This window comes from Drosophila sulfurigaster, chromosome X, assembly GCF_023558435.1.
Source record: "Drosophila sulfurigaster albostrigata strain 15112-1811.04 chromosome X, ASM2355843v2, whole genome shotgun sequence".
In the NCBI taxonomy this organism is placed as follows: Eukaryota; Metazoa; Arthropoda; class Insecta; order Diptera; family Drosophilidae; genus Drosophila; species Drosophila sulfurigaster.
Window position 1 is genome coordinate 19,302,441 of NC_084885.1, and position 121,896 is coordinate 19,424,336.

The 121,896-nt window shown below is 38.2% G+C and overlaps 2 protein-coding genes and 1 non-coding gene across 8 annotated transcripts; 2 read left to right on the forward strand and 1 right to left on the reverse strand.

Annotated features, from left to right (window-relative positions):
- The first annotated feature begins 33,961 nt into the window (after positions 1–33,961).
- On the forward strand, positions 33,962–112,416 carry LOC133848988 (dopamine D2-like receptor). 6 transcript variants are annotated; one of them, XM_062284777.1, is made up of 12 exons: positions 33,962–34,756; positions 61,529–61,603; positions 78,507–80,039; positions 81,091–81,281; positions 103,872–103,981; positions 104,053–104,305; positions 104,688–104,986; positions 107,848–107,903; positions 107,955–108,096; positions 108,852–108,992; positions 109,261–109,361; positions 109,487–112,416. In XM_062284777.1, the coding sequence occupies exons 3-12, from the start codon at positions 78,683–78,685 to the stop codon at positions 109,696–109,698; spliced, it is 2,862 nt and encodes a 953-aa protein (XP_062140761.1). In that variant the 5' UTR covers positions 33,962–34,756; positions 61,529–61,603; positions 78,507–78,682; the 3' UTR covers positions 109,699–112,416. The 6 variants fall into 6 exon arrangements, with proteins under 6 accessions (XP_062140761.1, XP_062140762.1, XP_062140756.1 ...); XM_062284778.1 differs by having other exon boundaries at positions 107,851–107,903; XM_062284772.1 differs by having other exon boundaries at positions 107,848–108,096.
- On the forward strand, positions 35,909–36,706 carry LOC133848994 (ubiquitin-conjugating enzyme E2-22 kDa-like). The gene has a single exon (XM_062284795.1). The coding sequence runs from the start codon at positions 36,056–36,058 to the stop codon at positions 36,689–36,691; it is 636 nt and encodes a 211-aa protein (XP_062140779.1). The 5' UTR covers positions 35,909–36,055; the 3' UTR covers positions 36,692–36,706.
- Positions 71,657–71,728, reverse strand: Trnap-cgg (transfer RNA proline (anticodon CGG)). Its single transcript has one exon. It is a non-coding gene; the product is annotated as a tRNA-Pro (tRNA).
- Positions 112,417–121,896: the final 9,480 nt, after the last annotated feature.

Consider the following 121,896-nt stretch of genomic DNA (forward strand, 5'->3'; position numbering starts at 1 on the left):
AATGCACCCAGCTCCGAAAAGTCGATAAGTTTGTGGGGTGTTTGTTGCTGGATGCGTGGGTGAGGCAACGGAGGGGAAGGGTGCTTCAAAGCGATGGGGTGGCAAGCGGCGAAGGTGGAGATAACAATGGCGCAATGGCGACGGCGATGGAGGCGTAGTCGGGGCCCTAACTTATGCAAATATGCGCGACTAGGCGAATATATAGGGCACATAGAATCAGAATAACAGAATCAGAATCACAAACCAAACAACAGCAACAGCAACAGCAGCAACAACAAGAATATGAGCAACAGCAGCGGCAACAACAACCGCAACATCAATAAGAGCAACAGCCAACAGGCAAGAGCAACGACTAGGAGCATGTGAACAATGTCTAGCCACGTTCTCAATGTCGACAATCAACTCAATTTGAGGTGAAAGGTGGCAGCAACATTCAAAACTCAAGCAAATCCTCGACTCCAGTTTGACTTGAGCGCGCTTCCGCTTTGCTCTTCCCAAAATTCCCCTTTCGGGCCTGCCACTTTTCTTTTCATTTTATTTCCCTTTTTTTTTTTTTTTTTTTTTGAGGCGGCAACAGTAGCCAACATTTGAGCATTTCATATTTTGAATTTAATGCCTCCTTCCAACCACACATAGACATACATGTAGATACAAATACACGAAGCCATCGCAACTGCTTAAGCAGCGTAACATATGCACCTCAAATTACGACCATGGATGAACATTTGCTGCTTGCTCCTTCGTTCCCTGTTCATAATTCTTGTACAATTGCTTATTTGCATAAGCAGAAGTTGAAAAGAGACCGAATGTTGCTGATATAGATGGATATACATAAATATAGATATAGATATAGATATAGATATAGATATAGATATAGATATAGATATAGATATAGATATAGATATAGATATAGATGTAGATATAGATATAGATATAGATATAGATATAGATATAGATATAGATATAGATATAGATATAGATATAGATATAGATGTAGATATAGATATAGATATAGATATAGATATAGATATAGATATAGATATAGATATAGATATAGATATAGATATAGATATAGATATAGATATAGATATAGATATAGATATAGATATAGATATAGATATAGATATAGATATAGATATAGATATAGATATAGATATAGATATAGATATAGATATAGATATAGATATAGATATAGATATAGATATAGATATAGATATAGATATAGATATAGATATAGATATAGATATAGATATAGATATAGATATAGATATAGATATAGATATAGATATAGATATAGATATAGATATAGATATAGATATAGATATAGATATAGATATAGATATAGATATAGATATAGATATAGATATAGATATAGATATAGATATAGATATAGATATAGATATAGATATAGATATAGATATAGATATAGATATAGATATAGATATAGATATAGATATAGATATAGATATAGATATAGATATAGATATAGATATAGATATAGATATAGATATAGATATAGATATAGATATAGATATAGATATAGATATAGATATAGAACGGACAGGCAAACAGATGCTCGTAGTCGGAATTACTGAAAATTCGTTTGGGTTTCGGATTTGAATTATTTGCGGGTGCTAGTCTCGACAATTAATTCGAGAAATTTGATAACTCAATCAGATTGATGTTCGGCTACAGGTAAAACAAGCGGGACATGAAGCCAACGGCCAGACGATGCCACAGCCACAGTCATGGTCTGAGCATCTGAGCTGTGGAGGAACACGAGTTACTGGCGTAAGCGTAAGCGAGTTGTATAGTAAAACGAAACATGAATTTCAAATGAAAACGAAAATGAAAATGAAAATGGAGCTGCGAATGAAATCCGTTATCCTTGTCGACGTTTGCCAGTCGCCTTTTTTGTTCGTTCTGTCAGTGAGAAATCACAACTGGGCTACGGCAAAACAGCACTCAAAATGGAGGAGAAGGCGTACACTGATGCCAAGGCCTGGAACTGAAACTGACGATGTCGATGAAGCCAAAGCTGAAGCTGAAGCTGAACCTGAAGTCGAAGCTGGAGGTGGCCTAAGAGACGGGTCGCTTTTGTGGCAGTCTGTGTATGTGTGTGTGTGTGTGTGTGTGTGTGTGTGGCACTGCTGTGTCCTAAGCTTGCCTGTGGATTCATTTAAAGGGGAGTTCAGGTGTGCCAGCAGGTCGAATGCATAGCTGTAGCTGTAGCTGTAGCCGTAGCACTTGAGCTCATTTTCATGCAATGCAGCGCCTCCTTTTAGCCATTTCACTCGTAACCACTTTTTTCACTCTCTCTCTCACTCTTTTACGCTCTCTGTGTTTTTATGGATGGCCAACTCTGGGGCAGGCAACACATCCACTTTTGCGGCTGGCAGGCAAACGTTGCCTATGGAATGGAAATCAGATTTGTTGGCCTTTATTCATAGTTTTGTTTCACAGCATTAGAGACGAAACTGTTCTACTGAATGGCACATTCTTCTTATTCCCTCCACTTTGCGACTTATTCTACTCAACTTGTTCAATTGCTTTGCTTTCTTTTGTGTCGTTCAATTGGCTTAAAGTCCAGATCAGTCGCTTAATTAAGCAACAACAACCAGTCATTAGAACAGACGAATATGCCTCACAAATACCTGATAACTTTGGTCATATTCTAAACTTCAGCTTTCAGTTCCTTATTGTACTCAAAACGATACAATTTATTCTAATTTGCTGTGCCGAAATAAATGAAATACTTGACTCATTCGTATCGATTTTATGGTTATGAGATAATCTCTGTAGAGTTGTAGATATTATACTTGTGTTGGATTTAAATTTTAGTGGCTGCAAATATTAAATTTTAAGTTTAAACACATTATTTTAAATATACATACATATTTTTATGTATTGATATTTCTTAATACTATTAAACAAGTATTAAACATTTATTTGATTGAAAGAAGAAATATTACAAAATTTGCAAAAAAAACATGTTTGTATTTAGTTTTATTCTATTTACTGTTTGTTCTTCTGTTACTTAAATGATTTATCATTATTTTAAATTCTGACTTCGATTTATATAATTTTTTGCTTTACTAAGCAATATAATACTGTACTCGTAATACAATTAAGAGGCAAATCAATAAAGTTCAATGCATTTCAAAATGAAAATTCTTAAAGAATTAGAAAAACTTCTTGAAAAGAAAATTGTGAAAAGTGCGGGTAAACGTAATTAAGCTGATGGTGGAAAGAGACGATTGGTAATTGAATTATTATCAATGTTTATGGAAGGAAATACAGCGGACAGAGCGACCGACAGGCGGATAGACAGGTGGAGTGTAATGAGTATCTGTGAACGATTGTGCTTTGTTAACGGCACTTGACTTCAGCTTGACTTGACTTCGTTGCCTTGTTGCGATGTGATTAATTGTTGCGTTATCCTTGGCTAAGGAGGCTGCTCATTAGCGAGTGCTGCAAAACGGTAATAGAAGAGACTGAGAAAGAGTGTGTGTGCGAAAGAGAGAGAGAGAGAGAGAGAGAGAGAGCGATAGAGTGCGAAGGAGAGTGAAAAAGGGCGAGCATCAGTGAGTGAATGATGTTTGCTATTTGACTGACTTTGACGGCATTTGCTGATAAAGTGTGTGCCACGTGTGTGTGTTTGTGTGTGTGTATGTGTGTGTGTGTGTGTGCTATTCCTGTGTATGTGTGTGCTGATGTATGCGTGTGTGTGCTCATCTAGACAAAGTCAGTGCAGACTCGATCAAAGCAAAGGGAAACCACTTGCAAAACCTCAGAATGCAATTTTCAAAGTATCGTTGTGGCAGCGCCACAGCCACGCCCATCACAACAGGCGCACTCACACCCACACCGAACACAAACACACATACACACACATAAACCCAGAGACTTGCACGCAGATAGTGAGATTGAACGACTTGGCTGCTAAGACCCCGTTGGCAGGATCACAGCGGCAAAGGGAGGCAAATAAAATGCGCATAACACGCCTCATCAACTATAAGCTTCGAATGACAGCAGCGCAACAAAATAACTTGCAGTTCTACCGCACGGTTACGCCCTCCCTCCTCCCCAAAAGCCAACAGCCGCCCACTCGTTACTCACACACGGTTTCGATGCGCGCGTGTGTGTGTGTTGGTGGGGTATGGATGGGCCTTTCAACATCTTACAAGAGTTGTGCTCGAACTGAGGACAGACAACCATGATGAGTGTCTTAGTGAAAACAATTTCTATATTCTACCTTGTGCCAGGAGCTTGTGAGGCAAAGAACAGCAGATGGAAAAGGCACCAGACAGACAAGATATACATGCATAACTCTGAGATGAGTTAGTTCAGTTTGTCAGCTAGTTTCAGTTTCAATTGCAATTGCAATTGCACTGCCGTCGTCGCACAGTAGCGACCGTAGAACAAACAGCGCTGAAAAATAAAAGCAAATGAGAGTTTTCGATATATTCAGCAAACACATCATACAGAAGACTTGTTTTTAGAATACAAAATCGATTTTGAAATGATAAAGCATTTATTTGATGTTATCATGATGTTATTTTGTATACTAAGTATACGTAAACCATTTAAAATATCACGTATACGCAGTTTACGCAGTATATTTGGTATACTGAGTATACGTAATATTATGAAATATATACGCTGTATATACGCTGCTATAATGCGTATACGACAGTAAATTTAGTATATTACGTATACGCAGCAGTACACAACGTATTCGCAATATATTTGGCGTATTACGTATACGCCGTAGTATACAACTTTCAAGTAGTATATTTGGTATGCAACCTTCTAGCAGTGTATTTGGTATATTACTTATACGCCGTAGTATGCATTCCGGTAAATTTAGTATATTACGTATACGCAACAGTACACAACCTTTTGGTAGTATATTTTGTATGTGAAGTATATACAGAATAAGTGATATATAAAGTATAGATTAAAAGGAGCATATTAAATATACGACGATTTTGGGTTATTAAGTATACGTCGTATGTTCTGTATACGTAATATATTGTAATATTTTTGTAGTTATTCAGTAGAAACATTTTACAAAAAATGCGAAAATTTGGTTAGCTTCAAGATTAAACTTCTGCATTGTGAAAGGAATGTCTAAATCTGACTTTAAAGTTGAGTCATTTATTCGTTATTAATTCCAATTACAATTTATTTTTAAATCAATTTTTATCAATTTACGAATAACGTTTCAAAGTTTGATCTCAATTTTGTTGATTGTATCAGAAAATTAGTCTTAGAATTGGGTAACACACTTTAAAAAAATAGTTCGGCTATAATTGTTAGGTAATAAGCGTTTCCACTGTATCAACATATATGAAGTATAGTTAAGGTATATAATATATACAATAAGTATGTATGTATGATTGCATGAAGTTGACATGAAGACTATACTTTATATACACTTTACATTTGACTCAACGCATCAGCATGTGTTGGATGGTAGCCCTCTATTCATCATCCCTTCTCCACACACACACACACACACATAAGCAGCTCCATAGAACGCACTTCTTGAAATCCCTTCACTCTTCTCCCCCTACGTCTTGTGAGCGCGAGCGCTTTGCCTTTTGTAAATATTTATAGAAAGATTGTTGTATGATTTATGACAATGATAATCTCGCATGCACAATGACGTGTAAGAAATATGAGTTGATATATTCTAAACAAATATTTAATTCGCATTGCCGGCAAACAAGAAGGATATGCGGCCCAAGAAGGAGTACACAGACCTTCAGTTCCAACTGAGTGAAGTTCAGCTAAAGGGCGAATGCCACGAGTATTCTCATATGACATACACGCAGCTGTAAGTGTGTGGCAATGTTTGCAAAAAGTCTCAGGTAATTATGGATTAAAGGTTAAATTTTAATGGCATGCTTTTAGCATGAGAACATGACAAATGGTTGGCTTTAATACTCTTTACTTTCGAATCGCAAGAAACGTGTCTTGAACCTGTCGATTTCTGATCATTGAGTTATCACATTTCTCTCATAACTCTTATTTTTTTTTAAAACATTTCATAGCATGGTGGCCAATTGAAAGTTCTTTTGGCTATTTATTGTGTTGTCTTGTCTTGTCTGAACTTAGACATTACTCGAACTGGCAGTTTGCCTTTTATTTGACAAGAGTTCGCTGTGTATCCCTAACTAGGCTGTCGCTTTCATGCTGGACATGTTGCGATACGCGTTGCGAAACCACATCAGGGTTGAGCACAAAAATATTGCTGGCAAATTGACATGTGATGGCTATGCGCATGGTTTGGCAACACACACACACAAAAAAAAAAAAAAAGAAAAGCAGCAGAAAAGCGGATACTTATTTAACCAAGTTAGCCTCGAATTCTCGCTTGCAACCAGCTGGGGCCAAGGAGACGCCTTTGGCATCCATGCATGAGTGTCCGTAAATAGATTCAGAGTGTAGTGGCCAGCATCCTGCGTCCTGCATCCTGTTTTTTTTGCTACCCAAACGAGCGCCTATGAGTCGATTTGCCCCTTTTTTTTTTGGTGCTGTTGATGTGCTTCATTTTGTTTCATAATCGATAAATGATATTGTTTAGCGTTGTTCGCTGATATGAATTGTTAAAGTCCACACACACACACACACACACATACGTAAACGTCTATAGCATGCAAAATAGCCATAGGCCAGTTGCCGGGACAACTGGTAAACTAAACCCCGGCAAAGCCCAAGCGAACGAACCAATGCCGCATGGCATAACAAAAAAGGATTTGGACTTAAGCAGCTTACATGTAAACAGCACACTATCACACACACACACACACACATACATACACAGCTGGGCAAAATGTATTGCATACTTTTATGCAGATTATGAACATGGTTGTTATAGTTACGAGTTACTTACGAAAAGGGGTTGCCGTTGCCGTCAAGGTAGCGCGTCTATCGCATTGCAGCTGGCGCCCCAAATGCGTATATGTGTGCTTCCCTTTTTGCTCTTGCTTCTTCTCTTCGGAGACACATCGTTTCATTTCCATATGCTACAAAGATGTCGCTGGCAAAAGTAAAATCCAAGTCATAAGCCATATTCCTTCATCATCCACTTTGAAGTCGACAAAAGACAGTAGTAAAAACAGTCGCGCCTGCGCAGCGAAGAGAAGTGGAGAGGTGCTTGGAATGTAGTAGCATGGATAAATGGCAAAGATGCAGAAGGAGCAAATGGCAAATATGCTAAATGCAAGCTGCCTCCCTGACTGCCCGACTGCCTGACTGCCTGTCTTCCTGCCAGACTTGGGCTTCCGTTCTCTGTTTACCCTGCATGTAAATGAGTGTCATATTTTCTCCAGCTTGCTCTTAGCTGGCTTTGCCTTCTTTGGCTTGGGTTCAGGCATCATCAACGTCTTTGGATTGTCCCAGCTTTTACACATTCCAACCGTTTCTTCTCAGCATCTTTTCCTCTTTTTCTCTTTTTCTCTGTTGGCAGCTGTTAGTTGTTAAATCAACTACTTTGCATCAAAATATCAATGCATACTTTTGCTATAGGCATAAATTACCAAAGAGATTTACGAGTGTCAATTCAATGCCCAACAAGGGTGCAGCATCAACTGACGGATCACGATGGCATCTTGATTTGTCGTTTCCATACCTTAAACTTTGTCCTGACTTAATGCCTCTTACTATTTGACAATAATTTTAAATATATACAAAATTACAGAACAATATACAGAATTGAGCTTTAGGAATTAAAGTGCAGCTCTAATCTTTAAGCGTGCTTAAATATGCTGACAAAGCTAGAGAAAAAACCAAGATGAAAAAGATTTAAAAATGAGTGATGGATGCATTTGATAGTTAGAAATTTTTAATTTTCAATTTATTAGAAATGTTTTATTATTCAATGAATTATTTCAGGTTTTATATTTAGTAGTATATACAAACATAAACAAATATTTTAACTCAAGTTAAATCAATAGCCTCAAATAGTATGTGTAGGGGGGCGTCTTCCAGATAAATAATAACACTTCAACTTTGGAAATTGGTAGAACTTGTAACTTTACAATTGATTTTTATTGCACTCTTGAAAAATGCACTTGTTGTGCCGGTCAGAATAATAGAACATATGTTGTAGGAAAAAAGCACTAAAAGAGGGCAGGGTGACCAACGTGAGGATAAACTAGATCAGTGTGACTGCGCGTGTGACAAGGTCACACGCACAGTATACTAGCTTTGTCACTATCGATATCAATTGATCGCGACCACACTGTCAGCTGTTTTGAGTGGTCACACCTGCCATCATCTGGCATCGACATCCTCCCCCCCTTGCAATGAGTTGCAAACGGATTTATTGTCCACATGGACCGGACAGAAACCAACTCAATGTGGAGTTCTGGGCCATTGGCAAATCGTTGGTGCTCGGCAGGATACGAGGTTGAATGATGTGAGGATACACATCAGTGCCGAGCACCAGGGACACCATCGATGGCTGGAACCAGCATTCGTAAGCGTAATGCTGCGGAACTGCTCCAAGTTTTCACCATCGACAGGTCGGAGGGGGGGGACGGCGAACGGGAACATGGCCGTGCTGGTTGCGGAACAGCAACTGGAATTGTTGCGTAAAGGTGGCCACGAATTGCAACATTTGGAAGGTGGTCCGGTTCTTCTTTCACCAAATGAACTTCTGGTGCTGGGATCCCATGGCAGCAATCGAGCGAGTTGAGCAGGGCAAAGAAGGTGCTGTGGCCGCCTGGTGCAGACTTGAGGCCCATCCACACGGAGACGGGCATGCAACATGGAACGAAACAAGAACAAATGGTTATTACAGTAGCTTCTTTACATTGTCAATGACACATGGAACAGGACAGTATAGGACAGCACAAACGAAACGAAGTAGGATGTTATTCGTCTTTGTGTCGGTGCCTATCTGGTTTGCATGAATGATGAGGCAGATAAAAATTAGGAGTGGTGACGGGCTTCCGGAATGGAAGAGTCACCCGAGATCTGCCACATCTGCTGCGTGAAGTTGTGTTTTCGCAGCTAACCAGCTTCGACGGAATATCCTCCGCCTCCCAAACTTTGGAGTTTAGTCTGTCGAGTTGATCGTCTGCTTGGATAGCGACTCTTGTCGAAAACGCAGAGACAGTTGTCGACACATTCTGGGAGACGGGGCCGGTGAGAATCCAACCAAACACGGTTTGTTGGCCAAGGAGTGAGCCACAAATGTTTGGCCGGGAACCGCTCAGGATGACTGACGGAAGGATATCCGCGCCAATTAAGATGTCAATCTGAGCACTTTTGTAGAAGTTTGGATCTGCCAGTTCAATCGCTGGTAGATCCTTTAGGAAGCCTTTCGGCACACGGAATGATGGCACCTTGTCTGCCAGTTGTGGAATAACGAACGCTGAGGTCTCGATATGGAGCCTCGGCTTCGTTGGACAACCAATGCTGAAGTTGCATAACTTCTGCGGTTGGGCCGCAATTGCATGATTCAGCCCAGATACTTGGGCTTGAACGGATTGGAATGGCAACTTTATGCGCTGGAATAAACGCTCAGAAATGAAAGTCGCTTCGGACCCTGAGTCGATTAGTGCTCGTGCGGTGTGTGTAGCACCTAGATGGGATACATTGACTACCGCCGTGCCGAGAAGGATGTTCTGAGCGTTAATGGCAAAGTAATTTTGCACATTTGTTGCCGATTGATTCGGAGTGGACTGTATGTTGGGAAGTGTAGATGGAGTGGAAGAGGAAGAGGCACCATTGTGGGCACTGTCGCCCCGATGGAGAAGAGTGTGGTGCCGCCCCTTGCATGTCAAGCAATTGTGCGCACTCGTACACTCTCGGAGTTGGTGACCTCTTGCGAAACAGTTTAAACAGAGACTTTTCTGTTTGATGTAGCTCATCCGATCATTGACCGACATTTCAAGGAAGCTTGGACAAACCCGGACAGGGTGATTCTCTTTTGAGCACAAGTCACACGATTTGCCTCTCTGAGTGACTCGGGCCTTGAAAGAGTTAATTCGCCTTGAATTCTGCTGTGGACGGGATGGTCCAGCGGTAGAGTTCTGCGAGGTTTTTTGCGTCACGTCCTCAACAGCCTCGAGCGTACGATAACGCTCGTTGAGGAATGTGCTCATGTCCTGCCATGCGGGAATCTTGGTCTTGTCCACCAATGATTGCTCCCATAGTGAGAGTGTAAGTTTGGGGAGCTTGGATGAGCAAAGAAAGACCAGGATGCAGTCGGCGAAAGGACTAGAGACTGAAATGTCTGAGTGGTCAAGAGCGGTCAAGCACCGCTGAATTGTGCCATGCAGCTCCTTAATCGCTGCTCCAGACTCTTGCGAAACCGTGGACAGGTTGAAGAGAATTTTTAACTGGCTCGTTATTAACAAGCGCTTATTTTCGAATCGCTCGCAGAGAGCACTCCAAGCCGACGCGAAACCATCGTTCGTCAGCGGAAATTTGGCTACGATCTCATTGGCCTCATCTGCGGTTTTTGAATTGAGATGGAATAGTTTCTCAACCGGAGTCAACCTCGGATTGTTGACGTAGATGGCCGTGAAAAGATCACGGAAGGTCGGCCACCGCAAGTAATCCCCACGGAATACTTCGATGTCGACTGGAGGGAGCCGGCAGCCACTGGAGTACACAGGAGGAGCGGATGCTTCACTCCTGGTTGATTCGGAAACTTGTGAAATTTGAACCTTTACATGGGCGAGACACCGCTCATACACTGCATAGCAGTGGTCATATTTCGCCTCCATGGCCTGTATGCCTTCGTTGTCGCCGTCTCGATGCAGTGCATCAGCGCACGTGGCATAAGCGGTCTCTACACTGTCCCAGAGGGCTTGCAGGCGGTCACGACGGATCTCGTACGTGTGTACATTGTCGTCTTCGGCTGCAGGCCCTCTGACCCGACTCTCAAAGTGCACCAGTCTGTCAGAGACGGCGACGAAGTTGCTGAGAGCCATCGCACGGGTGTTGCTAAGTTTAGCCTGGACGGATCGTGTAGTTGCAGAAGAAGCAGACGGCGACGGACGATCAACTTTGACTCGGAGTTGAGCGGCAGGAGTGGCGGACTTGGATCCCGAAGGAGCGGGCGAAGCGGACGACAGGCGACGAGCTGTGGTCGGAAGCTTTACGGAAAGTTTAGAGTCCTTTTCACTCTTTTGGCTTTTGGACATACTACGCTTCGGCAGCCGAGAGCAAGCACAAAAAAATGGAAAGGAACTTCGGCTATCACAGGATAGTGAACAAAGCCGACACAACTATATACGGAGTGTATATTGAATATATACGGAGTGTATATGGAATATATACGGAGTGTATATGGAATATATACGGAGTGTATATGTGTGTAAGTGTCGTGTATGGAAGTGTTCGTGTATGTATGTGTGTAGTATGTGGATGTATATGTGTCGTGTGTATATGTGTATATATATATGTATATATATATATATATATATGGAGTGTAGTGGATCTACGCGCGTTTGTTTTTAATAGAGTGCAACTTCCTTGTTATTTAGAGTAAAATAACACGAAGAGGTTGCATACACTGGAGTGTGTCAAAAAAAGCAGACAAACGCGACACGACAGAAAATGTAACAAAGTACATACAACAGCGGCCAAATAGGAAAATATAAGCGAACTCTTTTAAACTGTATAGATACTTACACATACATATACATATAAGGATATATATATATATATACTGTGCAAAGTATACACAAAGTAGAAAAGATTGCGGAAAGAAAGCCGGTAGAACGCTTATGTACTTATATATATGATGTGTCACATATATATAATGTACAAGGAAAAAGAATATGGCACGAACACGACACTTGCAGAAAATGTATGGAGAATGTATGAAAGTGTATTACTTATCTTGAAAGAAAACCAATGCTATTGCTGGGGTCGAGCGAATCCAATCATATATCCGGCTCGAAGGACCAAAATGTGTAGGGGGGGCGTCTTCCAGATAAATAATAACACTTCAACTTTGGAAATTGGTAGAACTTGTAACTTTACAATTGATTTTTATTGCACTCTTGAAAAATGCACTTGTTGTGCCGGTCAGAATAATAGAACATATGTTGTAGGAAAAAAGCACTAAAAGAGGGCAGGGTGACCAACGTGAGGATAAACTAGATCAGTGTGACTGCGCGTGTGACAAGGTCACACGCACAGTATACTAGCTTTGTCACTATCGATATCAATTGATCGCGACCACACTGTCAGCTGTTTTGAGTGGTCACACCTGCCATCATCTGGCATCGACATAGTATTCTTTAAACGATTGAAGTTTTTGCGTGTGTTATTAATATAATATTTTAATTTTTTGATTTAAAGGTAATTTTATATTCTAAAGATTAAAATAAAACCCCCAGTATATTTGCTTTATAACTAAATGGTAACAAATAAGAAAAGATAATCAAATTTAATATTGTAATCAAAATGCAATATATGCAGAATAATTTTTATTCTATTCCAAGAGTTCGGACAATTTCATTTAACTACTATAAATTAAAAATTGCAGAATAAATTGCTAGAAATTACAGCTCGGCGCATGTTTTTTTTAATTTAATAAATTTGAATATTTTAATGAAACTGTGAAACTGTTGTAAACCGAATGCACGAGCTTAAAGCTTTACTCTCTGTATAATCGATTTGTCCTCAGAATAAACGATTAATCTGCAACGCATTTATATATATAGTATACTTCAGCATGTGTAAATCATAAAGTGGCGCACCAAATTGAGCTTAGCTGTGACTATATGTGCGCATTTAACGCATAATTTATAGGAACACGCATGGAATCTTTAATTAAAAATGAAAAAATAACAAACCGACAGCGTGTGAGAGGGACAAAAATAGAATGATGCAGCAATGGAATACACGTGCGTCGAGTAGATATTTATGACGGTGAATCGCAGTGACTGCAGATAATTGCATATTAGGCATACGCCACGTATGCCACGGCAGTCGCAGTTGCCATTGTCGTTGTCCTTGTTGCTGCGCTTTCATATTTCGATGTGCATACTTGGCATAATTTATTTATTTTTACTTTATCTCCTCTTATTTGAAACTATAAAGCAGTTCGTCGCACACACACACACACACACACACATACACACAGAAAGAGAGCGTGCAAAAACAAATTGCAACAAAATTGTGAAAAATCAAATGTACTTAAAGTTATTTATATTATTTTCGCTTGGCAGTTGCCGGCAGCTGTAGCGCTTTCTAGTGCACACAAACAGCCAGCAAGCGAGTGGGGTTAATGGCAAAGGGGTTGCCAAGTGGTTAGAGGGGGGAAGCAGAAGAAGGAGAAGAAGAAGACGAAGAAGAGTGGCAACAGCTCTTGGCAACTTCTTCTGCTTCTTCTGGCATCCTTTGCTCTGTAGTCTTTGCTATCATCAGCCAAGTTGATGACTTCACACAAGCTGCAATTTGTTGTTGTTGTCGTTGTTGTTGTTTGCATTTGCCACATCCCTCGACATGTGTGTGTATGTGTGCGAGTGTGCAAGTATGTGTGGTCTTAAGTGCATATTGCACTTGCACTTTGACTCAATCTGTCTGTCTGTCTCTGCCTCTCTTGGCATGCCTCAGCGGACTAATAGCTTGATAAACTGTATTTCGCGCTTTCATTATGAATGACGGTTGACACTATTTTTCTCCTCCTCCTTCTCCTCATCCTCATCTTGTATAGCTCATGACGAATGTGGTAGATTCTTTTTCGGGTTAAACACTTAAGCGAAGCTTGTGCAATAAAAAGCATTCACTGTTAAAGAAAACTCCTTTGAATTAACATAATTTAAATCATTGAACCATAAACTTGATCTGTGATTCGTTGCACGAATTCGCTTTTGTAAACAGTTGTCTACAATTTTTTAATGCAAAAACTGAAGAATAATTTACAGCTGTCTTTAGAATGTGGAGCACTCCATTGCGGGAATAACAAGGCACAAAAAAAAAAAAATATGATAAGCTCACGACGTTGACGTTCGTTCAATCGCTCGATTGCCAAAGAATTTTACATTCAACTTTTGTTTCTTTCTTTCGCTTCTTATTATTTAAATTATATTTTATTTTATTTTCATTTTTTTTCCTCTCGCTTTTGAGCGAACCTGGCGGAATATAACGGGCACACCACACGGCAGACAAGTACTCATATGATGAAATACAAATTAAATTTCCACGCACAAAAAATCAGATATGAAATGTAAAACGTAACGTAACGAGAGACGTGTCCCGAACTGTGTGTGTGTGTGTGTGGGGAACAAGCTGGAGACATTCGCCGCTCGGTTAAGGAACAGAAGCTGAAGCGACGGCCGTGAATATTGCCAACCTTATCCGTGGTCTTATGTATATGCCTCATGCCTCATGCCTCATGCCACACGACATGCGACGTACGCCACATGCCTCATGTCTCATCCCCTGACGTTTTGCATGACACCAACAAAGACGCTTCATCAGCGACGCGTTTCCTCTTGCAGCTGTTGTCTTTATACCCAACAAATATCAACGTACAACGGGGCGTATACGTGCGACACTTTTAAAGCACAAATAATTGGGAAAACTCTTTTTGTATTTTCCATTATTTCCATTACTTTTTTCTTAAATGATTTTCGCATTAAATTTTAATACTCCGAAGCAACTACGGATTAAGCACAGGGTTTATTGCTGTTGAGCAGCTTATTAAGCTTACCATTCCCCCAACCAAGCAAAGTAAGAAGAAGAGCTCCCACTTGTTTCATTCTGCGTAGGGCTCAAAATTCGCAGCTCACAGCAATTGAAGGCAAATTTAAATGGAGCTCTCCTGCTCCTCCAATGCCAGCCAACGAGACATCGTCGTACGCATGCCATCAGCCACAAGCTTTGGCATATTGCATAAAGGTGGAGTCGCTGCCGCCCCCCAAACCTGAGCTCAATCGAAATCAGCACTCAACGTTGCCACAACTTCGTCTCTGTTCCTGCCTCTGCCCCTGCCCCTGCCCCATGCCACTATCATTGTGTAAATGCGTAAAAAGGCGTATAATTTGCATGAGATTTGATTTCATGCCATCACCGTAGACAGTAACGGCAAAGTTTCTTCTTTTTCTCTTTTTTTTTATACTACAGACACTTAGTGTCGTTGCAACTTAAATATAAAAGTGTGGCAAGGTGCAAGGCGGTTAAACGTTTATCATAGCAAATAGGAGCTGCGTAGAATGCGAAACTAATGCCGCATTTCACATGCGTAGCAGCTTAAGTGATATTTTGTTTAAAACAATTTAAGCTGTGTGGGGGAGTGAAACTAGGGACGAATAAAAGATGATCTGAGAAATCGTCTCAGTAATTGTATTGTGAAATTTATGGTAAATTAATCTAAATATTTCTCTATCTTGTAATGCCATTTAAGAAGATTACTAAATACATCTTTTTCACTTAACAATTGACAAGATTTTATGCAGTAAATAATTGTACTAAGAAATTAATTAAATGTTGCTGGTACATTTGAAGACCGAACTTTATTTTTAATTTGAATAAAAGCGTAGTCAAAAATGAATATTACATTTTCATTATTATTTAAAAGTGATGCCAGATTTTTTTTGTGTAATTTTAAATTAATATAGTAAAAATGTTAAGGTTTTTAATTAAGATTATTAATAAAACTAATCATAATTCTTAATTATGTAATACATTTTTTAAAAAATATAAAAAATGAAGGCATTGTTGCTGTTTGAATTTTAAATAAATAGTAAGTAACAAGATAAATAATAAAACAGATCAAATTTTTTTTTGGTAAATTAGTTTATAATCAACTTTTTAAATCACTCAATTGGTAATTTTTCAAGAAGAACATAAACTTAGGACTGTAATAGAAACATATAAAATGAAAGTGTTGTTTCTGACTATTTTTCTGTTAATTAAAAATTTTTTAAATAAGTATAAAAAGAATTGTTGCTCACTTTTTTCGTGCTAATTTAAGAGTAAATTTTATTTGTTATTTATATAAACACCAATTATAATAATTAAGATTACTGTGTGATTTTATTTGTAAATAATAAATAAATATATGGTTTATATTCTATTTAGTTATAAGAAAGATAACTCGTGTACAAACCTTTATACATTTTTCTATAATACATTTAATTCCTGTTAAATGAAGAACAAATTTGTTTAACCCTTTAGTCTTTTAAAAAGTGACTTTTATTGGTTTTATTTCGAGTGCAAATTGCACAAAAATTGCAGCAGTTAAATCCGGATTAACCGAGTTCGCTCTCGAGGGATTCTCGCTACCACACAGCTGGACGTGGCTTCCTTTTGTGACTGCTGAGCTGAGGTGAACTGGTTGAGCATTGATAACCACTCACGAACACATTGGATAATTTACGGTTGGAGTGGATCTAAATGCAGCTAGAAAAACGCTAGATAATTTGTATTTACGCGAATTTCATGCACGTGCTAAGCTCACCTGGTGGACACCGTCCCGTGCTCTCCTCACGCCTTTCTTCTCTCGCCGGGCTCTGACTCTGGCCTTGGGTCACCTTTCGGAATGGCTCCATGGCAATTGACAGCTTCAGATACAATGTTGCAAATAGATAGCAGCGTGTATTGCAAATGTGTTTTATCCCTTGTCGTTGATGTTGCTCTTGCTGTTGTTGTTGCTGTTGTCGTAGCTGTTTGCTGCCGTTGAGTACATATAAAAACAATAAGCAAAACGCCAAAAGCAGCAGCAGAAGTAGCATCCACATTTGCGACGTGGCTCTGTGGCGATGCCAATGCCAATGGCAATCGTTGTGTGCGCTACGTTATGAGTATCACAATGAGAACGACAGCGAGAGCGAGAAGAAGAACGAGAATGAGACAGAGAATGAGACTGAGACAGAGTCTGAGTATGAGTATGAGAATGGCGATGGTGGCAAAGGCAAACAAATACAACAATAAATATTAATAAATTTCACATGATCATAAAAATGAATTTGTGAATCCAACACGCACATACTGAGTTACTCACACGCAAAACGAATACACCCGTACACTCACACACACACACACACACACATGCATACAAACATATTACATTATATGGCTTAACCATAACAAGGCAATCACATTATTAGGCAGCACTGAGCACAAATACGACAGCCACAGCACCTTCTCTCTTCTTCTCTCTGTCTTACTGTCTCCTCTCTCCCTCAGTCACAGTCGCAGTCACAGTCATTCTGTCTCTCTGTCTGTCTGTCTGTCTCAATGGGGGCGTGGCTGGTGGTGGCAGGTGGGCTGGCGCTTTTGGGCTTTGGGTTTTGCTTTATTTGGGGCGGTGTCGTCTTTAAGCATCAACGGCTGTTAGGTGTTTTCGCTTCAAGTGCACACACACAGACACAAAGACAGACAGAGTCGGAGGCACGAGGAAACACTTGGAGAGATACTGGCACACGCATGGCTGTAATATAAACATATGCAATAAGGTTATCTTATTACCAGAGAACCAAGAAGAGGCTGAATCACCACACGTTGGGTGCCACAATGCGCGTACAGTAAATCGAAGCAGATAATTTTACCACCCAACAGCCAACAGCCAACACCCTCTAGGCTCTACCTCCTCCACTTGTGTCAGTGGATTTTAGGCAATTTGTGTTGAAACTCCTTTCAACCGCTGCGGCTGTCATAGAATTGTTTAGCCATATCCGATCCGAGCAAAGCAATATATCTTTGCACACTCGCTAACCATAGTGTTGAAGGATTTATGCTCTTGAGCCGAGGACACGATGTCACAGATTATAGCTATAGCTATAGCTGCTGCGATATTTGGTCTTGGTTCCGTTTTTCATTCATTTTCATTTGTTAGCCACTTTAGTTTGCTTTTCTTCTAGAAACGAGAAAGAAGTCTACAGTTTAGTGTGTTTAACTGTAACATACCCACTACCCATTTTAAATGAGAGCAATTTAATATACCAAAATATACCATAAAGTCCAAAGTATACCATAGTGTCCAAAATATGTCATTTTGTCAGCCAAAGCAGCTAAGAATCCTTTGCAGTAGACGTAATTTGCAATAAAAATATTTGTTATATAATTTCAACATTTCGACTTTCTACATATTTTTATCCAATCGCAATCAAATTTCGAGAAATCATATAAACTAGTGTTTTTATTATCTTCAATATTCAAAATTCAAAACTCTAGCTTCAAAGTTGAACTTATGAATTTCTGAATTGAAGTTTTTTCATTATTCAAAATGAATGTAAGCATCGTTAGGAAGTCTTTTAATCAATTAAAACATTAATATCAATTAAGCAACACAACGAATTTGAGTATTCTTAGAAAAGACAAGCCACAAATTCTGAGAACAATTCGCCGAATGTTTTGCTGACTTGTTTTATGGCATCGCATTGAATGGAATCGAATCGAATCGCATCGCATCGAATCGAATATGCTTCAGCGATCTGTCAATTTCAAAGTAAACGAATTATCACAACATTGGACATATGGACGGAATGGACTTTACCTTGTGATATAAAGCCCCGCAATGTGTTGAGCTCACACTCGCATTCTGCTCTCGATTCCCATTTGGCTTTGGGCCAGGCTGAAGTGAAGGAGGCAGGATAAGGATGCGCAGGAAGTGGCTGCTTTAATGACATGACTTGGCCAATGCCAATATTAACGTATGTACCGGTGTGTACCACCTTTCATATGTTGCGGGGCGTGTTTATTATATATACGGTAATTTGAATGTGTACAACAATAACAGCGAGCGAGCGAGAAGAACACGAGACGTCGATGAGCAACAGCAACAGCAACAACAGCAACAACGGCAACAACGGCAACGGTTGTTGGAACAACAGGCAAAAAGCAACCCAATGTTGCGGCTGTTCTATCGCCAGACGAAGCAAGGGGAAAAGGGAATGAAAGAGAGGGAGAGTGAGGGAAAGAGAGAGAAGAACTTGGAAAAAATGGACCAATCGATAAGAATGTAATTTGCCATAATTCACTGAAATTTGCTCGGGATATTGGCTTTATTTTTTTATACACACACACACATATATATATATATATATTTCTGGCCGAGTGTGTCGCTGTGTGTGTGTGTGTGTGTGAGCCATTTATGTAGGTGTGTTTGTGTGTGTGTGAGTAAGGCTGTCCTAACAAAAAATTATTAATGGCAAAAGGCAGTTGGTATTAAAATTACACCTACTAAAGGCAAAGGCCCCCAAGTACAACACAGTCATACTAATTTACGCTGTCAATACTCTCTGTGTATGCGTGTGTGTGTGTGAGTGTGCGTGTGACATATTTATGCATGTATGTGTACATTATGATGTTGCTCTCAGGAGCCTCTTGCGCCCTTGCATGCATTAAATTGACATTCATATTACTTATTTATGCATGGGAAATTAATTTTGATATGTTGATTTCTTGCATGAACAAATCCCGCCTCAAACACTCACATTCACACTCACACGCACACACACAAACACACCTTGGACATGTGTTCAACACGTTTCGACATGTATTTGTAGAGAACAAATTCCGTTTTGAAGCACACAAAAATTAGTTATACGATTCACAGCTTCCGATCTTGTGCAAGCGTGAAAGTTGAGAATTCCGGAATTAGCAAAATAAAAATAGAAAACAAAAAAAACATTTCCTTTGCATTTGTCAAACGAATATTACATAATTGAAAATGTTTCACATTAACAAGCAAGAAAACAAGAGTCGAGTGTAATATTCGCTTTCAAGCGTCAATAATAAGAAATAGGAAAAGCAAGTGCAACAATTGCAGCTGCGTATTTGTACAGATTTGAATTTATGTATTAATATTTGAATTCAAGTTAGACTTGCTTAGAAAAAGTTTATAAGGAATATTAGATAAGCTTTAATAGATGTGTGGCTCGTTATGTTTCATCTAGAACTGCAACTGTTGTTAATTATAGTTGTCACTATTAATGTTGAAAGACCCCATGCAAGTCTAAAAAGTTCTGCACCTTGAGGAGAATTATTTAGCGAATATAATTGAACAAAAATCAAACACACAACAAATTCTTATTCCATTTCAATGAGTGACGACATCTATCGTCCGGTTGGAATTAAAAGAATTGTTATTAAATCAAAAGTTTGTTCGAATTTTCTTTTGGTATTTCACATTCCAAAATAGATTGAAAAATCATTAATTTTTGTTGCATACTTTGTGGCTACTGTAATACAAATGGTTAGAGCCGCACAACAATCAAGTTCTAAGATGGGGATCTTAGGATTACATTTGTAAATATGTTCATATTATTTTCATATACTTTACTACCTTTAAATATGCGCATATGATTTTATTACCCGTAGTCTAAGTTTCTAATTATAGTAACAGTAGAGAACAGTAAAAACTACAACAATCTTTAAAAAATATTCAGAAATTTCTACTTTCTGCTTATTTCTGTTTGCAACGTATTCCACAAGCAACTTTTTATTAATAATTCTCTATAATTGTTCTACTCTATTCCTTTTTTAGTAATTATAATACTAAATAAAAACAAAATTAATAAGATGAAGCCATTCATATGCTGAAACTTGAATATTCAATCAAAGATGTAGCTGCACATCTGCAAAAAGTTTAAAAAGCATAGCACACAACACTTAAAATAAATAATGTATTTCGCGATTCACTGCATTAAAGACAAGTTCGATGCTTTAATAGATAATCTAATTAAATTATGTTTATGCTCCACATAAATATATTATATTATAATTCGTAAGCTGTCAGAAAAGAAGTAACAATCAATTTGCGATTGTAAAAAGCTTTCGACTGCTGCTGATGGCTGGCATTCATTCTATGCTCGAATAAAGGCACTTAACATACCTTATCGAGTCGGTTGCTGCTGGTTTCATTAACAAAATCTAGATGAATTTCGAAAGCCTCTCTCTTCAAACGAGCCTAAAGTGAATGAGTGAGTGTGAGGGAGAGTGAGAGTGCGAGGGAGAGAGAGAGAGAGAGAGAGAGTACTCGTACTTCACCCCCAACTGCACAATTTACTTATGCCTTGAGCACCCTCTGGGTTATTTCAATCACTGGCTTTGTTCTTAATTTATGCACGCCATTTACCAACACTTTGAACACGTTCACCGAGAGCGTGGGAGGGAGAGAGGGAGACTGTCGTTCGTATACATAAATTGCTAGCTGGCCCATAATAACCATCGCCATTGGCATCGATCCGCGGGCAATGGACATCGTCCACATCCAATTGCCCATCAGAGGTCGTAGTCAGCGTCGTCGTCGTCGTCGTCGTCGTTGTCGCACATTCCCCAAAAACGAGGTGGACGGGGCGGGGGAGCAGCAGCAAAGTGGAGAGACTTTGGCTACGCTTTCTAGTGACGCTTCCGTGACGTTAATTCATTATGCGCACTTCCTGTCATCCGGTTCGTTTCTGTTCTCGGTTCGGGACTTGCAATTTGCCATTCCTCATTGCCAAGTTGTCTCGCATCGCTATTTCATTGTTTTTAATCACTTTTCAGTCAACCCATCAAAAAGCCCCGAGCAGCGACGCACTCTGATTGGCAATACAATGATTAGATGAACAGAGCATGCTTCGTACTATATTATGTCATAGTTATTAACATTTCATAGCCCAAAGGCATTGGCATTTGCATTACTCATAAAATAGAGCGCACATCGTACATCGTACATCGCACATCGATTGAAGCAGGCGTTTACCTAGCGAAATTTTCAATTAACTCCACTTCACTTCATTGTCTATTTTTAGTTGCCCCTTCGCTTGCTTGTTATATACATACATATAATATTAAAGTCAATTTAGCTGCAGCTATTTAACATTCACAACTTGCAGTCCTTCACAACTTTACACCCACCTTCTGGCTGGCCGGATTGTCTTTGGTTTCGCCATCTTCTTGACCCGATTCGAAAGCGACTCAAATGTCGAAAAGTTGACAGCGACATTGGTTGATGGTTTAATTCTTTCTTTGCACTCGCAATTGAATATCCAGCGTTTCGAATTATTTGGCTGCCAAATTCCCTCTAAAACCAAACTGTTTGAGTTGTGTTTTTTTTTTTTTATACCCGCTACCAATAGTGTGGATGGGTATTATATTTTGTGCCTGCAGAAAATATATGTACGAGGCAGATGGAGGTAACTCCAACCCTATAAATTATAGATAAAGTTCTCTTGGTATATTTTAAATATAGTATTATATTTATATCCCGGTGCATTTTAACATTTTTTGATATTATAATTTTGGTGTGATTTATTTTGAATGTACATAATAGTATATAAATATACTGAATTCAGATTACAGTACATTTTAGTTTTTGTGGTATATTTGTATTTGGTATATTTAATAATGAATATCGCAATGTTTTGTTCTTCGACCCCATAAAGTATATAAAGTACTCAATGTTTTATTTTAAATGTAGTAGTATATTGATATACCATATGTAGTATATATAGTCTTCGATATATTTCAGTATATGTGGCGTATGGATATATAAAAAAAAAAACCTTCGGTATATTTTACTATTTTTGCGGTATATTGGTATTTGTTATATGTATTTAATGAATAATGTCACAATGTTTTGTTCTTACTGAAAATGTGTATCGGGTATTTTATAGTCGAGCACACTCTACTATAGCTTTCACTTGTTTTTTTCCGGTTGGTTGATTATTGGTTTCGTTGCGAGTCGTGTTAATTCATTGGATGTTGTTGCTTCGGTTTCACGAAAACTCCAACTCGAATGCTAAACACTCGAAAAGTTTGTTGCGCAAATTTTGATAAATTTGGTATTTGTTTTGTATATTTCGTGTGGCAGTTGGCTCTAGTTTGTGGTTGTTGTTGCTGCTGTTGTACGTCAAGCAATTAAGCGATAAGCATGCTAAATACACAGCACTTCCATTCCCCACGCTCAAAGTTGGGCCACCACAAAAATTTGTGCCATGAAAAGACATAACATTCGAAGTCCAACAACAACAACAACAACAAGGACATTATTATAAGGATAAGGTTCGGGCATACATAGAGAACATGGACAAGGCAGTAAGCAGTTGGCAGTTAGCAGTTAGCAGCTAGAAGCTAGATGAAGATAACCACTTGAAAACTCATTAGTCGGAATTATAATTAGACAATTATTAGGTTTTTAATTTGTTGTTCGCTCTGCCGCTAATGCTAGTTATAGTTATAATGACTATTTGCTATTGCAATTACAATTACAAATACATTTACACTCACAATTACAATTATGATTATGATTATGATATTATTGTTAAAATTGCTCATACGCACTGTTGGCGCAATAATTGTTATTACTTCTTGATAATTGCAAAGGAAACTTCAGCGCATCATTAACATTACTTTATGTTTGTTCAAAAATTATTTACAGTTTTTCTTGCGATAATAATTATATGGTTTGAGAAAATGAAAAACTAATTTATGTAGGTTTATGAATGTTAGAGATGTGTAAGGTGATAATCAATACATTAACCATTTATTCAGCCGGTTAATTTCTGCTTTCCTTTGTCTGCCATAGCTTATCGATATTTAGTAAATTTAAGAAGAATGAGAAGAAATGACGCGACATGAAGAAAGGTAGTCGTCACATAATTTTGTAAGAGAAAAGTTGTCATATAGAGCCTAAAGAGTTAAGTCGCCGCATAGAGTTGTTAGATAAATGTCGTAGAGTCGTGAAAGTGAAGTCGATATTAAGATTAAGTTTAAGCTTCCGCCAAAATTGTTTAATTTAATTAACACTTGTTAAATGAAACACGAATAAAATAAAAGTGAATTTGTCATTCCAACATTTATAAAGTTTTAAGAATTTCTTGCAATCATACTTCCCCATTCAAGAGGATAAATTATTAAAGTGTTGCGTATTTTAGTTTGTCATAGAATATGCATATTGGATGAAATGCTATTAATATTATATAGTATATGGTATTGTTGCAAGCGACAGGAGCTTTAACAGCTTATATAGCTGGCATAGAAAACAAAACTGGGGATTAGCTGCAGATCCATAAAATGATGTTGAATGTTCAGCGATGGAAATTTTTCGAAAACCGCTTGAAAAGCCTGGCAATGAGATGTGAAAATGACGATAAGTAGAAGTGCTGGTATTATTTCAATAATATGAATAAAATGTAAGTGCCCCCTGAATGTGTGTGTGTGTGTGCACTGAAGTACTTATGGCACGTAGCTGTGCCCCCAAATAGTCGACCGCAGAGTGGAGCTCAAACAAAAACCAACTCGACTCGACTCTGACAACAAATGCGCAGACAAAAATAAATCTAAAACAGAGCCAGTGAAAGAGACAAAGAGAGAGAGAGAGCGACAGGGAGATGCTTGCACGTGGCGTGTGTGTGTGTGTGTCGCTGTGTATGTGTATGTGTATGTGTCGGGTAATAATCTTATCTTTAACTCGGCAGAAACAGAAGCCGTTGATGTTGCGCTGTTGTTGTTGCTGCTGCTGCTGCTGTTGCTGTTGCTTCTGCTAGCATTGCCCGTAGCCAGCGACTGTGAAAGCAGCAACTGTGACTGCGACGACAACAGCGACTACGACTCTGACTGGGACTGTGACAGCGACTGGCATTGTATGGTAAATGTGCGTGCCACTCAGAGTCATCTCAGTGTCTGCACAAGAGTGTGAGTGTGAGTGTGTGTGTGTGTATGTGTGTGCAGTGCCATTTCCATATGGCGTCATATTGCTGGCTGTCATGACGGCGGCTTCTGCTGCTGCTGCTGTTGCTGCTGCTGCTGTCGTTGGTTTCATACAATTGAAATTTGTAATTATTCAAATCGGATTTAAATACACACACAAACACAGACAGAGGCAGAGCTCACAGCTCGACGCTCGAAGCTCGAAGCAACCGCCGACAGGTGAGGGAAGCTGCAAAGTGCGGGGGCGGACTTTAGTTTTGAGCCGGCGAAAAGCGACAAAAGGAAAAGCAGAAGCCGAAGCAAAAGCAAAAGCAAAAAAGCGACGCCGACAGCTAAAAAATAAAATAATCAAAATTATAGTCTGCCAACAGGCGAAACGAGCGAGCGACTGATGAGAGGCATCAAGTGGAAGAGGGGAAAGGGGGAGGGAGGATGAGTGGCAGACAGGTGCATGCTGAATCAAGATGAAGGCCATGCGCCACACTTTTGCAACTCCTCTTGCCTGGGCCTTTGTCACTGTGTGTGTGTGTGTGTGTGTGTGTGTGTGCGACAACGTCAAATTGGATGAAAATTAATTCATTTTGAAGCGTTAAGATTCTTTACGCGCTAATGAGTTGAAGTGTGTGTACACACACACATACACACAGAAAGAGAGAGAGAGAGGGGCAAGCACAGATTTGTTTGCAACAGATGCTTTAATGCCTCCGCCTTCGCCTTTTCTTTTTGGGCATGTGGTTGCTAAGATGGGCGTGGCTCGCTGTGGAGATGAACGACCAACGAATAGTCCACAGCATCATCTTTGCTGCCTTCGAGCACGCTGCCAAGCGAGACCCACTTGAGCCACAAAAAATAAGATGAGCAGCAACAAGAAGCATAAAATACTCTGCTGGCATATGAGCAAAATCTTCAGCTCCAAAGCAACCGAAACGCTTGGCAACACCCAGGTCAAACCTCAATCCGTTTCACTATCCACAGCTTGTGAATGAATTGCCATTCATGGGTGGAGTTATTATGGCCTCCATTCTTTTGAAAGCCAAGCAAAATAATCGAAACGTGAAGCAGAGAAATGAAAATGTTTTAAATATAATATTATTTCCACTGTTCATTGATTTATGGCTACATGTCTTAAATAATTCCTTGTATTTTTTTAGATTACATTTTCTTAAATTATTTAATGCTTATTTATAATCTTTTTGTGCACAACTTTTGTACTGTTATTGAATGTTTTCCAATTTTTATTGTAAATTGACTATGTAATTTTTTAATAAATTCATTTTAAGCAACAAAACTTTTTTTCCATTTCTGTTATTCTTCAAGATTGTTAAATGTATAAGTCATGCCCACTACATTATTAGTATTTTTAAATATATTAAAATGCATTATAAAAACAAGTGTGTTTTCAAATTTTAAAGCTGATCAATATAATAGTAAAAATTTCATTGTAGCTTCCTTTTTCTTTTATTTATTTTATATTTTAGTACAGTTTTATTTTCTTATATGTATATTTTTGTACTGTAACTCAAAAGAATTTGGTAAAAACGAACTATTTCAAGTACCTTAAAATATAAAGTAAATCTATTTGAATTATTTTGTCACAAATTCAATCCAAGTAACTGCATATTTATTTTTATAAAACCACTTTCATTTCTTTATATACTTATTCGTTTTTATAATTTACATAATAACTACAAAATAAACTATTTTAAATTGTTATAAAGACTATTCCATTTAATTAGTTTTTTTTTTAAGCCCACACTATAAATTACTTGAATCACCTTTTAAATTAGAGCCAAACTTTCGGTCTTGGCATGGTAATTTGCAATTGATTTAAAGTGAAATGCCACAGATTAAACAATTTGCTGGCTCGTCGGATAGTCGTAATCATGAATACAATTTGCAGCGAATATATGTTTGTGTATTCGCATTCGTATGCATGCGCAGCGGGGATTCGAATCTGCAATTAGCAATTACGCACTTTCGGACTATCTAATCGACTCGATCAGGAGGAGAGCCAAGAAGAAGGACTTGCAGCACTTGCAACGGCGGCCAACGTTGCCTCAGTTGTGCCGAAAAGGCGAAGCGAAGACCAAGCAACTTCGATGTGGATACGGATTCTAGAGCACGAGCATAAGAACTGTGGCAATGACTGTGGCACTTATCGGCACTTGGCCATCTGGACAGCATACAAGTGGACTGCGTTCGGCTGCAGCAGTTGCAAGAGCGAGTGGGGTGTGGGGAGGGGGAGGCAGAGAGGCGAGACTGGGGCAATCTACTGCCAAATTACTTTAACTCGATTCATTTTGCAATTGGTTCTGTTTGCTGGCTGCGCTTGCCTTTTTTTGGATACCCCTATATAAGTGTGTGTTGTATTTGTGTATGTGTGTGTGTGTGTGTGTGTGTTACCCTTCCAAAGAAAGCAGCTAGCTTGAGCTTGAGCCTGGCAGCGACAGGTAAAGGTAAAGGCAAAGCTAAAGATACTTGGACGAGCCTTTTTACGGGTGCTGGCTGCGTTTTTGCTGGTTGCGTTGCTGGCTATGAAACAGATAAATTGCAAAAGTTTTTCCAAATATTTTCACAAGACGTCGACGACAACGACGACACACGACGGGAGACGGGGAGAGGGGAGAGGGGGGTGGAACAGCCTTTGAATTGCGGCAAAACGTGGTTTGGTTGTTGGTTTGTGGGTTGCCGAACCGAAAAATGGATCTGCTTTTGGTTTCAGTCTTGGGCATAGCGCAAAAATCTGCAATAAAATTTTACCAATAAACTTTAGACGAGCACACACACACACACACACAGGCACACGTGGAGACGGCACGTGGATGAGAATGCGGATGTGGATGCGAATGCGGACAGGTGGAACTTTTTTGAACTATACTAAATTATTGTAGTTGCTGAAAAAGTTGGCCCTCTGCAGCAGCAGCAGCAGCAGCAAAAATGAAAATATATAAAAAACAAGAGCAGCAGCAACATGTCCTGCCATATACACACATGTTTGCTGTTTGACACACTCCCACACACACACACACACACACACACACACACACACACACACACTCACACACGCACACACGCGTGGCGTGTTGGGACAACGCACCTTTTGACATGCCCATTGAGACCTCTGGGCGTCTGAAGCGGAGGAAGGCGAGGGAAAAGGCCGCTGGCATAGATAACGCTGCACATATGCGAGGCGTGACGATGGCGTAGAAGGGAGATGGGAGATGGGGGGGGAGACGGGCTAGAAGAGCTATAAAATGCGGTGAGCTAATGGCAGAGCAACCTCTTGCCTCCTCTGTCCGCCTTCGCTCTGCAGCTTCCTCTCTCTCCCTCCCTCTCTCTGTTGCCAGCCACTTCAGCCTGTGGCAGTTATTAACTTTGAGTGATAAAAGAAGTGACATGCAACTGCGCGTGGGAAGGGGCGAAGGGGGGAAGGAGTGATGGGAAGTGAAGGGTGTCAAAGGAGGGGAGACTGTAGTTTCAGTGCCATTGCCTCATGTGTGAGTCTGCAACATTTCATTGCACTCAAAATCTCTGCAATTCTCATCTCTCTACATTTTTTTGTGTTCCTTATTTTGCGCATTTTAATACCCGCTGCCTAAAAAGTTATTGGGTATTGCATTTGAGTGGGAAACAACAAAGTCGCATATTATGGCATATTTGTTTTAAACTAATAATAAACAACAAATTTGTGTTAGTGTCTTTACTGATTTTATACATTTTTCCCCCCCCAAACTTGGAAACCATTTAAAAAATTAAAGTTTTCCACATCGTCAGTACTGTTTTCTTTTTTAAATTCAAGTTTATTAAAAAAACTGCAGCAGGTATTTAAAAAGTTGATCAGACTCGATTGCCGCAATATTTGACTTGATATTGCAGTTGTTGTTGTTGTTGTTGCTGTTCGCCATGTCCGAAGTGACAAATGTGCCAAACTTGTTTGAAATTTCGAGATGCACAATGGCCAATGCCATCCACAGAGCGCAGAGCAGAGTAGAGCAGAGTAGAGCACAGGGCACGAGGCACTGTTGAGCGTCGACTTCTGGGTCAAATGCTGTATTCAAGGTCGCTAGCAACAACAATGTGTGTGTGTGTGTGTGTCCAGCTGGTCTATTGAAACTTTCTGCTCCCAACGGTCACACTACACTCAAATCACACACACACAGTCACTTGCATTCATTCGGTGCTGTGAATACGCTGTTTTAGTTACGCGTCCCGCGTGGCATCTGACTTAATTTATTGATTTGGGACACTCGCAACTGGCCAAAAACTTTTGACACTCCGTTGACCACACACACACACACACACACTCGCTTACACACACACACAACTTAAATGTGATTTGTGTAATTTCCGCAAAATGCTGCAAAGCAAACCCAGCCGATTGGCGATTAGAACTTACGACCTGCTGCTGCTGCTGCTGTTATCCAAAAAACTACGCGATTGCCGAACTGGCTTTACCTGTATAATTTTACTCAATTCCCAAAATGCTTTCAGCTTCGTGTGTGTGTTTATCCAAGTGGGCAAAGCCACCAACTTCAACCATTTTAATTATAACTTTCAATTATCGCGCTGTGCAGCTGCTGGCCAAAGCAACCGAGCGAGTTTATCGACAATTTATTTATTGTTTCAATTGCAGCTAAGCTTTGTTTAGCACCATAAATTTCGAGTCAAATGTTTCGATTGCTAGAGCACTCTTAATTCTAATATTTATTAACAGCATTCTATAGTTATTTTATTTTGTTGACACTGACCTCTGGGATTCCACAAAATTGCTTGCTGTATTTTTGTTTATTTTATATATTTTTCGGTTCATTTATTTCAACAAAATGTTGTTTTCATTTAGTAGCATTATAAACAATATATCTTCTTTATATATTTAAAGTAAAAACCTTCGATTAAAAAGTTTTTATTAATTGTATTTGTTAGTTATTTGTTTTTTCTGGATTTAAGTATATATTTTCTTTATTTTGTGTGTTCATTTATTTTAATAAAGTGTTTTGTTATGAGATTTTTATTAATTAGCACTCCTCAATAAAACTTTTTTTGCTCTTCATATTGTGTTTGTTTAACAAAATCTGTCAAGTAGAAATTTAACTTTGTCTGTGTTGTTAGAAAAACCAATCTGGTATATTTTGTATTCAATGGTATATTTTGAATGTAGTCTCACTACCAATATACCAAATATAGCAATTGGTATATTTTTTTGTTTGTTTTGTGGTATATTTTAAAACTATTTTGTTTTAATTCAATATGGGTAGCGGGTATTTCATGGTGAAGCACATTCACTGTAGCTTTACTCCTTTTTACTTTAAAACACTTTCACTTATAAAATTTAATTTACTTTTATTTTTAGGTCTTTCCATTTTTGTTGGGTTTTAAGCTTATGTTCAGGAAAAAAACATGATGTTAATTATTCTTTTTCTTAACAAAAAAAAAAATACTTTTTGTCTTTGTATTCTATGAACTTAAACTCTCTCGATTGCAACCATTCAAATTGTATTACATCTTGCACCTAATTTATTGATTTTATAGAACATATTGGCAGCTTTAGAGTTTTATTTAAATCGATTTAATATTATTATTTTTTGGAATTTATATTAGTATTTATTTAATTTGCCAAAAAAAGTCGCTTGTGTCCGATACACAATCTAAATTTGTCGAACATTCTTTTACTCTAAACTCTACTTAACTTTATTGTGTTCAATATATACCAACAAAATGGATAAACTTGGGGCAAGAAGATATAAGAGAGAGAGAAGGAAGAGGAGGCCATCATGTGAGACATTTTGAGGGCAGTTTTTACTGCTTAGCCAAAGTTTGGCCACTATCAAAATCAACCAACTAATATGTCTTTCATATAATTTATGTGTGTGAGCCGCATAAAAACCAAAGTCTACACCCGGACAACGTACGACGAACGCGGCCGTAAACAAGTCAAGTGACAACAACAACAACAACAACAACATAGAGTAGGAGGAATTAGAGTAGGAGATGTGAAGTTTGAGCTTGAGCTTGTGGCGGCATTGCAAGAAAACTTTCTTTAGTTGGCACACAAGGCACGTACGCTTGTGGATACAATATGTCATAGTGGCCTCCCAGCCTCTCTCTCCCTCTCTCTCCCTCTCTCTTTCTCTCCCCATGTGAGAGTGGTCTGCTCTACGTGGTCGTGGTCGTGGTCTAGCTTCTGGAGGTGCTCCCGTGGTGCAGAAACCCACAGGAGAACACTTCAAGTAACATGTGTCATTCGCGTCTCTCTCTCTCTCTGTGTCTCTGTCTCTTTCTCTCTATGTTGCACTACGACTTGCGAGTTGCGACTTGCGAGTTGCGAATTGTGGCCAAGTGCGCCGCACAACTTGTGGCCAAGTTCGCTTGCTGTATTTTGGTATTTTCCAAGCCGGACTCTTGCGGCGCCTCGTTGACAGCCACTCCTCTGGCATTGGCCTGAAGTGAGCCGCATAAATTGTTGCATTCCGTGCCTGCCAACCAAAAGCTAAAAGCTGAAAGCCAAGGCCAACCAATTCAGCTCAACTCAACTCAACTCAAGTCAAGTCAACCCAAACTGAACTTAACTCAACTGGCCCGCTGTGAGAGTCTCGTGTAGTCCTCGTGTTATAGGCCTCTACTTATATTGCCTCAGCACCAGCTTCCGCTTACTTCTTTGTGTTGTAGTGTGTGTGTTTATGTTTGTATGGGGTTGTGTAGCATGCAAATCCTTAAACAATCACTTCAACTTTGGGTCACACTTGCTGCTTCATTTGGTTTGGGTTCAGCTAAGCTGGCAAATTAAATAAGCTCTATGAAACTTATATTTTTGTGCAGTCTCAGACTTGCCCTCACCTTTTTCAGTTCCTTAATATCTAAACTAATTACATTGCAATTTTTGTGATTGTTTAACTATTTGCTTTTCTTTACAACTGTTTGATGCATAAAGAGTATTACTATATTTGCAAACATGAAAGTATCAATCTTGGCGATGACTAAGTTCATTAATAAACAATTAAATACATCGAAAAGATATGACATAATGCTTTCATTTGCTAGCTCAAGATTCAATTAACTTACGATATTAGCGATAAGATAAACTATCGGTTCGTAAATGTTGCTAACATAATTATGTTAAGCATCTGTATAAAATGATTTTGAACAGAGTTTGAACGAACAGCAACTATAACTTAAATTATGATAGCAATTTAATTACGCACCATGCATGTAACATATATACCAAACCAAATGCTGGTAATCTTCTATATGTAAAATGATTTATTTATGCAATAAGAAAATGAATTATTTCAATTTAGAATTCCGAATCCTATTTGAGTGAAGACTGCAATCTAAAATTCAAATAAATTTCAAAGCTTGCTGGTGTTCACAAAATATTATATCCTTTATTAGTTATCGTACTCAAACTCCTAAGGAAGCAAAAATTGAGCTTTGTTCTCCAAATGTTTAAAGCAAGCTATAGATCCATCTGATGCCAGAACCTGCAGTATCTTTTAAGATATGATTTTTGCATATCTGTGCTGTTTATAACATATTTGAACAGAAATATTTCAATTTCCAATAATATTTCACATTAAAATAATTAATTATTTTAGTGCACTATACAGTTCTTTTTTGCACACAAACATAGTAATTTATCGACTAAAAAAATAAATATTATGAAGGTATTTTTTAAGAATTATTTCTATTCTAAATTTCGGGTTTCTTGTGTTCTTTAAGAAACACAACAAACAGCATAGAAAATATACAAAATACTCATTTTGTCGGCATTTGTGATTCGTTTTAGTTAAAATGTAATTTAAAAAAGGTAAAAAAATGTTATATTTCAAAATATAGAATATGAAAACAATTAGTGTTAAATTTTGTGAATATATTATATTATATGTTGTGATTATTATTAATATTATTTTCAATATGATTAATATATAAAATAATTTACAAGCTCAGTTTCAGTATCAAACTTTGACTTAGTTGTTTGTTCAATGTCATTTGATTTAGTTATACTCGCACTTTATTTAAAGTAAGATTTTTAGATAAAATGATGGAGAGGACATTAGTATTACAATTGTTTATTTCAGTATACAAATACAGCACTGTCTTGCTTTTATGCACAGTGGGTAACGGGTATCTCACAGTCGAGCATACTCGTCTGAAGCTCTTTTGTGTTTCTATGTTCACTTGCATTTGATTTAGTTTTATTTTAGACTAAACTATAGAGATGACATTAGAATTAAAATTGATATTTCAGTAGTTGCTTTAAAGAATAAACAACTCATTTAAAGATATTGTAGAACGTTTTTACTATAGTATATTCAATTGGGGCTCTACTTCAGTGGAGTCAGTGCCAATCCCTTGAATGGAATGAGAAATGACAACTTCGGCTGCCCAGCAGAATGCTAAGTGAGGAAACAAGTGGAGTGGGATTGAAGAAGGGCGGAAATGGAGTTCTTTGGGTGGCAGCAGCACATCGCAGTTTTGTGGTGGTGCTGGGCAAAGTTGTCAATACAAGTTGCGATAAGCCACTCAACGCCTTGTGGCACCGCCGCACAATCAATGCACCACTGACCAGCTGACGAATTTGCCGCGCGGCACATTAATGCGGCTAATGGTCAAAGTTTTATGCCTGGCTTCAGCTTTATAATGTGCAACACTTGAGGCATTCGCGCCCAAAGTGCCACACAGCAGTTGGCAGTGAAAGAGAGAGAGAGAGAGAGAGAGAGAGAGAGAGAGAGAGAGAGAGAGAGAGAGAGAGAGAGAGAGAGGGAGAAAGAGGGAGTAAGGCAACATGCCTCGCTTTAATACGCATTTCATTTAAAGTGCGACAAGCGTTTGCCAAGCTGTTATAAAAGTGTGCTACAAGCCACAAGCATTGAAGAGCGAGGCGAAAGAGAGAGTGTGAGAGGACATTCGAAAAGTGAAGAGAAACTCGAGTGTGAGTGAGGAAGTCTAAGAGAGACACAGAGCGAGAGAGAGAGCAAGTGCGAGAGCGAGAGAGCAAGCGAGTCGCTTATCAGGCAAAGGACCAATGTTGACAATGCTGACCTGTCCAAGGCGCAACAGCAACAGCGCCCCAAAGTCTGTCAAGCCCAAGGGAAATGGGTGTGTGTGTGTGTCTCTTCATCTATGTGCGACTGTGTGTGTGTATGTGTGTGTTGCTAATAGCGGCATCTTGAAAGAGCAAAGGCAAGCGCCCAAACGACACGAATTTCGAAAGGCTTTTTCGAGTCGTCGTCACTCGTGGCAATCGAGGCATCGAGGCATCGAGGAGCAGCATTCGGCTCGGCTGCTGTCGGTTGTCGGTGGTCGGCTGTCGGCTGAGGCAGCTCTTGTCGGTTAGTTGGCCAGACTGATTCGACAGTTGGTTATGAAATCTGAACGTGTTCGCACGTGCCGCACGGAGCACGCAGCAGCAGCCAACCAGCCATTAAAATCAAAATCAAGCAAACATCACAAACTCTCTCTCTCAGTCTCTCCCACAACCACAACAACAACAACAACAAAATTCAGCAAACAAAAAACAAAAAAAAAACAATAAACTCGAACAACATTAATCAAAATTGAAAACCAATAACCGAAAAATAAATACTTTGACTAACCAAAAAAATTCTCAAAATCAAAACCAATAAAATAACAAAACCAAAATATATATACTCAAAAGTGTTTCGACAAACAAATTTCTGTGTGATTTCAAAATTATCAATTTCTGCAGTTTCCAGTTTCTCAGTTTCATCGAAAACTCAAATCGCAAATCAAGAATCAACTTCGAATATCAACTCCATCACGCTGCGTGCAATGTTTTTTTGTTGTCTTAATACAATCAATCTAGTATATTATTCAAAATAAACCGTCGGCAATTAAACATACTTTTTTTTATCGTGTTTGGTTGAGGTTTTTTTTTTGTTTTTGTTTTTTTTTTTTGCTTCAATATATATATATTGATAAGTGTAAATGTGCATATAATTTATATAAATATTGAAATAATAAGCCGCAAAAGAAATAGAATAAAAAATCTAAAAAGTAAAATTGAAATTGAAATTGTCCGCGACTCAAAAGTGCGAAAAGCGAAAGCGAAAGGCAAAAGGAAACAAAGTTTGAGAAAAGAGATCAATGCAAACTCGAGTAAAATTCCAAAGCGCGCAATGTAAGTATTCAAAAGTGTTAACAATTTATTTTTACTATGCTAAATGAAACACCACTTAAGCGAATGAAAATTTCCTTGAATGAACTGTGACAGTGTTTTTTTTGGCAGAGTGCTTAATTATTTTGAAGTGAGTTATTTAAATTTTTGCACAAGAGTGTGTCGAAAGTTGTGCGAAGCACTTGCTAATGTGTTGAAGTGTGTTCTCTTCTCTTGTATTTGCTTAAAGTTAAGTAATGTATGCTAATGCTTCTATGCGAAGTACAAGAAGAAACAAGAAGCAAGAAGCGATGTCAAAGAAGTTTATTTCAGTTGGAGAGTGTGGGTTAGGAAATAGATGCGTAGACAGAAACAAATAGTCAATATCGATAAGCAGGGAGGGGCAAATAAATCTCCAAGCGGGAATGTTCTTAATATGGCTTTTAGTTGCTTTCCTTGTTTCCCAGTTGTTGTTTCAGTTGTTGTTGTTGATGCTGCGTTGCTTCGTTGCTGCTTCGTGGCTCTGACAGTTGTGCCATGTGCTTAAGTTAATTATTATCAATTAATAGCTAATCACGATAAATGTGCATGAAAACGGGGCCAGCGAATGGGGATTAAGTGTGTGTGCGGCGGGGGAGGGCGGCGAATGGAGAAGGAAATGGCGTTGGGCGGATGGCAACTGTAATTGAGTAAGAGTAGGTGGAGGTGGAGGGGGCAAGGAATGTGAGGAGGTTTATGTGGTGCTCGCTGGCACGCAACAAATGGCCATGACAGCAATAGGACATGGTGTCCCGCCAGCATATATCCTGTTGATTTGTCACACGCGGCGTATGAGCGACGTCATGCCTTTGCCTGTGCCTTTGCCTGTGCCTTTGCCTTGGCTTGGCCTGGCAATTAAAAACGCGCATACGCACAGTGCGACGCACGAATATGAATGACAGAAAGCAACAAAATAGAACACCATCAAAAAAAAAAAGATGCAAACAATTCGAATCAGCAGCATCAGCATCAACTTGGGCGCGTAACAAGTGATTGTATGTATGTGTTACGACATCAACAGAGTGTTGTGTCAACTCCATCAGTTATCATTTTTGTCAGCTGCAAAGTCAGACACTTTCATTTGATTAGCATACACAAAACACACTTTGTTTTCAACTTAAATTAAAAATGACTTTAGTGCGCTTTTCGAGCTGCGTCAACTGCAAAGCATTTGCTAGGGCTCCATCAATTTCGAATCCAAACAAAACGAAAAAAGCAAGAATTATTTCCTCAAAGATAAAGACAAAGATCTAGCTTAATTAACAGGTGACAAGGCAAGCGACAATGGCAAAGATTTCCGTGGTGCGTATCCAGCGCGAGCTGGTCAAATTGCTGCAGAGCGAGGAAGTTCGTCAGGGTTGGATCAAAATCGAGCTGGTCAACGGAAGCTGGACCGAATTGCGTGCTGAGATAATTGGTCCTAAGGACACGCCCTACGAGGGCGGCCGGTTTGCGCTGGAGATCAAAGTACCGGATGACTATCCGTTTGAGCCGCCAAAAGTCCGTTTCACTACATGTATTTGGCATCCGAATATATCGTACGTATCTGGCATGATCTGTCAGGACAAACTGAAGTTCAGTTGGTCAGCGGCGATAACATTGCGCACAACATCGCTATCGCTGCAGGCGCTGCTATCTACTCCCGAGCCGAACGAGCCACAGAACATTGTGGCGTCCACGCAGTATAAGGAAAAGCATGATTTATTTATTGTCACGGCAAAGCATTGGACTGCAGCCTATGCCGGGGGTTCTTTCAGTTCTGGCGACTGCGATGCCAAGATCCAGCGCATCAAAGATATAGGTGTCGATGAGAAAGTGGCGCGCACTGTACTCTCCATACATAACTGGGTTGTGCCGTCATTAGATCTCTTTCGCTACATAAAAAATATACAAAGTATAGTATTCACTCACGTAACCTAATCCAAATAATATGTGACATTTACCTACTTCCATTTGTTATTCAGTTTTCTTCTTGTAACATTTTCAAATAAGTGTTTTTTGAATTTTGCAAAATTGAATTTCAACGAACTCACTTATTGCAGATAACTAGCTTTAAATATCTTCTTCAGAAAACACAAAACTTATAATGTTGCATAACCAAATATAACAATAACATGTGTTCATTGCCTTGGTGTTAGAAAATTGCAAGAACTTTGATTGATTTGGACGGAAGAAACTTTTATCAATAAATTTATTTGGTAGAAGTTTGATTCAGTTGCAAAAAAGAAACTATCAACAATAAATTGAAATGCTTTAAAATATATTCTAGAATTACTCTATGCTTATAATTAAAATCAGTAGTCATCACATTAAATTAAGAATATTGTAGCTTAATATCACTGTATTGCGTGTTGACAAGACTTGATATTTTTGTTTAACTTCGATGCTGCAAGAGGTATTCAGCAATATCCAAATTCAACAGTTTGTCACTATATTCAATTTAAAATTAATTAATTAATAACGTGTCGTATACTTGATGCGGCTGTTTTGCTCGGCTGCATGTGCAATAAGAACCAAAATCAAAACTTTGGTTTTACATTATTTCACTTTCATTTTTTTCTTCTATTTAAAATTCTTTCATCAAAGTAAATAATTGTACATTACGTACAAGGCGCCGTATACTTGATATTGTTATTCCGCTGTGCAGCTACAAAAAATATTCTATAATAACAAAAATGAATAGTTTGTTTTTCTATTTATTGTATTACACATTCACCAAAATAAATAATTTTGTATCGCTCGCAGACGCTGCGTATACTCAATTTTTTTTTGTATTTGCTCTGCAGCTATATTGATAATTGAACAGTATTAAAAAATCAACAGTTTGTCATAACATTATTTAATTAGAGCTGAAAACTATTCTTCAAATTACATATTCTTGTTTTACACGCTAACATCACGTATACTTGATATTGTTATACATTTGTGAAACTGCAAAAAAAAAAACAAACAAAAATAACAATTAGTCTTATGTTGATAGGGGAAATTTTAGAATATTCGAGTCATATTTAAAATGTATCAATTAAAACATGGCGTATACTTGATCCGGCTGTTTCGCTCAGCTGCATATTCAACAATAACCCACATCAACAGTTGGGTTTACATTGTTACACTTTTCTAATTTCCTTTTATTTAAAGTTCTTTCATCAGAGTAAATTATTTTGCATTGCGCTCTAACATGGCGTATACTTTATATATTTATTCTGTAGGAAATATTCAAAACTAACGAATATTAGTTTGTTAATACATTAATTTGAGAAATACTAGAAATTATTATTTTTTTAATGATGAAATTGAATATTTGAAATTAATATACAAAATTTTGTCGTATACTTGATAAATTGGTTTTCCGCTTAAAAATCAATTGGAAGTGGACCTCGATAATTGCTTTTAAGCTGTGCTGCCGCAGAAAGTCCTTTAATAAAACAAGTTAAATGCTGCGTTAAGATTTCCCTTCACTGTGTGAGTTTTAAGCTGCATTTGCAGCTGCAGCTGCAGCTGTTGAGTTGTTGTGCGGTCCATGTGCATAACATTTAATTAACTAATTGATTATAAACTTTGTCAGCGCTCTGCTCTGCTCTGACTGTCTCCGCTGACAGACGTACTGATTGCATTGGAGACTGCAGCTGAAGCTGAGATGATTCCCTTGCAGATACAGATGCAGCTATAGATACAGATACAGATACATTTACAGCTTCAGTCTTTGGGGAATCAAGCGAGCAAAGGGAAACGAAAGACCGACGAACGTTTGGCATTGGTAAAACAAATAACAAAAAACAAAAAAACAAAAAAATGAAAAAGAAAAACAGAGGAAAAACCTGAAAACAATCGCCCTGCGTTCGCTCAGTCCTTGCGTCAATAAAGGACATTTTATTATTTTTGCTCGACTGTTTGCAACGTTCGTCGTTTCGCTGCTGCTGCTGCTGCTGCCCAGTTCCGTTCGTAAGTCCCTTTGCCATCCAGTTTGCCACTCTCCCAGTTTTCTTTTCTTTCGTTGCTGCTGTTTTTTTTTTTATCGTTTCACTTACAAAGCGTGGCGCATTTTACGCTGATTGCGCGCTCTCGCAAACATTTTGCTTTTGGCTGCTGCTGCTGCTCCTGAGGCTGAGACTGAAGCTGAAGCTGCTGGGACTCCCCGCCAGGGGACCCGGATCGCATTGTGTGCTCGTATCTGTCGCTGTCTCCGGGTCCAGCCTCAGTCTGAGCCTTTGTTTTCCAGCCCAAGCACACACACAGAAGGACGTAGTCAATGTGGCTGCTGGTTGCTCTGTCTATAACTGGATACGATTCGATAACATTGAGTTTATTGTTACTTCCTTTTGCAATTATCCTTGTTAGTCAGCGGAGTCAAATAGCCCCCCAAACTATCATCATCATATCTCTCTCGCTTTTACTTGTTTTTCTACTTTTATTTTCTTTTCTTGCTCCTCCTCGACAATAATCATCATCGTCGTCATCATCGTGAGAGCAGCAACAGCAACGTTGTCATCGTTGATTGTGTTTTGTTTTTAGCATTAGATTGGTTTCGCCTTTTTGCCCTTTTCTCCCTCCCCCCCCGCGGCTACTTCGCTTCTGCTTCGCCTTTTTGCCTTTGTGCCCACCAAATTAGTTAACGGCAAATCTCTCGCTCGCATTTGTCGCAGCGCCATTTGACCCAAATAGTTTAATGACAATAGGTGCTCCATTAATCAGCAGTGGGTCTTCTTCATCCTAAGTCCTCCCCCCACTCATCCACTCTTCCACTTTCGATTCGCCGACTCCTGCGGTTTACGATCTCTTCTCAATTGCTCAGCCACTGTATAAAATTGCCCTAATGGCGTTTTTGTCGCGCTTTCATTCCCATTACTTACTTTATTTACACCCAAATGCCGTTCAACTGTAATTGTCCTTGTTGTTGCTATTGCTGTTGCTGTTGTTGCTGTTGAGCTTTAAAAATTATATTTATTTTGCTATGCTTGCGTTTTATCACACATCGTCAAATAAGAGTATATAATGCTTAAAGATTATATACTCAAGTTGTTGTGGTTGCATTTGCTATTTCATATTAAACTTTTGTTGCAAATAATACATTATTTGCCTAATCAGACGAGCTGTTTTTAGCTGAAACTTTTTGCTATGTCTGTCATCCACTGTGACTGAATTTGTTTAAAATGAAACTGATTGTGTAAAACGACATTTTAAAATAGATTTTCTCTGCAAAAAAACTCAGATAAATTAAAGAACAACTTTTATACAAATTATACGTCCAAGTGTCATAATCAGTAATATTACGATTGTTTATATGTATAATACTATAAGTTCATTAATTGCCTTTATTTTAACTATATTTAAACGAGCGAGAGAAAGAGAGAGAGAGAGAGAGAGAAGTCGTGTTCTTACGTTGATCTTTAACAGTTCCAATCGATATTTCGATAAACATTTTCATAGTGTTAATTATTAGTTATTCTACATTTAGCATTTTAAACTCTGATTTGGTATTTTTTAAATAAAAAATAGGTTTGGCAACAAGTAATAATAATTAGTTTAAGTTGTATTTTTACATTGCTGAAACTTAATCATTGAGTTTTAGCAATACAAATATACAACTCACAATTAGTCTAAACTGTTAGCTATAAAAAAAACTATTTACCATTTGTCATTAGAAGTAAAGCAACAATATATTAATCAACTGAGAATCATAACCATATAATTTATATAATATATTTTTCCAATATTTACCTTTCATAGTTATTTTTTTTTGCATGCTTGGTAGTTATTTTAAAATATATTTAGTTCAAATGTTATAGAGTCTCTCAAGAAGTTTTATATTAAATGGATAATTTTCTTAAATTTACCTTTTAATTGTAAAGTAATTTATAAAAATAATTTATGTATATTGAATAACTAAGCAAAATGAATAAAAATAGTATTAGGCAGAAGCATTTAGCGACTACTCTTGAGATCACATAAGAAATGAGAATGCTGATGATTATGTTCGTGGAAATTGTGTGTGTGTAATTGAGTAAGTAATTATGATTTGGCTGCGGCCAAATGAATTTCTGTGGAAAATCCATTGGAATTAGAGATACTCCATACAACTGTCAACACACACACAAACACAAAAAGAAAGTGAAATAAGTGGAACAACAAAGCGATAAGCTCGCAATTCTAAATAGCAGCAACAAAGGCAACAAAAGAGAGAAAGAAATAAACAAATACAGCTAAAGCGTAACTTTTAAGCGAGCACAGCGAAGATGTAGACGAAGAGTGTGGGAGAAAGTGACGAAGAAAAAGCATAAGAGAGAAAGAGAGAGAGAGTGAGGAAAATGTAGCATACGCTGTGGCTGTGGCTGGCAATGTTTAATTAAAAGCGTGAGAAAAATGCAACACTCAAGAGCCAAGCTGCAAAATAGTCGTGTGGTTGGTCGCTGGAACAACTGCAAGCTGAAGCTGAGCCGGAGACTGCGAAGCGAGGCGAAGCGAAGTGAAGAGAAGTGAAGTGACCATGGACGTTTTTGCAAGTTGCAACCTCCGACGCGCATTTTGCCAATCTCCGTGCTTGCCATTGCCATTTCCATTCGCTGGCTAAAGCTAAAGCCAAAGCCAAAACCAAATTAAATTAATTAAATTGCAAGAAAATCTGCGCTGAAGCACGTGGAAAACTCGTTGTCGTCTTCAACGTTGTCCAAATGAAATCAGCAGAGTGAAGTCAAATTAAGTAAAACTTGGCTTAGCTTAGGCAACAACCTCAACAACAACAACAACAACAGCAGCAGTGGGAAGAACAAGAACAATTTAAGCGAGGGCAGCAAATGCGTTTCTCTTGCTTTCGCTTTTGCTTTCCTTTTGGTTTTGGCTTTCAGTTTTTGTTCTTGTTTTTGCTTTTACACGATGTGCCCATTGAATTTCGGCATTAAAAGGTGTGATAGTTTAGTAGCTCCGTTTAAATGCAGCATAATACGTATGTGTGAAAATAACGACTTTAAATGTGCTACAAAGATTTCTATAAAGCAAGCTATGCACTTTTATTTTTCTCTTAAAAATAATCACGTATAATAAAATATATTTGATAATGATTTATTTTTACTTGATTTATTTTTTATGTACATATATATTTCTATTTATATATATAATATATATATATTTTTTACTAGTTATTAGAATTTACAATAATGAACTTTATTAAACTCACTTTTCGCAAAATTCTAAAAATTTTCGATAGCTGCTATTTCATTGAGCAGCCAAAACGTTGTGCAATTGCAAAAAGAAACAATAGAAAAACACAACAAATCTAAAAATGTTTTTGCTTGTCTCTTATCTCTATGTTTTAATTTACAAAAACAATGTGCAAGCGATCAACTAACAAAAAAGAATATGTAGTTATGCTTTCGGACTCACTGCTATTTCAAAGTTCACAGCTGTATGTTGTCATATTTTATGAACCTCTTTATTTAATTTTTTATAAATTTTAGATATAATTAAAATGAACACTAACACAATGACTAAAGCACTGGCTGCAAACGCCTTCAGCCTAAACCTCTTTATAATAATCAAATTTTGTTCTAATAAAATAGTTAACTAGTTGTTCTAATAAGTTAGTTCAAATCTGCCATCTACTTTGAGCTAAACCTTTTAAAAAGTGCACGTATTAATAACTGATGTGCAATTAATTTTACAGGGTATATTAAAGTCGCTCTTCGCTTTCATCAGCTGTGTTGAATTTGCTGCTGTTATTGTTGTTGTTTTTGCTTTGCACTTTTACAGTGTAGCGCCTTTTGCGTTCTTCACGCGGTTGCCAAAGCATTGCACTTGACTTGAAGCACAACTGTGTTTTTTTTTTTCGTTTTCTACCTTTTTCGACTGCCCACATCGTGCTTATTCGCTCTAACTCCCACTCCCACTCCCAATCCTTCTCTCGCTTAGTTATATTGCTCGTTGAGTCGCTTGCATTTTTTGCAATTAGCGGAATTGTTTCACATTTGCTTCACACCCAGCTTTGGTCCACACAGCTCACAGCTGAAACTGAACTGAAGTTGCTGTTCGCCTGCAGTTTATCTGCGGTTGTCATTGCATTACTTCGCTTTGCTTCTCCCTCTTCTTGGTTTGTCGCTCGGTTGAGTTTATCTGTAAAACTTGCCACTTCGTCGCTGTCAACTGTCGCTTTCTCTTTCTCTGTGTGTGTGTCCAGCATTTTGGCGCCCAAGGGAAGTGTGCTAAATCTTTTAAAATACATCTAAAAACCGCGCTGCGAACACACACATACACACGTACACACACATGGACAAACAAGCGCACACAAAGACAACAGCTTTATGCACTTTACTTGGAAATACTCGTATGTTGTTTCCCTTCTCTCCCTCCCTCTCTCTCTCTCTCTGTCGTTTTAAAGAACTTTTGCAGAGCAACTATCTATACGTTCCAGCTGTTTTCAAGCTGTGCTCCTCTAACTCTCTCTTCTCTCCTCTCTCCTCTCGGTTTGTCGTTGTCGTTGTCGTTGTGGTGCACTCATGTGCATTTTAGTGGTAACCCAGTTTTCGTTTTAGGTGCTTAAAAGGTTTCCCCTCCCCATTCCATTTGAATGTTGTTTGCCTTTGTGTGTGTGTGTTGAAGGTGTGGCTGCAGCTGCAAAGAGTGGACGACAGATAATAGATCTCTGGCAGCGAACAGTTTTAAATCGCCGCCGCACAAAAATTTACTTACATAAGCTCATTTTCAGCAATTCAGTTAGTTAAAAGACATAAAACTAAGACCCAAACAAAAAAAAAGGCAGAGGCAAAGACAGTCATTTAGTTTGGCAGACAGACAACAACAGTTTCCTGGCCAGAAATGACATCCTCAACCTCATTGAGAGTCGCAAGATGCTGCGACTGCGACTGCGACTGAGACTGAGATGGCGGCTCATCCTGCTTCCTTTCAGCTCAAACGAGTTATGCGCATTTGCCCGCGAGCCGAGAGATTTGCGTTGCTCAGTTTGTGTATATTTTTTTTTCTTTATATTTTCTTGTGCTGTTGTTTGGCTTCCTTCGGTTTTCTTTTCCACCATTCGTTTCGGGTTGCCTTCTTTTTGGTTTCCGTGGCACGCAGAAGAAATTTGCAGTCGAAATCCAGGTAAAGGCAAAAAAATACTGAGAAAGAAAAGCACCTCAAGGCGTACGTCATTTTGTTTACATAAAATCAGCCAAGTGGAGACAAGTGCTGAAAGATGTCGATTGGGAGGTGCCACACACACAGAGAGAGAGAGAGAGAGAGAGAGAGAGAGAGAGGGCGTGGCAGGGAGAATAAGAGGAAGAGGATGGTAACATAAGCGTGGCAAAGATGTAAATGGAAATGGAGACTCAGGCGATGGCTAAAAGAATCTTGGCAACATTACGGCATAACATTTGCATAATTATTATTGTCAGAATGCGTGTGTGTGTGTGTGTGTATGTGCATATGTGTGCGTGGCAATGTTTATATATATATTTTTCTTTTGGTGAGCAACATTTTGCATTTAATTTGCATTTAAACTGAGACAACCAGCTGATAAGTGCCAACAATTTTCAGCCTGATGACGTTCTAGGAAACCCAAACTCAAACTCAAGCTTAAACTTAAACCCAAAACCCACCCGAAAAAAGAAAAAGCGTCAAAGAAACCTGATTAAGTTAAACAACTTAAAGTCTAGGAAATGTTTGAAGCAAACAAGCATCTAATCAAGTCATTTTATAATCTTGACTGTAGCTACAAATTTGCTTATTAAGTGAAACATTTCTGGAAATATTTTAGAATTCATATTGCGTATGACACCTTCGGAATATATTTCATAAACATTTCCGCAAATATGTTTAAATATATTTTGTATTAGGAAAAACTTTTTTTTTAAATATTTTAGGTACAACTTTTCATGAATTATTTTAAGTAAAACACCTTTAAAATATTTTTAAAATACATTTGGAATTATGTTAAACATTTTTGGAAATATATATTTTTAGTTCATATCAAACATTTAGGAAGTTCTGAAAATTAAAGTATAAAGTGTAGTTTTACCAATTAATTTTGTTACTCCATTTACAGTTTCTAAAAGTGTTTTTAAAGTTTTAATTTAACAGTTTCTTAAAATGTATTTAAAGTTAAGTGAAATCGTTCAACAATTTGATAAATCAGTTTCTGTAACTGAGTTTCAAGAAAATTCACAATCAGTTGATCTCTTATTCAGCTCAAATATTTGAAAAAGAAACAAATATTGAGTGAAGTAATTTTCTGATTAATTTTATTCAAATATGTATCATAAAATTCCTTCATAGGTATTTTCTGAAAGTCTTTCTAAAATTGTTTAAATTGTTTGCTTAACTAACTTCATTTTCGTCTCTTTAAATGTAATCAATCAGTGCGTTGTTTATTTATTTATTTTCTGCACACTCTGCAGTTATTTTGATAACTTTATTGCAGTTGGCAATTCGGTTATTTGTAGCTCCGGAATGCTGTTTATAGTGCTGAGAGTGCTTTAAGGCTTATATTCGAGCCATAAAAATGTGCTTCAAGAATTATTCATTTCTTGCTGACGCTTCGAAACTTGAATTGAGAACTCTTTATTTTTTTTTTTAGTCGTTTTTATTTTGCAATTGGCAACAATGAATGTGTAGCTTGCGGAGTCCGGGCAACATGTCAATCTTGAATGCTGAGTGGACGGTCAAAAAAAAAAATTTCCATAAAAAAAAGATGCGAAAACGAAAGAAGAAAAACAGTTGCAAGCAGCATCAGCGGCATCAAATGAGCGCCAGCTGTGTCGCAGCAGCAGGTCCTTGGAACTAGGAATGAGCAAGTGAGTGAGTGAGTGAGTTTAGAGTGAGGCGCCTAGGCGGCAGATAGGGACAACGACTCAAAGCCAGAAACGAAAACGAAAACGAAAACCAGAAGCAGAACCGAAAACCAGAAGCAGAACCGAAAAAAACCCAGAAGAGGAGGCAGAGGCTGAAAAACGGCAGAGCAAACATAAATGACAATGCATGCCACATTTTTCGCAACGGCACAAAAATTCCAATTAAGTAGCAGCTGTTGGTAACTCGCTTTGAAAATTGAACAGCGACGCAATGGCAGGAAGACAGGAAAACCAAACGAAAACCAAACCAAATCAGAAAGCGAACCAAAAAAAAAAAGAAAATAAAAAACGAAAACGAAAAATGAGAGAAATGCGGAACGAGATGAAAAGCAATGCCGAAATGTGAGTTCTCTGACTTCTTTCGCCTTGCTGCTTCTGCTGCCTCTCGTTGAAATGAAAATCAATGTCACTTTGTGTTTGGAGCAACGCTGACAAGTCAAGCTTCTGTTTCTTCCCCCTTGGCCAACTCTTTCTGCAGGCTAGCTAGCCCATCTCAACGGGACCAACTCGAACCATGTGCGATGCCATGTGCAAGGGTCAAGATTTTGACCACAACAAAGATGCGAGCTGGGCAGGCATAAAAGTCACTAACATACGCTCTCTCTCTCTCTCTCTCTCTCTCTCTCTCTCTCTCTCTCTCTTTCTGTTTAGCTACCCCTCTCGCTTACACTGTTTTTACGCTTCTTTGCTTGACAATTGGCCAGGACATGAGCACCAAAAAATTATATAAGACAAACATGTTTCGTATACCTTACTTAAGTGCTGCACACTGAGCGTATGCTTGTCCCTATGTGTGTGTATGTGTCTGTGTTTTGGTGCCTGTGTGTAGGAAAGTGTGCGCTTGTGTTTTCACCCAGCGAACCAAGAAAACTCGAACAATAATACCAAGTAATAAGAAGAGAAAATATACAGAAACCATTTTTAAATACATATTTCTGAGTTTCAACTACTTTTATGTTTATTAGATTATATATATTTATTGAAATATTTATTAGAAAACGTGCAGTGATATTTGCTGTAGTCTGTCTTTGAAAATAAGAAGAAGGAAGGAAGTAAGAATTCTACAGTCTTGTGTGCTCGACTGTGAGTTAGCCGCAACCCATTTTTCATAAGATCATACTCTACAAAAATATCAAAAATATACTGCAAACAAAATCTAAAACATACCGAAGGCTATATTTGGTATATCCATATTGTGGTACATTAGTGTGCAAAATATACCAGATTGTTGTGTATAATACAGCATTTAACCCCAATGTGTTTATTTAGTATTTTAAAGGAGAAAAATATATATTTATAAAATTATTTTTTATATAAATTTTAACTTAAAAGTAAAGTCCATAGTATACGAACTTAAAGCAACTTTAGCTTTAAGATTTGTTGTTCTTATAAATATATAAAGTATTTAGAAAGGAAAGTTGGTGAAATATATTATAAAATTCAAATGAATTGGATGGCTGAAACATATTTGAACACGCCTATTCGACTCTTTTAAAATACAAAATTCAAGGATTGTATATGAAAATATTTCAAGTTGCAAGTATTTCGTGCAATGAGAATTAGGTAAAGTAATTTTATAATTGCTCTTCATTCATTCATTCATTTTCTTCTTTTAATTAATAAACTGTTGCTCACTAAATTGTTTGTGAATGTATAATTGGTGTGTTGGGTTGCGCAGCTTTACCTCTATGTGCTTGTGTGCTCTTAACTTAAAATCCGTAAATGGTTTTCAAGGTTCAAAACCATTTTAAAAGCAGCTCCAAATTACTTACAAGTCTGCCAAGATTAAAGTTAAAACAAGTCTGGCAAAAAACGCAAACACAGAGAAGGAGGAAGGGAAAAGTTTATACTTAGTCATTCGCTTCGTTCGCCTAATCGTTGCTTTGAATAACTTTTTTTTATTGCGGCTTGTTGTTGCCGCCAATTGTGGCAAATTGTTTTGCATCCCCAAGAACATGACAATCGAGCAAACTTTCGGCATGTCGCATGTTAATATGAGCATGATGCGAATTATTTCCTTAAGCGCACATCAATTTTCAATCAGTTTTGTAATATCATGCCACACACACACACACACACACGCACACATTGACGATTTTATAATTGGTCGACGCCTCCCCAAAAAGAAGCTTGCTACAATTTACAGGGTATTCAAATGTTTCCAGTAGCAGCAGCAACAGTGGCAATAAAACGAGAGCCAAAACACATAAAACAGTTCAGCGAATTTGAGAATGTGAGTGTCTCAGTGCGTATGTATATGTGTGAGTGTATGGGTGTGAGAGAGTGTGTGTGAGGCAAGCTAACAATCAAATCCCAGATGCCGGGCGAACAAGACGAAAAGGCTCACAGAACGTCGACGTGTCGACAAACCACAATTCTGCCGCTTGGCGCCCTTCATTTAATACGCAGGCACACACACACATACATAAGCAGTTACACACAGACACACACGCACACACTCGCACACTTGTTGAAATATAATAAAAATTTGATGTGCTTAAAATATTTCATAAGGCAGACGCAAACAATGGGCAAACAACGCAATACGCACACACGCATGTAAAAGAAGACACACACACACATACACATAGCAAACACATACACTGTTACACACCTATACGCATAAGCTTCGACGTAAACGTTAAATAAAAGAAACGTTGGATACTTGCAAATAAGTTAACAAAAAAACAAAAAAAAAAAGAAACAACGTGAAATAAAACCAAACTGAAAATGTGAAACGAAATAAAATTTATTTAAATACATTTACTTGCAACGGCTTTTGCTGTTTGTATTGGTGTTGTTGTTGTTGTTGTTATCTATTGTCTAAAGTACAATCGAAATGATTCGCGGAGTGTTAGAGCAACAATAATTTAAAAAATAAAACTCGTAAAAATGCAAATAAAATAAAAATTCAACAGGAAATAAATCAAAATACCAAACGCAAGCATGAAATATGCAAACAAAAAACATGGAATAAAGCTGGCAATAAACATTTGAAAATGTTGCCATGTTTTGTTCCATTTTTCATAGACTCGCATTTCGTTGTGGTCATTTTAGCATTTGTTTGCTTGCAAATATTATTGCGAGAGTGCAAAAATAATCTCCACATAGTGGCACGTTAGTAATAGAATTATTTGCATTGCGGCCAAACTGAAAATGCTGTAAAAAAAACTATTCATACACAACTATTTTTTTGTGCAACAAAAGTATGATACGCACTAAAAGTACAATTGGTTAAAAAACAAGTAAAAAATTGAGTTTACTTAATATTTCATAGGATATTTTATAGTGACTTATTTTTATTATTATTTTTAAATTGCTAAAATAATAATACTTTTAATTACTTCAAGTTGATAGTTGATTTTATTATAAGTATATTTTTCAAGAATTTAAAATTTACAAATTTACAAATATATTTGATTCCACCACAAATATTTTTAAATGAAATCCAAGAAATATTTGGTGCGAGAAAACCTTTAAATAAAGTAATTAAAGTATTGTATTTAAATACTTTTCCGATGAACACTTTTTGTAGATCAAATTAGAGTGCCAAGAATATATTATAGACAGAATTTTATGTACTTTTAATGTAGTTTACTTTCAAGTCACTCATTTAGTTAACTTATTATTCAAATAAAATCGTTAAATTCCACTGTATATATTTTTTAGTGATACAAATTTAAACATATTACCACAAATACTTTTACGATGAACGCTTTCGGGAATTAAAATTAGACTGCTGGAATTATTTAAGAGTGAATATGATACACATTTAATAAAAGGCATTTTCAACTCACTCATTTCGAGTAATAAAATTAGACTGCTAAAAATGTTTAAGACAGAATTAGATTCACATTTTATATAAGATATTCTATAGACACTCATTTTGGAAAATACAATCTGACTAGGGTATATTTATAGTCACTTATTTTGAGGAATTAAATTAGGCTACTGGAAATTGATTCACATTTAATAAAGCGTATTTCCAAGACACTCAATTTGAAAAATAAAATATGAAAAACAGATTTTAATTGACTTTTAATAATCACTCATTTTGGGAAATTAAATTAGACTTCTGGAATTTGATGTAGGGTATTTAATAGTCACTCATTTTGGTTAATTTTCCCCTTAAAGATGTAATGAACATAATAATATTAATAATTCAGCTGGTTTCGTTTCGTTGGGCATTTTTTATTGGCATTCTTTCGCCAGGTATTTATGACAACGACGAAAACTTCATAAAGGACATTCGACTAATCAAGACAAGGTGTTTTTTATTAAGCCACCTGTCGTTATTGCCTCAGACCCTTCTCCTGAGTCCCTTCTCCTGAATCCCTTATCCTCAGCAATGACAATGGCATTGGCAACGAGCAAAAATATTCGCGTGTGGCAACATTTGGCAAACATTTGCGCTAATTTGTCGTCGTCAAGCACGAAACGGGGCCAAAAATTCCTGCCCAGCCAAAGGGACACTTAGGGTCGATTAAGACAGCACACTGAGTGACGGGGGCCGCGAGGGGGTGGGGTGAACTGTTTGCAGAGGGGGAATGGGGGCAGTTTTAAGCTTTGAGTTATGAGTTATGAGTGGAGTACCGTGAGCTAAATGCATAAATCTCAAGAGCTCGGCTCTATAGTCGGGAAGTGCGTGCCGTCGATTGCCGAGATAAACTAACTGTTCAGCTGTGGTGGGGTGGAGTGTGCGGTGGGGGGAGGGGTAAGCGAGGGGATTACAACTGCTAATTGTTTGCTGTTTGTTTTTGCTGACAATTCATTTGAAGCCCCTTCCCAAATTCCAAATTCCGTGCAGCAAACAAAAGTGTCACGCAAATGTTTTTCGTTTTCTCTTTTATTTTTTGTTGCTTCGCACAGCCTCAAAAACAGATCTGCGAGCGTCGATTGCGATAGCGATTGTGATTCCGAGATTCGCGATTACGTTTGCGATTGCGCGAGAGTTGCCAATTAATTAATTAGCCCACTTTCACTTTGGGGCGTGGCCGGGGGGAGGGCGTGATTTATGGCTAAACTAACTGCTGACTGCCAGCCAAAAAAAAAGCCACGAAAAAAACATAATGAAATAAATAAAATGTGAGCTCAACTCTCAACACGCAAAAATGACATTGTTATTGTCGCGTTTTTCATGACATTAGCATGGAATTTGTTGACGAGTTCAAAGCTCAACAGCCCGAGTCTGCAGCCCACACACACACAGTCTCAGTCCACACACACACACACACACACACACACTCACACATTTCATTCATTTCACTCTTGCAAATGACGCTAATTAGCGCGGCCTACAAAGAACGTGACTCGTCCTGCCATCTGGCTTAAAAATACCAAAAGGACATTCGCATGTAGTCATCAACAAACTTTAATCTAGAAAACTATGTTTTTAACCCTGCACTTAAATTGACTCATGTGTAGATTAATAACTGAATTTAGTTCTCAATAGAAAAGAGATAAAACAAAGATGCACTCTTTTTTTGCTTTCAGCTTATTTTATTTAAAAAGTTTATTTCAAAATAATTCATTTTTAACTGAATTTTACTGGCAACCAAGAAGAGATAACTTAACTTTTTTATGTTTTCGCATATTTTATTTAAAAATTGTATTCATGTGTATAATGTGTATATTAATAACTGAATATTATTAACGATAAGAAATATATTAAAAATCTATTATGTTTATTTATAACCGAATTTAACTTGCAGCACAAACTATGTTAGATAACTTTTTATTTTATTTAAAAATTTATTTTAATATAACATACTCTAACTGCAAAAATAATGTATTATTCTATTCTGGAAAGTTTAAGTGCCGAAAAAATGTAAATTTTAATGATGGATTTTTTTATTTTTTCCTTTAGCTTATTCTGGCAACAATAACCTGAAGATTTGCACACCAATGACCACACATACTTACAAACATACACAGAGACATTTTTTGATGGTTGACAAGTTTTGAGTTAGGTCATTTTGATTGCAGCTAAGCTGAGTATATAACTAAATATAGTATATTTGTATACTATGTATTTATGTGGCGTGTGTGCGCATCATTTGGGCATCATTATCAGAGAGAGAGAGAGAGAGATGGAGTGACTTGGAGAGTGGTTGTGAAAGCGTCTTTAAAGTATTTTCAGCACTGTTACTAAAAATACTTACACAACAAATGGGCCGCCAACAAAACAAACAAACACACACACACACACACACACATACACACAATGGAAACCAACGCAGTTTGTGTGGGTTAGGTTTGCGGGGGATGGAACGCCCCAAAAAGCAACAATACAACAAAATAAACAAAAGCTCTGCACTGCCATTGTTAGCTTAAGACACACTAAGAACATTCATAAATTTTTTTTTTTTGTTTTTTATTTAGCATTGCGTATACGTAATTTATTTTGAGAAGACGCCTGGCAAAAAATATGCGATATAAAAAAAAGCTCTGCATACTTTGCGGGGCGCACAAGCGTGCCAAAGAGACGACAGCCAAAACAGCCACATAAACAAAGCGAAAATGAAAAACAGAAAATGAAACCAGCACACGTAAACGCCTTTTGTCGCCTAAACACGACTAGCAGATACCCTAGAAACGAATAGAGTGTGTCTTTGTGTTTGTAGCAAAGTTGAAATTTCAATTTCATCTGGACTTGCTCGACAAAATATGATGGCCACTTTCTTATGCTTGCGGATGGCAGCCAAACGATAAATAAATAAGGCAAAAGCGCAGAAACGTATGAATAATAATAATAGCCCAAAATTGGTTTGAGCTTATTTTGGCACAAGTGAAACGAAATGAAATTAGCTTTAAGTTCTGATGACTTTCGTCGTGGCCGAGGAGAAGAAGAGAAGCCCTCTAGGCTAGAGCCTGACTCTCTGATACAGTTGGCCGACAATTTGTCAATTGACGCGCAGCCAGGCGCTGAAGCTGCTTCCGCACGGCTGACTGTGAATAGCGGCGGGGACGGGAGCGGGGTGCGGGGTCGGTAGTCGGTGAACAGTAAGTTGCATAGAATTTTGTTGCAATGAACAAACGACGAAGCGACCATCGACCTTCTGCTCTACTATAGCGAACATAAGTATAAGTATATACTATAGCGACAGAGAGAGAGAGTTTTGGTCGGACTTGGTGGTCCTCGCTTTTGCCATGTTGCGGACGGGTCTTTATCGCTTTTTGAAATCATCTGGCTGGAATAAATACATTTCAGCATCAAGTTGCTTGCCTGCTTTCGTTGCCTTCGCCATCAAATTGCTCGACCATTAGCTTGGGCCAACTAATGCACTTGGCTTTAGATCTCCTTCGCTCTCTTTCCTCCTTCTGAGTTGAAGTGTATGTCGGCAGCTGCTGCGTGTAATAAGTGACTTTCCTGAGCTTTCTCTCTCTCTCTCTCCTTCTATGCAAATAATCCACGAGCGACTGCAGGCACATTGATATATTGACTCTGGCAATAACATCAAAGTCTCTGCCTTAGAACTAAATCTTTGTATTAACAGCATAAATTATGTTGACTTAAGTTCTGCCCAGCAAATCGCATGCGGGCAAAAGGCATCGAGTTGAGCGCAAAACCCTTTACGTTCGAAACGTTCAAATTGAAAACTGAGAACTGAGAACTGAAACTGAATGTGAAACCTAATGACGCATTTGATTGGCTCGTCCGGGGAAACACCACTAAAAATAGACTTTGCGACAGCTCCATGCGATTAGTCTTTATTAGATGCTTGGCTGATTCCCTTAACTCAACTCAAATAACTCGATTACAGAGCATGCAAATCGATATCGATAGCAACCCCAATGGCATCAGTTTGTTTTTTGTTTTTTTTTTCGCTTACCACATTCCTCTTTCAAATCTGTCTTCGCCGCTTCCGTCGCTGGTCAAAGCGAACAAGCTGAATTACATTGTTTAAGTAAAGGTCATGCTGGCTAATGTTCCATAAGCTAAAATAAACTCAAACTCAAAAGCATATTGATTTTGAAATAAATTATGAGCGAAAGTTCATTGGGTTATGTCTTCAATCTGGCATTTCAAAACGAATTACAAGAGTTTAAACTGCAAGTTTTGGGGCAATTGAAGTGAATATAGTTATAATCAGATATAAATTTTAGAAATGTTTTAAGAAATCGTTTTGAATGGCAAAAACAAATGCTGAAGATGGATATAGTTGTTTTGCTCTTCAATCTATATATTTTGTATTTACACTCTTTGGTATTTGATATGGTATATTTTTTAATGTAGTAGTAGATCGATGTACCAAATATAGTAATTGATGTATTTTAATAGTTTGTAGGTATATTAATTTAGTATATAATTTGGAAGTACAATCTGGTGTATGGTGTCGTATATGGTATTTTTTGAATGTAATAGTATAGTGGTGTCCCAAATGTATTAATATTTGTATCAGTATAATATATTTTATGTATACTAATTATGGTATATATGGTTAAATTATTATTTTAAAAGCTTTACTGAGTCAACTACTTAATAAATCTAAAAAAATATATACCAAATATAGCCCTCGGTATATTTTAATATTGTTTTATATTTTATTATTTATCCTGCACTATTTGTTTTTATTTCCTTATTTACTTTGGCATATTTTAAAATGAAAAGACGTATTTTATTTTTCCATTTGTGCAGCGCTTTTGTTATTTTAAATGTTTAACATAAAAGTATCTCAGCTGTTGCTCATATATTCTACAGTTCTCTCTTATTTACATGCATAATATGTGTTAAGTATGAAAATGGAATGATCATCCAATGACACTGCGTTTCTCTGACTGACTCTGAAAGCGAACAACAATTTGTATGCAGCATTAAGAAAGCGGGAGAGAGAGAAAGAGAGCGAGAGCGAGAGCAACATAAGTCATTAGTTATCATATTACGCCCTTTGACCATTGCGCCACGCCCACCATTTATGCTAATAAATTATGCAGCCCTGCGCTGCTCATTGACCCACGACACCAATTGCCCACTCCGCATGCTGTTTGTTTCCCTTTCTAGTTTTTTTTTTTTGGTTTTCAGCTTCATTGCAAAACGGAATATGTAAAATGTTTGATCCCTTCCGGCTTAGTCAGCTCTAAAAGTAGCGCAACGATGAAATAAACTTAAATAAAATTAGATGCAGTGGGACAAGGGACAGGTTGTCACACAGACAGGCGGATTGATAGATAGATAGATAGACAGACAGAAATATAGCAAAAGAGGGAAGCGAGAACTTTGAATTTATTGCAAGCCCAAAGCGGAATCAAAATTATTTATTTGTCCCAGCATTGGGCACAATCAAGCAAAAATGCCCATGACAACCCTTTGTCAGCAGAAAAGCATAATTTATTTATTTTAAGCATTACTATTATCATCAAAAGAAAAGAGAAGCCAAATTTTCGGCAATTTCCTATTTGCTATAAACTCTGCTCTTTCAATACCCTGTAATAATTACATCTGCTTGGGGTCAATGGGATCATTTTTGATTAAAAAAATCCGGTTGTCTGATATTATCTGTTGCTGATTTGTCTCCAACTATCGCCCTCTCTGTCCCACACTCTCTCTCTTTCTCTCACTCTTGAATTTAGGTTCAAAGTTGGGCTCAGTTCATTGAAAGTTTTGGCGCAGCAGGCACGTAGCCAATGCCACGCCCACACACACACACAGCAACTATTTGCCCCCCGCCAGTACGAAATGTAAAAGTCAGTCTGCGCTTTGCATTTTTTTTGGCCAAAAGCAAACAGCAATAGCAACAGTAACAACAACAACAACAACAACAACAACTGAAGCTGAAACAGAAACTGAAACTGAAACTCAAACGCAAACTCAAACCATGTCGTGAGAGTCATAAAAAATGGGCAACTTTTATATTTTGTTATTTTATTTATTTATGTTAAATTCATGACATGTATTTAAATTAGTTGCCGAGCAGTTTTGTCCCTTTTTGTCTCTCTACAAGGCTTTTCAAATGAGTGTGTTAGTGTGTTCAAGTGTGTGTGTGTCTCTGTGTGTATGTGCCATCAAACGCAGCCGTTGTGAATTTGTGCTACCCCAAAAAGTAGGCAGCAGAAAGGCTCTGCTGCATTAGCAAATATTCAATTATGAACCAGCCTTTTCTCTCTTTCTTTTTTTCTCTCTCTCTCACTCTCTCTCACTCTTCATTGGTTGCTCTTAGATTTTTGCGTATCTGTGTCTGGCTGCCATTAGCATTTCAAATGCAAAGACAGCATCAGCATCAGCATCAGAGGACACACAGAAAAACCCAAAAGCGCCGAAACCCAATCCTCAGAGTTCGACCTTCAAGCTCACACCAAGCAGTTCCATCTTCATCTAGCTCCAGTTCCACAGTTCCACACAGTTTAGTTCCCCCGTTTCAATTTTAGTTCCAGGCGAGGAACATACAAAACTTTTGCCATTTGCCTGCAAGCGGCAAACGGCAAACGACAAACGAGAAACGAGAAACGAGAAGCGACAAAGGGCAAAGCAAACACGCAAACTTTTCCTGTATATATCTTGTCAGTTAGTGATATGTGTATACTAAATAGCTGCATACATTACCGCATAGCTCTATCTGTCTCTTTCTTTGTTGCCATCTCCTTTGCACTTGCTTTTTGAACAGCTTAAAAATTGCGTGTCTGGTCAAGTAAATGAGCTTTGCTGTGGCTTTTCCACTTTTGTTTCTTGTGCTTTGGACATGCTTTACCATCCGACAGATCAAAGACACACACAAACACATACACAAACACACACGCATACACATACACATACACATACATATAACGAACGACACAGACACGCTGAGAGAGATTTGTGTGGCGGATGCCCAACCGGAAATTGATATTTAATTAAAGTTTCAGACGCAGCTTTTGTCGGTTTCCCACTGCAAACTTTGCCCCCCAAACGAGTTTAGTTTTCCACGCTGCTGCTGCTGTTGTGGAAATGCAAGTGAAAATGCCATAATGGTGAAATTGTGCAGCTGAAGCATAAACAAATATAGGCAAAAATTTTTGGCACAAAACAACAACTCGACAACTTTTGAAATGAAATAAATTTGTCACTTTATCAACGCATGTCATATTATTTTCTGCTTGAGCCCGGAAAGAGAGAGAGAGAGCAAAAGAGAGAGAGAGAAAGAAGGAGACAGAGAAAGAAGTGGGCAATGTTGTGTGGTTTATCAAACCCACAACAGCAACAACATCAAAACTTTAAGCTTGTTTTGCCAAGTAGCATTTATGAGCAAAAATTCTGCCATCAGTTGTAGATCAACATTAATCTCAGCGCAAAGCTTCCATGATATCAGCCGAAAATGGCACTTGGACAGTTTGTGAATTATGCGAGAAATGCCAAATACAAACATATAATATGCATGTGATAAGGTGAAGTTCTTTGCTTTATGATATCCGCTACCCATAGAGTAGAAGCTGCAGGAAATTAATGCAACAGACAGAACAAGTAATTTCTGACCCCAAAACATATATGTTATATGTATATTCTTGATCAGCGTCAATCAAGACAATATAGCCATGTCCGTCTGTCCGTCCGTCTGTATGAACACTTAGATCTCAGAAACTATAAGAGATACAGATACAATTTTAGACAAAACTTGTTATGTTTGCATGCAGAACAAGTTAGTTTCAAATTTTTGCCACACCCACTTTAGTATGGCAAATTTCGTTCACTGCAATGGCGTCTTAGATGGTTTGGATGACAATCTGGTATATTTTGCACTCTATAGTATATTTTAAATGTATTACTGTCTGGTATATTTTACACTCTATGGTATATTTTGAATGTAGTCCTATATCAATATATGAAATATAGGATTTGGTACATTTTAGTATCTTTGTGAAATATATTTCATTTGTAAAATATTGTTTTATTGAAAATGGGTAGCGAGTATCTAACAGTCGAGCACACTCGACTGTAGCTTTCTCACTAGCTTCAAGTACTTTGAGTACTCCGCTGCTGCACACTTTAAGTTAATTACCTTGAATGCTTATTGCGTTTTCCCTTTGAGCGAGCAATTCATTTGGATTAACTCAGCATTTAATTGCCGCGACAGTCGTCGCATTCCAATCGAAACTAATCGATTTCTTTCTCAAATATTGTCATTCTCTTGGTCTCAGTCTCAGTTCAGAGCACACACCGCAAACGCAGTGTGTCGACATTTTGTTGCTCATTAAATGCACTCAGGCAAATTTATGCTCATTTATTTTAAAGGCATCGTATCTCGTACACCCAAAAAAAGAAAGGTGGCAGGTGGAAGGTGGAAGTTGGAAGGAGGAAGGAGGTGCACATGCTTTAATGTCGCCTCGCGAAAATGCTCTTTTTATATTTATTTATTTAAATACGCGACCGGAAAGCAACAGCCGCGTCTCAGCTGCTTTGCTGATAGCGAGTCGAGTCGAGTCGAGTCGAGTCGAGCTGGAGATGCTTAGGTAGAGTGCTGTGTGTAGTGTGCAGGAGAGAAAGAAGGAAGTTGGAGAGTGGTGAACAAACTTTATGACTTTTATCTACGCGCAACTTTCGAAGTGGCATCTCCTCTCTCTCTCTCTCTCTCTCTCTCTTTCATTCAGAGACACCGACGACGCTCATCAGCTGAGTTTTTAAACATGCCTTACGGCCGAATGCATAAATATTTTCCCAGTGTCGCGAAAAGCAGCCGAAAAAGACAAGCATCACATTTTTCATATAAATTTATTTGGCTTTGGCAACGTTGACGACGACGCAACATTTTGGAAGCATGCCGCATTTGCATATTTTGCAGCAAAGCGGCAGCAGCAACAACAACAACAACAGGCTGAACAAAAATAAAACCCATAAAAACTGGTACAGTTGAATGAAATGAAGTCAAATAACAGAGCAGCAAAGTACAACAAGCAACACAAGAGACACAAGCAAAGCAAAAAGCACTGGACACGACATCTCACAGCAACAAAGCAACACCAAGGGGGTGGTAGAGGGTGGCGAAGAAGGAGTGGGAGTGGGAGTGGGAGGGGGAATAACAAAGATATAGGTAATAAAAACTTTTTACAATAGCAGATGCCACAGCCCAGCGAATGGTTGATGGCCATGCCAGCCAACGGTCAACAGTCAACAGTCAGCACAACAACAACAATCCACAGTCTCGGTTATTCTTCATTCTCTCTGTCATTGCTTAAAGGTGTAAAGAACAGAAAAACATTTGCAGAATGCCCAGGGACAGTTATCGATCACTCTCAGTTTATCATCTATATTGATTCCATTACAACTAATGGCACTTTCGAATATGTAGATATATTAAATTAATCTTGTCGGCTTCTCGCTGCAAAGCCTAAAATGTAACGTTAAATATTATATTTTACACATACAATTTTGACAAATGTTGCTAAACAATTTCGTGTGGACTTAAAAATACTAAAATTATATTCATTCAAACGAAAAACATTATATGAAATCCTAAATCAAAACTAAATATTATGATGGCTAAACAAAAACGTTTTCCATAAATGTCCATCTACTTTATTTTCTTATTTGTTAGATAGAAAAATGTCGATTTTATTGCTGCTTGTAAACCGTTCAAAAACAATATTGAACCAAATATTTATTAAAAGCTAAGACAAGATTAAAGTGCTAAACAATTTTAAATTGAATTATCATAATTTGTAGGCAGATAGAGAATCAAATTAAATTCAACTTTTATATTTTCCAGTCAGATAAATTTCAGAATTATTGCAGTTAGACAAAAATAATCGTAGATTGCCAAAAAGGGTAAATTGCATTTGGGTTTGTCGTGAACTGTTTACTTAATCATTTTGACGAGTCTATTTATTTGTCGTGAATATAATGAAATTGCTTCAAACATAAAGTGAGCTGGGTTTCCATCATTGCGCTACAAGTTCGTTTACATTCACGTGGAAAGACAGACGGAGAGACAAACATACAGACAGACAGACAGACAGTCGATGGGTTTTGTGCCTATGAAAAAAATGTGGAAAACAACAACAAACATTTCGTCAGGTTTTCGCCTTGCGTTAATTCCAAAAAGAAAAACGTAACTTTTCGCACTCATACCCTAACCTTAAAAAGTAGTAAATGGGTATGCTAAGAAAATTGAAAATACATTAAATGAAATATGAAATAAAATAAATGGAAATAACTTAAAAAACATAATTAAAATAAAATATATAAAATATCACGAAAATAGTTTATTTGATATACAGGATATCTGCTAGTTGTTCACTCCCGTTGATAACAGTTTACTTGTGTTTTTTTGGAGCTTCGCGGCAGATTGTGTCAGATATTAAATTTATTTACGCGAATTTCTCACTTCGGGCTGTGTAAAAGCAACGACAACAACGTCGCAAGCGACTCGCCATGTGGCGCAAGGACGTTACCAAAAAAAATGTGTATAGTATATAAAAAATATATATAGGGAAATATAAATAAATAAATGAACAACAACAAAATAGAAATTGTGTAAAACAAGAAGAGAAAGCAAAGTGTTCAACTACATTGCACATGCTGTGAATGCTGCTGCGTTGCTTTTTCCTTTTCTGTACCCAACTTGTTTTTGTTTTGTTTTTATTGTTTTTTGTATTTTTTGTTGTGTTGTGTTGTGGGTTTTCATTTTTAGTGTTTCCCGATGCGGATTACCAACTCAAAAATGCGCTTGGCTATGCAAAGTTGGAATTTGACTGCACTCACAGCTTTTGGGGATTATGTTTCAATTAGGCAATGGAACAAAAGGACTATGGGGCGTTGATTGGATTGGAGTCGAGCACCAACAGCAACAGTAAGAGCAACAGCAACTGAAACTGAAACTTGAATGCTGTAAACTTCACCCTAGCAAAAGGCACTCTTTGCCTCGTGCCTCTTGCCACTTGAGCCATTCACGTGCCATGAGTATTTCAATTACAAAACCCAATTAATATTATGAATAAAGTGAAATAAACACGAGTCGAGTGGCCTTTCCCCCCGCAGCCTCTTAATTATTATTCTTATTTTTATTTAGGGTGCAAAATTCACGCGCCGAGCACACAAAAAACAGTGTTGAATAATGCGCGTAAATAAAACATATTTTTTTTTTCTCCCATTGGCCACGCATTATTTATGGCGTGGTGAAAACGAAACGAAAGGAAACGAAAAAAAAAACCGCAGCGCACAGTCTACAATTATTATTTCAATAATTTATCGCTGCCATTTTTTACGAGCCAGACACAACATGTGCTAAAACCAAGCAGACCAAAAATATAAAATAGAAGAGAAACAAACTGAATTGAAATAAGTAAAAGTGATCGAATAACCGAATAACACGTATACGCAGTGTTGGCCAGCAACTTGTCTTTTCAGTTTTACGATTACTTTCACAGCATAACAATGAGAACAGGTTAAACTATGCTGACAAGCAAATACGTTAGCTATTCATCTTCATATGAATATGCTTATGCTTATGTCTGGGCACTCAAACTCAAACTCAAACTCAAACTTAAACTCATCCTCAACCGCATCCGCATCCGCATCGTATAAAGTATTTTGCTGAGATTCTGCAGTTTGCAGTGTATGGCTTTTATGCAAATAGCTGACAGCTTCATGGATATTGTTGTTATTTTTTTATTATGAGCATTTTGTTTTTGTGTTTTTTGTTCTTTTTTGTGTGTGTTTTCTCCACCTCTTTCGAAATTCTTCCTCTTTTAAATGCAACTACGAGTTGCTACAGCTGTTGTTGTTGTTGTTCATGTTGCTGGCGTTATTGTAAGCCGGGTCATAAAAATATAGTACGTTGATTTTCCAACTTGTTTGGGCTCGGTCATAAAACTCTGCACGGCCAATTGGCCAATTGAACAAGGTCAAAACTGTTGCTCTTGCTTTTGGGTGTTGAACAGTTTTTCCTTCTCGTGTGTCTAAAAAAATCATTCAGTTTTTATTTGTTTGTTTTTGTCTTCTTCTTTGTTTTTGCAGACTAAATACTTTGGAATTTACTCACTTTGGATTGATCATCACGTAGATAGCAACGAGAGTGAAAGAAAGCAATTCGTAAGTATTAAATCGATTGTTTATGCTAAGACGGAATGCTTGTCGCCATTTTATTGCTGAAGCAGTGCATTAAGTTCTTAACTTGGCCTAGCCCACTTCCCACCTTCCGCTTCCCACTTCCCAATCAGCTTCAGTAACGACAACTTTTGTAACGGGGCCAACTCGTTTGCTTGGGGTTAATTAAAATACGAAATACACTTTGACAAAATGCCATTTAATCTACTCAGCTCGAACTCGAAAAGTCCAGGAGCAAAAAAAAAAAAAACAAATAATTCGAAACGAAATGAGAGGAAAAACCAGGCGGCAAATTAATTATGCGCATATTTGTGGGTTCAACATCACTCGGAAAAAAAAAAAAAGCAAAAAAAAAAAACAAAAAAAATTGGAGAAGGAGTGAAAAAAGGTTCACTTTGATTTGCATTTTTTGGCGCTTTCGAATTCGCCTTTTATGACATTAACCGCACCCTCTATTAATTACAACAACAATCTACTACTAATCAGAAGCGTAGGCTAAAAACACATTTCCTCCCACACGCCTCGCCTCAACAGTGTGTCCAGAGAGAAAGAGTGTTTAATGAGCCGCTGAGCCGCATAATTTACCAAGTGTTAAGACTGTCATCGACGAGTCCTTTAATCCATTCATGGACAAATCCAATTGATCTAGCGGTCGATATGTGAACAGAACTGAATTTTCCACTGATTTATATTAGATATATATTATATGTTAAATCGATTTTTATTGACAATCGATCGGTCAGGGAAAAATGCAGAACATCATAAATTGTTGATATACATATTTCAATTCTAAGACATAGCTTATAAATTGCATCTCAACAAATTCCAAATAATTTCCAATGCAAGTGAACAATTCGAATTAATTTTATACAGAGAAAAAGACGTTGATAGAGTAAGTTGAAGGTAATTAGTTGCTTATTTATTTGTGCAAAAAGTGCTTGCCAAAAATTATTAATTCTTTACCAAAATTGTATGTCACGGACCAAGATATGAGGGGAGGCGAGTCTGATTAGTGGGCGTGTTCTGGCAGATGATCTTCACAAAGAAGCTTGCTTTGGCGTATAAATGCGTACTTCAACTCAACTGTTGCTAAACAGTTGTGTCGCTAACAGAGTAAGCTGCAATTAATCGTTTGGTAGGTGAATGTCTGAAAAAGTAATTGGCAAAAATTTTGAAGTATGTCCGTCATATGTTGTGTGTGTATTTGACTAAGAGATATTGATGAGGGCGGATGTGTTAAGTGGGTGTGGTCAAGCATCAGAGCCTCACAAAGTATGAAATCATTTGGTGACTGATAGGTGCAAAAAAGTGGCTGCCAAAAATGTTGTGATTTGTCTGTCACATGATGTGTGTGTGTTTGACTGTGAGTGGGCGAACCTGCTAAGTGGGCGTGGTCAGGCAGTAGAGCTTTACAAAGATTTTTCTTTCAGTAATAACATGTATGTGTTTCTTTGTAATCAATTGAATTTAACCTTAGACTTAAAGCTAGAAAACTGTTTCTTAGCGATAATAAATTTACTTAAATTATTGCGAAAATATAAACTTTCAAGAAGTGAAACTTTTTTAAGTGAATTACCAGTCAGAATAAAGATTTTCATATGTCAATATTCGTGTATCGAAAGTTGCTTTATTGAAACACTAAGCCAACTATAACATTTATTATATGCCAAACTTTGAAATTTACTTACTTTATTTCGACTTAAGTTTGATGCTTAACAGATTTAATTGAATTTCAATTTGAAATCGCATTAAATTTGGTACAAAATTTTGAAAACTATGATGCTGGCTAGATATTGATGCTGATTTTGTGTGTGCGATATTGCAGAAGGGAAAGTTTTGAATTTTTGCAAAGCAATAAACACACACACACACACACATACGCATGCACACTAATGTAAATATAGTTATACATTCCTTTGTTGTGATGTTGTCCCCGAGGCGCTGCAGCAAATTCAATTTGGAATTTGCATGGCACAGTTCATTTGACAATACATAATGAATTTGGTTTGCTGAAATCGAGTCCAGCGGGCAAGCTTCGTCCCCGCCTCCATCCATCTAGCTGCTTTTATGATAGAGTGGGAGAAAGAGAGACAGGGGAATGAGAGTGTGAGGGAGAGCGAGGAAAGGCGTTAAGTGCCATAAAACTGTCTTTAGCTTGGGCAAATGAACGGCACTTGGCTCGGACAATGGCCATGCTTATAGCACTCCAATACACACACGCACACACCCGCACACACACGCACATACACAATGTACTATGTATGTAGTAATAAATTGCTGAGCCGCCTCACTCATTAAATATACATACATGGGTATATACGAATACATGCATGCATGTGCGTGTCTGTACATGCGTGTGCGTGTTCGTGTTCGTCTTCACGTTTAATTCAATAACGCAGCAGCAACTCGTTTGCCACGCCCACCACCAAACGCCCCACAGCAGGCACAGCGACAGTGGAACGTGCAGATGCAGCTAACTAGCTCTCTCTCTTACTTTCTCTCTCTCTCTCTCTTTCGCTCTGTGTGTGATGGGCATGTTTTACGCTTGGTTTTTGCTGTTGCCGCCTGTCGCTTCATTTTCATGTTCGATGCCAGTCTTGACGCGTTCGAGCATGTCGAGGCATTCAATTTCTTATTTCTTTCTCGCCTGTTGTCACAAATTTTCGTATGGTGTCATGTGTGGCATGCAACCTCCCAACATCTCTCTTTCTGTCTCTCTCTCTCACTCTCACTCTCACTCTCTTGCTCTCTTTGCAAATAATTTCATTTTTGCGCTGTACTTTTATTTTTCTGCAGGACATTCTGCAAACAACAAAACTTTTTGCTCTCATTATGAGTTCGTGTTTGTTGTTGTTTCTATCTTTGATATTCATTGGTCTCAAGTTCACACAATAACTTCATTTGCAGGCAACTTTATAATAAATATATATACATATGTATATATACTCACATGTACAGTGCGCACTGTCAGTTGAAGCACAAAGCTCGAGGCTGGGCAAAAATCTATTTAATGCAATTATTGTCAACATCAAATTGATAAAGTGCTCTCCACATAACGTTGCGACTGATTGAAACGTTTACTGGAACTCAGACTGGAATTGGAAGTGTGCCAGGCTGGAAAACTGGAAGTGGAACTCTTACAGTGCACTATTAGTTGAAGTAAAACTCTATTTAATGCAATTATTATCAACATCAAATTGATAAAGTGCGCTCCACAACTGATTGGAAAGTTTACTGGAATTGGATGTGTGCCAGGCTGGGTGACTGGATGTGGAAGGCTCTCTTCCAGCCTTTGCACCTGGCTCACACACACACACACGCACACTTCAAAGCTTGCCCAAGTTGGGCCCTAAAATTAATTACCAGTTAGAACTGCGCATACCAACCACAAGATACTTTCTCTGCCTTATCGGCAACTGTGCGAAATTTCATAAATTTCAACGAGGGAGACCGAAAAATTGGCCCACTTCATAGGCAAACAGAAAGTTGGAATCATTAAAAATAAAAAAAAAACAGACAGCACACAAAATGTTCTACGCAAAACTTTTACAAAAAGCATTAAAATTTAAAAACAAACGAACAAAAAAAAAAAGAACGAAACGAAACACAAAATTCAGAGAGAGAGAGAGAGAGAGAGAGAGAGAGAGAAGGAGAGGGACAACGGACCGCGTCATGGACCATGGTTAAAATATTGGAAAATTTTGCAGCATACTACGATACTATATATATATCGTATATATAGTATATATGGCGCACATTCCATATTCCCAGCAGCCTGTTAATAATTCGTTTTGTTTCTACCTTGCGGTTGAGGAACTTTTCTCTTCTCTGCAGCCGGTTTTTTTCTATTTTGTGATTTTTGACCAAAATGTTAATAATTGGCATTGCTCGGCCATAGCTCAGAGCAAGGGACAGAGGCAGGGGCAGAAGAGGAGAAGAGGAGACGGAGGCTTTTTTCCATAAATTGTTTCGGAAATTACTGTTGTACCACCAGGCCGACCATTGGCCGACTTTGGGACTTTGAAATTGATTACAGTTCATTTCATTTTTCGGGCTTTGTTTTCGCTCAACCACCAACTCAGCTCCCTCTCCTTCTCCCTCTCCATTCGTCCATTCGTCCTTGTCATATTTGCTGGCCATTGACGTGTATCGCTGCGTTTCACTTCGATTATCCACATTTTCCACAATTTTCATTTTCATTTCTCGTTTTCATTTGCATTCGCATTTGCATTCGGCATTTGGTTATCTGCGTAGTTATTGCTCTTATTTTTGTACTTGCAAAAAATACTTTCATTATTATTATTAGTATTATCTATATTATTATTATTATTATTATTACGATTAATGCCGAGCTTATGCATGCAATTTAAAATTGAACATTTTACCTGATTTCATTTGTTTCGATTTTCGTTTTACTTCAAATTTTACATTACTTAACTTTCTTCATGCTTTAATGCCCATTATTAAAGTGAAATACTCGTATGAAATATTGTATTTGATATTTAATCTAGACAATTGGCTAAATCTATTGAAATAAGAACAACAATTGCTTTTTAAATACTTGGCGAGTGTTTGCACGTAATTGAATAAATTATGCATTGCGTGCTGTATCAATGCTCGTTAATTATTAAATAATTAAGTGCAATTCCCAGGCGGAAATTTAATTTGAGATGCACAAATATATATTTAGTAAAAAGTAAAATATGAATGAAAGTATTTAAATACTTTAATATCAATTCATCTTGCGACATTTATTTAGTTTGTATACCCGCTAGGGTATTATAACTTGTTACCTGCAGAAGGCATCTTTGACTCTATAAAATAAATATAATATGTTTTTGATCACCTTCAACAGACGAGAACTCTGTCTGAGTCTGTCTGTCTGCAATGGGATTATTCTTGCTTTGGCGGATAATATGGTATACTTTAGTACAATATCGGCATGACAAGTATGATCTTTGGTATATATTAGCCTTTTTGCAATATATTTATACCCGCTACCCATAGGGTAGAAGGGTATTATAACTTTGTGCCGGCAGGAAATGTATGTAACATGTAGATCGAGACATCTCCGACCCTATAAAGTATATATATTCTTGATCAGCGTCAACAGCCGAGACGATCTAGCCATGTCCGTCTGTCCGTCTGTCCATCTGTGTGTCTGTCCGTCTGTCCGTATGAAACACTGGATCTCAAAGACTATAAAATATAGAGCTATCATTTTTTTTCGACAGCATTTGTTATGTTTGCACGCAGATCAAGTTTATTTCAAATTTTTGCCACGCCTACTTCCGCCCTCGCAAATCAAAAAAAAATGGAATAACAAGCGTAATTTTAAAGCTAGAGTTGAGTGTTTGGGTATATACAATAATTACTATTGTAGTTATGATTCCTGAAAATTTGGTAGCGATCAGATAAAAATTGTCGAAGTTATTAAAGAAATACTTTTGTATGGACAAAAATCCCTACTTACTAGGGGTCTGAGTTGCTTTGGGTGACAATCTGGTACATTGTGTCGTCTATGGTATATTTTGAATGCGGTACTATACCGATACACTAAATAGACCATTTGGTATTTTTTAGTATTTTTGCAGTATATTTGGTATATTTTGAGAACACTACCGCAAAATATATTGCTTTTATTTAAAATGGGTAGCGGGTATCTCACAGTCGAGTACACTCGACTGTAGCTTTCTTACTAGTTTTCAATTTGGAAGTATGCGATGCCACTTTTTGAACGTGGTGTGGTGTTTATATATGTTATATATATGTATATATATTATATTATGCTTGCAATTGTTTATTTAGCAATTTTAGTTTATTCATGGGATTTATTTATGTTTATTTTCATAAACGTATCAAAATCAATGAAAATAAAAGTCACTTTCTCCCCTCTTTCTCTCTCTCTCACTCTCACTCTCTTTCGATTTTCTCCTTTCATCTCGAACTCCAATTCGCTCAACTCCTGCTGCCCTAAAGCTAAATTGTGTAATAGGTTTTGCGTATTATGCGCATTTAATTGGAGTTTTCGTTGCTGGATTTGTTTTCGCATTTCGCTTTCGCATTCGCATTCGGTTTCGCTTTCTCTTTTCCGTTGTGCGTGCCAATGTATGTATGCGAATTAAATTGAATAAGCTGCAATAATTGCATAAGTTTGATTAGTTGGATAAGTGGTTTTATTTGAAACGTTAGCCACGAGTCCAATTAATTAACCCAACTTATCTCCAACGAAATTGATCTTTTGTTTAACTACTTCTACCAAAAATATGTTTGCATTCTTTATTTGATAATATTATTTCGTGTTATTTTAAAAAGCTTTATTGTAATGCGAAATATTTCATTTACATGATTTTCTGTGAAGCGAATTCTTTTTTAATAATGAAATTGTTTCTTTCGTTTTAAGCAATTGAATCAGTATACGGGATACTAAGTATATCTAAATGATTTGTCGCCCAAGTTTCAATTACTCATATCGATCTAAAGGCGAAATAAAACAAAAACAATGTGCGTAAGCAAAGGCTACTTCAAAGCGAGTTTCATAGTTATTTCTGTGGAATTTTCTACTTCAGTGGAATGTGGAAAGAGTTTGTCCCGAATTACTCGAATTTAAACCTAAACGATGCAAAAGTTTAGTACATTTCATCACTTAAAACACAAGCGATGAAACACTAGAAAAAGGTCTTTAAATTGAACGCAAAGGAAATGTTTTTAAAGACTTTAATATTCAGCTAAAGAAACTGTTTGAGTTGATTAACTTGTTGGCTTGATGTGAGCATCTTTTTTTTAAACGCAAAAAGAGTTAAGAAATGCACGCAGCTGCAGCAAGCTCTAAACAAAGTGAACTCCAATTCCTGCTTTAGCTTTGGTCGATTGCAACCAGCACCTTTGACTAATTTGCGTTGGATTATTTGGGCAACCTTGTTGCTGTCGATGACAATGACAACGACGACGGCGTTGACGACGACGACGATGTCGATTACGATCGCAATGACAATGCCCATGAGGGAGGCTTATTCAAATAAATTTGGCTGGCTCGTCACTGCTGCCATGGCGGTCCATTTAATTGTAGGCTGAATACAAAGAAAAAAAACCAAACATACACATAGAGCAACAAGGGTTGGGTTTGTTAAAGGAAACGAGAGAGAGGGAGAGAGAGGGAAGTGCTTGTATTTTTAGTGGCATCTAATGAAGTTGTCCGCTAGCTGCTGCTGAAGGCAGCTGGCAGACGAGCTAGCTGAAAAAGGCGAATGCGGAATGTGAATTTGAGCAGGAGCAGAAGCAGAAGAAGGAGAAGGCCAAGCAGAGGGGCAAACGGGGTGTGGCTCTGGTTTTAGGGGCGCAGAGTAACAGCAGTTGTCTAGGACCCTCATTTATTTTCACTTTAATCAAAGTGAACGGCAGCAACGTTGACGATGCAGAGCGTCAGGACAGCAGGACAGCAGGACAGCAAGGATGGCAGGTCGGCTGGCAGGTTGGTTGGTTGGTTGGTTGGTTGGCGAGCCCAACGTTTGCTGCCTTCCCAAAAGAATTGTAAAGCGTAAAATAACAAAGACAAGGAAGAGCAGAAGTGAAAGCAACAGCAGCAGCGGCAGCGGCAGCAAAAAGTGTATTAGTAGTTGTATTTTACACGTTATCCTTTCTGCGTGGGCTGGGGCCAGGGCTCAATTGTGGCAGCAGCAGCGAACGTGGCGAAACAAAAGCACAACAGACGCGCCGTGACGACGGTGGCAAAGAGATTCCCCAGACCCAAGTGAGCCAGATGAAAAAGTAAGCTAATTAGTTAATGAAAGATATTTTCCATTGTCTTCGGCAGCAGCAGCGGCAAAAAAGGAAATGCGCAAACTTTGATCGAAAGCTGCGATCTCTGTGTGTATGTGTGTGTGTGTGTGTGTGTGTGTGTGTGTGTGTGGGTGTGTGTGTGTGTGTGGGTGGTGTGAACGAAGCGTTGAGCGAAACCTTCGTTCAATTATTTAAATGAAAATGAATAAAAAAGCGAAGAAAAAAAGTGTTGCCTACTTTTAGGCATGGCCTGCAAATGAGCGCAGCTCAGCTTCGTTGTTCGTGTGCGCCACATCTTCAATACACCTCCGCAATTGGAGTGTGTGTGTGGGTGTGTGTGTGTGTACACAATTCATCGCATGTTCATTGTGCGGCAATTGTGGCCTTTTACCTGCCCCACAGCCAAGCTCCCGCCTCGCTTCCTTCTCGCTTCTCGTCTCGCTGCTTTACACGTCAATCGTGGGCTCCTTTGTTGGGCAATTTCGCCGTCCGCTGCTCATTTTCCATTGCTGCTACTTTCTTTTTGTGTGTGTGTGTGTGTATGAGCCGCAATGTGCAGCATAATTCCGCATCCATTTCACCCCTCCCGCTCACTTATTCCCTAGCAGCAGTGGATTGGTTTTGTTGTTGCTCTTTCTGCTGGTCCGCTGCTCATTTGCGTGGTCAACGGCGGTTGGTTGCACCCTTTTGTAATGCAAAAATGTTTTGCTTGAATAAATTATGAACTTAAAAAAAGAGCCGCTGGCCCACCACAGAGTTACTTAAAGTCTTATTTTGCTTCTTTTGACCACAATACAAGCCGTTGAATTTAATGTATACTCAAAAATATATATATATATATATATATTTATTTTATTCACATTTCCATTCGATGGTTATGGTGTTAGCAAATTAATATTATACCTCTTACCGCAACGAAACCCGGCATTACATTTGCCACTGCAACAATGCGAGTCTTTGGTACAGGCGCGTCCGTTCGGGTGGCATCTTGCTGTCGCTTTACTTGCCACACTCAATAATAGAAGACAGATTAACCACAGAGAATAATTCATGTTGTCAACTCAATTAGAGTTTTAACAATGATGTATAAATATACAAAAAAAGATTTAGCCACACGAATCAAATGCTTTTAATTTGCAGCTCAAAGCAATTCGTCTCAATTGGTTAACAAATTGCTTGAAATTGTTACGTATTGATCGAGACTATATATACATATGTATATGTACATATATTTGATGTACCGTGAAAACTCTGAAAAGTACTCAGCAAGTATTTACTGTACTTTGGTTCGCTTTAGCTGTTTAACAACTTTTCAAGGCATAACAAACTTTCATTTCTAGCGCACGATCGCTGTTTGCTTTGCATCGATTAGAAAGAGATGGCTGATAGCTCCAGCAACCAAGGTTCGAGCGAGAGAGGTAGATTAAGCTAATGCTTTGCGCTGTTTGCGAAAAATGACTCGCCAGCTTTCTCTCATTTTTGGGCTATTCTATTTATATAGGTAGTACATTTTTTTTGGGAGACTTTATTTCTGTTCATGTTGTTGTTTTTTTTTTGGTGGAGAATTTGTTGGCGCACTTTGGTTTTATTATTATGATTATAACGTTTATGCTTTAAAATTGCTACAAAATGACAAGGGAAGCCTTGGTATCGCATCGCAGAGCGTCGTTGCTAAGCAGAAAATTGAGCGTGCAATTTGGCTTTTCTTTTCAATAATTTTCCATTAGACAAGAAAACGAGCAACAAAAGAGCGCACGACAATGGTTCACACAAAAAAAAAATATAACAGGAGCTGTGGCAGGAATACAGCAGTAGCAAAAAAAAAGGGGCAAGCCAGTTGATGCAGGGAACAGAACAGCAAGACTAGGGCGTAAAAAAAAGGTTTGGGGGAAGAACGGATAAATGGCGCGTAGTACACACACACACACACACACACTCTCACACAACTCATGTAGGGTGTTATATATATTCACAAATATATGTATATACATATATAGTATAGCATCGATGCGGACACGACGCGAACGTTGCCGACGACGACACTTCTGGTTCAGTGAAGCATAAGAAATTCTCGAATGAATCGCTCCGTTGACGCTTGAGTAGACTTGAAGCGATAAGCGGTTTTTGCGCCATATACAAAAATATATTTTGCTCTAGTCGCGCATCCGCTTGTGAAGCAATAGCAACAACAGCAACAACAACAAAATATAAATATATATATAGAGCGCAAAAAAAATAAAAAAAAGAGCCAGAACCCTTGGGCTCGTCCGGGAGTTGAACCCGGGACCTCTCGCACCCGAAGCGAGAATCATACCCCTAGACCAACGAGCCGTGTTGTCGACCGCTTGCTGATTGAGGCATATGGACAAAGCGAGAGAGCGAGACAGCAACAGAGAGTTGCAAATTAAAAAGGGTTAAATGCATACAAACAGAGAGAGAGAGAACGAAAGCGAGAGAGCGAAGATAGCGATCTATTGTACGAGAGAAGAGCGCGCGTTAGCCCAACTCATAACTCATACGCAGCGTTCGCCGCCCCCAAAAGTTAACGCATAAATTTCAATTGTTCACACGCTTTTTTTGGGACGCTTGGGACTTGTGACTAATAGAAATGGAAATAACCAAATGTCATGCTGAGTCACAAGCAACAACAGCAACAACAGTAGCAACAACAACAAATGCGAAGACAACACACAATACTCGGTAATAAAGCACGTTGCCCATGTCAAGCCAGACAGTCTTTCCGTTTTCTTTCTCCTTTCGCTACCTTTGAGCTACCTTCTAGGTTCTAGCTGCTGCTTTGCGGTTTGTTTATTGACACTTGTCAGGTGTTTTTTTTTCTTTTTGTGTTTGAGCTGGGCGCTTAAACTTTGGCAATTGCCTTCTATTTGCTGCCAACTGCATAGTTAACAAGCATATGTCATAGCAACGCCTACAGCAGCAGCATCATCAGCAGCATCAGCAGCAGCAATAGATGGAATAGCAACAGTATCCATTGCTGTCGAGCTGACACAGAGAGAGAGAGAGCCATAAAATTTATCTTGCGACAGCTGCTCAGGCCGCAGGCAATATTTAGAGTGTGTAGCGCACACATATCGCTGGACTGTATCGCACACACACACACACACACACGCTTTTAGTGGCCAATGGAATAGCGTTTGGCTCTCGCCTTTGGGCTACATGTGTCCCAAGCGCATGCACGCGCTAACTAAATCGGAAACCAATTTGCTTATCGCCGTCCTCCATCAGAATGTGTGTGTGTGCGTGTGCGTATGAGTGTTTGTATGTGTGTGTGTGTGTGTGTGAGTGCCAACTCAATTTGAGTTAAACGCTCGGCTCAAAAACTGTGAATGTGGCATGTAGAGCTGAAGCAGACGTTAAACATCATAATAAATACATCGCAATGCGACGCAATGCAGCTAAAAATATTATAAATTAATTGCCACACATTCACACACAGAGGACACAGCAGCATGGGATGGAGAGGAATAGAGAAAAAAGGATGAGGATCAAGCGGGGTCATGGCCTCTAACCTTCCCGTCAAGCCAAACGACAATTTTTGCTGACAAACTTTATACCAATTGTTTGCCTTACTGCGCTCAGTGTGTATGTGTGTGTGTGTGTGTGTGTGTGTGTGTGTTTTCGTTGTTGTTTTTCGCTGCTAACTCGCATGCGATGAGTGCCGCAACGCGGCGTCGAAAATAATTACACTTGCTGATTTATTGAGTGTCGTGGTTGTCGTGGCTGGCAAAAGGAAAAGGAAATGCCGTCGCCTCTCCCCCTCTCTCTTTCTCTCTCTCTCTCTTGTCGCTTCCACCGGATGTTGTAAATGAGCCGCGACATTGCGACTGCAACGACGTCATAAGTTTAGTCCGCTCCAGTGAAATGCTGAAATGTACCGAATACGCCACATAACTAACCCGCCAACTAATTAGTTTTGAGACTGTTCGCTCGCTCCATATGCTTCAACATATTGGAGAGAGAATTTTGCGATTTGCGTCTCTAGGGAATAACTTAAAGATACTTTATGCAAAGAATAAAATTGTTTGGCAAAAAGGTTCTGCTGCCTTTTATGATTTCCTCAACTAAACTTAAAAGCAGAACATTTTAAAGCACAGCTGATAAATATAATAGCTGATAAATTTAATAGTATTCAATATTTGCTTAGTCAATTTATTATTACTTAAACCTTATTATATTTGCAAAAATATATGGAAAGTTTATACGTTTTTTTCTTCGTAAATTTATAAATATTTAAAAATTTCAATAATTGTGGAAAAATCTGAAAATTTTCTGAGTTTTCGCTAAGCCAATTTATAAATATTTACAAATTCGAATATTTGAGATAAAATGTGAAAAATGTCGGAGTTTTTGGTTAATCAATTTATAAATATTTAAAATATTTATAAATATATTTGTCTGCTACTTAATACACGACTTTTTGTGGAATAACGAAAAAAGTATAAATTTCAAATAAAATATGTTTAGCCAGCAAGCAGCTAGAAGAAGCTCATTAGCTTAGCCTTGAGCTTGCGAATTATGTTCGAGTTTGGAGCGTATTTTGCTGCATGCCCAAAAGGAAGACAATGTCAGGTTGAGCATAAAGGCAAAGGTTATTGCCAAAGGAGCCCTGAATGATTTCCATTTGGCTGAGAATGCAAAGAGTGCGAGTATGAATGCGTTTGAATACTCAAGTCATGGCTCGCTCTCTCTCTCTCTCTCTTTCTCTGTGCTCTTCTTTGAGTGGATGAATGGAATGAATATGTCAGAGATTTTGGAGACGAGACTGAAGCCAGTTCCATCATAATGCCATTAGTATGGCAACAAGGCTGATTAGTATGGCAGAGAGACAAAGCAATTCCAGGGGCAACAACAAACAACAAGTCCAAATTATGTGGTAGCATGCCATTTAGCCTTCTTGTCGGCCGGGTCGATCTTGGGGTTTGGCTTTCGCTTTGGCTTAGGGTCTATCGGATGGATGGATGGATGAATGGATGGAGTGAGTACCAGCAGCAACAGGAAATGACACTCTCACACTCTCTGCGCTTAGCGTTGCTGGGGCAATAAGTTGTGGCGCCTCTCCGACTTTCGCCACTTCCTGCCGCTATCTGCGCGCCGCATTGTTGCTGCTTGGTTGTCATCGGATGGCGTGCGGTCGTCGCATATTCAAAAGCATCGCTCAAGCGAAAGTGAAATTAATTACACAACTTGAGTTCAGTTCAAGTTCGGTTCCAAGTTGACTCTGATTCGTGTACTTTTCCTTGCCGCTGGCGTAATTAATGAAAAAAATCGTGCACACACACACACACACACATCTAGCTTTAACCCCTGATTTCCTACAATTTTACTTTTCTTTCTTTTTTTTCTTTAGCTTCGTTTCGTTTCTTTAGTTTCTTTCGTGTTCTTTCCTTCTCGCCTGCTTGTTTGCGTATTGCGCCAAAATTTCATTAGAGCCAACCATTTCCTCTTCTTTTAGTTTGAGGGGAAATCCCCCTGCCTTTCCCTTTCCCCATCCCCTTCCCATTCTTTTCCCTTGTCAGGCAACTGCCAACTGGCAGCTGGCACGGATTTTGATGTGGCACGTCTCTGCGGTAACCGTATCCATCTGTTGGCATCTCAATGTGAGCAACTACAACACTACAACTACAGCAACAACAACAACAAGTACACAGACTATATTTAGTTGCGTCTAAGGCAAAGTGCCACACACACAGCACCACACACATTCATTATGTATACGCCTAGTAAGCACGCACACCACGACACGCTTACGATCGCATTATGCGCACATTTGATGAATCATTTTGACACTCAACCTAAGAACACTTTGAGTCGCATAAGTTGTGCTCCCGTATGCGAAGCCTGCCTCGATAACTAATCGCTCAGCTCGCAGCAAAACTCTGGCACAGTCTCTCGCATTTAGGAGTTAAACCAGCTTAGATATTTACGGCAAATATGTCGCAATTTATTACAACATAACATATATTTTAAATTTCTGATAATAAAGCAGTTGTTGCTGCCACGTCGAAATTAGTGGAAATTTACAACTTAATAATTAAGTTAAATACTTATTTAAGAGTAAGTTTGAATTTAATTCTATTGTGATGCCAAATTAATATCTATTGCGTTGCTTCATTTCACATGTGTTGAATACCATTCAAAGCGGTATTTATTTACAATGAAAAAGTTGAAATATTTAGAAGATACCTTAATATATAATACACATTAAAGTGCTAACTTATTCATTTCAAAATAAAGCGCTGAGAACAACAGATTTAAATAAGAAATAATATTGCAATATTTAGTCTTTAAATAGTCTTTCTTTATTATTAAATACTAATTTGAAAGGTAATTTTACAATACTTTTTATACAATTTCCTTTTTTAGATTTAAAATATTTGAACAACTCGAAATGTCTATCACGTAGCTTATTTAATTTATACGTTAAATAAAGTAAAATAATGTATTTAAGTAAGTGGAAATTTCTAAATGTCTTTAGCAGCGCCGTGAAGTAAATTATTATTCATTACGAATTTATTAGAAAGAGCTTTTTATTACTTTAGTGCTGACTACAACTATTTCGAAAAGGAATAAATAAATTTGCAATATTTAAACCTTTTTTATATGCTTATTATACCCGCTAGTCATAGGGTAGAAGGGCTCAGCTCTTATTAGAAATGGGTAGCGGGTATCTCACAGTCGATCACTTACTTGTTATATTATTATATTTATAGATGAATATTTCAAATTCACTTTAACAAAACATCAATCACACTAGCATAATGTAGTTTTGTCTTTAAACTGTCCAAAGAAGTGTGTGACACTGTGAGTTGACTCATCAAATTCGTGCGAATAATCGATACTCAATTGACCTATAGTGTCCAATGAAGGGGATGACTATAAAACGCAGTTGGGGAGCAAGTAATTGAAGGTGGAAATATTAGATTTGCCCCATTTGCTAAGCTTCGCTCAAGCTCTGGCTGACTTTCGACTTGAAAACGTTAAACGTTGTTGAAACGAAATAGGCAACAGATGAAGGAGACCTGATCTAGATCGACATCCAGGTCAGAGGGACGAGTAAATAACATAGAAGTCGCACATTTCTAGTAGGTGCTCAGACAATGGCTGCTCTCATTAGGACATAGCGAACCATCTTTTAATTATGGGCCAATGACTGAGACGGCTTTAATCAGCGCCAATTGGCAAATACAAAAGCGAAAATTGCAAAATTGTAGCGCCAAGAAGACGAAGGACGAAGGACAAATGAGGCGATGTTGCGCCCTCAATCTGAATCTGAACGTGAAGTGGTTGGCGTTAGGGTTGAGTTGGAGTTGAGTTGAGTTTCTCGTCTCTGCCTGGAAGATGGCAAGTGACGAAGAGAAGAGAAGAGGAGAGGAAGAGGAGGGGAAGGGGAAGGAGGCCAGTTTGCAGCAGCTGGGGGAAAAGTGACACACACAAAAACCTTTTGCTAACTTAATTAAATTATACAATTTTCACTGGCGCTTTTTGTAGAATAATTGGCAATAAATTGATTAAAGAGTTAATTAAACGTGCGGGGGGCCGGCAAAGTACACAGTTGGATAGATAATTGCATTGGCGCAAAAGGAAGCGTCAATTAGAGCAAGTACTCGCATGTGTGTGTGTGAGTGTGTGTGTGAGTGTTTTATGTGTGTGTGTTGCCTTTTAAATGCATTTTCAATTACACTTGGGCAACAACTGCGCCTCCGGCCGTGTCACTTGCATTTCCGGGCAAATCTTGTTAATAATTTATATAAATTGTTTACTGCAATCGATTAATCGCATGCATGGCAAATTAATTACACATTTATAACTAATTTAATGTCATTACAAATGTTGATTGAATGCAGTTAATCTGCAAATTGCAAATTAAAAATAACGATGTCCATTTTTTATTTCTCTTTTTGTAAATCAAATTCAAACTGGTTGAATGCTTTAGCAGTTAATTCCACGATTTACGTTTATGAATAAGTAATTAATACATATTTTTACTACACATATTTAGAACATATACAACAAGTATTCATAGCACAAACGATTCAAGTTAAAAATAACTGCGTGACAAACACAAAACAAATGAAATTGACGGCTTGCAAGCCAACGGCAATGAAAACAAACATGGCCAACGAACAAACGAATAATCGAATGAACGAACGACAGCAGTAAATCGACTGCAAAAACTTGCTATGAAAAATGTCAAAGTGTCGATTTCCCCCCAAAGGGAAAACTGCTGTCAACAGCAGACTCAATTCGATCGTTACACAATTTGCTTACGGCAGCTGTCTGATTAAGCTGTTTGCTGCACACGACATTTGTGATTGTTCTCCAGCACAATTCGATCAATGATTACCGACGGCAAATCACAGAAAAATCAAAGAGCACAAAGAGTCTTTCATAAATATTGTTTCACTTCTAATGATAGCATATGAAGGAACAATTTTTAACCCTTTTGAAACGAATGAAATTTTTAGGAGCTTAAGAAAGTATTGAGGTTGTATTACAAATAATATGAAAATACATATTATGCTAATGCTCCACTATTTGGTGGAGATTAAACTCTTTTTAGAGTTACAATGAAAATTGAACTATTATAACTGCAACTATTTTCACTTTAGCTGTATCGTATTAGGAACTTATATCTTTACAATAATGTTGTTATTCATTAGAGCTTTTACAAAAAAAGACAGAAGGTCTTTAGCTGTTTCAATTCTACCTAGATTTGTTTTTCTTTCAGTTCAATTTTCATTGTCTATCACTGAGATTAATGCAGACTTCGCGTCGCTGAACTCTAGCTAGACTTTTATTCCTCACACTTATCTCATTTATTCAACTATCGTCTCAATGACTGCGTTTAACGTTTGTTCAACTCCGTAAGAAATTGTTTGGTATTCCGCAGAGAACGATTATCGTTTTATTGCTGCAAAGAAAGTGAAACACAGTTGCAGAAATTAAATGTGTTGGAATTGATTTTAAGCTTCAATTGTAAAACTCAATTGAAGCAATTCTATATTAATGCAATTTATATACTTTGACTGCAATAACTAAATGAGTTTTTAATATAAAGGTTTTTTTTTTTTAATTTTATCTTTTACAGAGTGATTTGCAGCGCGATGCAGGCGATGCTTTGCCTTGTCGCAACTCGTGCGGCGTGCAACACGCCCCTGGCACAGCCGCACTAGTGGGGCAAGGGCAAGGACAAGGGCGAGGCCAGAGAACGAGAGCGAGAGAGCGGTTGTGACGGTTTGTTAGCCCCAGCAAAAAGGACCTAGCATGGCTGCGGTGGCAGCCCCAACCGCAGCGGCGCTGTCTGCCACAGCAGCAGCAGCAGCAGCAACGGCAGCAACAACAACAGCAGCAGCAGCAGCAACTGTGGCAGCAGCAGCAGCAACAACTGGTGCAACAATTGCGAGAGCCTCGACAACAACGTTGGCCGGAAAGTTGCTTGGCCATTTGCAGAACCGTACAGCCGAGCTGAATGTGGAGGATATTGGCATTGCGCTGGCAGAGAGCAGCGGCAGAGTCCGCGTCAGAGGCGTTGGCGTTGGCCGAGGCGGTGGCAGCGACCGCGTCCCTGGCGATGATGATGCTGCTGACGATGATGATGTTGGCATCGGCGTCGTCGTTGGCGGGGGAGAAGGCACCGACGACAGTGTGGATGTTGTTAGCTCCTCGACGCCAAACAGTTATCTGTCCCTTTACGATGAGGTGGCCAGCGCCCTAGATGAGACGCAGGCGGTCGAGGAGGATGAGGCGGCAGCGGCTGGCTATGCGTTGATCGATGACATTAGCGAATGGCTGCTGAGTGCTGCCGGTGGCAACAACCTGACCATCAGTGCAGGCACAACGCCAACATCCGTTGGCAACAGCGGCAGCAGTAGTTTAAGTAGTTTAAGCAACAGTGGCACCAGCTCAAATGACACTCTCAGCTGGCTGTCACTGGACATCGCCGAGATGCAGAACACAACGCTCTCGAGTGCGAGTGCGAGTGCGAGTGCAAGTGGGAGTGGCAATAGCAGCAGCCTTTATGCGCTGCGCAACTTTGTCGAGCAGCAATTGAATGGCGGCGGCGACACGTCGCAGGACACACAGGACATTGCGCTGATTGATAGTGCCGAGGAGAGCGCTCTAGAGAATGTCGCCGATGGCGAAACGGATTACGGCATTCTCGGTAGCTTCAATGCGGCAGCCGAGGAAGCGGCAGCGGCGGCGGGGGCGGCGGCTGGCAGCGATGTCGAACTCCTGCGGCGCACAGCAACGAGACTAACAAATCGAACGACAGTCACATCCAGCTACGATGCGGATGCCGTTTGGTTGGCGCAGGGCGCAGCAAACGCTGCCAGTGGCAGCGACTCATCGGGTGGCGCTGGAGCTGGGATAGCGGGAACGGGAACGGGAACGGGCACTGGCACCGGTGGCAGCTCGTTTATGCTGCTGCTGGAGAACTTTAACGATTATTTTCCTAACTATAATGGTAGCACGGTTTCGGGCACAACAGTCGGCACTTCAACGGCCAGCAGCGTTCTCCTCGATCAGAATCTGACGAGTTTGTACATTGAGAACTATCGAACCAATTGCACGAATGCAACGCTCAATCTAACAACGGAATCCTGTCACGAACTCCGAGTGGGTGAGTATTGTACAAAACTATGAAACACTAGCAATCGCTGTTAACGCAGTGCAAGAAGAGAGATATGATAAAATACTATTATGTTTATACTTTATATAGTACTTTTTTAACTTTATGGTATATTATTAATGTAGTACAATATCGGTATTTTGTTGGTATATTTATATATTTTTATACGTTTTGTACTCTATTGTTCATTTTGAATATAGTACAATATCGATATACCAAATATATGATGCGGTATATTTGTATATAATTCGGTATATTTGTATATTTTTATAAGTTTTGTTCTCAATTGTTTATTTTGAATTTGGTACAATATCGATATACCAAATATGGGCTTCGGTATATTTTTATATGTTTTCGGTATATTTGTATATATGTTTATTTTTATACTTTGTGTACACTATGGTATATTTTGAATGGAGTACAATATCCTAATATCAAATATTGGCCTAGTTATATGTTTTCAGTATTTGTGCGGTATATTTTTGTGGTATATTTTTGAGATATTTGTATATTTTTATAAGTTTTGTTCTCAATTGTTTATTTTGAATATAGTACAATATCGATATACCAAATATAGGCGGTATATTTTTATAGTTTTTTCGGTATATTTGTATGTATGTTTATTTTTATAGTTTTTGTACACTATGGTATATTTTGAATGGATTACAATATCCTAATATCAAATATTGGCCTAGTTATATGTTTTCAGTATTTTTGCAGTATATTTTTGGTACATTTGTGGAATATATTTTATAAAACAATGCAATTTTAGAAAATGTACTTTATTTTATTATTTATTTATAATTTTAGTCTTCCTTAATTGTGTTTTTGTTTTGTATTATATTTTTTTAACTTATTTATTTTTTATTTTGATTAGTAATATTTTATTATGATACCTTTTTAATCCAAACCAATAAATTTAAATACTTGATTTATACGTGTTTGCTTATTATTTTGTTTTGAATTTTAACTATTTAAAATTTTTAAGCTCTAATATTTTTATTTCAATATACTCAAAAAGCCAACATATTTTTCTTTATAGTGGACCACAATTATTGGGCGCTGATATTGATATTGTTTCCAATCCTAACGCTATTCGGCAACATTCTGGTCATCCTCTCCGTTTGTCGTGAGCGGTCGCTGCAAACAGTTACGAATTATTTTATAGTATCATTAGCCATAGCAGATCTGCTGGTCGCCGTAGTCGTAATGCCGTTTGCTGTTTATTTTCTGGTAAGTATTCTGTTAGCTGTTCTCAGCATTAAGATATATGGCCGCCCATTTACGCAATGGCCAGAGGGTGTGTCGATGTCAAAATCAAAATGCCAAATGCAAAATTGCCGGCAACTTGTTTACGGCACCACAGTTGGAAGAGGGATCCATTAGGTTGGTCGCAAAGCGAATACAGTTTTCTGTAAAATATATATTTCATATTTATTTTGCAGTTAAGAAACGGTACTATTCTATTTTATTGTTAATTCTTTTATAATCTAACTACAGGGTGGTAGTAAGTCGAATACGTTCGAGTGCAGCCTCGACGTCTAACTAATTTTATCAAGTGTCTGGGGGCCATCTAATAAATAAACAAGCTCATAAATAACAACAAGAGGGACGCTTTAAGAGAGTGGATATTGTTTGTGTAGCCCTGGTTGGACCTGGGCGGGGGGCGTGGCAAGCCAAGCCAAGCAAACGCAAGGCAAAGCAAAGCAAAGCAAAGCCAAGGCAAGGCAATGCTCTTTACTAAATTGCGGCCATTCAAGCAATAACATTCAATTTTTGGCGGCCTAAGCATATAAATCAATGTGCATGTGCTCGCAAAAAATGAGAATGAGAAATAGCAGAAGAGAAGAGAGAGGGAGAGAGAGAAAGGAAGAGAGAGAGAGAGATGCTTACTTATTTCCTTTGACTTAAGTCGACGTAACTGTCATTCCATATGATTGATTGTTCGATTGACTGACTGACTGACTGTTTCCCACCCAAACAGTCTGTCATGTCTGCATCCGTCTCTCCAACTCAGTCAAGAATTGTCTATCGATTCCGACTGCCTGCCGCTTTCTCCACGCTCTCTCTTTCTGTGTTACATTAATGGAGAATGCGTCAGAGGCTTTTAGAATGCCGACAAAATCGATTGCGACTCCGATTCGCATTGCGATTGCGATTGCAGACGACGGGGTCTCAACAAAAAGGTGTTCGAATTGAAAAATTGTTGACTAAGGTCGGCAATTTAGGCTAATAAATTTGTGCCATTTCCTTGGAGAAAGTTTTATGCTTGTTTAACCCGAAATATATAAATAAATAAGCTGCAACATTCGTCAGACTGAAGAAGGGTTCATTTACAGTCGTTTTGCTTAACAGCATTTAAGTTAATAAATAAATCAATTTAACTTCACTTATCATTCTATAAGGAACTAAATTTATAATATCGATACGAATTTAGCAATTCAATTAATACTCGAAATTTCTTAATGAAAGTGGAATAAACCATTATTATTATTACATTTGAGATTCGATTTTCACATAAAACTCGAATTAAACTTTTCATATTGGAAAGCAAAACGATTTTCTGATATCCACAAAATTCAATGTATTTTGTGGTATTCATTTGCATAGCAAAAGTTAAGATAAAGGTCAGCTTGTCATCCCAAGTCAATAAAACTCAAATTAAATTGCCAACTTCGATATTCGTATTGATTGATTTAAACTTTAAATAATTTGCATAGTCAGATGAAGTCGAGAACTTAAAGCAAGCAAGGGTCACTTAAATATTTCGATAAATTCTAACAATTGCTTTTTTATTTTTGGTTACCTTTTCAAGTTGAATTTTTAAAATTAACATGAAATTTCACATCGAAATATTTTGTGTGCACGGAAAAAGAGAAAAACAAATTACGAAATTCTTGAATATGAAACAATGGAAAATCAAGCTTTGAGGAGCTGTTTTTGCTGCTCGGTATTCAGATTGCTGTCAACATTGAAGCGATATGGAATATCATATACCGTCATTGTAATATTTATGTACATTTAAATCAGCATGGCTCGACTCGACTCTGTGTTTTTTGTGTGGCATTTGACAGGAGCTCAACGTTTGTCATGTTGCCCACAATTAATTGTGTGTTTATTTAACAAGTGTCTCCGCTCAAGTGTAGTTATAATAAATACAACAACAACAACAACAACAGCGACAAGAGAGAAAACAAATGCCACATCATGCATACATATTTAATGAAAAATATAAATTGCAAATTGCGAGTGGCAAGTTGTGAATTGCGAATTGCAATTTGCAATTATAAAACCCAAACATTTGTTACACGCGTAAAAAGCTAACTGTCGCGTCCGTCGCACACAATCGTCGTAATTAAAACGCTCGAAAGTCAAATGAAATTAACAAAAGCCGCACGCCAACTGGCAGATCGAAAGAAATGCGCGAAAGTGAGCGAGCGAACGAGCAGAGCCAGAGTCAGAGTCAGAGCCTGTTGACAATAATTAATGTGCGAAACTTTTTACATGCGAATAGAGTGCAATTTGCTGCAAATATATTTTTCAAACGTTTTGCGAAATTGCATTTGTACGTTGCCTGTCGCGCTCGCGTTATTCGTTGCCCGTTGTTCGTTGTTCGTTGCTCGCTTTTCCTTGTTTCGTTTTGCGGGTTAATCTTCGCTGACAAGCGCAGTCAGAGTCACAAAGTTTGCAACTTGGCAACGACTTAAGTCTGTCCTTTGAAAAGATTGAGAAATTAAGTGGAGCTGTCAGCATGATTAAAATACGTTTCTCCAGCAGAGGAAAGTATTGATTAATTCACTGACCACATTGCGTATACGCAATTACTGCAATTAGCCAAGCTATTTAGTACATCTTTAACTGGTGCACACTTGTGCGTATACGCAATATGACACTTAAATGACAGCCACAAATATTTAAGCATAGACCAAGCATCCGCCTGTTGCGGCTTTACATACATATTGTATATGTATATTTATATGTGCATGTGTATGTGTATGTATATGAATGGCTTTCAGTCGACGGCAATGACAGCTCATTTAATTTCATTTTGATCATTAAATTGACACTCACCCAACCGACCGCCCCCCCGAAGCTGCTTTATCAAAGGACCGACCGCCTGCTGCGTGTTGATTTTCTAATACCGTTCGCCATTCACCAAACACCATACAGCATAACACCCACACACACACACACACAGACACACCCATACACATACACACACTTACGCATAGTGGCAAATTAACTTGTCATTAAATGCGCTTCGCCTTCCAATCGGACGACGACGTCGACGCTTTCTCTCTGCACTTGTGTCTGTGTGTGTGTGCATATGTCAGGTGCTAATTAAGCTTTGCACACACACACACACACACACGCAAAACTGGCAGTCGAACAGAGAGACGGACACAAATACACATTCAGCATTGAGTATAGAGAGTTTATATGTGTATAGAAGTACATTCAAATGGAGTCATGTTGGCGTGTCAGGTGCAGGGCACTGTATCAACTCTATAGCAACAACAACAAGTGGCGGAAACAACAGCAGACAGACAGACAGACAGAGAGAGAGAAAGAGAGAGCGAGTGAACATTTGGGAGACTGGCATTTGCTGGCAGGCAACACTGACGAAGTGTTACACCAGCTGCGACGTGCTGAACATGTCAACATACACTCGCACACTTGCAACTTAGTTTGTGGCAAATAGCCAAGGGTAGAAGAGCGTATCCCATTATGTGCACTGCGAGTGTTGAATACACGCATTACACGTTGCATTGACAACGTCACCTTCCACCTTCGCAACTACTACTTCAAATCGATCAAATTAATGGCATAATTTAATATTCATTGGTGATTAATTCAATTTGCTAGAAATTCACACCGAAATACTGAAATTTTATACTTCAAATATTATTAAAAAAAAACACACAATAAAAATCAATTGTAAAGCAACCACCGTACACAACATGCCAAGTAATTTAATATTTATTCATTTTGTTTGTTTTTTTTTCATTTTACAGACTGCAGCAAAAACTGCAAAAAATCTGTGTGATATATTTGGCATAATAATCATTTATTCTTTAATCCTTGCAGTCATTTTATAATCAATTTATTTGACATTTAAATAAGTGTATTCTTATTGCAAATGCGAATAAGTCTAATTATCATTTTCGTTAAGCTTCATTTGTATTTTAAAACAAAATAAAAGGACATTTAAATAATATCAAATCATTGATATATGTTTTCTAGTTCATAATTAACTTAAATTAGCCACTTAAATTTATTTGAAGTAGTTTATTATTAATTCATTTTGTTTTAATATTTTTAATTTTTCAGACAGCTGCAAAAACTGAAACTGATCAATGTGAAATATTTGCCATAATAATCATTTATTCTTTAATCCTTGCTGTTCTTTATAATCAATTTCTTTGTTATTTAAATCAGTATATTATTAGTCGATATACGAACTAGATTAATTATCATTGTCGTTTGTTGTAGAGCACTAAATAAGATAAAGTAAAATCCACCAAATAATATGAAATTGTCAATATATATTTACTAATTTATAATCAATTTAATTTAGTAACTTTAATATTGATTTAATGCATAATTTAAAGTCTTCGTTTTATTGCGTCAGCACTTTACATATTATTTCCATGCTAAAAAATGAAGTGATGAAATTTCCTTCAATTCTTAAAGCAGTCACAAATTTCCGGAAGCACTTCTTCGTTTTTTTTGTTCGTACATAAAATATTTCATGCAATTTTTATTTGCCCCGAAGGAATCTGCATTCGCAACATAACTCGCAAGTAGATTTGATTACTCACCGTTCCCCATTCCCTTCGCCCTTTTCCTCTCTCCCCTTTCCAGCTTTTTCATTTTTTTTTGTGTGGGTTGCTTTGCTGACTGCGAAAATCTAAATGTTGAATTCGAGGTTCAGAGACGAAATATATTTATTCGAACCATAACTAAAATTCAGAGTAAACAATTTCTTGTCACGAAGCTTTATTCGCTTTTGTGGCGAAGTAGAAGCAAGAAGAAAAATAAGAAGGCAAAAAAAATGATAGCATACTTTTTAGCGCGCCAGCAAACGACATGAAGAAATCCGAAATACAAGCGCAATTATTTAGCTCGTCCAAGTCCATGGGCATTTGTGTTTGTCGAGGCGCCCCCAAAGCCAGCATTCAACTGCCACACACATACACACACACACAGACATGCGAGGGGCACACACGTAAACACAAATGAAAATTGATTTAGTTAAGAGGATTTGCGTCAACAACAGCACAATAAGTGGGCAGTAACACGGGGCATTGGGCGACGTTCCAATTGGACAGAGGTTGAATGAAGAAGATGGGCAGTGTTTGTATGTATGTGTGTGTTGGCATTGTGGATAGCACTTAACTCATAAAAATGAGTGAGTGTTTGGGTGTGTGTGTGTGTGTTGGCTGCAACGCGCTTGGCGAGTGCTGGAATGGGTGACAAAGCTAAGGAAGCAACAAGAGACGACGACGAGCAAAGCTGGCAACTGAGCCAACAAAGAGAATTATTGTGGAGCGTGGAGAGTGAGAGGGAGCGGGAGAAGGAGGCGAAGGCGGAGTGGGAGAGGGAGACGAACAGATAGTCAAACAAGCAAACCAACAAATAGACAAAATATACTCTGGTCTGCGTTACTCATACGCAATGTGGTGCCAGGCAAATGCTGACTGGCTAGAAGCTTGGCTCGTTTTAACTCGCGGCTAAAACAAATACACACACACACACACACACACACACACACTATGTAAGTGTGTTGGGGCAGTGCTTTTCTATTTTAAGTGGTTGTATATGTCAGTTGAAAGCTTTTGTTGACATTCAAGTGCCCCATTGACAGTGTAAAAGCGTGCAACGTGCGGGACACAGCTGAGGCGTCGCTCCGCCTGCCCCGCCCACTTCAACGCCTCTCAAAACTGCGCCATAGAGAGAGGAAGAAGAAAACTTGCCCAAGGCACTTGAAAAGTCAAAGCATTCGCCTCGCCCAAAGTTCAGTTCCTGTTCATTGCTATAATCATATGAAGCAGCTCTCACGTTCGTTCCCTCTCTCTCTCTCTCTCTCTCTCTCTCTCTCTCTCTCTCTCTCTCTCTCTCTCTCTTCTCTCTAGCTGTTAATTGCAATGTCTTTGCTGCAACTGCAATGTTGACTGCCAATTGTTGTGCAAGTGATTTCAAGTGATTGAAAATTAGCATTGCAATTGCTAATAATTCCACTCGAAGATTCCACTGGACGTCTGCGTTGAGTGTGTCCAAAAATACTCGCCGAAGATTGCATTACATAAATAAATAAACTGATTAATCCACACAACGAGCGACACACACACAGAAGAGTGTCTTTCAAGCACTTAAGCGTGGCGAAATGAAAGGAAGCGTCAATGTCCTGCCACTGGCAGTTATTCTCCTTGTTGTTGTGCTCCTAATCCTGGAAGGGTGCGTGACTGTTTACATCCTGCGGTGTCCAACAGCAACAACAAGTGTCCGAAACGCACCAACAGACATTCACTTATAAATATGTATGTGTGAGTGTTTCTTTCTCTCTCTCTCTCTCTCTCTCTCTCTTTCTGCTGCGGCGCATTAAATTTATTTATTTGCGCTTCAGCGAAAGTAAAAAGGGTGCACAGACAGACAGACAGCCAGACAGAGCGGCACTTAGTCAGCATTTGGTGTTGCAAAAAAAAAAAGGAAAAATATTTTTGGCAAAAATAGTCGCGTAGTCGCCTGGCAGTGACAGGCAAGTGTCGCAGTCGCAGTCGCAGTCAGAGTCCTCCCTCAACCGAAACCCACTTCGAATCGACATCGCAATCCAACTTCTACTCCACTTTTGGGGCCACACTCATACCAAATTCCAATTTCCAGAGATATTTGCTTGATATTCCTCTCGACCCGTCGCCCTTTGACCCTCTTCAAACAAAATAAAAGTAGGAAGCACAAAAAAACAAAACACACGACGAACCCTCTGTTGTTGTCCATGGCATTTTTATTATGTATGAGCTGAAATTATTGGATTGGATTTGCTTAATATAAGCAGGCAGCAGAGCCTAAGCAGGTTCACTTTTCCCTTCTTTCTCTTCATTCTCTCTCTTTTTTTTTGGGTCCAAAAAGCTAAGTGGCCAGCCAACAGGCCATGGCAACTGAAGGGTCGTCACCTCAATTTTATGGCCAAAGCCAGTAGCGGAAAAACCAACATCTTTCTTTTTCTTTTTCTTTTTTTTGTTATACCAATATCGGATCATTAAAATTGCCAGCTGTCAGAGCAAATGAAATTAACTATAAATTAGGCTGTTAAATTTGAAAGTTTTATGATTGTTAAGCTCTTAAATAGAGCAAAATATGATTTTAATTTATTGCAAAATTAAATGTGAAATAGTTGAAATTACATCTAGCAACAAATGCAATTAAATATGCATATACAATAAATACTAAGGTGCGTCCTTGAAACTTCTGAGTGCCCATTTGCACATTAGATTGCAAACGAATAAAACTTTTTTTTAACCGAAACAGGTGGCTGCCTCTCAACGAGAGCTGCACACAAAACTGTTTCATGCGGCAAAGCAATAAAAAAAGAAAAAGTAAGAAAGCTACAGTCGAGTGTGCTCGACTGTGAGATACCCGCTTAGCAAAATAATAATCGCAAAAATACTAATAATATACCAAAATTTATATTTGTTATATTTGTATAGTCAAGGCCATAGAGTCGAACATATTTAAAATAGTTTGAAATAGACCATTAATTTGTTACCGCAAAAATACTAAAAATATACCCAATGCTTAATTTGGTATATTGATATAACGCTGAATTCAAAATATACCTATTCGGTTGTATTATATCCATTATATTCAAAATATACCAAATTATTATATCTCAAAAAATACTAAACATATACCAAAGGTTATGTTTGGTGTAGTGATATAGTTATACATTCAAAATATATTTATAATATACCAAAATATAATATCGCAAAAATACTAAAAATATAGCAAGATATTCTACTACATTCAAAAAATACCATATAGTGCACAATATACCAAATTGTCAGATTTGAAATGTAGGTGTTCATACAGACAGACAGACGGACGGCCAAGAATTTTATTGTCTAGGCTGTTGACGCTGATAAAGAATATAAAAAAGCAAAAAGTTATAATACCCTTCTACGCTATGGATAGCGGGTATAAAAACTGAGAAGCGAATTCGCCAGCTGCAACTTGTTTAGCTTACACCAACAGCATCAGCATCAGCATCAGTTTGAGCTTGAGGTTCGGCTTCAGTTCTGTTGCTGACAACAGCTTCAGCTTCAGTATTTTTTTTTTGGGTGGGCTTTTGTGGCAACTGTTCTTCGGTTGCTTCGGTGCAGCAACAAAAATGTGGCACAGGATAAGAGCGAGAGCTAAGTGCTAACTGCTAACTGCAAAGCAGAGTCGAGAACACAGCTCGAAACTTTTTTAATTTAAATGGCCATTTAGAGGGTATGCTGGCCGAAATGGCCGACACTCGTAACTTCCAGCATAGTACTTCAGCCAAGCTGAAGCAAGCTGTAAGCATGACGCCCCTTCACCCACATACATACATACATACACATATACATAGCTATATAGTGTAAGCATAAAACAGGTGCAATTTGGACAACAACTTAAAGAGAGTTTTGGTAGTATTTTCTTTTTTTTTCGTTTTTGTTACAACATTACCATTAAAATATTAAAAGTTAGTTGGGCAATAGTTGAGCTTATGCTCTCTCAGTTTGTTGCAACTTTGAAGTCATTATTTTGCACTGTTCGAAATCGATGTGCGGCATTTAATATATATTATAATTAATTTGCATAAGTAAAACAATGGATTTTAAGGAGTCAAATCATAAGTCAACAATAACAACAGTCTTTAATACTTAAATAAACTTTATATTTTTTACAAAAAAAAACTACAAAGTCGAATATAAAAAAACGTAATATTCTGGCGAAAAAGTCGTGAGCGACTATTTAAAAAATAAATATAACAATAATTTGTTTATATTGAGTAAAGAAATCCAGTATCTCTGATAAAACCTTAATTTAGAGCTAAGAATGATTTTGGTATTATTTTCCTGTCTCAAGATAAGTGCAAACAAAAACAAATCCGCACGAAAAACAAAAATTGAGACATTTTATTTTAATTTCATTTTTCGCCAGAAAATTACCCAAATGTCCTTTAGCTGCATTTGATTTGGGCTCTCTACCAATCACACACAAAGATAATTAGCAAACCCCTGGCAAAAGACTAATTGCGAGCTCACATTGGTGTCTCTCTATATACTCGTATTTGCCCAGGCCAGATGTCTAAGATGTGCTGCCAATTTGCAGCAGTCAGCAGAATGAATATCTGCAGCATGTTGCTTTGTGCCATTTGTATGGGGTCAAGAGTTCGAGGCCGCGCCAAGTGTGGCAAGTGGCTAAGCAAACAACAAGAGCTGAGCAACCAAAAAAAAAACGCAAAAAAGTAAAACAAATACAATACAAATAAAAAACGAAGCGCAACAAACTCCAGACACGCTGCAAACTTGGAATTGTGTGTTCATGTTGCGGCTGTTTATTTATGCAATGCTGCAACGCCAATGGCAATTGCCAATGACTGGACTGAAGTAAAGCTCTCGGTGCTCTGCTTGGCTCTCGGTGCAAAAAGAGGCGTCCAACCGTGGGGAGTTTGGGTGATTGGGATTGGGCTGGCCAGCTCAAGTGGCTCAAAAGTTCAAATGCCAGGCACTTGAGTTGAGCGACCAGAAAATTTATATAAATCCGTGGCTGGCGGCTGCCATAGGGATCCCAGTTGGTGCTTCAGAGAGAGGGGATAAGAGCCACAGTCACAGGCCGCACATCAGTTCAAATAAATAATCCAAGAGCATAAAATTGGCCACCGACAAAAGTTTTCAACACTCACACGCTTAGCCAGTCGCTTTGCCTTCCTGTCGCCTCTTCCGGCAGCATTTTAAAGGTTTCAAGAGCACAGAATAAAAAAACAAGTAAGAAAGCTATAGTCGAGTGTGCTCGACTGTGAGATACCCGTTACCCATTTTAAGTAAAAGCAAACTATTGGATTATGAATTTTAACATAGACTTATATACAAAAAATACTAAAAATATATAGTAATACACTCAAAATACACTGAAGCCTACACTTGGTATATTGATTAAGTACAATTGTCAAAATATACCGAAATATACCATATTGTCATTCAAAGCTAGATGCCTCCATCTGCCTGTTACATACATTTCCTGTAGACACAAAGCTATAATACCCATCTTCTCTATGGGTAGCAGGTATAAACACGAAACGAGCGGAGAAGAAAGATATGAAAATTCAGGCAACCTTGTTTTTTGTTTTTTTGTTTTTTTTGTGTTGTTGTTGTGTGTGTGGGGAGCCTCAGCTAAATGGCTGCTATCAAAATTATCGCCAGTTGTTGCTGACGGTCGAAGGGTCGACGTCCCTGACCCCGACCCTGAACACACTTCCACATACACAAACACACAAACATACACCAACACACCAACACACGCGAGAGTTAAGTTAATGCGCGCACTTCCTGCCGAACCGCAGCCTCTCTTTGGTCGCATGCTTCACATGCCAGCGAATTATGTGGCGCCGCAGCGCGTGTTGTTGTTGTGCATGTGCGAGTGTGTGTGTGTGTGTGTGTGTGTGTGTGTGCGTAAGTCCTGCCATGCTATTTAGCTAATTTAATACCACTATGAAAAGCTTCGCTCCCCAGACGCATCTGCAACTTAAATAATTAACAATGCTTTAAATTTGCACCCAACTCCAAAGCAGGGCGTGGCATTTAATCAAACCCCCCAGAAAAAGGTCTGCTCAAGTGCTGTGGGGGAATAGCCAAAAATAAAAACGAAAAACTTTTGGTTTTTTCGGGCTTTTGTTTAGCTGTTTTTCGAGCACTCGAAAGGGGTGCCAAACAAATCTAAAAAAAGAATATGTAAAACTATTGCCATTATGTGCATTTGTTGCTCTGAGCCCTTTTGTTATAAGCATAAGCACTTGTTGGCCAGATTTGTGTGTGTGAACGACAGCAAAAACTAAGCGAGTTCTTAAATCACAAATAGAGTATGTTAATTGAGTTGGTTTTTATTCAAACGCATGATTGATTCTTCAGTCTCAGTGTCATCATTAGCGCAAAGTCTAATTTGTTGACTTGACTCTCACTCTCTCTCTCTCTCTCTCTGTCTCTGCCTCTGACAGCATGTAAACGTAATCAGGCTTATGCAAAGCTCTCATTATATCCAAAAACAAATACAGACACACACACAAGCAGAAAGACAGAGAGACAGTCGTATATAACGCGAGTCAAGTAAAACCCATTTAGGGGTAAAATATGGCGCCAGGGCGCAGAAAAAGTCATCATAAAATAAAATTTCCCTCGACGCTAATGACAACTAATTTGTGCTAAAATCTCAATACACACGGTAGCTCTGGGCTCACACACATGCGCACACATACTACATATACAAATACGTATATATATATACTACATATGTATATACTTGCATAATATATGTGAGAGTTGACTGTGCCGTCGTCATCGCCTTCGGGGGCGTCCGAGGCTATTAAAAATGGCGCAGAGAACACTAAAGTTGTTACAGCCAAAGATGGTACTTTTAGCAACACCATCACACACACACACACACGCACACATGCACACACACGTAGCAACACACACTCGAGCCGAGCGAGCACACAATAAACTTAATAAATAAGTCAATTAATTGCCCTGCGCGCCTGATATGATATCACAGCAACAGCGTCAAGTGCTCCTGTGTCGCTGCTGTCTCCCTCTCTCTCTCTATGTTTCTTTTGCTCTCTCTTTCGCTTTCGCTCTTTCGCACTCGCTGTATAACGTTACTCTATTAGGGCAGCAAGTTCAATTAACTTTGTCTTTGGCATAACAAAATGTATGCGGAACTCGTTTAATAGTCGTTGGGCTTTTACTTGTGGGCGTGGTCGTGGTCGTTTACTCCTGCCCCACCCCGCTCCACTTCTCCACTCTTTCACTCGTTCAACGTTATCACACAGCGGAAAGGGTGTCGTGCTAACCTAACTTGATTTTATGCTCTCGACTTCCGTTTTCCATTCCTCGCCTAGAAGTAGGCAACGCTTTTTTTCCCTAACGCTCAACGCTTTACAAAAAAAAATAAACAAAAAACGTTTGGCAATAACTGCAGCATGGGGCTGCAACATGTGCTTCATGTCCGCATAAGTCGCAATTGCAGTTTAGTTTCCAGAGCGCGCGTTCAAGCTCGCATTTAATGTATATTAAATGAAAAATGACCGTGTGGGAGAGAGCTGCTCGCTTGGCTGGGTTTTTGGCAGGCAGCATTTGGCAACATAAACAAATTATTTGATGGCTTTTACGCGACTCTGGCTTGGCTTTCAGCTGTGTTCAGCTATCAGCTTTCCACTTTTCGCTTTCAGCCATTCAGCTTGCGGTTGCTTTTCGCCTTCACATGCGCCTTGCGTCTTGCGCCTTTTGGTTTTTGGCCATTGCATGCTTGGCCACTAAGTAAACTTTTATGGCCCTCATAAAATAGGCAAATGTCGCGCCCATTCCCGCTCCCTCCGTTCACCATTCTCCATTCTCCGTTCTCGCTCTCGTTTTCTCTCTCCATTATACACATACTCATATATAAATATGTAATATGCGTGCCGCATAAAACCGAGAAACAAGGCAGCGAACCAGCATCCAAGTCAAGCCAAGGCAAGCGAAGCGAAGCCAAGACAGCAGCAACAGCAACAGCAACAGCAGCAGCCAATGCCAAACGAAAATCCCTGGCAGCATTTTTATGCAGCTGTTGTGACATTTTTATGCTAAGCAGCTTCCTCGCCCCTCACGATATAACATAGTACACAATGTTCTTCCCCCCCTCTTCACACCCATCGCTCCCTCAGCATTATAGCGAATGCGCCAAATTATGAAAATTCATAAAAAGCCAAATGTTATGGCATACTTTGAGCCCGGTCCTGTCGCTGCTTTTGATGCTTTCTGCCATCGTAGTGTTTCTTGCTGCCAGAGCGTGTCCTAAACTGAACAGAAACTGAACTAAAGTGAGCTGCGCTCTGAGTGCTGCCAATTTTTAGCTCTTTTTTTGAATTTCTCCTTGGTTTATCACTTGCGAACTAAACTCGTTTGCGCTGACTCGTTTATCATGTCGTTTCGCTGCGACAAACATCAACAAAACTGACAACACCAACACCAACACCAACACAACACAGACAACAGATGCTCAACCGAAAGGCAAGACAAGATTAGGATAAAACACCGGGCCGAAGGGGGAGAACCCAAAAGCAGATGATGGTCGCTCAAGTGGTTTGACGTTGACGTTTAATGCAGCAGCTTATAGCCGGCTCTCTCTCTCTCTCTCTCTCACACACGCTCGCTTAAGCTTCTAAGATGCGATAGGAAAAAAAAAAGTAAAAGAAAAACGAAAACGAAAAACGAATAAAATCAAAGACCACTAAAAGGCCGGCAGCGTACGTCCGCAAAGGAAGCTATGAAATATGCTCCACTGAAAACTTGTTACCCATAAAAGTACAAAAATTTATCAAGAAATTTATGCAGTCCGACATAAAGCTGTGTGCAGAACAAGTTTCCACCAACTAAACCATAAAACAAAATGCCAGTGTCATTTGAGTAATTTATCAACGAATATTTCTATTTATTGTCACATTTTTCATTATTCAATTTTGGTTAGTGAATCGGAGTAGTATCTACTTTAATCGTTGCTAAATATATTGCTGATAAAATCAGTAACCCAAAATATAGGATTTATAGCTCATATTTCTGATATTTTTTCAAGCTGATCAAGTTGTCATCGCCATTTGAATATTTCTATTTATGGTCACATTTTTCATTATTCAATTTTGGTTAGTGAATATGAGCATCTAGTTTATTCGCTGTTATACAGCCATGAAAATCAGCATTTTATACACTTTTAAAAGCAGCAAATAATCAACATAATATGGTTTTTATAGGCAAGTTCACAGCTCATATTTCTGATATTTTGCAGGCTGATCAAGTTGTCATTTTAAAGATATGACAGTAGAGTTGCCAACGATGATGACTTTATCGCTGGCCATTTCTAAAAATGAGTTGTGAAGCTTGGCAAGCCAATTAGCAGCTTCAAGGATCAAGCAGTTGCCCAGTTGCCAGTGGATAAGGGGATTGTCGATTGAGTGGTTGCCACTCGAGAGAAAGGAATGAGAATCCGGGGGCAAAAGACTGACAGTTTTAGCCAAGCTGGTTGCTGGCGCTTGGCCGTTGTTAGGGGCAGCACACAGAGGCTTGACGGGTGCTTAGCCATCTTAGGGCCACGCGTGCCAGCCATTAAAAGCTTTTTAAAATTAATTATAAAACCAAAAGTAGGCAAACATTTTCGGAGAAAAGCGCAACCAAAGAACGAACATAACGAACTGACAACCCTTTTGGGCTCATCATCAGCATGCCCTGTCCCAATCCTCATTCCATTTTCCATCTCATATTTTGGCAAAACGCTTTCAACTTCAAACAGATTTTGAATACTCCAGTGGGCAACCGCAGGGCAGCAACGATGGTGAGGTGGAGAGATGGGGAGCATAAACATACGTAGCAAATTATGCTCATTATGTGCCGCATAAAATAGTTGGACTCATTGGCCATGGCCCTGGCCAAACGGTTGAGAGTTCATGCTCGAGTCCTTCGACCAAAGTTGAAGTTCGCGTTTACGTCCAATGCTCTGACATGCAAAAGCGTAAAGTTTTTTGATTAGGGTTTGCCCCTAAAAATGCACACAGAGAGACGTCACATCAACATGAGAAGCGAGAGCATTTGGCATTCAGCATTCGCATTAGCATCAGCATCAGCATTAGCATGTTTTGCCATCTTTTTGTTTAGCTTGGCAATTTTATTTTCATTTTTTGTATTTTTTGTTTTTTTTTTTTTTTTTTTGTGTTGTTGGGCCTTTTAATGCTCGCATAAGTTTTGCGGCCTTTTGTTTAATTTGATTTTATTCGCTTTCGCTTTCGCATTTGCCGCAATCCTTCAATTCGCATCCACATGTCAGTAGTTCAAAGTGTGTTTGTGTGTGGTCAGACGGTTTGCTGCGGCACGTGGCAATTTTTGGAGCACGAAACAACGAATGCTTTTGCTTTTGCTCGCATCTCAGTCTCAGCTACGTTGCCTTTGCCAAACGATGTGGTTACACGCCATTGCCACGCCCATCCAGCTGCCTCTGACACGTCTCAGACTCAGCCTCAGACTCAGGTTCAGCCTCAGTCTCTGTTTCGGTTTCAGCCTCATTCTCATTCTCAGTCTCAGTCCCAGTAGCAGGTCAGCGGACCTTTACCCCCAACTGGCAGTTAATTAGACTTAGGGCTGAGCTATTTTTAAACGCTTTTGTGTTAGAACTTCAACTCTGCAAGCCGAATTCGTCTAATGAACTGACCAGCAACGAGTCAACTTTCCATTTTTACCCACAAGAAATAACCTTTTTGCCAAGCGCCACAAAACTGAAAATAAATTAAGTAAATCTAAAAAAAGATGATAAATAAAAAAGTATTTCTAATTTGCACTTGATATTTATAGGAAGGAATTTTATAATTTAAATCATTTATCGCCTTATTTCAAGTAATGAAAACCTTAACATATTTGAATTTAAAATTTCGCTTACAATTAGAAAAATTAAAAATCGAAGCTTAAAAACCATTCAACATTTTGTAGTTACCTTTTACATATTCCACCCTTTAATCGGCTGCAAATTATAGAACGCTTAAGTCAGTCATTAAATAGCAAGCAAGAATCCGCTGATGCTGCAGAGCTTTATATACCCGATTGTGGAAAGTAATTGAAATTTAAATTTTTGGGGGGAAAGCTTTTTGGCAAGTTGCTTCTGCTAGAGAGTTGAGTTTTACGTTTTTTCGACTATGCACTAAGGCAGTAACAATTAGAAAAGACGCTCGAGGCTGTCAAACTTTTAATACCCCAAAAAACAACCAAAAGAACAACAATAACATTAAGAAGGAACAAAAATAAAAACAAGTGAACGTGCGACACGTGCGTTGTGTCCCGAGGTCCTGAGGCAACATTTCTGCATAAAACTGAAAACACGCACATGCCCCAAAAGCGAGACACACACACACACACACACACACACACACACACACACACACACACACACACACACACACACACACACACACACAGACACCGACACGAACATTCTCACCTACAAACACTCGCAATGAATAAGAGACAAGGTCAAGGCGCCATCGAGTGCTACAAAGTAATTTATTTCCGCTTCCGCTTCATTACTTCAGCCGCTTTGCACTTGCCACATACCACATGCCACATAGACGCCATTGCTACTGTGATTGCTGTTGTTGCCACTGTCAACAGACAGACAGACAGACAGACAGTCATACGAAGCACTCAATACTGCAGAAGTATGAGTGCAACAGCTAAATATACAAAGAACAACTCTTAACGCAACTGATTTGACTTTTGGATCATCGCGATTTTAATACACTTTCCGACTGAAACTTTCATTTTTCATAGCCAATTGAATTTATACTTTATTATGCTGTTTATTTAAAGCTTTGGGTTTTTTTTTAGAGAATTGTTTTGAAGGAGAATCTTTTAATCACTTTTCAGTACTAATAACTTGCATTGCACTTTAGCATAAATTTAATTATTTATTTTAAGTATATAAAAGATTCAAGTATATTTATATTGTATAAAAAACCAATTAATTTTTGAATCAACTGAATTGTGACAGTCTTTGACTTTGCCAGTGTATTGAGAAATGTGAACTTCAAGCTCAATGAAATGCGCAATTGACAGGCGCCAAAGGAAATAATGTTGTTCCAGTAGAGGAAAAGCAAAAGAACGACCTCATTCGAATGCCATTCATACATATAATATATATATATATATATGAATATATGTATCTGTATGTGTATATATAGTGTGTATGTATATTTACAATATGTCAACAAGAACTCGCGGAGCAACATGTTCATCGTGATGATGGAGAGCGATGCGACTCGAGTTGCCATCGCCAAATGTTTATAGGCAAATACAAACACAAATACAAATGCAAATACAAATAAACAAATACACATGATTGTAAATAGCGAAGGACGCTTATAGAGATGGCAGCACAGACAGAGAAAGGAAGAGGAAGGGACAGAGACAGAGAGAGAGAGAGAGAGAGAGATGAAGAGATTTAATTGCGGCTAATTAATGTGATATCGGATTTGAGGCAATGGCCAAAAATGTTGCTGTCAGCAACATCAGAATACGGATGCCAAATTATAAATGATTTCTGCCTGTCGCGACGAGTTGTAAACAATTCCTCCCGCCTCCGCCCCCGTCTTGCCCCTTGTCAAAGTTGCAGCTGCAACAATGGCAACATCGACGATGACGACGACGACGACGACAAAGACGACAGCGAGTAGAAGTTGTGCAAAGCAAATTGGCATAAAACTGCTGCGTGGAGTTCTCTCTTCCTCTTTCTCTTCATTTTCTTTTTTTTTTTTTTTTTTGTTTGCGGCACTTTTAGTTCTTTGCTTTTCCATAGAATATTCAACCCACACGCAGCAGCCACGCATCAGCGATTGTTCTTTGTCCTTGCGCTTGCCAGGAGCAACAATAAACATCGCTGGCTCCGATAGTAGAATTTAATTAAAAGCTGTTTCATCTGCCCAGTTTGCCCAGTGAACATTGCAACAAATGCCAGCGGCAATAGCAATAACAACAACAACATCGACATCAAACAAAAAGCGAATTGTGAATTTTGAATTTTGAAAGAGCCCATAAAATTCCAGAGCACTGAAATCGCCTTGGGATTATTGACATATTGCGTCAACTTCACCTGAAATGTGAACGATAACTGCAACTCGCATATCTGCAACTTTTCCAGCGATTGGAGTTGCAAATTTAACTAATTACAAATAAATACAATACACAATTTAAAGAAAGATGAATATGTGAATGAGCAGCTTGAAAGTGTTTTTATTCAAACATTAGCGTCAATCGATTAAACCACTTTTGTAGAACAAAACTTAACAATCTATGATTTAACTGATTTTATTTACTTTGCTAAGTTTAAATTCATACAGCATTTAAATTAACATGACCTTTAGAATATTAGAAGCTAAAAATATTGTATTATTTTGTTATTTTTGTCATTACAAAAAAATGTAGTATAATTCATTATTATAACTAAGATATCTTAATTTAAATGAAATGCATAATTTCCTAATCTGTTTATTAAATATTTTATCATAATAGCAATTAACTCTCTGTTACGTTACTACAACTTATTTGTTTCATTATATAATATATAGATATGTAGATATAAAAAAATTGATTTTATTTTATTTAAAACTCTATCAATGTCTCCATATCTCAAATAAACAATAAAAATAAGAATATAGTAACATATTATAATCTTTTTGTATCTCTATGTTTTAATTCATTCATTCATAAATTTGATTCCTTTTCACTTAAGAATTTATTACAAAATGAATTAGCTATCTCTCCTCTCATCTCTCTTAAAGAGCTGTGAATAAATAATGTTAATATTTAATGGTAAATATTTGAGTTATTAAACGCTGCCTAATTGTTTTGTCGACAACTTGCTCAACGCTTTATGTTAATTGCCACAACACTGGCAGTGAACATGGGTCAAGTTTGAGCCTCAAGCGAATGAAATGAAATCTGTGTTAGTGGGAGCTAATCAATTATTTTGTACTGAGCATTAGCTTAAGTCTGTTCGAAGAGTACATGTTTGGTGTATTAACTATGGAGGAATGAATGCCAGTTCAAACATTCCCTTATTTACTTATAGAGATTACAGTCCATCTATTAATAAGTTCTATAATCGATATTACTTCTGTTCTTTTGGCCAAAATAAATTCCATAGGTTTTAGGGAGGCATTCGATATTTATGCTTTGTTCGGTGAGTGGGGCGAAAAAGTCTTGCTGAATTTATACAAGTAGTTACTTACATCAAGTAGCACACTCTCAAGGATTTCATCTGCTTGCCACAAGGGGATACACACACACACACACACACACGAACACACACAAATACATGCTCATACACGTCTAAACTCTATCTGCGTGCAAACCATAAAAACCAGAAGCTCAATTATCAAAATGCTACGTGTGTTTGCTGTTGTTGTGGCGAGTGTGTGTGTGTGTGTGTGTTTGCGAGTGTGTGAAAGTGTGTGTGTTTGTGTGGGTGTCACATCTATGGCCAGCATTCTTATAGCCATTCGCATTCACATTGCCATTTCCATTTCCATTCTCATTGTCGCTGTCGCTGGCATCGTCGTCGTCTTTTTGGGGGCTTTGTCCCTTTGGGGTTTGTGTTTGTGTGTGTGTGTGTGTGTGTGGTCGCCTTTGACTGTGCAAATAGATAAATTTATTTATTTTATGCTCTGTTGCTGCAAAAGCCACACACATTCACACAAGAGAGATAGCCAAAGAGGTAAAGTGGGGGAGAGAAAAGAGTTGGTCGCAGATAGCGAAAAGAAAGGGCATTGAAATTCTTTTATGAATGCAGTCGATTTAAACGTACGACTAACTTTAAATGCCATGCCTTTGCGATTATGTGCAAAAATCTACATAAATTGAATGCCATTGAACATTTTTGTCCACACACACACTGAGAGAGAGAGAGCGAGTGAGAGAAATAAGCCATTTCTTCAAGTGTGCTAAGTACGTGTCTGTCTGGCCAGTTGTATAGAAACTTGGGGCAACTTGGGCAATGGGGAATCTAAGTCAAACGGGTCAATGGAAGACCATGTGAGTGCGAGCCACTGACATTGAAATGCTTTCGTGCTAGACACATTTCGAATTTTTAAATTTGCATTAGATTTAAGCGTAAGCAAATATCTTTCATTTGCAGACAGACAAACAGACAAACAGACGATCAATAATCGATTCAATTGGCGCCACAAACAAATCGAGTTTCAATGGGAAAATATAGTTAGTTTTCTTTTGGCATGCCCATCGATGAAATGAAATGCCAATACATTATAAATTATAGCTTACAGCTTTTGCCGAAAATCTTGAGTTGCTAACGCGACGTGGCGTGGCGCAACGGGGGCGTATACGTAATCCATGACATACAATAGCCTCAACAAGAACCAGAAAAAAAAGGCCAACGACTGGGAGAATAACAGCGGCGACAATAGAGAACAGGAAGCAAATAAACGCTGTAAAAATTCCTGAGCAGCTTACGTGTAACGTTATGTATTGCTTAGTGTGTGTGTGCCTGAGTGTGTGTGTGTGTCGAAGCATTCGTGCGTATGTCTTTATATCGAAAAGTTTTTGCCACTTTCTTTGCGCTGCTCATCTTTTGTTATGCCGGCTTCATCTTCTCCTCCTTCGATTCTCTTTCCCTCTCCCTCTCTTTCTGTGTCTGCTTCCCCCTCCATCTACGTCTCTATTTCCTCCCACTATACACCCCCGAAAATCTGGTGCTTCTTCTGCTACTTCAGCTTCATAGTACTTAAGTACATCTCGAGCAAGCTATTTTCGTCTATAGAATTTGTGCTATGCTCTTTCTCGCTCTCTGTCTCTCTTTCTTGCCTGACTTTCACTATCACGGCTAAACTTTTGGCGCCGTGTGTGTGTGTATCAAACATGTCTATGTGTACGTGTGTGTGTGTGTGTGCATGTCTGTCTATTTTCTCTCAAATATTTTGCACTTTTTTGTGTGAGTTTGTTTGCCTACTTTAAACATAAACCGATCGGCTTTCTATTTATTTGCCTCACCATTGTTCGGAATGCTGAAAATATTGATGCAAGAATGTATCTGCGTGTGCGTATGTGTGTGTGTGTGTGTGTGTGTGTGTGTGTGTGTGTGTGTGTGTGTGAGTGCCTGTCAGATACAAACAGCTTGGCCCTGATCATCCTTCCTTTCACACACACACACACACATCTCATCTGTTTGCCTCTCTCTCCTTTTGTTTCCTTTCGTTTGGTTTTTCTTTTTGTATTTCGCTTTTTTCTCGTTTTATGTGCTTTGTGTGCTACAAATTGTTTGGCTTTCGAAATTCCTTGCGTTATTGAGGTTTTTATGGACTTGCGGGTGGCGTGGATGCATCCCAAGCCAAGCCATGCCCAAGTAAAGTGAAACTCATAGATAGATGCGCGCCATAAGATAAACTCAAAAACTAATTTGCAGCCAGAGTCTGAGTCAGAGTCAGAGCCAAAGTCAGAGCCAGAATATTGTTATTGATAGATGACAATGGTCCGAGGACTGTCGGAACAGTTTGGCCACAAGCTCGGGATTTATGTATGCTCGCTTCCCTAGCCCTCGCCCTCGCCCTCGCCCTTCGTCTCTCCTTCTTTCTTCCTGCACCCGAACGAATCACAAACACTTGGCGCTGGCAATTGGAAATTAAATTGCTTTTCCATGTGACACTTAGGCTCAAATTGACATCGTTAAATGTATTTGTGTTTGGCAACGAACGGCCAATTCCCGTCTGCAAAATGGAAACACATTCATCTTTGCTTCTATCCAAAAAAAAAAAACGAAAGAAAGGAACATTGCAATGGAAATATTTATGTGTTTGAAAAAGATATTGTTACTTACCTAAATGATGCAAAGAAAAAGGGAAAAATGTAATAATAATAACACAACAACAACAACAATCAGCTCGCAGCGATTTGAAATTGATTTAAAGCATCTCTAGCTTGGGTCAAAATCTGTCAGCAAAATGAAATTTGACTCGAAGTCCAAAAAAGTAACATCACATCACATCACGTCACATGACTTGATACCCAACTGAGCGCACTCGCATTGCAAAAAAACAAAATAAACCGCAAAAATACTTTAAGACTTGCGAAAAGAGAAAAATGAAAAATATGATTGAGAGATGCAAAACATTCTAACTTTCTGACTATTCAAGATTGTGTTCAATCGACCTGACAAAATAAAGCGAAAACTTGCAGACAGAAAAGTATTTATGGGGAATTAAGACTGAAGGGAAGAAGACAAAACTGGGTAGGGTATCTGTTAGTCGGACAAGCTTTAAAGCTGCGTTGCGGTTAAAGGGTAGCAACTTTTCCAAGAAGTCAGACAATTGGCGCCCAACATGAACACAATGTATACTCCACGAGTAGCTCAATATTTTTATTATTATACCCACTAACCATAAGATTGAAGGGTATGAGGCAGAAAGAAGCAACATAGAGTATATGTATGTATATATTCTTGATCAGCTGTTCCTCCATCCGTATGAAACACTAGATCACAGAGACTATGAGAGATAGAGCCATTAGAATCGGTAAATACAACAATAACTACAGTATTTCTGATTCCCAAAAATTACAGAAATTATTTAAGAAATATTCTTGTATGGGCAAAAACGCACACTTACTAGGAATATAAAGCGCTTTGGCTGACAATCTGGTATATTTTGCAATTTATGGTATATTTTGAATTTAGTACTATATCAATATACCAAATATAATTTACAAATATACTAAATAAATATATACTTGACAATTTGGTATATTTTACTATATGTGGTATATTTTGAATGTAGTACTAAACAATATACCAAACATACCAATTGGTATAATTTTAGGTATATTAAATTGACACATTTTAAATTTAATACCGCACCATTTTACTCCTTTTGAAAATGGGTAGTAGGTATCAAACAGTCGAGCACACTTGACTGCAACTTTTTTTTACTTGTTTTTGTTGATTTTCTGTTAAAGGTTGTAGGCAAACAATAAAGATTACTCGAATTTCTTTTCGCTTTTCCAGGTGAATGGTGCATGGGCCTTGCCTAATGTTGTTTGTGATTTCTATATAGCCATGGATGTGATATGCTCTACTTCATCGATATTTAATTTAGTTGCCATTTCAATAGACAGGTAAGTTCTCTCTCTGTGTGTGCATCATATACATAAGTACATATATGTACGTATATTTCTCCATCCGTTAGATACATCGCTGTGACGCAACCAATAAAATATGCGAAGCACAAAAACAGTCGCCGCGTTTGCCTTACAATACTATTAGTGTGGGCGATATCGGCTGCCATCGGTTCACCCATAGTGCTCGGATTGAATAACACACCGAATCGCGAGCCGGATGTGTGCGCCTTCTATAATGCTGACTTTATACTGTACTCATCGCTAAGCAGCTTCTATATACCGTGCATTATCATGGTATTTCTCTACTGGAACATATTTAAGGTGAGCGCAAACAAACAAGTTAATCAAAAACGGATTTAGCTCGATTCGCATTCGCATTCGCATTCCGATTCGGATTTCCTTCCCACATTCGCATTTTGATTGGATATATTCAATGCGCGTGCGGTTGCATTTGCACTTGCTGCACTTGCATTTGCCATTGTCGAGCCGCCTCCCCCGCCGCATATTGAATCAGCTGAATCAGTCGCTACTGATTTATGCACAATTTCCCATTAAATTACAAAGTCAGAGTTGTTTACACACATTAGCTGGGCGTCACTTTGTGGGCAAAAAAAAAAAAAGAAAAACCTGCATAATCAAGAAACTAAATGCTGTTCCCCCATTTTCTCGCTCTCTCTCTCTCTCTCTCTCTCTCTATTCGCAGGCGTTGCGCAGTCGTGCACGGAAACAAAGGGCTGCCAGGAAGCCGCATCTGTCGGAACTAACGGGCGGCAGCGTTATCGAGAACATTGCACAGACGAGGCGACTGGCGGAGACGGCACTCGATAGCAGCCGGCATGCCAGCCGCATTATGCCCGATGAGCCGGCCACGAATACGGCGAGTGGCTCGAATGAGGAGGAGGACGAGAATGCCATATCGCCCGATATCGATGATTGCCATGTCATCGTTAACGATAAGTCCACGGAGTTTATGCTTGCCACAGTCGTTGAGGAGACCGGCAAGTAAGTAACAAAAGTGCCATCAATCCCCACAAGCCAAAGCGAAAGCCAATCAATAGTAGATGGGGCAAAAACAATCTCACTAGAAATAACGTATTTCAAAATATTTTAAATAACCTTTAACTAATTTTATTTCATTTACATTATATTTTACATCCTTTGTATGGTTCTTGTTGAGCCTTAGAGCTTTTTCTATATCTATGAGTAGCAAATAATAGTACCACGAATTTCACTTTAAATGTGTTCTATATTGTTCAAAACATTATAATCTTGCAACTAGTCGAAATTAAAGTTTTAATATTTAGTTTAAGCGGCATGGCCGATAAAAAGGAAATACGATAGCGATCGAAACTAAAATGTTCAAGCTGCAGCAAACTGAAGTGACTAAGAAAAACAGCATTCTTTTTCTCTTTAACTTTAGTTTCATTCATTTATCTTTTTATGTATTTATCAATTTATTAGTCGTGTATTTACTATGTTGTTTGAATTTGAAACCCTTCATAGACTCACTCCAAGCTCAAAAACTTTACTTTAGTGCTGTCCAATTTCAGCAGCTTCACCTGGTCAACAGATTTCTATGCTACCAGTTGCAAATGCCACCACGTGCGGCACGTAAAAGATAAGCAGACTGGCCGTAAGAGCAAAGAGAGCAGGAGAGTCGGATTGGCTGTTGGGACAGTTTGCTGACACAACAAATTGGTTGAACAGCATCGGGGAGAAGCACCCAAAAAAAGCTACTCTGTAGTCTGTACTGTGAATGCATTTAGTGCCAAGTTCCACTTAGTGGCAGCCAATGGAAAATTTGTGAATAGTACGCGTAATTGCAACTTCTTGGCAGACAACTGGCAAAACCCCGCTCCTTCTCCTTCCCCTTCCCCTTCCCCTTCCTCAACCCTCCACTCTGTTGAAAGTGCCCCAAATCACTTGCCACTTGCTCATTTAAATTCACACGCGCTGCAATAAAATGAAAATCCGAAATGAGCACTCAGAATCTCGCCCACGCCTCCACCTCCCACAACGTCTCTCGTCATTGAATAGATACACATTTGTATCTGCATCTCTGCAACTGAGTTGGAAACTGAGTGCGGCAAAAGTAGAAAGCACACAAAGTGTGGGGCGACAACAACTGTCACATACATACAGCATTGCAGTTGATGTGCTAAGAGATTTGGCATTTTATTTACTTTGCATTCAATTTGGCAGTGATTGCCACATGAGCTTACTGCTGACAGGTCGCAAGACTGCTCAGATTAGTCTCATTGCACCAGTTGGTTTCCCCGCTTATCTGCAGACCAAAGAATGAATGATGCGATTTTTCTTGTAATGTGCATCTGCAACTTTTTATTGACAACTGCTCTACAGAATATAAATCTGAACTAGTTTTTGGATCATGTGTATAGTTGAGGAAATTCTTAAGCAAATCTCAGTTCAACTTCATTAATTCCGAATTTGTTGTATTGTATTGAATTGATTGTTGCTGTCGCAGGAATAGATCTGCAACTTCTTGAGCTGAGAATTAACATAAAACATGATACAAGGACAGCAAATAAGTAAGAAATTATTAGGCAATATTTTTCAGACATTTCCCGCATTATTTAACGTTCAACAAAAAATTCTGATGCTGAACAACTTAAAGCTGATTGATACATTTTTCAATTGAATGCCACAACATTTTGCTGAGAATGATTAAGATGATCTCACACTGAATTTTCTCAGACCAGCATTACTATCTTTTATGAGTGAGTGATGTTTAAATTAAATACAAGCAATTGCAAAAATGTTATCAAATTCTACATTTCAAATGTGCTCCATCTGGTATCTCAAATAGTTGATAATAACAATATAATAGATAATCATAATATTCTAAGCCTGTATTTAAGAATTCTTCTGTTATCCTATCGTAATATTCAATGAACTCTTCGTGCTGCCATAAGTACTGTCATTCTTTCCACAATTTGCAACGCAGGATTATCTTCTTTTATATAAATGAATGAATTATGCAATCGATTTCAAGTAGTAAACTTAAAAAGCTATACAATTATTTATTTTGTATATTCTGAATAATATAAAAATCCATTTCAAACGAAATGATTCACTTTTCTCTTCTGCATGTACTATTATTTTCTTTATAATTATGCCATATCTTATCAGTCAGCTTTCGAACTGAGCTGAGACACTTGCTGGGTAATATGATGGTCAAAAAAAGGAAAAAGAGCAAGTCAAGGGGAACGTTAAACGCAGTCAATTAGCGAACTGATGGGCTGCTTAATCCAATAAGGACATGAAATGAAACCATTATTGATAGGCCCTTGGAAGTGGATGGCCGAGAATGATGGCAAGAGAAAAAGAAAGAAAAGGACTGTGACGAGACGAAGTGCGGCGGTAAACCCGACAAACGACCGAACGAACAAACCATATTGAAAAGTTTTTTTTTTTTTTTTTTGTCTTTTCTGGCTGCTGCCAGGGAACATAATTGGGAAAAAGCTTACACACTCTCTCTTACTTTTTGCCCACAATGTTTCAGTGTTCGCTTTGTGTGAGGCTCAGTTCGTTTGGGGCCAGTCAGGGAAAAATAAATCTCAATAATTCAATTAATGCGTCACTTAATTAAAACTCAATTTTTGCCTTGTTTTTAATTGACGTTGCGCCTCGTTTTCTCTTCCACTTGCTGCCGCCTCATGCCACTCGCAACGACAACGACAACCACAACCACTTTACTTCACTTTACTTTACTGTGCTGGCTCACTTTTGGATGGACTGACCGACTGTCTCTGCCTTTGATTGATTGCGTTGCGTTGCGTTGCGTTGCGTTGGATTCCATCCTTGATTGGCTATCATCGACATCGATGTGACTCGTGTGACAGCAGCGTTGTGGCACAGATCACCACGCAGCCGCAGCTGGTTGTTGCCGATCCGAATGGTAATCATGATTCTGGTTATGCTGCATCAAACGTTGACGATGTCCTTGCAGGAGTGAGCGTTGGTGCCGCCGTTAGCAGCACAACGCCGCCCGACAGTCCAGTGCCCAGCGGCGCCACCTTGCAGCGCTCCAGTGTCAGCAGTCGCCGCAACACCGCCGAGGACTCGCCGAAGCGCGGCGAGCCAGCCCTAAGGTATGCAACACATTTTCTATTTCTAAATATGTATAAAAATATGTGTACAATTGCTCATAGAATGCAATAGTTTAATGCTTAAAATATAGTATATATTTAAACAACACTTAGTGCATGCTTGCGAAACTTATTTGAAAAAGCATTTCAAATGTTGCATCCACAAATCAGCGCCACAATATTTATGAATCAATTGAAGCACCTGTTTTTATTATCTTTATTTGTTCGTTTCCTAGCACTTCAAGATAATGCTTTGTTTCTTTTTTTAAATTTATAAATTAAAAAAATGTTACATAATTAATTACCTTTTAATTTATTTAGTCAACACTTTCAATTATTCCTTATTTTATAAAAAAAAAGAGATAACTTTACTGTCAATGTAATCAAATTTAATAAATTGGCTTGTATTTGAAAATTTAAACAACAATTCATTTTGTTTAAGATTAGCAAAGTGTTTTCTCTTTAAATAAGCTTAATAAATTGACTTTTTTAACAACCCCATCACTATCTCTGTTTTGGTAATTAGAATAATAAATTGAAGGCACCCGAAATGTAGCATGTCCAAAAAATTTGTTAAGTTTAATTGGAACGCTTTCAACTCTGAGATTGTAATTAAGTTTGGCATTCATTCAGTGTATAATTATGAAGATTTTACATATAGTTAATATATACGTATAAGATTTATATTATTGCTGAATTCACGTGCTCACCATTGGCGTTGTTTTTTTTTGTTTGGCTTTGCTCTGTGTGAATTTCAGCAGCAGCGTTGCCATGAAGCCATTGTCCTTTGTGCGCTACGGTGTGCAGGAGGCCATGACTTTGGCACGCAACGACTCCACGCTATCGACCACATCGAAAACGTCCTCGCGCAAGGATAAGAAAAACTCGCAGGCGTCAAGGTGAGTACAACAACAACGCGTAAACTTTTCTGCTCAAAATTGCAGTTATTAGCCAAGTTCGGTTAATAGCTCAACTCGGCCAACAACGACTAAAATTGTTTGTGGCCTTGCCCTAATCCAAAAGCCAACTTTCAAATACTCATAACAAGCTTCTGCTTTTTTCTTCTTTCTCCCTCTCTCTCTCTCTTTCTCACTCTTTCTCTGTTGCAACATGAAATAAAATTGCAATTTATTGTGGCTTATTATACCGCTCTGTGCGGCGTCGTAGATTCACGATATACAAGGTGCACAAGGCCTCCAAAAAGAAACGCGAAAAATCGTCAGCGAAAAAGGAACGCAAGGCCACCAAAACATTGGCCATCGTTTTGGGTAAGTCGAGGTTACAATGAACTGTTTTTCTTTCATCTTTTGGCAGCCAATTTAATATTGAATTGTTGTGGAAAGTAAATACAATTCTTTTCGCTTATATTATTGTGTATTTCTCATTCACAAAGGTGTCTTCCTCTTCTGCTGGCTGCCGTTCTTCACGTGCAACATTATGGACGCAATGTGCGCCAAATTCGATAAAGACTGCCGGCCGGGTCTGACGGCCTTTATGTTAACCACTTGGCTTGGCTATATCAATAGTTTCGTCAATCCCGTCATCTATACGATATTCAATCCCGAATTTCGCAAGGCATTCAAAAAGATAATGCACATGGGGTGATTATCAACTAGAGCAACAACAACAACAACAACAGCAGTAAAAACTAAACTGGATTAAGAGAAAATTGTACTCGAACTGTGCCAAAAACAAATGCAAACAAATGAAATTGAACTCAAAACTCGAAACTCAATTAGACTCATAAGATTGTTGGTTGGTCTCAATCGACTTACTCGTATATACTCGTAATCCACATGCAAGAGAATATATACACATATATATATATATATATATATATATATATATATATATGGGGAGAAAAGAATATAACTAGCAATATAAGCATGTATACTTGACTTGTTTTGTGTATATAGCTTTGTAAATAGCGCATAAGATTTAATCTAAACCGTATGTAACTAGAAAGTATATAGATATATGTACTTGTGTATGTTGAGCATTATAATGAGCTGTAGGCTAGGCAACAATTTTTAACATTAACACTTAGGTAATGTCTAATTCTAGTTAATTTCATTGAGCTGTTAGCTATATATATTACGTATACGCAATGGTGGTATACAACACATACAAATTTCTAGTATTACAGTTACAGAGAGATTCCCATTCAATGATGTGAGAACATTTTAGCGTGTAGAACATTTGGCTTTCTCCCGGTGACGAGATGCAATTTATTTATATTATTATGACAATTTTGATTATTCTTATTCTTATTCTTATTATTATATGTATATGTATGTATGTTTGTACTTACTTCCGCACACATATCACACATTCAGTTTTTTGAGATACTCTTATGGATTTTTTGTGGCATCTACACACTGAACTGCCCCCACGAAAATGAAACCAAATAACAAACAAAACCTAGTTTTATAAACTGAAAAGCAAATCCCACGATGGCATAGCATATCCTCTAGAAGCAAAATACAAAAATACAACTTTGAGAATCCACGCCTCTCGCCCCCTCTTTTGATACTTGCTGCATTACGCGTAGTTCTATCGATAGTATGATGTCCTAATAATAATATACACTACAATCATACATACGCATATCAAAGAGTTAGTTAGCAGAAGCAGAGACTTGAAGTCAGCGCCTCAAACACGAACTCACCGAATCGCTAAGCCGAACTGCATCTGTTAGATACTTAGGAATGCTTGATCAAGAGTTGTACTCAAGATTTATATGAAGTTTATCTTCATATAGCAGACTTACTTGCGAGCATAGTTTCAGTTCGAACTGCAATTATTATCGCAGCAAGTCGAGTACATTGCAAAATTGCACATACACACCCAACACACTCACACACACACGCACAACAAACACAGAATCAAATGAGCCCCACAAATTGAAAGAAATTACATAATTACGGCGCTGACTTTGATTATTCTCTGCTTGAAGCACACACTTTGGTTGGTATAGACAAAATACTAAGAGCTGCATATGGTATGTGGTATGTATGAATGTGGAGAACTAAAGAACGTTTCGTAATAAAATGTAAGCGCATTTAAAACCTAGTCTAAGTTCTTAAAGTATATACACACAATTAGTGAATATCGTTAGGTAAAACAAGTCCCAAACAACAAAACTGTGCACAAAGTGCGCAAACAAAACATGAACTAAAATACTCACTCAGTATTTTTTGTGTGTTAAATGCAAAAAGAAATGAAGTGCGCTAGTGTGTGTGCACTCAAATGAAGCTTCAAAATGTACGAGTACTACAAGTCGGTACTGGAACTTAAATAATGTACACTATAAGTTGCATCAGGGTATCTAAAGCGTAGGCTTACAAATTACTAGAGGTGTAAGCAGCGTTCGCATTCGTTTCACTTCGTGAAATGAAACTAAACTTAATATAAAAGAACAAAATTTAAATTTAATGATAGAATTGAATCGGGAACCGAAATATTGTGTACGATGCTGTCTTGAATTCGCATTAACTGAGGTGCTAATAGAGAACTAGCTGAGTATCGATCACAAAGGACCTGGACGATCACACAATTACACACACATACACTCTCTTCCATCCACAAATACACTGACAACAATTGGGAGTTCAAAGGAAATTTAGGAATTGGATTATGATTAACGATGAGCCTTCATTTCGAACTGCTTGGAGTATGCCCCTTGCTCACAACCAATGAAATAAACAAAATGGACGCGAATTCGACATCGGCATCGTGTAAATCGCACACACACACACACACACACTTATACATGCATACACTAAGTCAAACACTCACATATACACAGATTTTGGTCCCTGATTTCAATAACCGTCCTCTTCATTGTTTCTATGTGACAAATAATGTAAAATGCAGTATATAACAGAAATATACTATAAAGCAGATACTGAAATAATACCAATATATAAATACTAAATAAATACTAAATAAGCGTAAGTACTTAAATACTTAGTTGTTGACTCTAGGCTAAGCGTGTTTCCAGCTCAAAACTGTGGAGCCCCCCGTAGGAGAAGCTCAACAAATTTTTATACTTTCCTAAACAAAATCAAGATGAATCAACAACAAGAAGAAACCAATTGAGAATGTAGCATTTTTTTGTGTATTTTTTTTTTTAAATCATAGAAGAAAAAAAAAACGGTAAATTCTTAAATTCTTGAGATTCTTCTAGGTGCAATAAGTGTGCTAGGCCCTAAGACGTAAGTACGTAAGATATTGTGTAATATTCGATGTGCGATTAAGTAAAATTATAGAATAATCTAAAAAAGAAATGATAAAGAAAAAGAAAGCTGAAGAGACGGAGCATTATGAGGAATGCTTTAGTTAAGTTCTTCCAAAGAAACGCTTATTAGTTATAGACGAGATCAGAATGAGTTTTTGGAGTAATGATTGGAGAGGAGGAGAACACAGCAAATTGATAGATGGATGGATGAATGTGCGTTGTTTTTATCAATACACAACAAAATATACAAATATATATATATTATATACGTACGAGTGTTCGTTGAGTTCTGGGTTTGTTTAAATTGAAATTGAAATTGAAATTGAAAATGAAAATGAAATTGAACATTGAACATTAATGAATGAATTAATTGTACATTTTGCATTATGCTATTTATTGATTGTTAAATTTGTTTTTTAAGTACATAAGCGTACATAAGTATTTAAAGTCATACTCTTAAGATCCCTCCGCATTATCCTCAATGTGTAATGTGTAACCTAAAAGGCAATTCAAACAAAGAGGCTAAATAACATACTGAAACAATTCTCAACAAATAAAATACATATTATAAAAAAGACAAATATATACTAATGAAAAGAAACAAAACAACTAAAAATACACCACATAGTAAACAATTAATAAAAGCAAGTAAATAAATTGTGGAAAATAAACACAATACAAAACAAAAAAGAAACCAAACAAACAAACAAACAAGAAAAAAAAACCAAGCAAAGAATATAAAGTAAAAAAAACTGAAACTATTTTAAAGCAATGATAACGTTTGTTTTTTTTTTTAGAATTAATCGATCCTAAAAGAATTAATAAAATGTAATCATAAGTGTGTGGGCTGCAAAAGGACCCAACTTAAAATTAAAGCAAACTATTTCGACTTTATGCAAGCATAATTAACATAGCATTATTATAATAGCGAAATGAGAGATGAAAAAAATGTTGATGAAAGAAATGGCACGGAGGAGAATGATGGATATAAATCAAATAAACACAAAAATGAAAATATTTCAAACAAAACACCAAACTGCATTTCCAATTATTTCTCACACAAAATGCGGTAAGTAAGGGAATTTATACTCTTTTTTTTTTTGGTACACTTTATCAACCATGTTTAGTTGGCTGAAATAAAATGTGGATTACCGTAGATGCAGCTAAATAAGCGGCTTATTGTGCATATTTCAATAATTGCCTGCTTTTGATTATTGAAAAATTCAGAGATAATGGTTGGAAATGTTCGAGTGCTATGCAAAATATCAAGTATACGCAGCGTTGTTGCAACAGCAGCGGGAGCAGATTCGTTAGTGTAGGCCAATCCACTTCATATGCAAAAACGTAAATATTTCTTTAACCAGCATTGCCTTTCGCCCTCGTCCCCGCTCTCGCCCTCGCCCTCGGCCTCGTTGTGCGTGTTGTAATATTGAAAATCAAATCGAATGATTGTAAACACGCTGAAGAGGAATTGCGAGTGGCGTTTCGGCTTTCAGTTGGTGCCTTCGTTATATGGTCACTTGGGCGTCGTCCTCGATTGGCAATACATGACCGAATTTTTGGCATTTATTCAGTGTGTAAAGCGGACTCGCATTTGTACTCGTCTGTGCTTGTGTGTGCTTTTGTGTGTGTGTGGGAGTACATTGTACATATATCAACATTTTATTGCATTTATATGAGCTGATAATAAAATTCCAATAAGCATGAAAAGAAATAAAAATACTTACACAAGACAAACAAGAACAACAATGGAACGTTGCGGAAATAACGAAGCTTCGAGTTACTCACCAAAAGGACGAAGGCCAAGACTCTCTCTTCATCTCTCTCTTTCTCTCTTTCGCTCGCTTGGCATCAAATCAATTCACATCTCCACATTCTCTTCACAAAACAAGAAGAAAGAAGCAAGCAGCAAGCAGAAAAAAAAGTGAATAAACTGAAACCAAAACCTAACTAAAAGCGTCTAAATAGATAAATGCAGAGTAGTTTTTGTGTTGCCCTCGCAATGGTCGACAACTTTCATCTTCCGTCTACGGTTTCCTACCTCCCTCCCTCTCTCCCCCGACACACACGACTCTAATGGACACTCAGCAATCGAATGCGAATTCGAATACGAATACGAATGCGAATGCGAGCACGCATTCCAATACGAGTACGCGCACGCACTATGAGTGTACTCGCATACTCAACTATACTAGATGAAGTGTTTACATATGCACTGCGAGCAATTCATAAACAACTATAGCGTATATGAAGTGCCAGCAAAAAGTATTCGTGCATCGAGTGAACTGAATATGGAATGTGATTAAAGCTAATGCCATTTGATTTATCTCGACGCTGTCACATTTCTCGTTTCTCGCAGTGTAGCCCAATTTTATGGTGTGCTTAACAGCTACCCCGCCATCGCCATCGACATTGCCATCTTAATGCTCTGCAGTGCTCTCCTGGCCGTTGCTCATAAATGCTCGACGAATGTAAAAAGGGCAACGAGCGAGCCAAAGTCTAGGGCGACCTCATCTTCCACTCGCTTGTTACTCCTCCAGGGCGGCATTGGATTCCAAAAACTTTGCCAAAGACACAGAAGTCGAGGGAACTGTGCGGCGTATGTCCATAACTAATTCTCACTAAATGATATACTAAAGTGTTCCAGCAGCCATCTCCCTAGGATTCATACCCTCATTCTCTCCCTCTTAACGTCACCCTCACACACATATGTGCGTATCTATGCAAGGGAGAGAGAAAGAGTGTGAGAGTGTGTGAGTGAGTGTCTGCAATGTATTATGCCTGAGGCGATATCTTATCGTTACATTCACTGGGTGGCGATAATTGACAGACCATTAACGTTTAGATTGTAAAGGCTAAAGTAGCAGAGAGCACCAGTCCTCTCTCTCTCTCTCCTTTTATCTTCTTCTCTTTCTAACCAAACCAACATATGCATGACATGTATGCTATGTACTATACAGACACAGAGGCCTCTAACAGTCAAAGTCGCAAGCGAAGGACTCAACCAAAATAGTAGTCTTCGTCTGTATCTGTGTCTGTGTCTGTGAAAGTCATTTTCGATATACTTTGACTGCCTTTGGCCATTTGTGCTTTCGCTTTTGCTTTGACTGCTGTGTGTAGTACATCTTCTTGTGATTTGGGATTTTGCAATTGATTTAGAAAAGCCATTGAAATGCAGACGCAGACAGTGTAGAGGGACATGCAGAGGGTCAGACAGATAACCGGACGGAGAGACAGACAGACAGACAGACAGACAAGCACTTTGCCGCTGCTGCTTGATTCTCCGAAAATCTTTTGCGAGTTGCGTTACAAAAACTATCACAATAAGCAATGGCTGTGGCTGTAACAAAGCGATGGCAAAGTTTTTAATTTATTAAGGGAGAAACCTTTGTGAATCATTTATCAATTCAATTTAATCAACTGCACACAAAACGGACACACTGCGACCACAAACAAACATTACTCACTCGCTCAATATACGAGTTAACTTGCATCAGATGCAGCAAAAGTCGGATGATAAAAACGAGACACTTCGTTGAAGCAACGGCAAAGAGAGATGAGTTTCTTTTTTTCGCACAAAGAATTTAATTACAAATGCAATTACTTAAATGCAGCAAAAGATCATCTCCCGAATGCAAATGGACGAGAGAAATTGTAAAAGACAAGCATTCTGCAGTTGCAGATATAAAGTATAAAGTACGAAAATTACAATATGATTTTGTCCTTTTTTGGGAAAAACTGAGTTCCCTTCACGCTTTTCCCAAACTATGGATCTTACAGTAAGCTTAAGAGAACATGATTTTTTCTATAGGTTTTAATTCATTTTCACTAAGCACAATGATAGTGAAAATATTTTTACTAAGAAGTATTTTAAATATAAACGCAAGTAATAAAAATATAAGGTACATACAGCCACAACTAACTTGCAACATTCGGATAATCTTTTGAATTTTTAGTTCATTTTTTTTTAGTTTTGATATTCGTTTTTATGAAGAAAGTAATGCAACAAATGATGCAGCAAATGAGAATAATTGAAGCAATAATAAATTGCTTTTAATATAAAATAATATTTTATTTTATGGTAATCACATTTCTCATGTAAATTTGGTTATTTGAAGTATGCATTGCGTATATAGTATATTGCGTATACGCACTACATGTAAGTGAGCTGTAAAATATACGCAATATATTTTGACTATAAGGAATATGCAGTATATTAAGTATATGACGCAGTATATGCGAATATGACTTATACGCATATATTTGGTGATATGAAGTAGACGCAATGCATTTAGTATATTACGTATACGCCCTATATGTGAGCAACAAGCAATATATTTGGGGTATAAGGAATATGCAATACATGTAGAATATTACGTATACGTAATATATTGGGTTCCATGAACAATGCGCAATGCAATAAGTATATTACGTATACGCACTTTATGTGAGCTCTGAAGTACACACAATATATTTAGGATATAAAGTATTTGCAGTATAGTTAATATACGCAGTCTATGCAATTCATTTGGTATATTACGTATACGCACTATATGTTAGCTATAAGGTATACGCAACTTAATATATTTAGTATATAATGTATACGCAATATATACCCAATATATGTATATTGTATATACGCACATCACAGATCAACTTATTGACTAATTATTATATTAATTATAAAATATATGCCAATAAATTGCAAATATTTTAAAACTATTAAATAATTACTTATATTAGTAAAATCCTTTTTACTGTAAAGTGGTTCAAATACTTTTTGATTATAAACGAGTATTTCAATAATTAAATATTTTATTCGTGCAACATTTAACAAATGTCATTTTCGTCTCAAGTCTCAGTCTTAGTTTTACTTTGGGGTATAAAATTTAATTTGAAATGTCGTGCACTATTAAAGTGGCAATAAATAAACACAATGGGAGCGTGTAGCATTTCGTTGACGCAGTTCGTTGGCATTGTGTTGAGCGTGAAAGCGTGAAAAGAAGGCGTGGCAGTGCTAACTGGGCTGTCTAGTTAAGCAGACAGCTTGACAGGAGCCCCTATTGTGGAGGCAGTCAGTAACAGCATCAACATCAGAATCAGAATCAGAATCGGGAGCAGAATCAACGCCATGATGATGATGATGTTGATGATGAAAGCGTCTGCGTTTCACTTTCAGTTGGCCACAAGTGCGACATTTGTGCGGCTTAAGCGGCATGGCTTGGCCCTGCTTAGCCCACGGTCGTGACATTATCAAAAATGTTTCATGCCGCAATACAGCAGCAACAGCAGCGACGGCAACAACAATGGCAACAGCAACAGCAACAGTTCAAGTGCAAAGTATAACAAGCAAAGTGCCAAACAAGCTGCAGGGCCGTAAGAAGAGTAGCGTGGAGAGAATGGAGAAAAGGAGAAAAGAGCGTTGAATGCGTTTCACAAAATTGTGCAAAAAACTTTTGTTGACGTCTCGCATTACAGGTGCAAAATGGCAAAGTTGATGAGCGAGGGAGAAAGGTATACAAAAGGAGAGAGAGGGAAAGAGAGCAACCACATTTCTTTTGGTGGCAGTTATTTTGATTGCATTCTAACTGCGGCTGCCAACATCCAGTTGAATTGTCGCCTGCCAGGTCAAGAGAGAAGCAGGAAAACAGAGCGGCAGAACAACTGTTAAGGAGGCACATAAATATTAAACAGTCGTGATACCTGATAAGCTGTTGCTATGCTATTTTGTGGCACCGAATTTGGGTCTTGATTAGACGGCAACATCAGTTGGCCATAAGTTGGAAATTTTATGCCTAAGCAAACAAGGTTAGCTGCTGAGGCATATCCTGACCCCTGCAGGGTCCCAGGGCCCAAGCGACCTCCCTTTCCCCCCGCTCCCCTGGTTAGCACTCCACACTCTGACCCTAGAGGATGCCTGCCTTCCGGAAACTGGCAGCTTCTTCAAGGCTCAGCGAACCAAAGTCAAATCGAAAAATAGTTTCAATGTAAGGAAAATATTAATATGTTTGCCCCACATGGACACACACACACATATACGCACACACACACAGAGACAGACAATCTGTAGCTGTTTTTGGGTGAAGAGCTGCTGGCTTGCCTCATAAAACTCAAATATTTTGGCAACGTTTCGGCCAACATTGCAGCAACCAGAAGAGGCAAGAAACTCCAGCTCAAAACTCGTTCAACTACTCGCATTTAGCTGACGCTGACAGGCGACTTTCACATCCCGCCGCCAGGGATTCCAAACAGAGGGGCGAAGCAGGGAAGCTGGGCGCAATCAAGCATGGGTTCATGTGGATGTGGATTACTGTGAAGCCGTTTCAGCTTCACGCTTAAAATCTTTACGCCCGGTAAACTGCACACCCAACAAAAATTTATATAAAAGTTTCCAGTCAAAATATAACAACAACAACAAAAAACACACACAGAAAACGGAAAAACTGAAAAGCAAAAAAAAAACAGAGAACCCATTGCCTAAAAGGTTTTTGTCTTTCTACTTCATTGCCCTGCCAGCTCATCTCGACTTGCCGCAAATGCGCACACACACACACATACATAGATAAATATATATACATAAGTGTGTGTTGTGCCTTGTGTATTTTTGACTTTAAGGTAATATATGGACAGCAGCCTCGAGTCCACATGCATAAGTATGTATTTCAATATTTTCATGCCCGGCTGCCCATCCAAGTCAGCCAACTGACTGACTGTCTGCCTTGGCTTGCCTTTCCTTGGCTTGCCTTGCCCTTCCAATGTCGATGATACCCTGTAAAATAATAGGGAAGGTATTCATAGTTGATTTCTTATTCAACAAATGCAATAATATTTAAAGATGAATGATAAGAGAACCAACTTTAAACACAGTATTTCAAAAATAATTAAATACATTTAAAGCAAATCAATTTTTCACTTCAACTTGTGTTCACCAATTAATTGTCAATAGTTACTTTAAACGAATCCAAATTATAAGATTTAAACTGTCTTTGTTATATACCATTTTTAACACAGTTTTAAAAGTAATGCTTATTCTAAAATTTATAAAATAATAAACTACTATACTGGTATATCATTATATTAGTATATTAGTATATTGGTATATTACTATATTACTATATTACTATATTACTATATTACTATATTACTATATTACTATATTACTATATTACTATATTACTATATTACTATATTACTATATTACTATATTACTATATTACTATATTACTATATTACTATACTACTATACTACAATATTTCTATATTACTATATTACTTTATTAAAATATAATTATTATTATTATACATTTACTATTCAAATACATAGAATATCTTCTCGCTTAGCGCACTCCTCGCTTTGCTGTTTCGCTTTTGGCAACGAGGATAACCACTTGACTGACTTTGTGGCGCGTGAAAATAAACTTCTTGGCCCAATGCAATATGTGGGTACACTTCTTGGAATGTACTACATACTTACGACGCACAGACTCGTTCATATACATATATACATATATTGGAGTAGAGTTGCAGAGGTTAGCCCAATCCGGTAAATGTGCATTTTATTACCATGAAATTATCAACGAAAACTGTAATTTCGATGAGTTTGGGAAGACAACCAACTCTGACTAATGACAACGCTGTATTGAATTCAATCTCTAATGGAGCTATTAAAAGCGTGTGGAACTTTGAAACTGCAGTCAGATCATAGGGCAAATCAATGATTGACTGATTGTTAATTGATATGCTTGCTTACTGCGTAACTGACAGTTGTTAAGTGGCCGAGGCATGAGATGGTAGCATTGACATATCCAACTGTCTAAGTGAATAACACACAACTCTCCCTCTCCCTCTTCCTCTTCCTCTCCCTCTCTCTCTCTCTCTCTCTGACAGTTCGTCCTTCCGTCAGTCTGATGCGACTGACTCGACAAGCTGACAACTCGCCGCAGCCAGAGGAAGAACAACTTAGTTAGGCGACAACAGCAACAACAGCAACAAGAATCGCAAGCGATACATTATGCTGCCCTTGGAGCTGAGCTTGTTTGCCGTGTCAAGACGAATAGTGGAGGAGGAGGAGGAGGTGGAGGAGGAGGTGGAGCCAGCACCTGGTAAACCTGCCCAAGACAGCGCAACACTTTTGGGGCAAAAGTTTGTGCATAATGCGGTCAGAGGAAACTTTTGCCTGCGCCTCCCAAAAAGCGTTGCGTATAATTAATTTAGTTTCCTTTTGCTGCCACACGTGTCTGCGTCTGTGTGTGTGTGTGTGTGTGTGCGCACTAGAAATATGTTTGCTATTTTGTGTGCTGTTCGCACACACTTTGAATTGATGTTCTGCGGTTGGCGCACGCTGCGTATACGTAACACAGTTGCTCCACTTTCCTCCCCGCAACACTTTCACTTCCTTTAGTTCGGTTTTATTTTTTTTCTTTTTTTGTTTAAAGTGTTTGCACGTGTTCTGTTAATTGATTGATTGATTGATTACTTGATTGATGTCTTTGGTTCACAGCCCAAAAATAAATAGCCACCATTAAAGTCCAGCACAAACCACTCTCAATGCCAGTCTCCAGTCTCCAGTCTCCAGATAACAAATCATAAGTCATCAAGTCGATGAAGGCTGAACTGAGTCCAAGTGCAAAATTGAGTTGGTGTCAGAGTCAAAATGTTATTGTGGCCAGGGCGAGTGCAATGGAGACAGTCAGAGAGTCAACCGCATGTTGTGCATTTCGAATGAGCCAGAGACGGGGCTCACTTCTCCCTCCCTGTCTCCCTCTCGGTCGCTGTCCAGAATGAAGCCACAGCAAACCAAGGCAAACCAAACCAGAGCCGACCAAAACTTGTCCTTGTTGATTTCATTTTGGGTGTGTGACAACTACAAGTTGTCGCTTCTTGTATTCCATCTTGGCAGAGTCAAGCTCGCTTCTCTTCTCCTCTCTTCTCCTCTCGTCTCATCTCGCCTCGCCTCGTCTAGCGGCAACTATTATTTATTAATTTTAATATCCTTGTCGTCACCAGTTGTTATCCCATCAGCATTGCTACAGGCCACAGAAACCGCACCAGACTGTTAGCTGTTAGCTGTTTGCTGGCACACACAACTCTCACCTTCAAGTTGCCGCAACTCAACTTTACATTTTAAACGCATTTTTCCCCCTCAACTCCTCGACTCTTCCGCGTCTTCTCTCTCTCTCTCTCTCTCTGCACCACAAATCGAAATGTGCGCCAAATCACGGTTGAGTTGAGGACATCGTTGCTTCAACGACTGCAGGATAAAGTGACGTTGCGACGTTGTGACGTCGTGACGCAACGCTCAAAGGCATTTGAAATGCATTAGCTTTTTGATACCCTCCTCGCCAGGGGCAACACAATTATGTTGCTGCATTTGCAACGCACAAAAGTCTCTAAATTTTTGTTATTCTCCCATTGCCTGTAACAACTTTAAATCAATCAATTTTACTTCAAATTGATTCTAATATTATATATAACATTAATTTAGAGTGTTTAATGTTCGTTGCTTGAATTGCAGCTGCTTTCACAGTTGCATTACACAAGGACTCGAAGAAGTCGTGGTAGCC

Coding starts and splice junctions, on each gene's coding strand:
- LOC133848994 (XM_062284795.1), top strand. CDS start 36,056: ATGGCAAAGATTTCCGTGGTGCGTATCCAGCGCGAGCTGGTCAAATTG.
- LOC133848988 (XM_062284772.1), top strand. CDS start 78,683: ATGGCTGCGGTGGCAGCCCCAACCGCAGCGGCGCTGTCTGCCACAGCA. Junction 81,282..103,871: donor CGTTTGCTGTTTATTTTCTG/GTAAGTATTCTG, acceptor TCGCTTTTCCAG/GTGAATGGTGCATGGGCCTT. Junction 108,097..108,851: donor CGCGGCGAGCCAGCCCTAAG/GTATGCAACACA, acceptor TGTGAATTTCAG/CAGCAGCGTTGCCATGAAGC.